Here is a 107,517-nt window from a genome sequence, read left to right on the forward strand (position 1 = left end):
CGTTGGGAGCAGGCGGTGCAGTGTGTCCCTGTGTGCCCGTAGCTGACCCACGACGCCAACGAGACACTGGCCCTGCACCTGTACGTCAAGTCCTCTGGCAAGAATGTTGACAGCCGGCTCCAAGGTGGGCGGGCGGGCGGCTGGGCAGGCGGGCGGGCAGGCAGGCGCGGGAAGCAGGATGGCCCTGCTGACGGCCGGCTTCTCCCTCCACAGTGACCTCTACAACTGCTCCTTTGGGCCGCCAGCGACTGCAGCCTGTGCCTGGCCGCTGACCCCGCCTACCGCTGCGTGTGGTGCAGCGGGCAGAGCCACTGTGTGTACGAGGCCCTGTGCAGCAACGCCACCTCCGAGTGCCCGCCGCCCGTCGTCACCAGGGTGAGCCTCCCACCCCCCACTCACCCACAGGAGAGCTCCAGCTCTGCTGCCCGGGATCCTCGGTCAGCCAGGCTCTGCCAATTTCAGATCCAGCCTGAGACCGGTCCACTGGGCGGAGGCATCGCGTCACCATCCTTGGGTCAAACCTGGGGTCAGAGCAGACGACGTGAGAGAGGGTCACCGTGGCTGGCCAGAACTGTGCCTTTGAGCCAGAACGCGTACTCCGTGTCCACGCGGGTGAGTGGGCAGTCCATGACCTGGACTCGCAGGGCTGGGCTAGGTGTCCTGTCGCTGGGGGGCATGGAGAGGGAAGACGTGGTTCAGTGTGGCGTGGGTGCCCAGGCCTTGCCACACCCACAGAGTGTGCCCACCTGCCTGCCACCCCGCAGGATTGTGTGCACCATCGAGGCTGCAGAGGCACCCTTGACAGGCGGTGTCGAGGTGGACATCAACGGAGAAGCTCGGCCATTCACCTCCCCATGCCCAGTTCACCTACCAGGTAAGTACCTGGCAGGTCAGCACAGATGTGGGCAGGGTCTGGGGGCCTCCTGACGGCGGCTGTGGCCCAGGGGAGGCCCGAGCTGGGCGGAGGGCCTGCGTCCCCACCCAGCCCTGAGCCAGGCGCCCTGCCCCCTCTTCCAGCAGCCCCAGCCCCGCAGTGTGGAGCCCAAGCAGGGGCCGCAGGCAGGCGGCACACGCTGACCATCAGTGGCACCACCTGGACACAGGCTCTGAGGAAGACGTGAGAGTGACCCTCAATGGCGTCCCTTGTAACGTGTGGGTGTCACCCACGGGTCGCCAAATACTGGTCTCCCCTGGTCCGGGGACAGGGTGAGGGCCTCCGGCCATGACCCTGTGTCCATCCTGGAGGAGGTAGCCCCAGGCAGACCCACTGGCCTGGGGCTGGGGTGGTCCCGGTGGGGCTGACGCTGACCGGCTCTCACACCCTCAGGACACAGTTTGGGGCCCAGCTTCAGTGTGTCACTGGCCCCCAGGCGGTTCCGGGAGAGCTGGCCCTGAAGATTTACTATGGGGGCTCCGAAGTGCCAGCCCTGGTATCACCTTCACCTACCGTGAGAATCCAGTACTGCGGGCCTTCGAGCACTGCGGAGCTTTGTCAGGTGTGACAGGGGCCCTTGGTAGCAGGTGCCCCCTACACCCACCCATCCAACTGTTTCTCAGGCGCTCTCTGCCTCCAGCCTCGTGAGGATTGGCAGATACTGGTCTGCGTGACAGGAGGCCTCCAACACTCCCCCCTGTCCCCCAGGTCCCTTCCCCTAGACACCCAGGTGGACAGCCTCCCTGCCCTCTCACAGTGCAGGATGGCAGTGCTCCGGGCACACCTGCTGCAAGGCAGGTCTGTGCTCACACTGGCCTGCAAGTATATCCCAGGTCGTGGTGGTGGGGTCAGGGACGGAGCCTTGCAGGGCACTCGCCTTACCCGGTGTGCCACTCTGGCGCTGTCTCCTCGCTGTCCCTCAGTGGTGGCCGCAGCATCAACGTCACAGGACAGGGTTTCAGCCTATCCAGAGGTTCGCCATGGTCGTCATAGCTGAGCCGTTGCAGTCCTGGAGGCAGCGGCGGGAGACCGCGACCCTGCATTCCGTGACGGTCAGTCCTGGTGCCCGCTGCGGGTACAAGCCAGGGCTGGAGGCCCGCTGTGCCAGGTGGCCTAAAGGTCCCGCCTCGGCCCTCAGGTCGTGGGCACGGAGTACGTGTTCCACAACGACTCCAAGGTCGTGTTCCTGTCCCCGGCCGTCCCCGAGGAGCCCGAGGCCTACAACCTCACCGCGCTCATCCGGATGGACGGGCACCAGGCCCTGCTCAGGACGGAGGCTGGTGCCTTTGAGTACGTTGCCGACCCCACCTTCGAGAACTTCACGGGGGTGTCAAGAAGCAAGTCAACAAGCTCATTCACGCGAGGGTGAGGACCAGCACAGCCCGGTGGGCAGGTCCTGAGTGGTGTGGGCAGGGAGCAGCCCAAGGCCTGGCCTGAGCTGTTCGGGCCTCCCTGATACCCTCCTGGTCACTGTGACGACCCCCACCCAGGGCACCAACCTGAACAAGGCCATGACCATTCACGAGGCTGAAGCCTTTGTGGGTGCCGAGCGCTGCATCATGAAGACGCTGACGGAGACGGACCTGTACTGCGAGCCCCGGAGGTGCAGCCCCTCCCAAGCGGAGGCAGAAGCGAGACACGGCCCACAACCTGCCGGAGTTCATTGTGCGTGTGTGGGCCGCGGGCTGGGGTGCGCACGGGGGTGTCCTTGGTGCGGCCCCCCTGGTCCTTGCTGAGTCCCTCCCCACGCAGGTGAAGTTTGGCTCACAGGGAGTGGGTGCTGGGCCGAGTAGAGTACGACACGCGCGCGAGTGACGTGCCCCTCAGCCCTATCCTGCCGCTGGTCATCGGGCCCATGGTGGCTGTCATTGCTGTATCTGTCTACTGCTACTGGTGAGCCGGCGTCCACCCCTTGGCCACACCCACCGGCCGGCACCACCCAGGCCGGTCCCAGGAGCTTCCCTGTGTCCCCAGGAGGAAGAGCCAGCAGGCAGAGCGCGAGTACGAGAAGATCAAGTCCCAGCTGGAGGGCCTGGAGGAAAGTGTGCGGGACCGCTGCAAAAAGGAGTTCACCGGTAGGCGGGTCTGGGGCGGGTCCCAGGAGCGCAGGGCTCAGGGCCGGATCCCGGGGGAGGGGGCTTGGGGGCGGGTCCCGGGAGAGGGGGGCTCGAGGGCGAATCCTGGGAGGGGGCTTGGGGGCGGGTCCCGGGGAGGAGGGCTCGGGGGGCGGGTCCCGGGGAAGGGAGCTTGGGGGGCGGATCCTGGGAGGGGCTGGGGGGCGGGTCCGCGGGAGGGGAGCTTGGGGCGCGATCCTGGGAGGGGCAGCTTGGGGGGCGGGTCCCGGGGAGGGGAGCTCGGGGGCGGGTCCCGGGGAGAGAAACAGTATGAAAAGGCAAAAAGATAGGACACTGAAGAGGAACTCCCCAGGTCAGTAGGTGCCCAATATGCTACTGGAGATCAGTGGAGAAATAACTCCAGAAAGAATGAAGGGATGAGCCAAAGCAAAAACAATACCCAGTTGTGGATGTGACTGGTGATAGAAGCAAAGTTGATGCTGTAAAGAGCAATATTGCATAGGAACCTGGAATGTCAGGTCCATGAATCAAGGCAAATTGGAAGGGTCAAACAGAGATGGCAAGGGTGAACGTCGACATTCTAGGAATCAGTGAACTGGAATGGGTGAATTTAACTCAGATGACCATTATATCTACTACTACTGGGCAGGAATCCCTCAGAAGAAATGGAGTAGCCATCATGGTCAACAAAAGAGTCCGAAATGCAGTACTTGGATGCAATCTCAAAAAACGACAGAATGATCTCTGTTCATTTCCAAGGCAAACCATTCAATATCACAGTTATCCAAGTCTATGCCCCAACCAGTAACGCTGAAGAAGCTGAAGTTGAACGGTTTCTATGAAGACCTACAAGACCTTTTAGAACTAACACCCAAAAAGATGTCCTTTTCATTATAGGGGACTGGAATGCAAAAGTAGGAAGTCAAGAAACACCTGGAGTAACAGGCAAATTTGGCCTTGGAATGCGGAATGAAGCAGGGCAAAGACTAATAGAGTTTTGCCAAGAAAATGCACTGGTCATAGCAAACACCCTCTTCCAACAACACAAGAGAAGACTCTACACATGGACATCACCAGATGGTCAACACCGAAATCAGATTGATTATATTCTTTGCAGCCAAAGATGGAGAAGCTCTATACAGTCAGCAAAAACAAGACAGGAGCTGACTGTGGCTCAGATCATGAACTCCTTATTGCCAAATTCAGACTAAATTGAAGAAAGTAGGGAAAAACACTAGACCATTCAGGTATGACCTAAATCAAATCCCTTATGATTATACAGTGGAAGTGAAATAGATTTAAGGGCCTAGATCTGATAGATAGAGTGCCTGATGAACTATGGATGAGGTTCGTGACATTGTACAGGAGACAGGATCAAGACCATCCCCATGGAAAAGAAATGCAAAAAAGCAAAATGGCTGTCTGGGAGGCCTTACAAATAGCTGTGAAAAGAAGAGAAGAAAAGCAAAGGAGAAAAGGAAAGATATAAGCATCTGAATGCAGAGTTCCAAAGAATAGCAAGAAGAGATAAGAAAGCCTTCCTCAGCGATCAATGCAAAGAAATAGAGGAAAACAACAGAATGGGAAAGACTAGAGATCTCTTCAAGAAAATTAGAGATACCAAGGGAACATTTCATGCAAAGATGGGCTCGATAAAGGACAGAAATGGTATGGACCTAACAGAAGCAGAAGATATTAAGAAGAGTGGCAAGAATACACAGAAGAACTGTACAAAAAAGATCTTCATGACCAGATAATCACGATGGTGTGATCACTCACCTAGAGCCAGACATCCTGGAATGTGAAGTCAAGTGGGCCTTAGAAAGCATCACTACGAACAAAGCTAGTGGAGGTAATGGAATTCCAGTTGAGCTATTTCAAATCCTGAAAGATGATGCTGTGAAAGTGCTGCACTCAATATGCCAGCAAATTTGGAAAACTCAGCAGTGGCCACAGGACTGGAAAAGGTCAGTTTTCATTCCAATCCCAAAGAAAGGCAATGCCAAAGAATGCTCAAACTACCGCACAATTGCACTCATCTCACATGCTAGTAAAGTAATGCTCAAAATTCTCCAAGCCAGGCTTCAGCAATACGTGAACCGTGAACTTCCAGATGTTCAAGCTGGTTTTAGAAAAGGCAGAGGAACCAGAGATCAAATTGCCAACATCTGCTGGATCATGGAAAAAGCAAGAGAGTTCCAGAAAAACATCTATTTCTGCTTTATTGACTATGCCAAAGCCTTTGACTGTGTGGATCACAATAAACTGTGGAAAATTCTGAAAGAGATGGGAATACCAGACCACCTGACCTGCCTCTTGAGAAATCTGTATGCAGGTCAGGAAGCAACAGTTAGAACTGGACATGGAACAACAGACTGGTTCCAAATAGGAAAAGGAGTACGTCAAGGCTGTATATTGTCACCCTGCTTATTTAACTTATATGCAGAGTACATCATGAGAAATGCTGGACTGGAAGAAACACAAGCTGGAATCAAGATTGCGGAGAAATATCAATAACCTCAGATATGCAGATGACACCACCCTTATGGCAGAAAGAAGAGGAACTAAAAGCCTCTTGATGAAAGTGAAAGAGGAGAGTGAAAAAGTTGGCTTAAAGCTCAACATTCAGAAAACGAAGATCATGGCATCTGGTCCCATCACTTCATGGGAATGATGGGGGATTGTCAGAACTCTCCGCATGACCTTCCATCTTGGGTGCCCTACACGCATGGCTCAGTATTGGTTGATCTCCTTGCAATCCAAGGACTCTCAAGGTTTTTTCCACACCACATTCAAAAGCATCATTCTTCAGCGCTTAGCTTCTTCACAGTCAACTCTCACATCCATACATGACCACAGGAAAAACATAGCCTTGACTAGACGGACCTTAGTCGGCAAAGTAATGTCTCTGCTTTTTAATATGCTGTCTAGGTTGATCATAACTTTCCTTCCAAGGAGTAAGCGTCTTTTAATTTCATAGCTGCAGTCACCATCTGCAGTGATTTTGGAGCCCCCCAAAATAAAGCCTGACACTGTTTCTACTGTTTCCCCCGTCTATTTCCCATGAAGTGACGGGACCGGATGCCATGATCTTCGTTTTCTGAATGTTGAGCTTCAAGCCAAATTTTTCACTCTCCTCTTTCACTTTCATCAGAAGGCTCTTTAGTTCTTCTTTGCTTTATGCCATAAGGGTGGTGTCATCTGCATATCTGAGATTATTGATATTTCTCCCAGCAATTTTGATTCCAGCTTGTGTTTCTTCCAGTCCAGCATTTCTCATGATGTACTCTGCATATAAGTTAAATAAGCAGGGTGACAATATACAACCTTGACGCACTCCTTTTCCTATTTGGAACCAGTCTGTTGTTCCATGTCCGGTTCTAACTCTTGCTTCCTGACCTGCATACAGATTTCTCAAGAGGCAGGTCAGGTGGTCTGGTATTCCCATCTCTTTCGGAATTTTCCACTTTATTGTGATCCACACAGTCAAAGGCTTTGGCATAGTCAATAAAGCAGAAATAGATGTTTTTCTGGAATTCTCTTGCTTTTTCTATGATCCAGCAGATGTTGGCAATTTGATCTCTGGTTCCTCTGCCTTTTCTAAAACCAGCTTGAACATCTGGAAGTTCACGGTTCATGTATTGCTGAAGCCTGGCTTGGAGAATTTTGAGGCATTACTTTACTAGTGTGTGAGATGAGTGCAATTGTGCGGTAGTTTGAGCATTCTTTGGCATTGCCTTTCTTTGGGATTGGAATGAAAACTGACCTTTTCCAGTCCTGTGGCCACTGCTGAGTTTCCCAAATTTGCTGGCATATTGAGTGCAGCACTTTCAGAGCATCATCTTTCAGGATTTGAAAGAGCTCGACTGAGATTCCATCACCTCCACTAGCTTTGTTCGTGGTGATGCTTCCTAAGGCCCACTTGACTTCACATTCCAGGATGTCTGGCTCTAGGTGAGTGATCACACCATTGTGATTATCTGGGTCATGAAGATCTTTTTTGTATAGTTCTTCTGTGTATTCTTGCCACCTCTTCTTAATATCTTCTGCTTCTGTTAGGTCCACACCATTTCTGTCCTTTATCGAGCCCATCTTTGCATGAAATGTCCCCTTGGTATCTCTAATTTTCTTGAAGAGATCTCTAGTCTTTCCCATTCTGTTGTTTTCCTCTATTTCTTTGCATTGATCGCTGAGGAAGGGTTTCTTATCTCTTCTTGCTATTCTTTGGAACTCTGCATTCAGATGCTTATATCTTTCCTTTTCTTCTTTGCTTTTTGCTTCTCTTCTTTTCACAGCTATTTGTAAGGCCTCCCCAGACAGCCATTTTGCTTTTTTGCATTTCTTTCCCATGGGGATGGTCTTGATCCCTGTCTCCTGTACAATGTTACGAGCCTCAGTCCATGGTTCATTAGTCACTCTGTCTATTAGATCTAATCCCATGAATCTATTTCTTACTTCCACTGTACAATCATAAGGGATTTGATTTAGGTCATACCTGAATGGTCTAGCTGTTTTCCCCTACTTTCTTCTATTTGAGTCTGAATTTGGCAATAAGGAGTTCATGACCTGAGCCACAGTCAGATCCCAGTCTTGCTTTTGCTGACTGTATAGAGCTTCTCCATCTTTGGCTGCAGAGAATATAATCAGTCTGATTTCGGTGTTGACCATCTGGTGATGTCCATGTGTAGAGTCTTCTCTTGTGTTGTTGGAAGAGGGTGTTTGCTATGACCAGTGCGTTCTGTTGGCAAAACTCTATTAGTCTTTGCCCTGCTTCATTCCGCATTCCAAGGCCAAATTTGCCTGTTACTCCAGGTGTTTCTTGACTTCCTATTTTTGCATTCCAGTCCCCTATAATGAAAAGGACATCTTTTTGGGGTGTTAGTTCTAAAAGGTCTTGTAGGTTTTCATAGAACTGTTCAACTTCAGCTTCTTCAGCGTTACTGGTTGGGGCATAGACTTGGATTACTGTGATACTGAATGGTTTGCCTTGGAGATGAACAGAGATCATTCTATCGTTTTTGAGATTGCATCCAAGTACTGCATTTCGGACTCTTTTGTTGACCATGATGGCTACTCCATTTCTTCTGAGGTATTCCTGCCCGTAGTAGTAGATGTAATGGTCATCTGAGTTAAATTCACCCATTCCAGTCCACTGATTCCTAGAATGTCGACGTTCACCGTTGCCATCTTGTTTGACCACTTCCAATTTGCCTTGATTCATGGACCTGACATTCCAGGTTCCTGTGCAGTGTTGCTCTTTATAGCATCAGACCTTGCTTTTATCACCAGTCACATCCACAACTGGGTATTGTTCTTGCTTTGGCTTCATCCCTTCATTCTTTCTGGAGTTATTTCCCCACTGATCTCCAGTAGCATATTGGGCACCTACTGACCTGGGGAGTTCCTCTTTCAGTGTCCTATCTTTTTGCCTTTTCATACTGTTCATGGGGTTCTCAAGGCAAGAATACTGAAGTGGTCTGCCATTCCCTTCTCCCGTGGACCACATTCTGTCAGCCCTCTCCACCATGCCCGCCCATTTTGGGTGGCCCCACACGGCATGGCTTAGTTTCACTGAGTTAGACAAGCTGTGGTCCTAGTGTGATGAGATTGGCTGGTTGTCTGCGATTGTGGTTTCAGTCTGCCATCTGATGCCCTCTTGCAACACCTACCATCTTACTGGGGTTTCTCTTACCTTGGACGAGGGGTTATCTCCTCATGGCCGCCCCTCCTGACCTCCTTGCACGTGGAGTAGCTCCTCTCGGCCCCTGCGCAGCCACCGCTCCTTGGACATGGGGTTGCTGCTCGTAGAGAAGCCTTTCCTCCAGGCCCCATGGACATGGTCTTTTCAGGTTTCAGCAGAAGGTCTGTGCCGTCAGCAGGGTGTCCCCGTGGATTCTGCATCTCCCCGCGCTGTGTGGCCTCCAGCGTCCAGATGTAGCTCACAGCTTTTGAGTAGCTGCTCTCTGCCAGGCCTCGCAGGATCTTGCTGCACACGTGGCGCTTGCTCTTGGCTAGACATGCTCGGGGTAGGGGGTGTCTGTGGGGAGAGGGTCGAGCTCCTGCCCCCCCCCCCCGCCTCTGCCCTGCCCACTCAGGATCCCTTGTGACCCTCTTGGGCCTCAGGCTGCAGCACGGCCCCGTAACCGCTCAGCTCCTCCTGCCTGTGTGCCAGGCAGCGCCCTGTTGCTCTTTTGAAGATAGCTTTTTTCCTGGCTGACACGTTTGGAGTCTCTCTTGAGCCGTCTCTCCACGTGCGGGGTTTCTCCACGTGCAGGCTCTGTCCAGCCCCGCACCCTTGCACCTCTTGCTCGTGGATGAGTCACACGCTCGGTGCATCTTTTCTCCGTCTCCTTTCTGCAGCCTTCATCCTCTTGTCTTCACGTGTCCCCTTCTGCAGAACCTTTTACTTCACTGGTTCCCCCCCGCAGGAGATGCAGCGACTGGAGACTGAGCTGGGCCGACCCCCCGAGCGCTGGAAGGACGCCTGGGATCGGGTGAAGGCGGCCCAGCGCCTCGAGGGCCGGCCAGACGGACGTGTGAGCGGGGTGGGTGTGGGGGGCGGGTGGGCAGGCCTGCGGCCAGGAGGCGGGGAGGCCCCCCTGACCTGGGCCCCTTCCTGCCTGCAGGGCACCCCCGGCTCCCTGCTGGTGTCCAGCGTGCCCCACCACCGCCGCTCGCTGGGTGTGTACCTGCAGGAGGGCCCTGTGGGCTCCACGCTGAGCCTCAGCCTGGACAGTGACCAGAGCAGCGGCTCTTCCGTGTCCAGCTCGCGGCAGGCAGCCCGCCGCAGCACCAGCACCCTCTACAGCCAGTTCCAGACGGCGGAGAGTGAGAACAGGTCTGCGGCCGCCCCCGAACAGGCGCGGCGGGCGCCTTCAGGGGGCGCCTTCGGGGGGCTCGCAGGGATTTTTTAGGACTTATTGGTGGGGGAGGCCCTGCCGGTGGCCTCCACGTGAGCTGACCAGGGCTAGGAAGAAGCAGGTGGGCTCAGCCTTTGGGACACGGAGCTGGTGACCTCAGCCAGAGAGAGAAGGGACGGCTGGGGTTGGCATGGGCCCCGCGGGCTGCACCCCCTTTCTGGGCCCAGGGGCCGCTGGCCACAGTCATCAGAGACCTGCCCAGTTGTTGGGACCTGCTGTGCGTGGGATGTTGTTGCCCTGAGGCCCTGGCAAGGCCCTCGCGAGCCTGTCTGGGGACCAGGGCTCTGGGCTCAGGTTGGCTTCGGGGCGAGCGCCTGGGTTTTGCTGCTGGCCCTGGCAGGGGTGCAGAGGGCACCGGGGCCGGGCCCTGAGGTGGTCTGGCCGGTCCTGCTGCCAACACAGGTCCTACGAGGGCACCCTGTACAAGAAAGGTGCCTTCATGAAGCCCTGGAAGGCCCGCTGGTTTGTGTTGGACAAGACGAAGCACCAGGTGAGTGCTGGGCGCCCCGCTGGGGTGGGGTGTCGAGGGCCCCCGCCCTGACTCCTGCCCCCCCCACCGCAGCTGCGCTACTACGACCACCGCGCTGACACGGAGTGCAAGGGTGTCATCGACCTGGCCGAGGTGGAGGCTGTGGCGCCAGGCACGCCGGCCATGGGCGCCCCCAAGACCGTGGACGAGAAGGCTTTCTTTGACGTGAGCTGCGGTGGGAGTGGGGTGGGGCAGCTGCCCCCGGGAGGGCCGAGAGTCAGCGTCCTTTGTCTGCAGGTGAAGACGACGCGTCGTGTTTACAACTTCTGTGCCCAGGACGTGCCGTCAGCCCAGCAATGGGTGGACCAGATCCAGAGCTGCCTGTCGGACGCCTGAGCGTGGCCCTGCCCCGCAGCCCTGTGTCCAGTTAACCGACCACTAGGGGTGGGCAGGGCCCCCCGGCCATGTTTACAGCCCCCACCCTTGACAGTATTGAGGCCCTCCCCCTGCGTGTACAGCCCCCCGCCCCGCCCCGCCCGGCCAGCTCCAGCTCCCTGGAGGCCTGGCTGAGTGCCCGCCGGGAGCAGCACGGTACAGCCCTCGCGGTGGGCCTGTAAATAGTACCCCCCCGCCCATCTGTGCGCTGGCCCTGGCCGGCCGGCCCCAGGCGCCCTCTTCCTAGAACGAGAGTCTATAAAGAGCTAACGACACCGCGTGCCTGCGTCTGTTCCGCCTGCTTTCCCCACCCCCCCACCCTGAGCCCGGGCCGCATCATGGGGGGCATTGTCAGGGCCTTGTTTGGGGTCTGCTCCCCACCAGGCCTCAGGCAACCCTGGGGCTGGTACAGAGCAGCGACCCCCAGGAAGCTGCCCTGCATCCAGAGGGCTGGGGGGTGGCAAGGACGGTGCAGCTCCCTGGCCCCTGGCCAGATGAGAGTACGCGGGCCAGGGGGACGCCAGGAGGGTGGGTGTTCGAGAGGGCAGGGGTGCTCGGGCAGATGCAGGGTGGCGGGGCATGGTGCCCTGACGGCATCTGTGCTGGGAACTCTATCCAAATGCCCGTCTCTTACTCCTGTGAGTCCTGCCATCTGGCCCTGACCATCCCCACTGCCCTATTCTGGGCTGTAATGGGGGTCACCTGGACTGGGTCTCACTTGCAATGGGTGCCAACCAGTGGCAGGGCGGCAGCAGGTGGGAGGTGGGGTGTGCCACTGCCGAGGCCAGGGGTCCCCGAGAGGTCCCGGGTGGAGAGCACAGCATGGTGGGGCACCCACTGTGGGGGGGGGCCTCTCGGCCCGGAGACAGCCGTCGGGCTGAGGCCCTGCCCAGCGCTCAGCTCCAGGCGGAGCTGCTCTTAGCGCTGACTCAGACGGGCCTGGGGCAGTGGAGGGCCTGCCGCTGAACACCACACGAGACACAAGGTCTGTAGGTGAGAGACAACCTTTATTGGAGGCGAGGGTCTGAGTGCTGTCAGATCGTCAGGTCATGTGAGCTGACCCTGCAGACCACCCCCTGCCCCCGGACAGCTTGGCGCCCCCCAGCACTGCTGGGGGCGCCCCGCCCCGCCCACGGCCCACACCGCCAGCGCGCACTGCGGGAGGCCCAGGACACCCTGCCAGGCTGCAGGGGCTTGGGATTTAAGGCAGTCATTTGCAGCCTGGCACGGCCCGCTCCCAGCTCTGGGCAGCTAGGGACCCCGTCTGGCCAGCCCTGCTCCAGCCCCGCATCTGGCCCCAGAGCCTTGGAGACCCTCTCCTGCGCTAGATAAAAAGTGCAAACACGTGGCTCTTCCTGCATCTGCTAAGAAAAAACTGGTAAAAAAAACAGGCAGGGAGTCTGTGGGGTCTGGCCTGGCCCTCGGGCCTCTGGGGTCGCAGCCCCGGGCTCCCACAGGCAGAGCCACGGCCAAGGCCTTATTGCTGTGTGTGGGGCTGGACCCCCGTGGCCACCCGGTCGGGGTCAGGCAGGAGAAATGCAGGCGGGGCTGTCTGGCTAGTTCCAAGTGCCAGCTTTACCAATGCAGCATTTATTTTAAAATTAAATTAAATTAAATTAAAAAGAGACTGCATCACCAGGTGCTTTTCTGGGCTGGGTGCCAAGACTGCGCAGCAGCGGCGTCACACGGGGCCACTGAGGGCGGCTCCAGAGGGTGGTGGCCCGCCAGCCTGTCTGCGGGGTGGGGGGGTCGCTCAGGGCTGGGCTCCCTGGCCCGGGGTCCCCCAGCCCCTCCCCCGGCCTGACCGGCTCACCTGTCTCTTGGCACTGTCCCTAAGGCGGCTGCCATGGACACGGCTGGGCTGGCGGGGGCTGCGGTGGTGACGGCCACCATGGGCCCGGGGGGGACAGCCACGGCCAGCACGGGGGAGACGGCCTGGGGCGCAGGGCCCGTCATGGTGGCCTCAGCGGAGGCAGTGGGCACCTCGGCAGGGTCCAGGGGCACCGAGCCGGGCGGTGAGCTGGGGGCACAGTCAGCCCTGTGCAGCAGAAGGGTTCTGGTTACCCGGGCCCCTGTTTTGCCGCCCCAAGTTCCAAACACTCCAGAGACCCCCCACCCCACCCCACCTCTGCACAGCCCGCCAGGCAGCCGCCTCCTGCCAGGAGCGCTCACCCGGAACGGCCCGCCCCTGCGCCCCCCACAGGCCCCCACCTGCTCTGGAATGACCCTCAGGTGCCCCCACAGCCCACGCCCTTCTGTGGACCATGTGGCCCAGGGCCATTCCCTAGACAGCCACAGGCCACATCTGCCCAGAATGTGCCCACCCACCCCTGGAGACAGGGAGCGCAGGAGGGAGGCCTGGGGCCCAGGAGCACCCACAGCACCCAGCGGCCGCACCCGCTCCCAACTACAGGGCATCACCCACTGCCTCGCAAGGACTCCGGGGAGGCAGCAAGGGTGGGGGGGAGCCTACAGGCAAGCCTGGCTCGTTACCCACAATGGCCCAAAGTGCACCCCCCAAACCAAAGGACTTGCTCTCAGAACATCGCCGGGTGGGTTTCGGGGGAAACGGGGGTCAGGAAGGGAAGAAGCTGAGCTGCGGGTCTCCCTGAGCGGCTCGGTGAGAACCAGCCCCTCCTGACGGGCGCCTGCTCCCTCCTGGTTGTGCCCACGGGTGAGCCCAGCACTGGTGGGATCGACGTCCCCTGGGTCCCGGGAGCTAGTGTGTGCTGAGGCAGAGCTGGGCCCCCATGGACAGGCTGAGCCCAGAACCTAGAGGGAGGATCTGAGGGGGCGGGGGAGCCGGGAGCAGCCCCGTCCTCCCTTGCCCGCCTGGCGCCCCTCACGCCGACTCAGCTCTGCTTCTCTCCCGGCCCAGAACCCTGCCGCCCGCGTCCCGTCTCAGCACACAGCTCTTGCCACCTGCCCAGCCCGGAGCATCTGTCCACAGGGGGTCCCACAGGCCGTAGGCCTGCCCTGCACACGGAGTGGTTGCAGGGCTGAGCTCGCAGGGAGAGCACCTCTGTCAGGGCCTGGGCCGAAGCAGAGCCCCAGACACTCTCGTCCTACTGGTCCAGTGAGACAGACGTGTGTGTGAGGCACCCGGCGATGGTTGTGACTCTGGACTGAGCACCCACCCCCAGGACGGCAGCAGCTCCAGAGCTTCCCCCCGTCCCCTGGGACCCCCGAAGCCTGGCCATCCCCTCCAGTAAGGCCTGGGGTGGGCTGGCCCCTCGCTACCTCAGTGACCACCCGTGGCTTCCCCTTAGAGGAAGGGGTGTCCCTCCTGTCCAGAGCTGGCCTCTGAGAAGTCACAGGGCCGTCAGGACGAGAGGGAGCACAGGTCCAGGCCTCTGCACGCTCCTGGGAGCCCCCTGCCGCCCGCCCCGCCTACTCACCTGGGGCCCAACACGGACAGCGGGGAGGCCTTCTGGCTGGGACCCACACCGACAGCCTCCGAGGCAGCAGCTGCCTTCTGCTCATCCTCGCGGCTGCTGGCGGCCACCAGGGATGCTTTCCTGGGGACACATGTGCTCCAGGCACCAACTGTAAGACGGGGCCAGCGATGCCAGGTGAGGACAGAGAGCCGGTGTGGAGCATGCGGGAACTTCAGCCCACGGCCCAGGGACACAGCTGTCCCCCACGCCCACCACTGTGCCCGTACGACATGCACACGCGTGTCTGTGAATTCACAGAAGCTGCAGAGAACTGTCCTCCCCGCAGGCAGGGCCACCACGCAGCCTGGTGGCTTCCAAGTCTGTCTGACAGGGCTCAGGGCCAGGCCCTGCTCAGGGCAGCACGGTGCACCCCGCCAACCGCCCGTGGGAGGCGGTGGGCCCGCCCGGGGGCCTTGCTTGGAGGTGGACCCTCCCCCTGCCGACAGGCCCGCTCCAGGCCCACCATCACCCAGGGGACACGGCTGTCCCACCCCACTCCTCTGGCCCAAGGCAGCCCCCACTCACGGGCTCTCTCTGGGCCCTGGTTCAGGCCAGCCTGGGCATCACCGTGGCCAGTGTCCACCGGGGAGCTGCACCTCGGCCCCGACTCAGAGCTGTGGACGAGGCCGACACTCAGCCCGAGCCAGGAGACCTGGCTTCAGGCAGCTGGGCCCCTCACTCCCCCCAGCGCCCGCCTCACCAACAGAAAGGCTGGAAGTCGGCGAACTTGGCCCAGCCTTTCTCCTCTGGAGCAGAGGTGCTGGGGGAGCCGGCTGCCCACACACTGGAACCCACGTCCAGCGCCACTGCTGGGGCCGGGCTGGCAGCCATGGGAGTCGCTGGCCCATCAGGCACGGCCCATGGGGAGCCTGCTGGCGGAGACAGGTGTCCACACCCTCGCCCAGCAGGCAGACCGGCCAGCCCTGCCCTGGGGTCCAGGCGTGACTGACCGTGGAGGCTCCGCAGCAGGGGGGCAGGCGTGCCTCCCCCAGAGTCCCCGGGACACCCACCCCAGCCAGGACAGCGTGGCCGGAGGGTGGCTCTGGGCTCCACCCAGAGACTGTCAGGGGCTGAAGGCGTCTGCTGCAGGGTGGGGTCACCAGACCCTTTGTCTCTGCGTCTCCACCAAGCCCCCCACAGCCCCGTCACCTACCTTCTGAGCCGCCCTCGCACGGCGAGCCTGCCTGAGCTGCATCCACACCCTCGCCTGCACCCTGGCCTCGGCGCTCTGGGCTCTCCTTCAGGCAGCGCTCTGAGGCGTGGGGGGCCCCGAACCTGGGGGGAGAGGAGTCAGCTGCCCTCCCCGAGCGCTGGGGCGGGGCTGAAGCGGGGCTGAGGTGGGGCGGGGCCGGCGCGTCCCGGCCCACCTGGCTCTGGTCACGCGGGCAGCACGGTGCGTCTCCTCGGCCTCCCAGAGATCGTCGTCCTCGTCGAAGGGCTGGATGTGGTCGCTGCAGCAGGCCTCAAACAGCGCGGCGCCAGGCTGCGAGAGAGTGCACGTGGGCCCCGTGGCCTTGCGCCCACAAAGCCTGGCCGCCTCCGAGAGACCCCGCGGACTCACGCTGTCGTCATCAGCATCGACGCTGAAGCTGATCTCTGCGATCCTGTCGAATGGGGCGCTGCAGGGACAGCAGGGACACCGTGACCTCCACCAGAAGGGGCAGGAGGCGGCCCCGTCTGGACCTGAGGGGTGGGGGCGGGGGCGCCACACTGCAGGCTCACAGCCAGGGGAGACCCGCCCGCCGCCCTCCCCAGAGGGCACCTTGAGACCCTGGGGTTGCATGTGGGTCCAGCTGAGGAGGTGGTGTGACAGCCTGAGCTGTGCTGACCGTAGGCCAGGGACCTGGTCAGGCCAAGCGGCACCCAGCTCCCGCCCACAGGCACCGAGGACGCGGCGGGCACGAGGGAGGCGGGCAGAGGCTGCTGGCTCACTTGACACTGTCGTCCTGCTCAGCAAACTCCTCGTCGCTGAAGCCAAACTGGTCCACGAAGGTGGCTGTCATCTGCTGGACCTGGTACTCGGAGAACGCCTGGACGACAGGGCCGGCTGCTCTCAGGAGACGCCCTCAGCGACTTCTCCCAGCTCCTGCCCGCTTGGGTGGGTGCCCAAGGCGGCCACGTCCACAGAGCCAACCACGTCCCCAAGGGTCCCATGGATGCAGAGTGCCCGGGGCCCCCTTGGCGGCTCTGGCAGCGCACAGGGTGCGGCGCTGTGGGGACACGGAGGCCTGGCCGGACACACCTGCTGCAGCGACAGCTCGCTGGGGAGGACGCCCTCCATGTCCTCATCCTCACTCGAGGGGTGAAGGTGGTGTGTGCTCACCTGCAACGGCCAGGGCGGGCAGGCGTGAGCGGGCACCCTGCCGCCCCAGCCCTCTGCACAGGCAGCCCCGTGAGCCCAGGCCGGGCGGAACCGCAGGGCCCGCAGAGCTCTGCCCGGAGGCCAGGCCTGCTCACCAGGTCCACCGCGTTCCTGCGGTTGGCCTCCGACAGCGTCTCCTCCACGAAGCTCTCCCAGCGCCCGCGGCAGTCCGCCGGGAGCCCTGTGGGAAAGCCGCGCACTGAGCCCCTGGTTTCTGGAACCCCGCGGCAGCGCGCACCCGTCCTGGCCTCACAGGCCCAAGCCCGTGGGCGAGTGTTCCCAGGCACACCAGGCCCCGACGCCCTCCCCGTCCCCTGCACAGGGCCGTCGGGGGCGCACGCCTCCATGAGAGACACTGACCCAGCCCACCAGGGACTGAGCGCCACGCTGGTATCGGAGGCCCCTCCAGCTGCTGAGCTCACAGCTGTCCCTGGGCTGTGGGGGCCACGGCGGCCACTGTGGAGGTGCCTGGCGGGGCACGGCAGGGAACACGCCAAGGCCGTATGCACGCGAATGACCAGCTGCACATCGGCAAGGCAGCCTCCCGCGCCCCGGCGGGCTCAGGGGCCCCAGGCGGCACACACAGCCAGCCAGGGCTCCCAGATGGTGCGCGCCTGCTCAGCGTTCCCCAGCGCCCCCTCGCCCCGGGCCGGGCCTGTCCTCAGCCTCCGCCCACAGCCCCTCACTGCCCTCAGAATCCCAACCTCGGGCCTGGCTTGTGTGCACTCGCCCCTGGCGCCCCGAGTGCTCACCCCTGCTGGCACCCACTGCTTCAGAGGTGCTGTCCTCCTCCCCGAGAGGCCAGGCTGCCCACCTTCTCCCATCTGAGCCCCTCAGGCACCCCCAGCTCAGCCCAGGATGCACTGCTGGGAGCTGAAGAGTGGCGTCTGGGATACACAAGGGGCACACGGCAGCCCCAGGTGGAGAGGCCGCAGACCGTGATGAGAGGGGGCCCCAAAGGGCTCCGGGCTGCTCTTACTAACAGCACAGGGCTCGACAGGGAACCGACTCAGGCCCAAGGCCCACTGCGCAGGTCACCCCGTGGGAGGCGAGCTGACCGTCCAGCAGCAGGGCCAGTCCCACCCGATGAAGGCCGCAGTGCAAGGGGCACCGCGGGCAGCGACGCCCGGGCCTGGAGGCGCTCACCTCGGAAGGCCTCGCTGACCTGGCTCTGCAGGGGGCCCCCCTCCAGGCTCTGCACCACCGCGTTGGCAATCCGGGTGAGGTGGCCCATGTTCCCGCGCCTCATGCCGCCCGCCGCCCTAGGAGAGGGAGCATCAGGTCAGCGGGGCACTGCGTGGCGCAGCGTCGGCCGCCGCCTCCCACAGGCCTCCTCCCCGCGGAGCTTGCTGAGCCATGTGCTCGGCGCCAGCGCCCCCGACTCAACTTTGCACAGCCGGAGGCCCGGCACACCAGGGTCGCGTCGGGGCCGCGAGAGCTGCCCGAGGGCGTCCCAAGACCCAGGGAGACTGAGGGCTAACCGGGGACCCAGCAGTGGGCAGCAGCAGGGGTGGCTGTCCCCGCCCTGGCTGGTGGCCACCAGCACGCCCACACGGCCCTTCCTCAACCTCTCATCTGCCCCCTGAGCGGCCGACAGCAGAGGACGGGAAGATGCAGGCGCGGGTCCCAGGGGGCGGCACCTGCTCTGCACCGTGTTCTCTGCTCAGCCCAATCACAGCCAGAGAGGACACCGAGGGTGCTGACTCGGTGGCCCCCCAGCAGGGGAAAGGGGTCACGAGACTGGGAGGAACCGGCCAGAGGCGAAGCCGGACGAGGGTGGAGGCCTGTGAGCAAGCTGCTCAGGACACAGGAGAGCTCGGCTGAGGCGTCACCTGTCCGCTGCTTCCTGGGGCTCAGAGACTCCTCAGTTAACAGCACTGAGCCATTTCTCGACACAGGCACACACACGTGTGCACCAACAAGCGAAACACAGGAGGAGACCCAGCACAGGCCTCCTGAGTCACCACACCCAGGCCCAGCGGAACCCAGGGTGACCCCACTGTGCCTGGGGCTCCATGAGGACGGACGCAGATCTGTGGGTTCAGCACAGCAGGACGGGAAGGATGAACCAGCTGAGGTCGCAGAGAGCCCCGCCCAGAGCAGCTCTCAGGAGGGCAGAGTGGGAGCAGAGGGGGCCCTGCAGCCACACCAGGTACCCAGGCAGTCGAGACCTCTGAGCGGCGGGCGACACCACCTGCTCGTTTGAGAGAGGCCCCAGCCGATCAAAGGGACCAGAGGCCAGGAGGGGCAGGGAGGAGGCAGGGACTGGCCTGGGTGCTCTGCCCAGGGTTTGAGGCTTCTGTGAGCGCCACAGCTGGAGGCCAGCACGGGGACCTGAGACGGTGTGGAACACAGGACTGGGGTCTCCGCTGCTGAGCAGGCGAGGGGCCCCAAAGCTGGGCAAGCAGGCCTCAAGGAGCAAGACCCTGAGTGCGGCCCAGCTGCGCCGCCCGCCTGCCCTGCGCCTCAGCCCCGCCAGCAGCACAGCTGCTCCCCCAGCAGTGGGCCTGTCTTCAGAAACAAACCCTCCGTGGCACCCCCACCGAGCCCTACGCAGGCCCCAGGGCTCTTACTGAGTGTGGTCGTTGGCTTCCCATGCCTCCAGGATCCTCTGGACCAGGCAACACTTCTGGAACAGCTGGGGACAGGCGGCAGCGGTCAGGTCAGCGGGCAGCACGCCCCGTCCGCCCACCCCCGGGGCTGAGTGGGCTCAGCAGGCAGCACGCGGACACGTCAGCCCCGAGCTCCCTGTGGGCACACCTAGCATCAGAGCCCAGCCCTACGGTCCCCACCACAGCCCCAGGCAGGCGCCATCCAGGGCCATCCACGAGGGGACCCGAGTTCCACCCCGCCGCCTGCCGCTGGCCACGCCCCTGCTCTCGCTGCTCGGGGCAGAGGCCGCTGGCCCTTCGAAGCTCCCCCGCCTGCAGAGGCTGTGCCGGTCTCAGCCGCACCTGCACCCACATGCAGCCTCACCATGTGGGAGGGCCCAAGCACCGCCCCCCTGCCCCGCGGCCCTCTCCCCAAGGGAGCTGCCTTTGCTGTCGCCCAGGTCAGGCCTGCAGGCATGGCCCCTCAGGACTCTCTCCCAGGCCTCTGGCCACAGACCCAGGGGACCCTTGCCCTGCCACCCCCTGCCCCGGCCTCGCGTCACCTGCAGGAGGGCGGCATGGCTGACTCCTGGGGCCCAGTGTGCACCGCTGGGCTCTTGGCTTGGGGACCACGTGTGCCATGTTCTGCTTTTCCCTCCCCTCCTTAGGGAGCGCCAAGGAGCGCTTAGACCAACTCCCTGCAGGCCTGGCACTGGCCACGCAGGGCTTGCAGCCCCCAGAAGGCCGGCCCTGGGGGTCTCGGGCTATCAGGAAAGCGGGAGAGCCGTGCAGAGCTGCCACTCCCCCCAGAGGCTCACAGCCCCAGGAAGCCCCCTCATGAGAATCAAGGCGCGTTTGCTCTTCCCCAGGCACTCCTGCTGTGGCAGACACGTCATCTGGGGGCCGCTCGCCCCCACAGCCCAGATGAGCCAACACAGGCAGCATCAGGGCTCCTCGGCACCCCTCCTAGACCCTCCACCCACAAGCGCTGGGGTCTCCTGTCTCCTGGTTTCAAACGCAGAGCAGCCCACCCACGTCATGTGAGGGTTAAGGAGACCACACAAGGCCCACAGCCCCGCCTGTGCACACGGCCTGGGTGGACCTCAGGGCACACAGGATGCAGAGACAGGCGGGACACGGCAACTCACATGACCCCGGCTGGACTTACGTGGGTCACCATGGTGCTCTCGGGGAGGCTGCTGGCAGGCTGGGGGGTTGCTGGGTCCCCACTGGAGGGTGGAGGCTCCAGCACCCCCTCGGGTCCACTGGCTGCGGCCCTGTCCTCCTGGGCAGCGTGGGACAGGATGGCGGCTATGCAGAGCTCCACTTGGAGGTGCAGGAAATTATTCCAAGTGTACTTAAAAAACAGGTCCTGCAGAGACAGGGGATGAGGGACACACCCAGGCTGTCTCCTGTGGGCGGAGCCTGAGGGGACCCTGTTGTCCGTCTGCCTCCCACACTGGCCCCCTCCCACACTGCCCCCCAGCCTGCTCTGTCCCCCTCCCACTCCACCCTGACATCTGGCTGCAGGGCTTCTAGCAACTTCCGCAAAGCACCACCCGCAACCTCTCCCCACCCAGCCCAGGCCGTGCTTCTATCTCTGATCTCTGCTCCGGAGTGCCTCCTGTGGGTCTGTTTTCCCCCGTCCTAAGTGAGAGGCTTGGCCCATGGTGGCTCAGCCTTGCTCCCTCTCGGGTGCGTCTCCATGAAGCTGCGAGTTTCCTGTAAAATCACCTCCGCCACATGACACACGTTTTGCTATGGCATGTTTTTATCATCCACAAATCACTGGGAGCGTGAGCGATTCTTCACCCCCTGGGGGGCCATGACTAGGTGCCCGTGTGGACACTCCCCAAGGGGCCTGGGGTGGAAGCCCCTGGGGGCTGAATGGGCAGTGGCTTCCCGCGCGGGGCCTCCAGACCTGCCTGAGGTCAGCAGGCCGCGACGGCGGGGCGGGGGGCGGGCTCCCTTACCCACGCCCCATGGCCACCTCACACCCAGCAGGGCTCACAGCAGCCCACGCCCAGACCCCCTGCTGCCCCCACGGGAGGAAGCCAGGTGCGCAGGGTGGGGAGACGGGGCACACGCTTAGCTGCTCAGCCATGACCAACTCTCCGCGACCCCATGGGCTGTATAGTCCACTGGGCTCCTCTGCCCCCGGGTTTCCAGATAAGAATACTGGAGCGGGCTGCCACTTCCCGCTCCAGGGATCTCTGCAACTCAGGGCCTGAGCTTGTGTCTCTGGTGACTCCTGGACTGGCAGGTGGGTTCTTCACCACTGCGCCACCGGGAAACACAAATCGAAACACAGTGAGGGCGACCCTGGTGGCCCAGTGGTGAGGAACCTGTCTTCCAACGCAGGGGCCATGGGCTCCATCCCTGCCCAGGGAGCCAGTAATGACATCCCGTATGCCACGGGGCAGCTGAGTCTGCACCTCAACTACTGAAGCCTGAGCTCTGTGACGAGACGCCACTGCGATGAAAAGCTCGTTCACCACAGCTGGAGGGCGGCCCCCACAGCAGCGGAGACCCAGTGTAGCCGAACATAGAAATAGACTTATTTAAAAACCAAAATAGTGAGATGCCACCTGAAACGCGTCAGGATGGCTATTATCAAAAAAACAGAAAGCATGTGTAAGTGAGGCTGTGAAGACGCTGCTGGTGAGAATCCCACTGCCTCCAACAGCTGGACGCAGAATCACTACGTGCTCCATCGACTCCACCTCTGGGGATGCAGTGGGAGCAGGTGAAAGCACGGGCTCAGGCTTCTCACACACCCACGGTTACAGGAGCATTTTCATGGCTTCTCAAGGCAAGCATACTGAAGTGGCTTGCCATTCCCTTCTCCAGTGGACCACGTTTTGTCAGAACTCTCCACCATGGCCCGTCCATCTTGGGCGGCCCTCATGGCAGGGCTCATAGTTTCACTGAGTTAGACACGGCTGTGGTCCATGAGAGCAGACTGGTCAGTTTCCTGTGATTCTGGTTTTCAGTCTGTCTGCCCTCCGATGGATGAGTAAGAGGCGTAGGGAAGCATCCTGATGGGAGAGACTGAGGGGGAAACTGGCTCTTGTTCTGATGGGCAGGGCCATGCTCAGTAAATCTTTAATCCAATATTCTATTGATGGCTGTGTTCCTTCCCTGTTATTTAACCCTGGGCCAAGCTATGGTGGAGGTGACGACAATGGCGCCTCCTTCCAAAGGCCCCGTGCAGGCACTGCCACACTCAGCGCCCCCGGCCCTGCAGCAGGCCGGCGCCGACCCACGCCTCCCCAGAGACGCCGGGACCCTCCCGGGCACGTCTGGGTCAGTCTGCTGGGGGTCGCTGCCCCTTTCTCCTGGGTCCTGGTGCACCAGGTTCTGCGTGTGCCCTCCAAGAGTCTGTGTCCCAGTCCTGTGTGAGCTCTGGCGGCTCTACGATGGGGTTAAGGGAGACCTCCTCCAAGAGGGCTTCTGGAAGACCCAGGGCTGCTGCACCCAGGGCCCCTGCCACTGTGGCAGGCCACTGCTGACCGTACCTTGCTGTGGATCACAACAAACGGGAAAAATCTGAGAGAGATGGGAACACCAGACCACCTGACCTGCCTCTTGAGAAATCTGTATGCAGGTCAGGAAGCAACAGTTAGAACTGGACATGGAACAACAGACTGGTTCCAAATAGGAAAAGAGTACATCAAGGCTGTATATGTATCAACACGGCTGGGGTAAGGAGCAGTGGCTGTGCTTTGCTGAGGCAGCCGTGAAGAGATACTCTAAGCCCAAGGTAAGATAAACCCAAGTAAGATGGTAGGTGCTGTAAGAGGGCATCAGAGGGCAGACACACTGAAACCGTACTCACAGAAAACTAGTCAATCTAATCACACTAGGACCACAGCCTTGTCTAACTCAATGAAACCAAGCCATGCCTACGGGGCAACCCAAAACGGGCGGGTCATGGTGGAGAGGTCTGACAGAATGTGGTCCACTGGAGAAGGGAATGGCAAACCACTTCAGTATTCTTGCCTTGAGAACCCCATGAACAGTATGAAAAGGCAAAATGATAGGCTACCAAAAGAGCAATTTCCCAGGTCATTAGGTGCCCAATATGCTGCTGGAGATCAGTGGAGAAATAACTCCAGAAAGAATGAAGGGATGGAGCCAAAGTAAAAAACAATACCCAGTTGTGGATGTGACTGGTGATAGAAGCAAGGTCCGATGCTATAAGCAGCAATATTGCATAGGAACCTGGAATGTCAGGTCCATGAAGCAAGGCAAATTGGAAGTGGTCAAACAAGAGATGGCAAGGGTGAACGTCGACATTCTAGGAATCAGCGAACTAAAATGGACTGGAATGGGTGAATTTAACTCAGATGACCATCATATCTACTACTGCGGGCAGGAATCCCTTAGAAGAAATGGAGTAGCCATCACAGTCAACAGAAGAGTCTGAAATGCAGTACTTGGATGCAATCTCAAAAACGACAGAATGATCTCTGTTCATTTCGAAAGCAAACCATTCAATATCACAGTTATCCAAGTCTATGCCCCAACCAGTAATGCTGAAGAAGCTGAAGTTGAATGGTTTTATGAAGACCTACAAGACATTTTAGAACTAACACCCCAAAAAGATGTCCTTTTCATTATAGGGGACTGGAATGCAAAAGTAGGAAGTCAAGAAACACCCGGAGTAACAGGCAAATTTGGCCTTGGAATGCGGAATGAAGCAGGGCAAAGACTAATAGAGTTTTGCCAACAGAACGCACTGGTCATAGCAAACACCCTCTTCCAACAACACAAGAGAAGACTCTACACATGGACATCACCAGATGGTCAACACCGAAATCAGACTGATTATATTCTTTGCAGCCAAAGATGGAGAAGCTCTATACAGTCAACAAAAACAAGACCAGAAGCTGACTGTGGCTCAGATCATGAACTCCTTATTGCCAAATTCAGACTGAAATTGAAGAAAGTAGGGAAAACTACTAGACCATTCAGGTATGACCTAAATCAAATCCCTTACGATTATACAGTGGAAGTGAGAAATAGATTTTAGGGCCTAGATTTGATAGATAGAGTGCCTGATGAACTATGGAATGAGGTTTGTGACACTGTACAGGAGACAGGGATCAAGACCATCCCCATGGGAAAGAAATGCAAAAAAGCAAAATGGCTGTCTGGGGAGGCCTTACAAATAGCTGTGAAAAAAAGAGAGGCGAAAAGCAAAGGAGAAAAGGAAAGATATAAGCATCTGAATGCAGAGTTCCAAAGAATAGCAAGAAGAGATAAGAAAACCTCTTCAGCAATCAATGCAAAGAAATAGAGGAAAACAACAGAATGGGAAAGACTAGAGATCTCTTCAAGAAAATTAAAGATACCAAGGGAACATTTCATGCAAAGATGGACTTGACAAAGGACAGAAATGGTAGGGACCTAACAGAAGCAGAAGATATTAAGAAGAGGTGGGAAGAATACACGGAAGAACTGTACAAAAAAGATCTTCACGACCCAGATAATGATGATGTGATCGCTAATCTAGAGCCAGACATCTTGGAATGTGAAGTCAAGTGGGCCTTAGAAAGCATCACTACAAACAAAGCTAGTGGAGGTGATGGAATTCCAGTTGAGCTGTTTCAAATCCTGAAAGATGATGCTGTGAAAGTGCTGCACTCAATATGCCAGCAAATTTAGAGAACTCAGCAGTGGCCACAGGACTGGAAAAGGTCGGTTTTCATTTCAATCCCAAAGAAAAGCAATGTCAAAGAATGCTCAAACTACCGCACAATTGCACTCATCTCTCATGCTAGTAAAGTAATACTCAAAATTCTCCAAGCCAGGCTTCAGCAATACGTGAACCATGAACTCCCTGATGTTCAAGCTAGTTTTAGAAAAGGCAGAGGAAGGCTTCCCTGGCGGCTCAGTGATAAAGAATCCACCTGCCAATGCAGGAGACATGGGTTCGAGCCCTGATCTGGGAGGATCCCACATGCTGCTGAGCAACTAAGTCCCTGCACCACAACTGCTGAGCCTGTGGTCTAGAGCCCAGGAGCTGTAACTACTGAGTCCACGTGCTGCACCTACTGAAGCCCCCACATCCTGGAGCCTGTGCCCCACAACAAGAGAAGCCGCCGCAACGAAAAGCTCGAGCACTGCAACTAGGGTAGTCCCCATCACAACTCGCAACAACGAATATCTGCAAAAAGACAGCTTCTTGAGGAAAGGATTTATAAACCTCGGAAGAGAGCTAAAAAAAAAAAAAGAAAAGGCAGAGGAACCAGAGATCAAATTGCCAACATCCGCTGGATCATCAAAAAAGCAAGAGAGTTCCAGAAAAACATCTATTTCTGTTTTATTGACTACGCCAAAGCCTTTGACTGTGTGGATCACAATAAACTGTGGAAAATTCTGAAAAAGATGGGAATACCAGACCACGTGACCTGCCTCTTGAGAAATCTGTATGCAGGTCAGGAAGCAACACTTAGAACTGGACATGGAACAACAGACTGGTTCCAAATAGGAAAAGGAGTACATCAAGGCTGTATATTGTCACCCTGCTTATTTAACTTATATGCAGAGAACATCATGAGAAACACTGGGCTGGAAGAAACACAAGCTGGAATCAAGATTGCTGGGAGAAATATCAATAACCTGAGATATGCAGATGACACCACCCTTATGGCAGAAAGTGAAGAGGAACTAAAGAGCCTCTTGATGAAAGTGAAAGAGGAGAGTGAAAAAGTTGGCTTAAAGCTCAACATTCAGAAAACGAAGATCATGGCCTCTGGTCCCATCACTTCATGGGAAATAGATGGGGAAACAGTGGAAACAGTGTCAGACTTTATTTTGGGGGGCTCCAAAATCACTGCAGATGGTGATTGCAGCCAGGAAATTAAAAGACGCTTACTCTCCTTGGAAGAAAAGTTATGAGCAACCTAGATAGTATATTCAAAAGCAGAGACATTACTTTGCTGACTAAGGTCCATCTGGTCAAGGCTATGGTTTTTCCTGTAGTCATGTATGGATGTGAGAGTTGGACTGTGAAGAAGGCTGAGCCCCGAAGAATGGATGCTTTTGAACTGTGGTGTTGGAGAAGACTCTTGAGGGTCCCTTGGACTGCAAGGAGATCCAACCAGTCCATTCTGAAGGAGATCAGTCCTGGGATTTCTTTGGAAGGAATGATGCGAAAGCTGAAACTCCAGTACTTTGGCCACCTCATGAGAAGAGCTGACTCATTTGAAAAGACCCTGATGCTGGCAGGGATTGGGCGCAGGACGAGAAGGGGACGACAGAGGATGAGATGGCTGGATGGCATCACGGACTCGATGGACGTGAGTCTGAGTGAACTCCGGAAGTTGGAGATGGACAGGGAGGCCTGGCATGCTGTGATTCATGGGGTCGCAAAGAGTCGGACACAACTGAGCGACTGAACTGAACTGAACTGAACTGAAGGCTATATATTGTCACCCTGCTTGTTTAACTTTTATGCAGAGTATATCTTGAGAAACGCTGGGCTGGATGAAGCACAAGTTGGAATCAAGATTGCCAGGAGAAATATCAATAACCTCAGATATGCAGATGACACCACCCTTATGGCAGAAAGTGAAGAACTAAAGAGCCTCTTGATGAAAGTGAAAGAGGAGAGTGAAAAAGCTGGCTTAAAGCTCAACATTCAGAAAACTAAGATCATGGCCTCTGGTCCCATCACTTCATGGCAAATAGGTGGGGAAGCAGTAGAAACAGTGACGGACTATTTTTTTGGCTCCAAAATCCCTGCAGATGGTGGCTGCAGCCGGGAAATTAAAAGGCGCTTGGCTCCTTGGAAGGAAATTTATGACCAACCTAGACAGCACATTAAAAATCAGAGACTTTACTTTGCCAACAAAAGTCCATCTAGTCAAGGCTATGGCTTTTCCTGTGGTCATGTATGGATGTGAGAGCTGGACTATAAACAAAGCTGAGGGATGAAGAATCGATGCTTTTGAACTGTGGTGTTGGAGACAACTCTTAAGAGTCCCTTGAACTGCAGGGAGATCCAACCAGTCCATTCTGAAGGAGATCAGTCCTGAATATTCATTGGAAGGATTGATGCTGAGGCTGAAGCTCCAATACTTTGGCCACCTGATGCGAAGAGCTGACTCACTGGAAAAGACCCTGATGCTGGGAAAGATTGAAGGCAGGAGGAGAAGGGGAGAGGATGAGATGGCTGGTTGGCTGGCATCACCCACTGAATGGACACGAGTTTGAGCAGACTCCGGGAGTTGGTGATGGACAGGGAGGCCTGGCGTGCTGCAGGCCATGGGGTCACCGAGAGTCGGACACGACTGAGCAACTGAGCTGGAGCACTGTGTACAGCGGCCACACCGAGGCCCTCTGTGGCAGCCTGGGTATCAGGGCTCCGCACTTCCAGTGCAGGGGGCACAGGTCTGAGCCCTGGTCAGGGAGCTGAGATCCCACATGTCACGCCTCATGGCCAAGTGAAAAATAAGCATACAAATTTTTTTTAGAAAATGGCCAAAATGTGGAAGCAACCCATTGCCCATCAATGTATGAACGGATACAGAGAACGCGGTACGTCCACACAATGAAATGCCTTGCGGCCTGAGAGAGGGAAGGAGCCGTGGCACGCGCTGCAGCCCGGGCGGACATCCCTGCGTGAGAGCAGCCAGACACGCAAGGAGCACACAGGCCGCAGAGCCACGCACACGGGCCTGGGCCAGTCAGACCCGCAGACGGGCGGCAGAAGCGCGGGGCTGGGCAGCGTGGGAGGAGGACGGCCGAGCGTGTGACGGTCAGCCTGAGGAGAGGAGCACGGCCTGGCAATGGGGGTGACAGCTGTGCCACAGTATGAGCGCTGGGCCACACAGGTGGCAGCTGTCACAGCGCTGCGCCTCACGCCATGTACGTGTGTTCTGCCAGAGTCGAATGGAAAGTGGGGGAGAGAGAATCTGCTTTGGGGGAGGGGAGCGGAAATGAGGCCTTTCCCAGCCGCCCTCTGACCCACGTCTGAGCTCCACGGTCACAGCAAAGCCCAGGGACTTCGCCTGAGGCAGGCGGTCCTTCAGGCCCAGTTCCAAGGCGGCTCCTTGTGGGAGGACGAGCAGCAGCTCGTCAGGCTGTTTTAGGCTGAAGAGCTACAACATTCTGAGGCAGAATCGAGAAAGGGAAGGCCTGTTTCCCCACCACCTCTGCGGCAGGGCCCAGGGGCAGGACGTGTCTCTGCGCAGCCTCCCTTAGGCGGGCCTGGTCTGGGGCTGCGGCCTGGCCCCCGGTCCTGACAGGCGCCCGCGGGCGCACTCACCAGCAGCAGCCCCATGGTGTCGAGCCGGCAGAGCTCCTGGTTGATGCTGGGTGTGCCTGTGTGCAGCAGGGCGGCCACGAGGCGGGCGCTGTGCAGGCGCGCGTTGCCCAAGGGCTCCTCCAGCACGCCGACGGAGGTCAGGATGGCTGCTTTCTGCAAACACAGAAGCACCGCCAGTTCAAGCCTGCGCCCAACTGTGGGCTTCCCTTAGCTCAGGAGCCCCTGCTGTGTGACGTGGCCTAGCCGGGGAGGAGCCCTCAAGGTGGTCTGCGGGAGGAGACAGGGAGTTGGTCAGGTGAAGAGCCTCAGCGCTTCCCTCAGGGCTCAGAGTGGCCCCGGGCGGGCTGCTGCTGCCGGGAGCCCGGGGCACCCTGGTCTCCGCCGGCCAGCCACAGGGGTGTGACCTGAGCTCATAAGGCAGAGAAGCCTGATGACAAAGCTGGCCTCGTGACAGGGTCATCCTGCACGCAGTCCACCTTTTCATTAGCTGAATGTTCCAGAATCCCTGCTTTCACAGGCCCTCCTTTCCAGTGGGAAGCAGACCACAAGCAGGTTGGCAAACAGAAGCAGCAGCACAGACTGTGCTGAGCAGGAGACCCAGGGAGAGGCTGGGCGGCCCGCGCGCCCAGCCCACTTGCCCAGCCTCTCCCCGGCTACGCTGAAGGACTGAGGGGGTGAAGAAGTGGGCCTTCCTCAGTGGCACCAGCTCTGCCCAGAGCTGCTCAGCGCAGCTAAGGGTCTCCCTGGGGACCCCCTGACCCTTGGCTGGGTGTCCCCCACACAGAGGCCAGGCCTACAGTGTATCTGGGCCTTGGGCAACCCCTTATCAGAAGGCAGGAGTCATCTGGGGGTCAGTGAACCGCTCTACTCCCAGGCCTCCCGTAAGAGAAGATGGACACTCAGCAGACGGGGCTTGAGTGTGTCCGCCATTGCGGGCAACGCATGTGGTCCTCGCCTTGCCAGCAACCCCACCCACAAGGTCGCCTCTGCTCAGGACACCTACCTTGGGTGGGCTGAGCAGAAGCTGGTGGAAGTCCTTCAGCCGCGGCTCGATGCCATGCAGGACACCGGGGCTGATGGTGCACGACCTGTCCAGTCCCTGAGAGCAGGAGTCCAGCAAGCCCTCTGACCTGTGGACCAGAAGCGGCTGGACACAGGGACGCCCCCGTCACCCCGCAGCCCTCCCGGCTATGTCCGCTCGTCTCCGGGGGCGCTGCTGACTGCACAGGAGGGGGGCCGGCGGGCCGCGGTGTCACAGCCCGATGAGCTCGGCTCCCCCTCACCCGCCTTGAAGCCCTTCCTGCTGACCCCTCCTCACCCGAGACAGAGACAGGACTGGCTACACCACCCCTTTGGCTTTTTATATAAACACTGTTTCCAGTGTTTAAATACACCAAAGGATAAAAATACCAAAGAAAGCTAGCGGCCGTCTCTGCCCAATGGCCCTACTGTCCCTGTGCTGCAGGCAAGGCCTCCACCAGAGGCCTACTTCCTGTGCGAAGGGCCCAGCCTCCCTGGGCTCATGCAAATAAAACATCAATATTCTGCTTGCTGAACCAGAGAAAACGATGACAACATCATAATTCTAGTTTTAGGTAATAAATATGTATTGATTATCAGAGTGAGAAAGAGAAACTGCCAACAACCTCACCATTGAAATTAAGTCAATTTCTTGTCATTTTCTGGTTTTCTCTTTCTTTAAAAAAAAAAAAAAGGGGCACAGGCTGCAGTGAAGCCTCTCCAGAGCAAGGACACGCGGGGACCGCAGTCTCCCTGGGGGTCAGATGTCAGCAGTGCATATGCCACACGCACACCTGTGCCCACACGCTGCAGGGACGCACGCGTGGACAAGCTCTGCACACTGGAGACGGGGTTCCTTTGGGCTGAGGTGGGAACGTGACTGATGGCAAAGGTCAGAGGAGACTTGGCCACTGCCATAGGGTCTATCTTTCAACGAGAAAAGGATCCCCAGGATTACCTGCGTACCGCACACCCCAGGCACTGCCCTGGGCCTCAGGCCACTGAAGGGGCAGCTCTTCCCTCTCAGGGGACACTCACCCCGCCCGCCTGGGCTCCAGCAAGGTAAGTAACACCTGCGTCCCGCTGACGAGGCAGAGCTCAGTCTGCACTCCATCAAACATGTTCCTCAGCAGCTGCTCCACGCACTCCTGCCTGTAGGACACGACGAGGTCACGGCCCGGTGGGCAGACACACAGACCCCACCCCCACCAAAGGAGCAGCACCCAAACCCCAGAGGGGCCCTACTTGGGGCTCAGGCCGAGCACCCCGGTCCTCAGGACACAGCTGCCCCAGGGCCCACACCTCCTGGACCTGCCAGGAGACCCCCAGAGACCCCTCCCCTGCGGAAGAGGCCCATCAAGGTAACCCTGGGTAGGGGCGAGCTCCTGAGAAGTGATCCGAGGCAGCAGCGTCCCCAGCCCCTGCCCCCAGGCCCGCAGCGCTGCAGCCCACACTCACGACTCCAGCACCGTGAGGAGGGGGTCTGGCTGCGGAGCCTCCAGCAGCTGGCTGCCCTGCTCCCTGCCCAGCCGGACGATGTCACAGAGCGTCTGGGAAGCGTTGGACTGCCTCTGCAAGATGGGCATGTAGAGCCGCCCTCAGGGCCCACGGAGTGCAGCCCTGGCTGCCCCTCAAGAGTGTGCACTGGGCCTTGGTGGGCAAGTGCGCCCCGCAGACCCTGCTCCAGGTCTCTGCTTTAGATTAGTAAGTGGCTATTAATACACAGGGTGAGTCCTGTGAGCTAATGAAAACAGGAAAGTCGCTACAGAGAACACAAAGGACTCAGCTTTTCTATGGAAATATGAAGCCTCTGAAAACGCAGATTCTTTGACTCGGGGCGCTTGCCAACCGTGTGGGATGAGGCTACGGAGCAGGTGAGCAGGATCAGAGGAAGACTCAGCTGGAGGCCCCGGGCAGGCAGCACCGCATGCCCAGCCCTGGCGTGCACAGCACAGGGAACAGGCTGCACGATGTGCTCTGGGGCTCCTTCAGGGCAAACGAGAGCAGCCTGGGGGCCCCAGGCCTGCGGAGGGGCCGGTCGGTGCCCAGCGCTCACCCCAATCTGGAGCCCAGCAACCCTTGCCCACTGCCTGGCCAGACGCGTGGGCAACACGGCCCCACGCAGCACAGCCAGGCAGCAGCCAAAGGCGAGACACGAGCCAGCAGCGCCTTCTCCAAAGCACCGAGAATGTGCGCAGCCGTCCCGAGCGGAAGACGCCTCTCGGGCTACACCCGGCACCCTCAGGGACACCACAGGAGAAGGGGGGCCACCCCACAGGCTTCCTCCAGGGCTCACGCCCTTGGACGCCCCCTTGGGCGCAAGACGCAGCCAGTGAGGGCCGTCCCCGAGAGGGGTGCCTGGGCCGGAGGAGCAGCTCTGAGCTGCCTGCGGGGCGGGGGGGCGGAGCTGAGGGCAGCCTCAGGCAGCAGCCCTCAAGACACTCAGTCCCACCGAGCCCCCAGGGGCGGGTCCTGAGATGGTCACAGCCTTGTGAGAGACCCTGGGCAGAGGACCTGTGACCCTGGCCCGTAAAAGCGGAGATGAGACAATACTGTTACAGGGAATCAGCGTTTGGGGTGACCTGTCACTGAGCCACAGATAACTAGCACAACCCTATGCAAACCGGTTTTTTATAATATGCATGCTTCATGTTTTAGAAAAAAGCCGACTAGAAGTCAGTGCCTGATTAAAGGAAGAGGAGGACTCGTCAGTCTGCATCTGAGGACGAGTGGCCTGCCCTCAGACAGTGAGGGCGAAAGCCCGCGGCCGCCCTGAGCTGGGCTCCCACCCCAAGGTGGCTCCGTGAGCCCCTACTCACGTCTTCATCCTGACTTGGATGGATCAGCTCCACGAGTCTCTGAATGGTCTTCTCTTCATTAAGCCACTGAAAGGGAAACGGAGGCGTGTCAGTGACTGCTCACATCTGACTGAATGGAAGGGAAGTCCAGGCTCTAGCACAGACACCTCACCACATCGGCGCGTACCCAGGCCCAGCAGGCACAGGCAGTGGCCGAGTTCTGGGGTGACCCGAAGATGCCAAGAGGAGGGAGGCCCCGTCCACATGCGCCCGTGGTTCACTCGAGCACACGCAACTCTGCTCACAGGACACCCCCGCAGCAGAGCCAGGAGCCCCCTGCCGGGGCCTGGGGGTGCGCTCCCGCACACAGCCCAGCTGCTCCCGGCGGCACTTGGGCCTTCCAGGGCAGCCTGGCTCCTCCACGCACTTCCTTGTCCACAGCAGGCTCCGCGCGTCCCGGGCAGGGCTGCGCCAGCTTCTAACAGCGCTGGCGTCCGCGCCGTGCTAGCCAAGCCACGAGGGCCAGTACAGCTCGTTCTCGGCGGGCGGCTGCTCCGAAAGGAAGTGAGCCATGAGCCTAAGAGTGGCGACTGTCGATGCCAGGAGCTGGAGCCTGGCCAGGAGGCTCGACGCTTTACTCACCTTACTTTAAATTACAAACACAACCTGCCGATCAACAGCTAACAGTGACTAGCACAGATCTCCTGGGCTCCCCGGCTGAGGACCCTCTCTTTTCTGGGAAGCCCAGGGAGCTGTGGGGGGCACCTCACTGCAACAGCGTCAGGACAGACACAGGCACGGGCGGCAGGACCGACAGCAGGCCAACTCCAGTCTGCACGACCGCTCTCCGTGGAGCCCGGAAGGCTAGTGCTTCCTCTCGGGCGGGCGCCTGGGCGCAGGACGGGCGCCCAACAGAGCCCTAGCAGCCCCCTGGAGGGGAGGCGCAAGCAAGGCAGCCCCCTTCTGCTCTGCTCATGAATGGACCGAGGCAAGACAAGAGAAAAGGTGCAGAGGACAGACTCCGCCTCAAACACAAGCCGCCATGAGAACCTCTGAGGGTCCAGCCAGGAGGGAAGGTCCTGCTGGGTGGAAAGCTGGGCGCTGGGCACCTCAGGGCTGCCCCGCCAACCCCCGCCACCCTGTGCCAGGCGCTTAGTCCACACGCAGAGAAGCCGCAGACGGCACACACGGGGAGGAGGGCCCACACACTCACATGCAGGACTTCCTGCCGGAGCCCCGCAGGCTCCACGCAGCTGACCAGGCGCAGCAGCAGGTCCATGAGGGCCGACGTGCCGATGTGCTTCAACACCAGGCTGATGAACTTGTCCTTCTTCCTCAGGAACGCAATCACCTGCAACCAGATGGACCCTGAGAGGCGAGCAGGGCAGGCCCTGACCCTAGGAAACACTGTCTTCCCCCGAGAACTGCCACAGAAAGATGTATTTCCAGCAACACTGAACAGAAACAATGGAAAGACGTGGGAAGAGTTGCAAGAAAGATGCCCTCAGTGACAGGCAGAGACCTGAACACAGACAAGTCCAGGAGGCAGTGGGGAGCCTGAGAGGGCCCTGGGCTGGCAGAATTTCCCCCACACTGAGCCTGGGCACCAAGGGGGCCCAAACACCTGAGTGAGAGGGCAGAGCGACCACTCCACGCGCACTGCCCCAGGTCTCCCCAGAAGAAGTGACCAGTGCAGGCAGGGCTGACGGTCCCTGAGACGAGCCGCAAACCCGGAAAGCTGACAGGCCCCATAGACGGCAGAAGGCACAGGACCGAGGTTTTGGAAAAGGCGGGTGGAGGGGCGGCTGGCGGCTGGCCGAGCACAGATGGCCAGGAGGGGCCCACGCAGAGGCCTCCTTGGCCCCTGTAATAAGGGGCCTGCGAGTTCAGGCCCCTGCACTGAGGCAGACCCAGGGCTCTACCAGGGCCATGGGGACACGTGGAAGGCAGGGGGTCCCAACCGTCCTCATTCTGGAAGTGAAGCGGGGAGCAGAGGAAGGAGGAGGAAGAGAGGGAAGAGAGGCGATGGGGAGCGGGGGGACTGGTATTTGAAAAGAGAGAAACAGGAGGCAGCAGAGACGGCTCCAGGAACACCCCTGAGCACCTACAGACACTGTCACAAGAGCACGCCAGGAACAAGTTTATGCCAAATTCTGTAAATCTGAAAAGATAAATTTCTTTGAGAAAGACACTTAAGTAAATTGACCAAAAAAAAAAAAAAAAAAAAAAAAAGGGAGTTCTAGAGGGTCAAAAGAAACAAAATCTATAACTAAAAGCCTCCCCATACAGAAAACTCCAGACTGCAAGGGCTTTACTAGAGAACTCGAGCAAACATTTGAAGAAACGTATCTCAGTCTTATGCAGGACCCCCCCTGCATAAACAGGGGGACACAAAGTGAGAGAGCAGGCCCCATATCACTGCATGAAGACATAGACTCTTGACTCCAAAGCTCGCTGTGGGCACTTTAAGAGCAGGCAGTGCTGAAGGGCCCACTATGGCGCACTCTGCTCAGCGCTCTCTAAGGCCCATGCGGGAGAGCGCCTGAGTGGACGTCTGCACGCGCACGCTGCTCTGCTGTGTGCCTGAAACCAGCACAACACTCCAAACCAACCATTCCCGATAAAAGCTCTTTTTAAAGGAAATTATACGCCAATCTCACTGATGACAACAGATAAAAAAATTCTTTAAAAAAAAAGCAATATGAAAAAAAGTATAACGTATCATCGTCAAGTTGAATGTGTTCCAGAAAATCGACAATTATCTCAGTAAAGTTTCTCAATAAAAGAGATACTGTTTAGAACAACATGAAAATATAAAGCACCTAAGAATAAACATAACGAAAAACCTGTAAGACTGATACCCTGAGAGCGAGGTGACTGGGAGAAATTTAAACAGCCCCAACTTCTCAGCTTTTCACTACAGCACAAAAGCAGCCACAGGCAACAGGTAAATAAGCGAGAGCAGCTGCGCTTCAGAAATTTTTTTTTACAGAAACAGGTGGCAGGTTGGCTTTGACCTGTGGGCAGTAATTAGCCAACCCCAATCTATAGGCGACACAAGAGAGTATGTAACACAAGAGGAGACCCTGCGCATGGACGACACCAGGCGGCCAACACCGAAATCAGACTCATCACATGCTCTGCAGCCAAAGATGGAGAAGCTCCATACGGTCAGCAAAAACAAGGCCGGGAGCTGACTGTGGCTCAGACCATGAACTCCTTACTGCCAAATTCAGACTCAAATTGAAGAAAGTAGGGAAAACCACTAGACCATTCAGGTATGACCTAAATCAAATCCCTTATGACTGACTATACAGTGGAAGTGAGAAATAGATTTAAGGGACTAGATCTGATAGACAGAGTGCCTGATGAACTATGGACAGAGATTCGTGACACTGTACAGGAGACAGGGATCCAGACCATCCCCATGGGAAAGAAATGCAAAAAAGCAAAATGGCTGTCTGGGGAGGGCTTACAAATAGCTGTGAAAAGAAGAGAAGCGGAAAGCAAAGGAGAAAAGGAAAGATATACCCATCTGAATGCAGAGTTCCAAAAGAATAGCAAGAAGAGATAAGAAAGCCTTCCTCAGCGATCAACGCAAAGAAATAGAGGAAAACAATAGAATGGGAAAGACTAGAGATCTCTTCAAGAAAATCAGAGCTATCAAGGGAACATTTCATGCAAAGATGGGCAAAAATAAAGGACAGAAATGGTAGGGACCTAACAGAAGCAGAAGATATTAAGAAGACGTGGGAACAATACACGGAAGAACTGCACAAAAAAGATTTTCATGACCCAGATAATCACGATGGTGTGATCACTCACCTAGAGCCAGACATCCTGGAATGTGAAGTCAGGTGGGCCTTAGAAAGCATCACTATGAACAAAGCTAGTGGAGGTGATGGAATTTCAGTTGAGCTATTTCAAATCCTGAAAGATGATGCTCTGAAAGTGCTGCACTCAATATGCCAGCAAATCTGGAAAACTCAGCAGTGGCCACAGGACTGGAAAAGGTCAGTTTTCATTCTAATCCCAAAGAAAGGCAATGCCAAAGAATGCTCAGACTACTGCACAATTGCATTCATCTCACACGCGAGTAAAGTAATACTCAAAATTCTCCAAGCCAGGCTTCAGCAATACGTGAACCGCGAACTTCCAGATGTTCAAGCTGGTTTCAGAAAAGGCAGAGGAACCAGAGATCAAATTGCCAACATCTGCTGGATGACTGAAAAAGCAAGAGAGTTCCAGAAGAACATCTATTTCTGCTTTATTGACTATGCCAAAGCCTTTGACTGTATGGATCACAATAAACTGTGGAAAATTCCAAAAGAGATGGGCATATCAGACCACCTGACCTGCCTCTTGAGAAATCTGTACGCAGGTCAGGAAGCAACAGTTAGAACTGGACATGGAACAACAGACTGGTTCCAAATAAGAAAAGGAGTACGTCAAGGCTGTATATTGTCACCCTGCTTATTTAACTTATATGTAGAGTACATCATGAGAAACGCTGGGCTGGAGGATAGCACAAGCTGGAATCAAGATTGCCGGGAGAACTATCAATAACTTCAGCTATGCAGATGATACCACCCTTATGGCAGAAAGTGAAGAAGAACTAAAGAGCCTCTTGATGAAAGTGAAAGAGGAGAGTGAAAAAGTTGGCTTAAAGCTCAACATTCAGAAAACGAAGATCATGGCATCTGGTCCCATCATTTCATGGCAAATAGGTGGGGAAACAGTAAAAACAGTGGCTGACTTTATTTTTCTGGGCTCCAAAATCACTGCAGATGGTGACTGCAGCCATGAAATGAAAAGACGCTTACTCCTTGAAAGGAAAGTTATAACCAACCTAAGACAGGATATTCAAAAGCAGAGACATTACTTTGCCAGCTAAGGTCCATCTAGTCAAGGTATGGTTTTCCCTGTGGTCATGTATGGATGTGAGAGTTGGACAACAAAGAAAGCTGAGCGCCGAAGAATTGATGCTTTTGAACTGTGGTGTTGACAGTCCCTTGGACTACAAGGAGATCTAAGCAGTCCATCCTAAAGGAGATCAGTCCTGAATATTCATTGGAAGGACTGATGCTGAAGCTGAATCTCCAATAACTTTGGCCACCTGATGCAAAGAGCTGACTCATTTGAAAAGACCCTGATGCTGGGAAAGATTGAGGGCAGGAGAAGGGGACGACAGAGGATGAGATGGTTGGATGGCATCACCAACTCGCTGGTCATGGGTTTGGGTGGACTCTGGGAGTTGGTGATGGACAGGGAGGCCTGGCGTGCTGTGGTCCATGGGGTCACAAAGAGTCGGACATGACTGAGCGACTGAACTGAATTGAAAACAACAAAGCTTCTAAAAAATAATACAGAGTATCTTTATGATTTTGAAGTAGATAAAAGATTAACGGACAAAACAAACAAAAAAACCAACCATAATTAGAGTTAAGACTTGCACTACATGAAAATCAGATCTTCTGTTCATTAAAAAAATACAATTAAGGGAGTAAAAACCAAAAAAGAAAAACCCAAAAAGACCAGCAAACAGAGTAGGAAATGATGTTTGCAACACAAAATCAACAAAGGGAGAAGTCCCTGGCAGCCCAGCAGTTCGAGCTCGAGATTCCACTGCCAAGGGCGTAGGTTCAGTCTCCGGTCGGGGAATAAAATCTGGTAAGCTATGTGGCACAGCCGAAAAAAATTCAGAGGACTTGTATCCACAAAATAGACAATTCCTACAAACGAAAAGAAAACAGCGAGGCTGAAAGAAAATGGGCAAGAGATCTCACACAAAATATCCAAATGGCCGGTTAATGTATAAAAAGGTGCTCATCCGCAGTAGTCAGCGAAGTGGCGCGACTTAAAGCCACAACGCTGCTGTCTGCAGCTGCTGCAGAGGCTGCAGTGAGCCGGGTGACCACAGCGAGGCTGGAGAGCAAGGGCAGCAGCAGGGGCCGTGCGCTGCTGCTGGGACTGCAAGCCCTCAAGCACCTTCGCTTCAGCCACCCACGCTGCCCACCTGACGTGCCACCAGGAGAAAGAAGTCCTCGTGCTTCAGAGACCCACACTGCGGTGCTTACAGAACCGACATGCTGTCTGGGGTTCGTTCTGAAACTCGCACTGGGGACGGTGAGCCGGGCCAGGAAAGAGCGACACGCCGGCTCCTGGAGCGGGCGCTGGGTACGGGCGCCTGCACACCGTGCGGCTGTTCTGGGACAGGTGCAGTGCATGGCGCCAAAGCGTGCCAGGGTGGTGTGGGGCAGGCGCCCGCGTCGCTCCCAGAAGAACCGCGCTCCAGCTGCATGAGGTGAGCTCACCCCACACTCTGCAGGAACCTACAACTGGGCATTCCTTTTATTTTTTGGCTGCACCACGCGGTTTACAGGATCTTAGTTCGCCAACCATGCCACCTACAGTGGAAACACAGAGTCCTATCCATTGGACAGAGGAGAACTTCCTTTTATTTGTTCTGAAATAATAAGTGCCCTAGACACAAAGAAGTGATCCCCAAGTGGTAAAAAGTCCGCCCATCAATTCAGGAGACGCAGATTCCACCCCTGAGTCAGGAAGATTCCGCAGAGAAGGAGATGGCTACCACTCCAGCATTCCCGCCTGGAAAATCCACAGACAGAGGAGGCTGGCTGTAGTCCATGGGGCTGTAGAGAGCTGGGCACGGCTGAGCACACGGGCACGGTATAAACAGACACCCGACACCCACACAGATGCAACAGCAGGAGCCCGACGGTCCCAGCACGACCCAGGCCCGACCTGGCCCTCACCGTGGGAGCGGTCAGTGGGAGGATAGGCCGGCCTCGCCTGGGGCCCTGTGCACTCGAGGGAAGGGCGCAAGCGCTGCTCGTCCAGAGCAGGCCAGTGGCCCTCTCTCGGGAAGACAGCTCCTTCACCCACCCCAGCTCCCACAGCAGCAGCCATGCGGCTCCTGGTGAGTCCCTCGGAGCAGTCCGAACCCACCTCCACGCGCATGCTCGGCATCAGCCAAGCCTCCCTCCCAAATCGCGCAGGCTGGGCAGATGATTACCTGTTCAGTTTTTCTTGCAATGAGATTACCAATGGTCTTGCTGAAGAAACTGGCGAGCAGAGGGTTGAGGGGCGGCTCACGGTCCAGGAAGTTGTAAAGAACGTTCAGCAAAGTCTCATCGCCTCCCAGCCTGTCGTTGATTTGTGGCACGTCGCACGTCAGCAGCTCGCAGGCTGTGTTCGGGTATCTGCAGGGGCACAGAGCAACAGCTGGGTGTGAACTGGGCTTCTCCGCTGCTCAGGAAGCTGCCCAACAGCCTTCTCTTGGTCGTCCTTCCCTCTCCACACCCTGCTCACCCCCACACGCTGACCAGCACAGACCCGGCCTGCTCCCAGACTGAAGAGGCCCCGCGTCGCAGCCTAGGATGCAGCGCCAGGGCGCGTGGTATGCTGGTTAGTATTCAGAAATGCTGTCTCACTGCAGCTCACTGCGGACTAGGCTGGCTATCTTGCTGTCCACACTGTTCGCTGAACCCAGGGTAGGCAAAGCGTGAACGGGGAAGCTGGAGGAAAGCTCAAGGAGCCGCAGGAATGGCAGACACATTTACTCCTTCCTGACGGGCATGGCCGCAGCAGCAGACACACGGCGGTCTCTCCTCTTGCTGGTGACCCAGCAGACAGTCGTAATGCAGCCTTGACGTAGCCGTAACCCGGAGGCCAGGGCTTTTCAGGTGGAGCTCATGTATGTTTACAGAATACAAGCGGCCCATGGCTGAGTGGGTACATCGTGCCGTGCGTGTGCAGTCAGTGACCTCAGCTGCTACACAACCATGAGTTTACAAAACCTGGGGACAGGGCTGGGGTGAGAGAGCCTGACCACCGCCATTTTGGCTAATTGGCTACTTCCCTACAAATATCAATGTCTGTTAAAATGTATTATTCCTTTGATAAAAATGATCGGACACAACACAGTCCTGATCCCAGCATGTATCACCTCATACCACTGTGCTCCCTGCCTGACCCTCTCATAGACACGGGCCCTGGACAGGCCTACCCAACGCCCTGCAGCACCCAGAGCCCGCCGCCACGCAGTACAGTGATAAGGCCTGACGCCACACGAGGCGCGGGACCTGCTGTGTAGCCTCAGGCATGTGACTGAGTCTCTCTGAGCCTGAGCTGCCGCAGCCAAACATGGGGGCTGAGAGCCCACTCCCCAAGGCTGTGCATAAAGCAGAGCAGAGCCTGGCACACGGTCAGCCCAGGATCAAGGTCAGCCGCAGTGACCTTCAGCTCCTGGAAGCCACCCAGAGGGCCCCAAACTAAGGTGCTCACTGTGGGTCAGCTAGAGGGGTCTGGGGTTAAGAGGCTCCAGAGGAAACAGCTGATGGCACGCACGGCCATCCAGGTGCAGAAGGGGCGGAAGCAGGGCCATCAGCGTGGCTGTGCGGCAGGTGCTCCTGTTAGCCCAGGGGGCAGAGGCCCCACGGGGGCCCCAGATGATGCCTTCGAACTACGGTGCTGGAGAAGACTCTAGAGAGTTCCTGGAGACCAAGGACATCAAACCAGTGAATCATAAAGGATATCAATCCTGAATATTCATTTGAGGGACTGACGATGAAGCTCCAATACTTTGGTCACCTGATGCGAAGAGCTGACTCACTGGAAAAGACCTTGATGCTCGGAAAGATTGAGGCAGGAGGAGAAGGGGACGACAGAGGATGAGATGGTTGGATGGCATCACTGACTTGACATGAGTTTGAGCAAACTCCTGGAGATAGTGAAGGACAAGGAAGCCTAGCGTGCTGCAGTCCACAGGGTCACAAAGAGTCAGACACCACTGAGGGAGGGAACACACACACACCTCCCCCAAGTTAGGAAGGGCAGGTTCAAACAGTAGCTGACAAAGAAGCGAGGGGCCGTCAAGAAACAATGGTACAGCCCCGGGGCAGGGTCCTCAACGTTGTTCCCTCGTCCAGTCGCGTCCTCCTCCTCGCAACCCCAAGGCCTGCAGCACGCCACGCTTCCCTGTCCTTCATCACCTTCCAGAGCTTGCTCAAACGCACGTCCGTGGAGTCGGTGATGCCATCCAGCCATCTCATCCTCGGTCTCCCCTTCTCCTCCTGCCTTCAATCTTTCCCAGCATCAGGGCCTTTTCCAGTTAGTTGGCTCTTCCCATCAGGTGGCCAAAGTACTGGAGCTTCGGCTTCAGCGCCAGTCCTTCCAGTGAACATCCAGTCTTCATATCCTCCAGGACTGACTGGCTGGATCTCCCTGCTGTCCAAGGGACTCTCAAGAGTCTTCTCCAACACCATAGTTCAAAGACATCAATTCTGCAGCGCTCAAACACAACTGAGCAACTTCACTCTCACTTTCCACTTTCAAGCACTGGAGAAGAAAAACGGCAACCCACTCCAGTGTTCTTGCCTGGAGAATCCCAGGGACAGCGGAGCCTGCTGGGCTGCCGTCTATGGGGTCGCACAGAGTCGGACACGACTGAAATGACTTAGCAGCAGCAGCAGCCTTTTTATTGTCCAGCTCACACAACTTACACATGACTACCGGGAAAACCATAGCTTTGACTAGACGGACCTTTACAGGCAAAGTAATGTCTCTGCTTTTTAATATGCTTTGCAGGTTGGTCACTGCTTTTCTTCCAAGGAGCAAGCATCTTCTGCTAAAGGGATACACACAACAGTACCTTTGAGTTCTTCAGCAGAACTAAGCTCCCCCTACCCACCCCCAGACGGATGACAGCAACTTCAGCCTGAGCCCAAGATTCCTGGAGCTCTGCCCTGTTACCTCGCCACCAACCAAAGAGAAGAAAGCACCACATCCTGCAGCCCTCACCTCAAATTTGCCTATAAGCTTCTCCCCTAAAACTACTGGGGAGTTTGGGGTTTTGGGGCACTGATGCCAAGCAGGGCCCTCTACGTCTCCCAGGCAAGGAGGCCTTTTTGTCCCCCATTTCCTTTACTTATTTTTTTTCCCCATTTCCTTTAGACAAAGCATCAATTCTTGGCTCAGTAGTAAAGAATCTGCCTGCTGACACAAAAGATGCAGGTTCAATTCCTAGGTTGGAAAGATCCTCTGGAGAAAGAAATGGCAACCCACTCCAGTCTTCTTGCATGGAAAATTCCATGGACAGAGGAGCCTGGTGGGCTTTAGTCCATGGGGTCCCAAAGAGTCAGACATGACTCAGTGTGAGCACACAGCCTTCTTATAGACAAGACTGCGGCTCCCATGCCCTTCTTTGAGTTCCAAAAGGCAGAACAGTTACTAATCAGAGGAGCAGCAGCCAGGAAACCACATGAAGCAAGACTAAAGGGCCCAGAGAGGCCCATGAAAGATTAGGAGACGACCACCCGAGGCTCTGCACACAGACTCTGACCCTGTCAGCAACCCCACTCCTTAGAAACTGCGGAATAAAGAATGCAAGACTGTTGCGGCTCTGGTCCTTATTATAGACCCCTGCCTGACTACATCATCTCTCCCAACTCACCAGGAAGTGGGGGCACAGTCCCTGAGGCATTAGCCTACTTAGTGTTCCCCATTTGCCTGGCAAAGTAATAAAGCCATTTCCCTGGTGGCTCAGACGGTAAAGAATCTGCTATAATGCAGGAGACCAGGTTTGATCCCTGGGTTGGGCAGATCCCCTGGAGAAGGGAATGGCTACCCGCTGCAGTATTCTTGCCTGGAGAATCCCATGGACAGAGGAGCCTGGTGGGCTATAGTGCATGGGTTCGCAAAGAGTCGGACACAACTGAGCGAGTAACACTTTCACTTTCTTTTCCTTCTCCTCCACAACTGTGTCTTCATATTTCTGTTTGGCAATGGGGCACAGAGAGCCAACATTCTGGCAACAGCACAAACCACCATTCTTGCTTAGCCCCACAGTGAAACATGTTTCTCTGCTCCAGCCTCTGGCGTTCCAGTTTGGCCTCACAGCGCTTCGAGCATAGGAGCCTGTGTTCTCTAACGCTCAGAGAGGCCTGGATGCAAACAGTGGTCCCCAGGCAGGTCCCCATTGCAGCTTGCTGCAATGAAACTCCCTGGTTTTGTTCACTTTGTTTTGTATTTATTTATTACTAATTTTCCCCAAACACTTTGACTATAAAGTTCTCCTGGATTATTGGCGCCACTTCTGAGATCCCCGTCCTGACCCAGGGGATAAAGTCCTGGGAAACTGCAGAGCAACAGAGTTAGAAAAGGCCCTAGGATGCCTCTGAGGAAAACTGGGGGCCTGTGGCTTCAGATCTCTCAGCAGCAGGGCTGGAGTCAGGAAGAGAAGCTGTGAGTGAGCCATGTGGACGTCTCCGTGAACACAGTCCGCCCCGGGCCTGGGAGCCCCGCGGGGCTCCTCCCTCCGTCAGAGCCGCCACCCTCAACGGCGAGCCACGAGGGGACTCAGGACGGGAGTGCACAGGACGCTGCCAAGACAGCTGCAGGGCAGGGCAGAAGAGCAAGCGGTGAGCCCAGACCCCGCACCTTTCCAGGCACAGAGAGGCGCTCAATCCGCAGCGTGAGTCGTCTGGTCTTCTTTAATGAACAGCAATCTTCTGAAGTTCTGACTACCTGATCTTTGTTGGAAAAACTACACATTTTCGCTCCTCACTTGCCTCTTCAGAGGCGTCCCTGAGTGATCTGGGAGTCCTCTCCCCAGGGTTTAAAGTCTTCAGAGAGTCCGCCAAGTAAAACGTAATTCTCAGCTTTTAAGTTGTGCCCTTTTTTTCAGTTGGCAAAGACAACCCTGGAGTCTTCAAAACGACAGGAGAACCATGTCCAGCCTGGATGTGACCCGGCAGAGCCAGCCCGGGAGAAAAGGGTGCACTCAGGAGGCTGTCAGAGAACAGAATTAGCCAGGGGCAGCAAGCGAAAGAGAGAAAAGCGAACCCCAGAAACACAGGAGGGGCCACAGCAAGAAAAGCGAACCTCAGGAACACAGCAGGGGCCGCAGCAATCTCCGGGTGAGCAAGCAGAGTCCGGGGCCATCACGGCAGAGGCTCCTGGGCCCTCTGCACGCCTCTCTGTGGCTGCCCGGCTGCTCCCCAGGCACTCCCCAGGGCTCGGCGTCCTCCTCTGCGCTGCCCTGCAGGACGGGGTTGGGGTGCGGGGAGCCCTTCCTGGGCTGCGGGGCCCAGCCCTGCTCCCCACAGGCATGCAGGTCTGTGACTCGAGAAGAGGAAGCCCTCCTCCACCCATCGCCACACCACCGCGCCAGAAACAACAGTGTGAGCTTGGCATCCACCTGCGGACTCTTTATCATCTCATTTCTCAAATGGTCCAAAGCTCGGCAGGCAAACTGCGCGGGAACCTTAAGAAAGAGCCAGAAGCATCCTCAGGAATCTCAGGCCAGCTCCCAGCCCCGGGCTGCTGCACAGGGCCTCACCTGCACGGAGCTCCTCTGGCATTAGCAGAGCAGCCGACCACTCAGGGTGGCCCCCTGGGCCCCGCGGCTCAGAGGCACCCCTACATCCCGGACAGGTCTCTGCATAATCCAGCCTGCAGCCAGCACGCTGACGCGGCCGTCAGGACAGCCACGGGAGCAACCGTCCGGAGGCTGGGACGAGGGCGCTCCTGCCCGCCGCACTCATGGGGCGCTGCTGCACGCCCCAAGGGCCCCATGGAGTGGTTCAGAGCCTGAAACAGGTCCAACATGTACCCTCGGCACCTCTGAAAACTAATCCTGACCCCACACCCTCCTCCAGCTACTACCTCATCCATCTACCCAGCCTATTTCTCTTTTCAAAAAGGACATTTAATTTTAACTAAAAGCAAACTAATCTTTAATAAGCAAGTTAATTTTAAAATTAACTTTTAAATTAAAAAGGTTCTACTTTTTTTAACAGGTGACATGCACACATGCTATAACTACTCAGCATGACCAGGCTCCTGAGGAAGAGCCCCCATCCCCACTCGCAGGCCACACTGCTGAGACGGTCACCACAGCCTCCTGGCACCTTCTCTACTATTCACCTCCATGTTTCCAAATAAAACACAAACAGACATCTTCAGCAATTGCAGACATCACGAACCGACCTCCTGTGTGACGCTGGAGCTCTCACATCACCCGGCCCGGCCGCCCCACTGCCCTCTCCCCGCCTCTATAAAATCAGACCACAACTCTTCGCTAAACCCCTGTCTGGGGCTGCCCTTTTGTATACACGTGCAAACACTGTCCCACCTGCTTACTGTGCGTGCCCCTGCCCAGAGCGGCAGGTTTCCTTGTTGCCTTGTTTGTGCTTGCCAACTGCCAATCTCCTCCGGCTCTGACTGCAAAGCTCTTCCGGTCTCTACTGCTGTGCTGGGACCCTCCACCCAGAAGCACAACCAGCCAGCCAGTCCTCCTGCCCTCCCACTGCTGCCAGTGCCTCAGGCCGGAGAGCCTCGCTCGGGCAGCACCAGGACCCACTCGAGAGCAAACGAATCAGAGGAATGGGGTCGCTAACGGCGACGCGGAGATAAGACCAGGCACATCTCAGGAGATGGTCTGACGGGCTCTGACGCGCCACAGTGGCGGCGCCGTGCCCCGGCTCCTCCACGAGCAAGCCCCCGCCTCTCTCTGAAGCACTCCAGTCAGAAAGGAGTGCAGACCACAGTCCTGACGCCCCCGCCCTCGTCGGTTCATCTTGCTTTATTTGCCTCCTGAGTCAGCAAAAACATTCTACAGAGGGTCAGAGAGTAACTATTTTAGAAGGCCTATGTTGTCACAGCCAACAGGTCATGGGTGTATCCAACAAGACTTTACTGATGGACAATGAAATGTGAATTTTGCCATTTTCAGGTAAATAAATACAATTTTTTCACTTTTTTCCCAACCATTTTAAAATGTAAAACCATCCTCAGCTGACAGGTCCTACAAAAACAGGATCTGACCTCAGGCCGTAACTCCCTAGTCCGTTCTAAGACGTGACCACACACGCCGACCCCAGTGGGACACGTGAGAAGCTGCGGGCACCCTGTCTGCCCTGACTCCCTGTGCCACCAACCCCTGCTCCCGCACGTCCCCGAGTCTGAGTGGGACCCGAGCTGCACCCTCAAGAGTCAGAGGCCAGTGCTGGGTCCTTCCCGCCCCCCAAGGCCCCGCAGTTCACACTCCTCTGTCCGCACCTGCACCCAGCCCCAGTCCCAAGTCCTCACTCGGCCCCCTCTGTCATCTCCTAACGTCACGGCTCTGAGACCAGTTGGGACAACGAGGGGCACAGCGTGTTTCCTCCAGGCAGAAGGCCCCATGGTCCAGCGGCCATGCACCACCCATCACTGGGGACTGCCCGCCTCACCAGGCCGAGTGCATGCATCGGCCTCTGTCAGGGCTCAGCTGTTTTCCAGCACTTCCCCAAAACGCTTCCACGTGTTGCACTGCTGCTCGCTACATCCCAGGGTGAGGAATCACACGCGGGGATCCCAGACCTTAAACATCACAGACACAACGCCCACTGGCGGCCCTTCTCACACGTCGGGTGGGGTCAACGTTGAGGGTCAGCCGCTCCCTTCGACAGCTCAGGCCCGGCTGTCCTCAAGCCCCATCCACTAACCCCTGAGCGCGGCCGGCCCGGTACGCACTTGAAGCGGGCCCTCTCCTCCAGGTCCAGGGCTGGGTCCTGAGTCACGAGGCCCACCAGCTCCTCCATGCTCTGCCGCCGGCACAGGAAGTCCAGCAGCTTCCGGTTCTGGGCCTTGCACTCCTGCAGGATGTCTTCTCCATCCATCAGCTCCCGCAGCGTCACGCCCTCCTTATCCAGCAGCTTGTCAACGTGCGACGTGGCGCTCAGGTCAAACTTCCAGAACATGGTGCTGGCCACAGAGCTGCAAGCAGAGAAGAAGGTCATGTCCCCCAGCCTGCATACACCGGCCTCAGCCACCCTGCAGCGAGTCCCAGGCCCACGCTGGCCTCAGCCACCCTGAGGCAAATCCCAAGCCCACGCTGGCCCGCCCGGGCAGCAGGGAGTGCCCCCAGGGGCCACCCCCGCCGCCTCCCCTCACCGGAGCTCCTGCTCACAGCCCCGGGCCCGAGGCCACAGAGGCCTGTCCCCGTGTCAGACAGCGAATACCCCTCCACCCAGAGAGCTCACGACTCACAAACCTCCTCCCAGTGTCCCCCTCCCTCCTTAATCAACACTGCCCACCTCTCCCCAGATGTCTCCGAATCATGTACATTTTTAATTTTCTGTACACTATCTTTGAAAAAGCTTTCTGGTTGAGGAGAGACGGCCCCTCCTGTGCAGCCAGCTCTTAGAGCAGCAGAGCATTTCCGGGAGCGCATCTCCAGCCTGCAGGCTGACCCCCCAGGGCTCCCCGCTGCTGTGGGCCCACAGGCCAGGAGACCCCTTCCTCTGCTTTCATCATCCCAGCGCCAGGGACCAGGGGTCAGGCGAGCAGAAGCCGCCCACATAGCTTAAAGCCCGCCAAAATTATCCAAGCAAGCTGGCCCTAAGCTGCTCCCCCTGCCCAGCCTCGCCTTTCACGCGGAAACCCCACAAGGGCCACAGCCTCAGTCCCCCACTCCTGCCTCTTCTGCCTCCTGACCCCGGGCTTCCCTACTCGGCCCACTGAGGTCGGGGCCGCCCGTCTCCAGGACCCAGGAGGGCAACAAGCTTTGCTCTCCTGTCTCTCCGCCGCCGCCCCCACCTCCCTGCCCCCGGCCCGTCCCTTGCTGGGTGGCCAGGGCTGCCCCTGACGCCCCGCCTCCGCCCGCACACCGAGGCTCTACACTCCCCACCTCGGGCCCCTCACCCAGCAGCCCTCAGGCCGCAGCCCCACCCTGTCTCCAGGCCTGGCTCTCTGTGCCTGGACTATACAAGGTCTGGCCACTTACCAAGTCCCTGTGGCAGTCTGTGAGCCTAGGCTGGTTTGCAGCAAAGTTTTCTGTGTTAGATACAAAATGGACAACCTAAGCCTGCACTTTTTAAAAATTCAACATTTAGCTCTGCGTTGCTGCACTGGGTCTCGGCTGCCTTTCTCTAGTTGCCGGGAGCAGCACTAGGCTCCCTTCCGGCCTCCTGCCTCTCCCCTCTGCGGTGTGCCAGCCGCCGCGCGCCGCCGAGAGAGCAGGCTCAGCGGCTGTGTCAGGCTCAGCTGCTCTCCCACAGGTGGGGCGTTCCCGGACTAGGGACCAACCCTGCGGACCCCGCACTGGCAGGCAGACTCTCGCCCGCTGTGCCACTGGGCAAGCCCTCAAAGTCCGTATCTTTAACCAAGGTAAGCCTCTATTTGAGATTGCGAAGCTTTTCAGTGTTAAATCACTACCCACAAAATCGTGATGATAACAGACGGGGGATTTATCTGATCTAATATTTTTATTTGGGAGAGTAAAGGACTCCCCACACGCCAGGAAGCCCTAGTTTGTGTGTGTGAAGCCCACCTCTCAGAACCCCATGACACCGGTCCCTCAGCTGTCCAGCCATGCCCTCCACAGCCTCTTGTCTTTGCTGCATTAAACTCCCTTTCCCGAAACACAGACGTCTTCATGGTCCTCTCACGTCGGCGTTAAAGCCTGTCTGGCCCCAAATGCCCACCACTCACCAGGGCACTGTCCCCAGTGTGCCTCCACGTCCTCTGGGGACTCCCTGTACCCCCCAACTCCACCCTTGCCACAAGTATGCCATCTCTCTGCCAACACAAAGCGCGCTCTGCCTTCACCCTCTGCACACGCTCCTGTGCTCAGGCCCCTCACTGACGAAGATCCCAGGTGCCCGCCAGACTCAGGTGCAGGCCACTGGGACATTCAGTGCAAGGACTCCACGAGCTGAGTGAGTGAGTGAGTGACGTCGCCCAGTCGTGTCCGACTCTCTGCAACCCCATGGACTGCAGCCTACCAGGCTCCTCTGTCCACGGGATTTTCCAGGCAATAGTACTGGAGTGGATTGCCATTTCCTTCTCCAGGGGATCTTCCCAACCCAGGGATCGAACCCGGGTCTCCTGCATTGTAGACAGACGCTTTACCGTCTGAGCCACTAGGGAAATCTCTGTATTCAACTTCCATCTAGGTCCTAACATCTTCCTTATTTCTCTTGTGAGGAGTGCAGATGGGTATCTGCGGCGTTAGTGACAGATTCTAGGGGACGAGAAAAAACGATTACTAGACGGGCCTTCAGGACAAGATTGCTGCCCCCCCACACAGCAGGTGCCCTCTCTTCTGAAGCCCTACAGAATGACCTGTGCACCTGGATAACACACAATCCAGGGAAGGAGACCCCCACCTAACCAGGGCTTTTTTTCCAAACAAGAACTTGCCAAGCAGGGCAGCTAGAGGTGGTCTCTCTGTGTCCTGTGTCCTGAAGTCAGCCTGTCCCACATGAACACAGCACACCATTCTCCTAGTTCATACTGGCTACACCCTGCAACTTCCTTTTACATATCTGTAAAACATACCTGTATCTTCATATTTAAAGTGTTTCTTTTCTAAACAGCACATAGTTGATATGGTCTTGCTTTGTTATTCTGTTATTCTTTGCCTTTTAATTAAAGTACTTAGATTATTTAAAGTAACATGGTTGGGTTTAAGTAATTTGAAAAAAAAAATAACACACTTCTATGACCAAAAAAAGACTCTCAATAAATTAGGAATAGAAGGGAGCTTCCTGAACCTGATAAAGGGCATCTACTAAAACCCTACAGCTATCAGCACACTTAATGCGCTGAAGAGACTGAATGTTTTCCTCCTGAGACTGGAGTAAGAAACTAAGCTCTTCTATTCGAGATTCTAGTGAAGACCTGCTTCATCCACGGCAGTGCCAGACGACAGGGGAAACACATGCAGGTCAAAAAAGAGTAAGCAAGACTGCCCGCACTCACAGATGACACGACTGTGTAAGCAGAGACGCCTAGAAATCTGTATGGAAAAGAGCCACGAGAATTAATATTAGTGAGCCTCGCTAGCTTACCAGTTACAAGGTCAATATCCAAAAAGGAACCGTGTCTCAGCATACAAGCAATACACAACTGTCAACGTCTGCTGTGCCGTGCTTAGTCGCTCAGCCGTGTCCGTCTCTTGGCAGCCCCGTGGACTGCGCCCCGCCAGGCTCCTCTGTCCATGGGTTCTCCAGGCAAGAATACTGGAGTGGGCTGCCAGGCCCTCCTCCAGGGGATCTTCCCAACCCAGGGATGGAACCCAGGTCTCCTGCACTGCAGACAGATTCTTCACCAGCTGAGCCACCAGGGAAGACCCTGTTAAGACACGGGTCTTTTTTCTTAAACTGGTTTACTGATTCAATGCAATCCCAAATAAATTCTAGCAGATTTTTAAAAATAGAAATGGACAAGTTGCTACTAAAATGTATATGGGAAAAAACCCAGGAGAACCAAAGCAATTTTGAAAGGAGAGAACAAAGTTGGAGTGCTAACACCACCTGATTTTAAGGCTTCCTATAAAGTGAGGTTACTCAGGAGAGTGTGGGTCTAGTGGTTCAGCAGAACAAAACAGAGAGACCATATGAAGACCAACACACACACGACCAACTGACTTCAACTAAGTGTACCACAGCAATTTAATGGGGAAAGGATAATCCTTTTTAACAAACAGCTCTGGAAAGTTGAGTATCTATATATAAGTCAGAACTCAACCCTTACCTCACATCATCCACGGATCACAGACTTAACCATAAACACCAACACCAAAATCTTTAGAAGAAAATTTAAGGAAAAAATATTTGTAAACTTGCGATTGATAAGACACAAGGAAAAGCAAACTGTTATTATTATTATTTATTTATTTATTTTTGCTCAAAAAACAGGAGAAGACACGCTTACAGAAGGAAACGAAATGGTTGGCTGCAACTGCCCTGGCATCTTCGGAAAACAGCAGCAGTACTCCAGAGCAGCGTGAGCAGACAAGCGAGAGGCCTGAGAAGAAGCAAAAGCCCCAGGAGGCTCCTCAGGCGCACGGGATGGAAGACCCAGACGTCTCCTCTCCAAACCCAAGAAAAAGAAATCTTTTTCCAAGAAGGAGCTGGTTGGTAGTGATCTTGAAGAGACAGCTAGCAGTGTAAGTCTTCCCAAAAGGAAGAACTCTTTCCCCAAAGGGGAACCAGACAGTGACCCTGAAGAGTCAGGAAACAAGGGTGATCCCAAAAAAAAGAGGACATTCTCTCCCAAAGAGAAGCCACTCAACAGTGGGCCTGAAGAGGCTGCTACAGCGAGAGCTGTGGCTGCAAGAAAAAGAAACAGCTCTGAGAGCCATCCCAGGAGAATCAGAGCAGACGTTTCCCTAGCGGCCATAAGGCAGAGATGGTTTCCAACCCACCCCCACAGCCCAATAAAAAGAAAACACCCGATAAACAGGACTTTATCACAATTGGAAACTTCTGCTCTTCAAATGATACCATCAAGAAAATACGCAGGGACCACAGGAAGGGGGAGAGCGTTCGCTCTCTATGTCTGATAAAGCACTCTTTTCTAAAGGTAATTTTATTGCTTTTCATTTTTGGCCGTGCTGGGTCTTCACTGCTGTGCAGCGTTTCTCTACTTGTGGAAAGCAGAGGTGTGCAGGCTTCCCACCATGGGGGACCCACTCGCTGCAGAGCAGGGGCTCTGGGGCGCTGGGCTCAGCGCTGCAGCTCCAGAGCTCTGCAGTCTGGTGCAACAGCTGCGGTGCACGGGCTGAGTTACTCCGCAGCAGAGGGCTCTGCCGGGAGCAGGGATAGAACCCATGTCTCCTGCAGTAGCAAGCAAATTCTTTATCACCGAGCCACAAGTCTCTGACAAAGCCTTCTTAACGAGATAACGTGAAGAACTTTTAGAAAGCAGTAATATGAAAAATACTCAGCTAAAAACCGGACAGGGCCTTCCCTGGTGGTCCAGTGGGTAAGACTCTGTGCTCACAGCGCAGGGGCCTGGGTCTGGTCCCCGAACAGGGAGCTAGATCCCACACACTGCAACTAAGGGTTCACCCGCTGCAACGAAGACTAGTAAAAATGTGTTTTTTTAAATGGACAGAAGATCTGGACACTTTGCAAAAAAAGATTTTAAAATAGCCAATAAGCACATGGAAAACTATCACCACTGTTGTCAGGAAACGTACGCTAAGGGGCGCCACTTGAACAGCTGAGATTAAAATGCTAACACCACGTGTGCACGGATGCAGGGCAGGAACCCCCACACTGTGAGCGGGACTGTAAAATGGCACGACCGCCCTGGAGAATTCTTTGCCAGTTTCTTATAAAGTTAAGCATCCACTTACCATGTGACCCAGCAATTCCAATCCCAGGTATTAACTTTAGAGAAATGCAACCATAAATCCAAACAAAGACTCCTTGTAAACAAGGTTCCCAAATGCCTCATTCACAGTAGCCAAACACGGGACGCAGCCCAAATACCGCCGACAGGTGAGAGGCAAACGATGCTGCTCCCACAACGGAAGACCGCTCAGCGAGAGGGGCAAGCACCTCTGTAAGGACAGATGGAGCGAAGCGCCCTGGGAGGGAAGGAGCCGGACACGAAAAAGCAAAGCTGAATGATTCCATTCATATGCGACCTTAAGCACAGCAACCGAGCCCACGGTGCCCAGCAGACAAGCGGCTGCTCAGGGTCACAGGCTACAGGCGACAGCGACAAGACGGAGCTGTGGGGGCGATGTCAAGATACTCTGCTTCTTGACCGTGGCGGCATACTTATTAAAACCCACAGAACTACAAACATAACATGGGTCCATTTACTGTACGTAAATTATACCTCATATAATATTACTATCATTCTTTTTTTTTTTTTTTGGCTGCACAGCACAGCACGCAGAATCTTAAGTTTCCTGACCGGGGATCGAACCAGCGTCCCCTACAGCAGAAGCACGGAGTCCCAAGCAACAGAGCACCAAGCACACCATGAGCACCCTCAGTGTCATGGCTTGTGATAGTATTACATAGTGCTTCTGTGATATTGTTATATAATGTTTCTGTGATAGTATTACATAGTGCTTCTGTGATATTGTTATATAATGCTTCTGTGATATTGCTACATAATGTTTCTGTGATATTGTTACATTTCTGTGATATTGTTACATAATGTTTCTGTGATACTGTTTTTTTTTTTGTAGTATTCTTAACGGTGGTTAAGAACCTCTTACACTGTTGGTGGGAATGCAAACCAGTACAGCCACTATGGAGAACAGTGTGGAGATTCCTTAAAAAACTGGAAATAGAACTGCCTTATGACCCAGCAATCCCACTGCTGGGCATACACACCGAGGAAACCAGAATTGAAAGAGACAGGGGCGCCCCAATGTTCATCGCAGCACTGTTTATAATAGCCAGGACATGGAAACAACCTAGATGTCCATCAGCAGATGAATGGATAAGAAAGCTGTGGTACATATACACAATGGAGTATTCCTCAGCCATTAAAAGGAATACATCTGAATCAGTTCTAATGAGGTGGATGAAACTCGAGCTGATTATACAGAGTGAAGTAAGCCAGAAAGAAAAACACCAATACAGTATTCTAACACACATACATGGAAGTTAGAAAGATGGTAACGATAACCCTGTATGCGAGACAGCAAAAGAGACACAGATGTATACAACAGTTTTTTGGACTCTGGGAGCGGGCAAGGGTGGGATGATTTTGGAGAATGGCATTGAAACATGTATGTTATCATATGTGAAACGAATCACCAGTCCAGGTTCCATGCATGAGACAGGGTGCTCGGGGCTGGTGCACTGGGACGACCCAGAGGGCTGGGATGGGGAGGGAGGTGGGAGGGGGGTTCAGAATGGGGAACACGTGTACACCCGTGGTGGATTCATGTCAGTGTATGGCAAAACCAATATAATGTTGTAAAGTAACGAGCCTCCAATTAAGATTAATACATTTATATTACCAAAAAAAGGTGGGGGGAGAAAGGACAAAAAAAAAAAAGAACCTGCCTGACAATACAGAAGATACAGGTTCAATCCCTGATCCGGGAAGACCCCACGTGCTGCGGGGCACAGCTACTGAGCCCATGTGCTGCCGTGAACGAAGCCCTGCACCCAGAGCCCAGGCACGCAGCGCGAGGAGCCGCCGTGAGCCGCCGAGCACGCAGAGCGCTGCCCCGCCGGCGCCGCCGCGAGGCGAGAAAGGCCAGGCGCAGCCATGCGCAGCCAGCACTGCGCGCAACAGCAGAGAGGCCCAGAAACCGTTAAAACGAAGACTGAAGGCAAACAGCCACTGACGAAACAGCCATAAAGCTGAGCGCAAGATTTAGAAAGGATTCATAAATTGGAGAGGCTTACTATGAAATAATCTGCAATTTACAAAAACATCTACAGGATTTCAGTAACAACAACAAAGCAGAAGACAGTCTCCCCCAGGGCCCCTTCCGCCTCTCCGCCTACAGCCTGACCTCAGCCTCAGGCGTATCCCACCGGTCTTCTTCATGGAGGCAGAAACCACCTACCACTCCCACCCAGAATCACTACAAAACTGCTACTAAAACAAGCTTTGCATTATCCAGTAACATGATAAGGAACCCTAACATATCCTTTTTCCAAAACACTGTGTATTCACTTTGGGCTGTGCTGGGTCTCGCCTGCTGCACAGGCCCCTCTCTACGTGCAGTGCGCAGGGGCTGCTCCTCAGCGCGGCGTGCGGGCTCCTCACTGTGGTGGCCTCTCTCCTGCGGTGCACAGGCTCCTGAGCACGAGGGCTTCACAGGCGCAGCTCCCGCTCTGACCAGAGGCCCAGGGGAGCGGCACACAATCTTAGCTGTTCCAAGGCACATGGGATCTTCCCAGATCAGGGATCAAAACTGTGTCTCCTGCATTTGCAGGCAGACTCTGCACCACTGAGTCACCAGGGAAGCCCAAGAATCCTAACATATCCTTCAATCACTACTCACATTTTTAAATAAAATACAGCAGAGGTCAGAATTTTGGGGCATGTCAATCAGGAGAGGAGCGTGTTAGGACAGTCGTCTTACTGAAGGAAAGCAAAGATCCTGTGACGCTTGAAAAGTCAAACACCCATGGCAAAAGGTCTTAAGTTCAAGAAGGCCTCACACACACACAAAATAGAAGTGTGACTTTTAATCAGGAGTGAAACAAAAATGACCTATCCGACGGAAAATAGAAAAGGAGATATAGAAACAGGGAGGTACCAGTAAAGGGGAATGTGAAACAAAATGGTAGAAAGTAACACTTGACAGGCAGCACTGTGAACCAGCCGTGCGCCAATAAAATGAATTTTAAAAAAGAAATTAGTGCTAATAAATTTAATAGTAGTGTAGTATATGGACTAATCAATGCAAAAGGATTTTCTCAGATTTAATCTTTAGAAACAACCTCCAACAACAGACACACTTCAGGGGCCTTCCCTGCTGGTCCAGTGGTCACAAGACCTGCCTGCAAACAGGCGACACAGGTTCGATCCCTGGTCCAAGACCCCACAGGCCGCAAGGCAACTAAGCCTGCGCACCAGAACTTCGGAGCCTGTGCTCCACAATGAGAAGAGCCGCTGCGATGAGAAGACTGCCCACTCCGACTGGAGAGGAGTCCCTCCTAGTCACAAACAGAGAAAGCCCATGGGCGGCAACGAAGACCCAATGCAGCCAAAAATGAATAAATCTAAAAACCGATTTTTTAAAGAAAAGCTCACCTTTGCTCATCTCACCTGTGACATATAAACCAGCACTGTGACTAGAAATGAAACTGAATTACTCTCTAAGTCACTCACTTAGACTGACCATCACCTCACTGGCCCACATCGGGACAGTTCTAGGTCATTCAACCAAAAATCTCTGTATAATAACATTCCTGAGCTTTGGTGGCTAGCCAAGTACTTTAAGAAACGGGTCATCTCATCAGCAGCATCCGTGAAGAGTTCACAGTGACAGCACCAGTTTAGGTGACCTCATCTCACCGCCCAAGGAACTGGTATAAACTGGTTCCAGAACTGTCACTCAGGTAACAGCTGCACACTTCTTATCCACACACTTCTTGTATCCCGACAACTCTGTGCTACCCTCCAAAGAGATGCTGGCATCCTCTTACTGGGCCCTTGCCTACCAGAAGGCTAACTTTCCTTCCCAAGATGACCCAGAGGCCCGCCACTGACAGCTCATCCTTAGAACAAGGCACTGGCTCATGATTGCGGCTCAGATCATGAGCTCCTTATGGCAAAATTCAGACTTAAAACTGAAGAAAGTAGAGAAAACCACTAGGCCATTCAGCTATGAACTAAATCAAATTCCTTAGGATTATACAGTGGAAGTAGCAAATGGATTCAAGGGATGAGATCTGATCGACAGAGTGCCTGAAGAACTATGGACGGAGGTTCGTAACATGGTACAGGAGGTGGTGACCAAAACCATCCCCAAGAAAAAGAAATGCAACAAGGCAACATGGCTGTCTGAGGAGGCCTTACCAACAGCTGAGGAAAGAAGAGAAGCGAAAGGCAAGGGAGAAAAAGAAAGATATACCCATCTGAACCCAGAGTTCCAACAGCAAAGAGAGAGAAGAAAGCCTTCTCTTCCCTGATGGCTCGAACAGTAAAATATCTGCCTGCAATGCAGGAAACCTGGGTTTGATCCCTGGGTCAAGAAGATCCCCTGGAGAAGGTGGCTACCCACTCCAGGGGAGAATCCCATGGACAGAGGAACCTAGCGGGCTACAGTTCACGGGGTCGCAAAGAGTCGGACACGACTGAGAGACTAACACTTTCACTTTTACTTTCAGTGAACAGTGCAGAGAGACAGAGAAAAACAACAGGGTGCGAAAGACTAGAGAGCTTTTCAAGGGAATCAGAGAGACCATGGGAACATTCCAGGCAAAAATGGGCACAATAAAGGACAGAAACGCTATGGATCTAACAGAAGCAGAAGATACTAAGCAGAGGTAGGAAGAACACACAAAAGAACTCTATGCGAAAGATCTTAATGACCTGGACAACCAGGATGGTGTGGTCACTCACCTAGAGCCAGACACCCTGGAGTGTGAAGTCAAGCGGGCCTTAGCAAGCACTACTACCAACCAGACTAGCGGAGGTGACAAGATCCCAGCTGAGCTCTTTCAGACCCTAAAAGATGATGCTGTGAAAGTGCTGCACTCAATATGCCAGCAAGTTTGGGAAAGTCTGTAGTGGCCACAGGACTGGAAAAGGTCAGCTTTCATTCCAATCCCAAAGAAGGGCAATGCCAAAGAATGCTCCAACTACCACACAACTGCATTCATTTCACATGCTAGCAAACTAATGCCCAATATCCTTCAAGCGAGCCTTCAACAGTACACGAACTGAGAACTTTCAGAAGTACAAGCTGAATTCAGAAAAGGCAAGAGGAACCAGAGATCAAACTGACAACATCTGCTGGATCACAGAAAAAGCGAAAGAATTCCAGAAAAACATCTACTTCTGCTTCACTGACTACACTAAAGCCTTTGACTATGTTGGTCACCACCAACTATGGAAAATTCCTAAAAGGATGGGAATACCAGACCACCTTACCTGCCTCCTGAGAAACCCATAGAAGCAAAGAAACCAAGAAGCAAAACTTAGAACCGGACATGAAACATTGGACTGGTTCAAAATTTGAAAGGAGTAAAGGCTGTATACTGTCACCCTGCTTATTTAATTTATATGCAGAATACATCATGCAAAATGCCCGGCTGGATGAAGCACAAGCTGGAATCAAGACTGCCAGGAGAAATATCAATAACCTCAGGTATGCAGATGACAACACCCTTATGGCAGAAAGTGAAGAGGAACTGAAGAGCCTCTTGATGAAAGTGAAAGAGGAGAGTGAAAAAGCTGGCTTAAAACTCAACATTCAAAAAACTAAGATCATGACATCCAGTCCCATCACCTCATGGCAAATAGATAGGGAAAAAAATGGAAACAGTGACAGACTTTGTTTTCTTGAGCTCCAAAATCACTGCAGATGGTGACTGCAGCCATGTAATTAAAAGCTATGCTTGCACCTGGAAGAAAAGCTATGCCAAACCTAGACAGTGTATTAAAAAGCAGAAACATCACTTTGCCAACAAAGGTCTGTATAGTCAAAGCTATGGTTTTTCTAGCAGCCATGTATGGATGTGAGAGCTGGACTATAAAGAAAGTGGGGCACCAAAGAATTGATGCTTTCAAACTGGTGCTGGAGAAGATTCCAGACAGACCCTTGGACAGCAAGATCAAACCAGTCAATCCTAAAGGAAATCAATCCTGAATATTAATTGGAAGGACTAACACTGAAGCTCCAATACTTTGGCCACCTGATGGAAAGAGCTGACTCACTGGAAAAAACTCTGATGCCGGGAAAGATTGAGGACAGGAGAATAAAGGGATGGCAGCGGATGAGATGGCTGGATGGCATCACCAACTCGATGGACACGAGTTTGAGCAAACTGGGAGATAGTGAAGGACAAGGAAGCCTGGCGTGTTGCCGTTCACGGAGTCACAAGGAGTCAGACATGACTGAGCGACTGAACAACACCTGGCTCGTGACCTGGAGGTGGTGACTCAAGGTATCTCTGGTTATACCTGCGCTCCAATACTCTACAAGCATTCTTGTCACATCCTGACAACGCCCTCCAGTCTCTCGGGAATGCCAAGCAAAGGATTGCCATTACCTTCCAGACTCTCATCCAAGAGCCAAAAGAGGAACTTCAAGTGCTGCTGCTGCTCTTTTTCTGGTCAGTACGACCATCAGACAGAAGGCAGCTTCCAAAGAGAAACGCTGCCCGTGCGACCACGCAGTTCCATGAGCAGAGCCCTTGAGAAGCGGACATTCTGTGGCAGAGACTGTTGCTAAGGGAAAAGGAGGCTCCGGCCACAGGGCAGTCTCAAGCGCTGGCTCTGCTGGGTGACCCGGCCTCTTGTGTGTCAGGTCCTCACCTGAAAACTGGGACAAGGAGTCCCTCCAAAGAGGGCCACTGTGAGGGCGACTCGAGCTGCCCTCTGGGTGAGGAGCCCGGAACAGGACTGGCACAGCCTCTCCTCAGAGGTACCGATGGCAGAGAGGAGACAGAGACACAGGCACCGTGCCGCCGAGGCTGGGCTCAGCGGTGGCCGGGGTGGGCACAGCTTGCTCAAGGCAGCGGAGCAGCGCCTCTCCCGGAGCCGGCTTCAGTGGCGTCACACTGGTAGCTGGAGGTGGGCATGAGGGGAGCTCTGCACTGCGGAATCAACAGACGCTGTGAGCGAGGATTCTGACTCTCCCAGAGAGTCAGTAGGTAAACATTTCTCAACACACCGCGGAAACCTCACTGGTCTGGAAAAAAATGACAACGCAAGTCCATGGAGAGCAGCGGATACCTGCGCAACCCATCAGTCCACAAGCAAGAGCACGTCCATACTGGACACAGTCCGCTAGGGGCGGCAGGAGGGAGACCCGGAGAAAGCGGGTGGCTGGCAGGAACCGATGAATGAAAGTCTAAACTCAGAAGTGAAAGAGGAAATAGCCACAAGCATGAAGGTAAGTTTAAATGATTACCAAGAATAGTTTACCTAAGACTACGCTGAACCATCTGGACTCTGGAAATCCAGTCAAAGCCCTGTCAGATGCAGAACTGGCCAGAACTGGCCTCCAGAAGAGGGTGAACACGAGTCTGAGCAGACTCCGGGAGACAGTGAAGGACAGGGAAGCCCAGTGTGCTGCAGTCGCGGTTCGCAAGAGTCGGACATGACTTAGAGACCAAAGAACAAGTCTCTTCCGACTTCTGAAGAGAGAGCTTAATTTAGTTTTAAAGTTTTATTTATTTACTTAGCTGGCTGCGATGGTCTTAGCTGTGGCACTCGGAATCTTGGCTGCATCGTGAGGGATCTTCCATCACAGCGCGCGGATTCTCAGCGCAGTGAGCAGACGCTCGCCACAGTGCACGGGCTTACTTGCTCCGCAGCATGCGGGATCTTTGTCCCAGACCAGGGACTGAACATCTGTCCCCTGTATTGCATGGTGGATTCTTGCCCACTGGACAAGCAGGGAAGTCCTCTTAGCCTAATTTCTAAAGCACTGAAGCACTCACAAGAAGTTATAACTATCGTAATTCATCCAGCATCTAACTGGACTGCAATGGGAGAGCCTTTCAGGCGCTTCTGCTCCTGTGGAGGCACGAGCCCTTCCCTCCCTTTCTGGCGCCTGCACGGACTGTGCTCTGACGGTGGCCACACTCACACCTAAGCCCGAGCCACCTGCTCCGCACGAGTGACTCACCACACGGCACACACACGACTGGCTGTTTTATTTGGATTACTTTGGCTTAGAGAGACCAAGTCACTTTTCCACAACACAGCACCTCAAAACCAGACACACAAGGGTCAAAGAAACCCAAAAAGTCAGGAGACCATACACACATCTTCAAAACTAAAATTTTTATTGTCATCCATCCTTGAACATCTCCTCATACCGTCTATTTGTATATACCACACAATTAACGAGAATCAAAAACAGTTCCTACCTTCTGTGGAAACTCCTCGTTTAAATTTTATATTTAGGCAAAATATAAAAACATTTGGGGCTTTTTCTTGGAGTACATGCAACTTTAAGAAAAAATTCTTCATTCAGTAGATGTAGAATCTCTTCACCTGAAAAATAAGAGAGGAAAAAAAACTTAAGTTCTACGTCTTTAAAGTCAACTCTCCAAAATGATAGAGGAAAAAAAACAGAAGTCATTACCTTAACCGAGAATTCAGATTATCAGAACAATTTGTGACCAAGGGTCTAACACTCCCCTGTCCTTGCTTGCTCTGCGACACTGGTGCCAGCGCCACACGCCCACCCCCAGCTGGGCAGCCAGCCGATGGCCAGGGCGCAGGGCTGAGCAGGCCTCTGCGGAGCTGCCCAGGGCCACGCCCGCACTACCAACCCCAACACACACACATCCTGATCACAAGACGCCTAGACGACGCCCCTCACGATTCCAGAAAAAAGGGGCTCCAAAGGGTTCCAGGTGGGACTGCTAGACACCATTTCCAAACGTCAGCAGCACTCCTCGGAGAAAATCCTGACTTCAAGGTGTGCAGCAAAAACGTGGACCAAGAGCGCCCTGGACTGTTCACTCTGTATTTGCATGAAAGTCATGATTTCACCATCTGAAAAGCATGCTTATGCAACAAGGAGGGATGGCCGCTCTAGAATAAAACAGCCTTAAGAGACTGGTTCATCAAATACAATACTTAAGTCTTGTTCAGGTCCAATTAAGATGAACCCAGTTGAAGAGTGCGCTTTTGACGCTATTGGGGAAATCTAAATACAGACGGGTACCAGCACTAAGGAATTAACACAAATCTCTTAGTTGTAAAAATAACATGGTTACCTTGTTTTTAAAAACAAAAACCTCCCTTATCTGGCAGAAAAAATGAAGTATTCATGAGTGAAATGACATTATTTTTTGGATTACTTTTAAAACACTTTACCAAAACACAAGAGCCAAACAAATTTTAAAGGTGTGAGAGAGAAGACCACCTCCAACAAAAAAAAAACTGGCAAAGTGCTGATCACCGATAAAGCTGGGAAGTGAGCGCAAGGGTATCCAGTGTTTTCTGGTGTATTTTTAAATTCCATATAAAAAGAAAAAAAGTACTTGGAGTTGTGCTAGTAAACCAGCAGCAAGTCAATGTCACACCCTAAAACAGGAGACTGGTTTAAAACTGTGAAACAGAACAAAGGGCCCTCGCTTTGAACTTGAGTCAGGAGGCCCAAAGCGGAGCCTCCCCCAGCGCCGCCGGTTCCGATCACAGAGCCCCGTGCAGGAAGGCTTCCCATTTGCCCAGCAACTCAGTCAGCAACAAACCGTCAGCACCCTGAACTCTCACTTCCTCCAAGGGACTTTTGCTCAAGAGTACCGCGCACCTCCTCCTCTTCCTCTACGTAGTGACCTCCGTCTTCTCAGAGAGACCTGCCTGTGGCTTTTGTTACTGCTTGGCTCTCCTGCACTGCTATTCTCAAACTCCCACCCAATTCAAAACTGGCTTTTCAGCACTTCATACAGTTTCAAAATAAAGAAGTGTCTCTATAAGGGCCCTCAGACCTGTTTATTCTGACTCTGAACAGGGTGCTTTTATAACACTCCATCTTCTTGACAGATTCTCCTCAGTATGAGCTGGCGGAAGCCCAACAGCCAGGACATGGTAGGGGGTGCAGCTGGGACATTGGGGGTGCAGCCAGGACATGGGGGTGCCACCAGGACATGGTGGGGGTGCCACCGGGACATGTGGGGGTGCAGCCGGGACATGAGGGTTGCAGCCAGGACATGTGGGGTGCAGCCAGGGAACAGGGGGTGCAGCTGGGGAGTGGGGGTGCAGCTAAGACATGAGGGGTGCAGCCGGGGAATGGGGGTTGCAGCTGGGACATGGTGGGGGCACAGCCAGGGAATGGGGGTGCAGCTAGGACATGAGGGGTGCAGCCGGGGAATGGGGGTACAGCCGGGACATGGGGGTGCAGCCGAGGAATGGGGGTGCAGCCGGGACATGAGGGGTGCAGCCGGGGAATGGGGGCACAGCCAGGACATGGGGGGTACAGCCAGGACATGGGGGGTGCAGCCGGAAACAGGGCGCAGCCATGGAATGGGGGGTGCAGCCAGGACATCGGGGTGCCGCCGGGACGTGGTGGGGGGTGCAGCTGGGACATGAGGGTTGCAGCCAGGACATGTGGGGTGCAGCCACAGAATGGGGGTGCAGCCGGGATGTGGGGGTGCCACCGGGACATGGTGGGGGTGCAGCCAGGACATGAGGAGTGCAGCCGGGACATGGGGGGTGCAGCCAGGACATGAGGGGTGCAGCCAGGACGTGGTGGGGGGTGCAGTCGGGACATGAGGGTTGCAGCCGGGAAACAGGGGTGCAGCCATGGAATGGGGGTGCCGCAGGGACATGGTGGGGGGTGCAGCTGGGACATGAGGGTTGCAGTCAGGACATGGGAATGCAGCCGGGGAATGGGGGGTACAGCCGGGACATGGGGGGTGCAGCCGAGGAATGGGGGTGCAGCCGGGACATGAGGGGTACAGCCAGGGAACGGGGGGTGCAGCTGGGACATGGGGGGTGCAGCTGGGACATGAGGGGTGCAGCCGGGGAATGGGGGGTACAGCCGGGACATGGGGGTGCAGCCGAGGAATGGGGGTGTAGCCGGGACATGAGGGGTACAGCCAGGGAACGGGGGGTGCAGCTGGGACATGGGGGGTGCAGCTGGGACATGAGGGGTGCAGCCGGGGAATGGGGGATACAGCTGGGACATGGTTGGGGATGCAGCCAGGGAACTGGGGCGGGGTGTGCAGCCGGGGAACGGGAGACGAGGCTCCTCAGCGGGCAGGGACCCTGAGCACACACCCCATGCTCGCACTGCCTGGCAGCGCCACCCTCTCCCGTGCCCTCCCTGCCAAGGCAGGCACACTGTCCTGCTCAGAATCACAGCAGGCTCTCAGATCTTGTCGGCAGCCTGGCTTTCCTGTGACCTCTTTCTCCCAAGCCCTACCCCACCTCCATCCCTAAACATACGTATTCCCTGAGGTCCACACAGGCACCCCGATCTGGACAGGGGGCAGCACTCTCACAGGCCCAGCACGCCCTTCTGGGCCTCCCAATGCCTTCATTCAAGGATCTGTTTTTGACACTTTCGCTTCCAGCGCAGATGGACCAGATTTACAAATGAAATGGTTCTCAGGACACTGGCTACCTGGCAGGGAAAACAGTGACCCCTCAAGCAGGGAACAGAGGAGCCCGTTAACTGCCCAGCTTCCTGCCTGACAAAAAGTTCTGGGTCACAGCAGAGGAACCAGGTGGGTCCAGCAGTCCCCGAGGGGAAGAAAGAGCGCTGGGAGTCCAGGGGGCAAGGCACGAGCATTGCCAAGCAGAGCACAGGGTGAGACAGAGGGGCGGACAGCGCCGAGGATGCGCCCGCTCCAGCCAGGTACTGCTCAGCCCGTGTGTGTGAGAACAGCAGCCAAGCCAAGGGTTAGCGGAACCATCCTCCAAGTTCACATGGGGTCAAGAAGAGTTGCTCCTCCTCCCGGTCACAGAGGCTATTTTCCCAACTTCAGGGCATTGCACAAAGTATTCAGAAGACTTCTGCTTCAGTGGTGGGGCAAAATGAGACCTGGACTCAACATTCCTGTGGTCCCACCTGACAAAGCCTAAAAGCCAGACCCACAGAATCTAGCTTAGTTGGTAAAGAATCCGCCTGCAATGCAAGAGACCCTGGTTCGATTCCTGGGTTGGGAAGATCCGCTGGCGAAGGGAACAGCTACCCACTCCAGTATTCTGGCCTGGAGAATTCCATGGATAGAGGAGCCTGGCAGGTTATCGTCCATGGGGTTGCAAAGAATCGGACACAACTGAGTGACTTTCACTTCACTTCACTTCACAGAATTAAACTCCTTCCAAGTAATTTAACAACATTCCAGACAAAGGTCAAGAATATTTATAGAAAACAAAAATATCAGCATCCAACAAGATAAAAGTCACAGTATCCTGGCATCCAATCAAAAATGACCAGATATGCAAGGAAGCGGGAAAAACAAACCGTGATCCACCAAGAGACACAGACAGTAAAACTGACAGGCAAGGACATTAGACAGTGGTCGTCGCTGTATCCCATGTTCAAACACCTGGAGGGAAGACGCGATGTGTGAGAGAGAGACATGGAAGATGCACAAAGCCCCAGAGAGAATCAGAAACAGACTCTCAATCCAACAAAAGGCAGAGAGAGAGGACAAGGGCCCCGAGAGCCCACCGCGAGCCGCGACCGCGGGGCACACCGGGGTGCCGGGCGCCGCCGCACTCTCAGCGCACCCCTACTCCCCTGCCCGCCCTGCACTATTTCCTGACTCACTGCCAGCCTCTGCAGCAGACACCTCGGCAAGTGGGCCTCTGCCTGAAACACCCTCCCTCCACCTTCCTTACCTGGCAAATTCCTATCTGCCCCTCAAGTTCAAAATTCAAAGACAATCACTTTTATCAGGCTTTCTTGAGTCCTTCCTCAGCACTGTTACAAGAGAATCAACACACTATAATCTAGTTTTAAGTATTTTTTATCTTCAATCATGAAAAAAAATTAAAATATTAAAAAGTCCAGAGAAAAATACAAAAAATCCATGTATTGAGATCTAATAAATGTTAACTATTTGCTTACGTATGGAGACAGCATTAGTCTCTCAGTCGTATCCAACCCTGGGTGACCCCATGGACTGCAGCCCACCAGGCTCCTCTGTCCGTGGGATTCTCCAGGCAACAACACTGGAGTGGGATGCCATCCCCTTCTCCAGGGGACAGCACCAACCCAGGGACCAAACCTGGGTCTCCCGCACTGTGGGTAGGTCCTTTACTGTCTGAGACACCATGGAGGACCACTGACATATGCCACCTACTCAAAAAAATGTTTCTAGGAGCTTCCTGGTGGCATGGAGGGTACGAATCTGCACCACAGAGAGCCGCCACAGCAAGGCCCTGGGGGGCACCCGCCCCAGCACACAGATGAGAGCGGCAAGCAGTGCCTGCCTGGACCTGCTCTCAGCACTGCGCTCCTGGGAGAACCAAAACCAACGGCGGCAGGCAGGCTCGAGCCGAGGCTGAGCCTGTCACTCTGGCCACACCGGGTCCCCGTCGCTGTGCACGGGCCCTCTCGACCAGGGGCGAGTGGGCGCGGCCCTCCAAGTGCAGCGCGCAGGCTTCTTGGTGCGGTGGGGCCTCTCGTCCAGGAGCGTGGGCTCTAGCGTGCAGGAGCTTCAGGACTTGCGGCACATGGGCTCAGGTGCCCCGAGGCACGTGGGACCGTAGCTCCCGGACCAAGAATCGAGCCCGTGCCCTCTGCATAGGCAGGTGGACTCTTAACCACCGGACCACCAGGAAAGCCTCTAGGCTGAGACTCTGGAAGGAAAACTAATGTTAAACAGGCAGCTAAGAAGCAGTGCCAAATAGGCAGAAAAGCTCCCCAACAGCATGAGGGTGGAAACCAGGGCAGCGAACAGAGCTGAGTCCAAACAAGGGCACAAAAGCACTAATTTAAGGAACACTGATGCGGGGTGATGCCTGCCCTGAGAAAAGGAGCGACAGGAGCCGCTGCCACGGGGACCTTCTCACTAAGGGCCGGCAGCCCGCGAGCCAAGGACGACTCAGTGCAGGAGGCAATCCGCCGCCAACCCCCGGGCACAAGTGGAACCGCAGAGGCCGCAATCGTGGCAGGACCAGCCCAAGGCCACGAGGTCACCGTCAGCTCTCGAACTGGAACCCAGGCTGTCTGAAAGCAGTCCATGTTCTCAATCTCTACACGATCCCAGATTCTGACCCAGATTCTAGTTGATACAGGGGAAAGGAAGGCATCACAGGAGATGCAGTAGGCCTGAGGAAGACGGAATGGAAGCAAAGGCCCAACCCAGGGCTGGATGGTCCAGGGTGTCACCCAGCGAGCCCTCCGAGCAGAGCGCCCAGGGCCTTCACCGTGACGAGCTGGGGTTAGGCGGTGGCCACCAAGCACAACCTTCTGAGTGTGCTCAACACCAACGAACTGCACCCTTTGAAAGAGTGGATCTCACAGGACAGGAATTACATCTTAATGAAAAAACACGCACATTCAGTGGGCTGACAGGTAACAGTCAAGTTCCCAGAGGAGAGCAGACCAGAGGTGCTAAGGCCCCAGGAGCCACAGCTCGGCCCCCACAGAGAAGGCAGCTCTGCGGTGCCTCCCGAGGAGAGGCTGGGGGGCTGGGAGAGAGCCCACAGGACTGAACTCAGGAGTCAGGATGGCGCTGTGCTCAGCGACGGCTGCCACAAGGAAACCTGCAGGAGCCCTATCTACTCCTTTTAAGTTACTGACCACAAACCTCATGTGCACAGAGAACACAGCCCGGCGAGCCTGCTTCCTCTTGGAGCGAGCTTGCCTCTTCTGAGACGACCGGGACAGGCGCTGGACAGACGTGAACTCTGCACAACCCCTCGCATCACAAAGCAAGTCTCCCTGCCCAGAACCCCCAGTCACCACAGGTGGGGAGGGATGGGGTGGGTCCAAGTCTCAGCTCCGAGAGGCCCCACGGCCTCTGCTCTTGCCCCCGAGGAGCCCTGTGGCCAGTGCAAAGAAGCCCTTCCAGCCTCCCCAAGGATGACTGAACCCTGGAGAGCCCCGTCTCGCGAGGAGGCCTGGCTCCACACACAGAGCAGACAGGAGCCAGCGCCACCCGAACTGGGCTCAACCCACCAACTCAGGAAAAACAGTCATTTGATTCCTCGCAACCCATCAACATCCTTACCCCCCTAACTCACAGAAAAAGCACACGGTCTCAAGTGGGAACCCTCCAGCCTTCAGCTCACCAAATCTGCAACCCGAATCACAGTCCCTGCCTCCCGTCATTACAGCACAAAAAGGGCCTTGCTCCCGCCAAGACAAACCATCGCACCCGCGCGCTCAACCCTGCCCTTCACACCTCCTGGCCTGTCTCCCCCTCGCTCACTGTGCACGCACAGCCGTGCACGCACAGCCATGCACACCGCCGCCCCACAGACGCCTCTCTGATCCTGCTCACAGCAATGCTCCCCCGAGGGAAGCTGGCTCGCGCCGTCCCCTCCCATCCAGCTCCTGCGCCCACCACGCCACCAGACTGTTCCCATGAAGGAAGTCAGTGACCCCCCAGGACCACCCCCTGGCATCTCCCGGCCTGACACGGTTGAAGTAACACCATGTCGTAACCTCCCTGACACCACACCCTGCAGGGCCCTGCGGCCCCAGAGCTACTCTCTGTCAGCTCCCACTTCTGCTCAGTCCACCAGTGGGCACCTCCCAGCGTCAGTCCTGTCTCCCTCCTTGCCCTCTGCTGCACAGGTTTAAAAGTGCAGCTCTCTGAGTTCTGGTTCTAGAAAAACTGGAGCGGCTATATCACACTAATCTCCCTGCTGATAATAAGTATAAACTCTAAACTAAACATAAAAACACCTATTTGAACATACAGAAACATGCAGTAAGTGGAGGGAACACAGTCACTGAAAGAAGAGCGAGCCCCACGAGCTCTACACTGGAGAGCTCCTGAGATCGTGTCGACCACAGGAGGAGAGAGGCCCGATTTCAGGGCTACCAGGACGGCTGAAACTGAACAGGAAAATCTAAAAGAGAAGTGCGTGCGTGTGCTCAGGCATGTCCAATTCTATGAGAGCAAAAGTGAAAGTCAGTCAGTCGGGTCCGACTGTGTGTGACTCCATGGACTATGGAGTCCATGGAATTCTCCAGGCCAGAATACTGGAGTGGGTAGCCGCTCCCTTCTCCAGGGGACCTTCCCAACCCAGGGATCAAACCCAGGTCTCCCGCATTACAGGCAGATTCTTTACCAACTAAGTCCAACTCTATGCGACCCCACAGACCTCAGCCCACTAGGTTTCTCTCGTCTGTGGGATTTCCCAGGCAAGGGTACTAGAGTGGGTTGCCGTTCTGTTCCCCAGGGTATCTTCCCAACCCAGGGAGCGAACCCGCGTGTCCCGCATTTGCCAATTCTTTGCCACTGAGCCCCCAGGGAAGCCCAAGATGACTCAGGCCTGAGGCCTGGGTGCGAGACATGGTGACTGCTGTCAGCAACAAGGCACTGAGGTCTGCTAAGGCAAGCCTCACGTGCTCTTCCCGTGTACACGCGCGTGTGCATGCATGGAAGACAGTGGTGGCTGTGGCAGTTAACTGGATGGGGAGGACTCCTTCACAGCGCCTACGTTTATCAAGTCATCACAACCTACTTTTAATATATTACATTTTTATTTGTCAATTACACCTTGATGAAGCTGGGGGGAAAAAAACTAAGCAGAAAACAGCTGTTGTAAGACAAAAGACCTAAGCCAAGATTTGGCAGCTATCCAGCACTGTGGAGACAGAATTCAGAGGTTAAATTTTGCTAAACTAGATGGGTTTTCTATTAAAATCTCAGAAGGGCCATGCCTTAGGAGTAAAACCCATGTTCCAGAGCTAAAAGTTATGCCCTAAAATTTAGAACAAAACCAAAACAGATCTACTCTAGAAAAGCTTCGACAGGATTAAGATCATCTTCCAGTCATTTAACAGCCTGCCCTAACAAACCTCAACACTCTTTAAGGAAAGACAACCTAAAACAAAGTCTCTAGCATACACTACCCACAATGTCGGTTTTGCAATTTAAAAAAAATTATTACACAGGCAGAGAAGAAACATGTTACCCATGAGCAGGAGGAAAAACAAGCTACAGGAAGCAAAAATGACCATATACTGAGACTGGGAGATGAAAACTCCAGAAGAGCAACTACAAATGTGTTAGAGGGTTTTAGGAAAAGGGAACAGAAGGGATGACAGGTGGAGAATATTAGCAGAGAAATGCAAACCTGAAAGGAGAACCAGAAGGAGACTCTGGAACTGGAAAACTCAGTGGGAGTGAAAGTCGCTCAGCCGTGTCCGATTCTTTGCAACCCCACAGACTGTAGCTTTCCAGGTTCCTCTGTCCGTGGGATTCGCCAGATCAGAATACCGGAGTGGGAAGCCGTTCCCTTCTCCACAGGACCTTCCCAACCCAGGGATCAAACCCAGGTCTCCCACACTGCAGGCAGATGCTTTACTGTCTGAGCCACTAAGGACGCCTGAAACACACAGCATCTGAAATTAACATGCCGCTGGATGGAATTAATAACAGAATGGGCACAAAGAAGAAACGCAGTGAGCTTGACGACAGACGGAATGAAACTATACAATGTAAACAAAGAGAGAAACGAATGCGAAAATACCAACACATTCAAAGCCTGTGGGACGGTATCAAACAGTCTAAAACAGATACCACCAGAGTTCCAAGAGAAGAAGGATTAGGAAGTAAAAGAAATATTTAAGAGGCAATGGCCAAAAAGTTTCCAAAGGTGATTAAATACATCAACCCACAGATCCAAGCAGGATAAATATAGAAACACCACACCTAGAAAATAATACTCAAATGGAAAAAAAAGCTTTTAAGAATTTATTTAATAAAAATAAATGCATATCTTAAACACAGAAGGAAAAAGGTTATCAGGTAAACAGAAGTAAGAATGACAGCTGACTCCTCATCAGAAACAACAGAGGCTAGAAGACAGTGGAGTACGGACTTCCCCGGCGGCCCAGTGGTCAAGACTTCACATTCCAATGCGAGGGTCAGGTTTGATCCCTGGTCGGGGGCGCTAAGATCCCGCATGCTTTGTGGACAAAAAACAGAACAGAAACCCATAAAACAGAAACAATATTGTAACAAATTCAATAAAGACTTAAAAAATGGTCCACATTAAAAAAAAAAATCTTAGAAAAAAACTACAATGGAATAATTTTTTCAAAGGACGTAAAGAAAAAAGCTGTCAACCTGGAATTCTATATTCAGCAAAAATACCTCTCAAAGCTGAAGGGTAAGTAAAGACTTCTTCAGACCAACAAAAATGGAGTGATTCTGTCCCCAGCACACCCACAAGAAACACTAAAGAAAGCATTTTAAGCCAAAGGAAAATGATCCTTTATAGAAATCCAATCCACAAAAAGGAATGAAAAACTTCCCAACTCATTCTTTGAGACCAGTATTACACAGATATCAAAACAAAAAATATCATACGGGGAAAAAAGTCATACACAAATATGTCTCATGAATATATGTATGATATGTGCAAAAAAACCTTAACAAAACACCATGAACAAAAATCCAGCCACTGTGTTTTGTTTTTGTTTTTGTTTTTTTGGCGGGGGGCCCATGCCTGGCGGCGTGCAGGATCTTAGTTTCTTAGTTCCTCAACCAGGGAATTCCCCCCATACCCCCACACTAAGGGCATTTATCCAAAAATGCAAAGTTACTTTAACATCTGAAAATTAATTAATACAACACATTACACTGATGGGGCTTCCCTGGTGGCTCAGATGGTAAAAGACTCTGCCTGCAATGTGGGAGACCCAGGTTTGATCCCTGGCTCGGAAAGATGCCCTGGAGAAGGGAATGGCGACCCACTCCAGTATTCTTGCCTGGAGAATTCCATGGACAGAGGAGCCTGGCAGGGTACAGTCCATAGGACTGCAAAGAGTGGGACTTGACTGAGCGACTAACACTTTCATTTTCATTACACTGATAAGATAAAGGACAGACACTAAATCATCCCAACAACTGTAGAAAAGGCACTGGACAAAACCCAACACCCTTTCATGGTAAAAAGATCCCCTAAAGCAAACTAGAGGGCAACCTCCTCAACCACTGAAGACCCGAGGGACCCACTATCACCACTGCCATTCCACGTTATAGTAGCGGTCCTAGATGGTGCTACAAAGATAAAGAAACAAAAAGCATAGTAATTGGAAAGGAAAAGAAAACTGCCTCTTCTCTCACGCAGACAGACTGCAAGCCTGCCATGCGCACTGCACTGACGAATGAGTAGACCGGGAGGGGCTGCAGGGAGCGTGGCCAGCACGCACGGACCAGCTGTGCTCCTGCACGTGAGTAAGTGACTGAGAAATAACATAAAGACAGTTTAAATAATGTCAAAACTACCAAATACTTACACACACACTGAATGAAAAAAGTGATCTTTCACACCAAAAATTACAAAATGTTGCTGAGGAAAATTTAAATAAATGGAGAGATGCACCATGTGCACAGAAGACTCAGTTAATAACTCGATTCTAAACTTGATCTGGACTTTCCCAGTGGCTCAGTGGTGGAGAATTCTCCTGAAATGCAGGAGACTTGGGTTCGATCCCTCGGTTGGGAAGATCCCCTGGAGAAGGGAATGGCATCCCACCCCAGTATTCTTGCCTGGAGAAGCCCATGGACAGAGAAGCCTGGCAGGCTATAGTCCATGGGGCTGCAAAAGAGCTGGACATGACTTAGACTAAACACCACCACCATCCATCTAGAGATTCCATGTGATCCCAACCAAACGCCCAGAAAAAATTCATGTCCAAATTGAAGAGTTTATTCTAAAACTGGCAAGACAATTTCGTAGAGGAATAAAGGTGAAAGTCTTATACGACCTGAGTTCCAAACTGACCGTAAAATCACAGCCCTTAAGACAGCATGGTGTTGGCACAGGATAAAAAATAGACCCATGGAACATAATAGAAAGCCCAGAAATAAACCTGCATACACATATTCAATTAATTCATAACAAAGGTTCCAATGCAATTTAATGAAGACAGTCTTTTCAACAAAGGATACTAGAATGATTATCTAATTTTCATATGGGGGGAAAATGTACCCTTTTCCACTTCACACAAAAAAGACACAAGATGGATCATTCATAAAGGAGATCAGTATTTGCCTGGAGATAGAGGGGCAAAAAAGGTTGGCAGGAGGGATCCGAAAGGGACGTGAGGAAATTTGGGAAATGATGGACACATTCACTATCTTGACTGTGGCGATTTCACAGCTATGTGCATATGTCAAGAGCTATCAACTTTCACACTTTAAATGCATGCAGTTTAGGGGATTCCCCGGTGGCCCAGCGGTTGAGAATCTGCCTGGCAATGCAGGGGGCACAGGCTCCATCCCTGTGGAGGAGCCAGGACCCCACAGGCCACAGGGTGACTAAGCCCACTCACAGCACCACCACTGAGCCCGCACGCGCTGCAGCCCACAGGGCGACCAGCAGAGCCCATGTGCCGCAACTGAGGCCTGTCGCAGCCAAACAGATAAATTTTTTCCAGAAAAAAAGAGAATCAGGCAAACTACAAAATAAGAAGAAACCTTAAGCCCTCATTTCCTCTCCTCCTCCCACTCCCTCACTGTGTCTGTATCCACATAATAAAAGACTGACGACCAGAATTTTTTTAATTGCAAAAACTAAATAATAAAGACAATCCAACAAAAAGCGGACAGAAGACTGGACACTTAACAAGACTTAACAAGAGAGACACAAACGGTCGGAAAGCATGTGAAAAGTCCCTCACCACTGTTTTGCTTTATTTATTTATTTAGTTTTGGCTGTGCTGGGTCTTCCTTACGATGTGGGCTTTTCTCTAGTTGCAGTAAGCAGGGGCTACCCTAGCACCTCACTGCGGTGGCTCCTCTTGCTCCAGAGCGCAGGCTCCACAGAGCACACGGGCTCAGAGGCGCAGCTCCGGGCCCCACAGCTGTAGTGTACGGGCTTAGGTTGCTCCACAGCATGTGGGATCTTCCCTGATCAGGGATCGAACCTGCGTCTCCTGCACTGGCAGGGAGATTCTTTACCACTGACCCACCAGGGAAGCCCCACCGTCGTTACTAAAACCATAATGAAACACCACTACCACCTGAGTTAAAATAAAATTTAAAAACTGATAATATCAACTGTTGGTATGGATGTGGAGAAACTAGAACTCTCATACATTACTGACGGGAGTATAAGATGGTACCAGTTTGGAAAACTCGCAGTTTCTCAAAAGATTAAACATAAATCTATTCTATGACCTAGCAATTCCATTCCCACACATTTATCCCAAAGAAATAATACATATATCCACAAAAGAATGTAAATAAACTTAGTGACTAGTTACAACAGCCAAAAGGTGAAACCAACCCAAATATCAATAAGAAAACTATTTTCACACAAAGGAATATTATTCAAATGAAAAGCACAACTACAGATAAAAGAATCAAAATCATTATATTTCAAAAATATACTGAGCAAAAGAAGACAGACACAGAGATTTCTCTGGTGGTCCAATGGCTAAGACTCCGCACCCCCAATGCGGGCAGCCTGGGCTCCATCCCTGGTCAGGGAACTGGAGCACACGGGCCACAGCTGAGTTTGCACGCTGCCAACAAAAGATCTCGCACACCTCAACCAAGACCCGGCACAGCCAAATAGACCCACAGAGACGTGAAAGACTGTGTAGTATGCTTTCTGGCTCCATTTATATGATGCTGAAGGACCTGAAAAATTACTCTAAAAAATAGAAATCAGAATCGGGAATTGTTACCTTTTAATTTTGAAGGATGGCTTTAACAACTAAAAAGGCACACAAAGGAACTGCACTCCTCCCAACATCTTGTCTCTCCCTCTGGTATTCACATGTCGAGGCACTCCCCAACTCAACCTGCAGCCTGCGTCCCCTCACAACCCAGAGTCAACAGACTACAAGGAAGAGGCGACTGGAAGGCCAACGGTCTAACCAAGGCTCTGAGTGCCTCTCCCCTTTACCCTGGCCACACAGCGGCCTTATCCAGGTTCCTGGAGGAGGCCCAGGATCTTTGCATGTGCTGCCCCCTCAGTCCAGAAGGCTCTTCTTGCCTTCCAGGGTTTGGCTGACATTCAGTTCAGTCGCTCAGTCGTGTCCGACTCTTTGCGACCCCATGAACTGCAGCACGCCAGGCCTCCCTGTCCATCACCAACTCCCGGAGTTCACCCAAACTCTTGTCCATCGAGTCAGGGATGCCATCCAGCCATCTCATCCTCGGTCGTCCCCTTCTCCTCCTGCCCCCAATCCCTCCCAGCATCAGAGTCTTTTCCCATGAGTCAACTCTTCACATGAGGTGGCCAAAGTACTGGAGCTTCAGCTTCAGCATCATTCCTTCCAAAGACATTAGAGAAGCCAAAACGGAAGGGACACGAAGAAGAGGTGAACAGCTGAGAGTACTAGTGAGAACTCAGGCCCTGAGAAGCCAAGGGCAGGGCAGGAAGAGGCCACGGCGGGAGGTGAGCGCGTGACAGCCACTCAGCCATGTCCAACTCCGCACGTTCCACGGGATTCTCCAGGCCACAATACTGGAGGGGGCAGCGTTCCCCTTCTCCAGGGGCTTGTCCCCAGGGATCGAGCCCAGGTCTCCTGCATTGCAGGTGGATTCTTTACCAGCTGAGACACAAGGGAAGGGGGGAGATGACAGGCGGATAAGCGAGTAACAGGCTGGAGAAGGCCCTATGGACAAGGCAGGTGGACACAGGGAGAGAACGGGGCGGGGCAGAGCGGAAGGCAGGAGCTACGTGGAAGCCACAGACTGGGCGAGCTGGTGGCGACAGGCCAGGGGGTCAGCAGCGAGGTGGGAGCAGTCAGGGACAAGTCTGCGGACGATGCAGGGCGTTAGGCTGTGAAGACACAAAGTGGAAGGGGGGTTGTATGGACCTCACAGTGATGGCGTGAGGACATTCACGGGGCCGGGAAAGTGCATAAGGGCCGCCCCAGGTGTGAAGCACAGGTGGTGGGGAAGAAACGGGGGAGTGACAGAGAAGTCGCTCCGTCGTGTCCGACTCTTTGCGACCCGTGGACTGTAGCCCACCAGGCTCCTCCGTCCACGGGATTCTCCAGGCAAGAGCACCAGAGTGGGCTGCCATGAAGGAGTCAGCAGATGACAGGCGGAGAGACAGGCGACTGGAGAAACGGGAAGGGCACAGTGAGGGGGGAGCAGGCAGTGACTGGGGAAGGGCACAGGCGACAGGGGGCTCCGGCGAGGGGAGCGCCCCGCGGCCGGGCGGGGCAGGCGGGGCGGGCCCTGAGCGGGACTCAGCCCCGGGGCACTGACCAGGCGCCCGGCCGGCAAGCGGGGTGCGGACTGCGGGGGCCCCGGCGGCACGGGGGAAGGAAGGGCAGAAACGCGCGACTGCCTGACGAGGGGGAGAGTCTCCGGGGGGTCGCTGACGGCGGGCGGCGGAGGGGCGGGCGCCGGCGGGCGAGGGCTGCTGCCGGGGGGGGGGGGGGGCGGGCGCCGGCGGGCGAGGGCTGCTGCCCTGGGGCTCAGGGCGGCGGAGGGGCGGGCGCCGGCTGCTGCCCTGGGGCTCAGGGCGCTGGGGGGCGGGCGCCGGCGGCCGAGGGCTGCTGCCCTGGGGCTCAGGGCGCTGGGGGGCGGGCGCCGGCTGCTGCCCTGGGGCTCAGGGCGCTGGGGGGGCGGGCGGCCGGGCTGCTGCCCTGGGGCTCAGGGCGCTGGGGGCGGGCGGGCGCCGGGCTGCTGCCCTGGGGCTCAGGGCGCTGGGGGGCGGGCGCCGGCGGCCGAGGGCTGCTGCCCTGGGGCTCAGGGCGCTGGGGGGCGGGCGCCGGCGGCCGAGGGCTGCTGCCCTGGGGCTCAGGGCGCTGGGGGGCGGGCGCCGGCTGCTGCCCTGGGGCTCAGGGCGCTGGGGGGCGGGCGCCGGCGGGCGGGCGCTGACGGCGCGGCAGGCGGCGGCGGACACGTGGAGAGGACGCGGACGGGGCGGGCGCCAACGGCGGGCGCGGGCCCGGCGGACCCCGGCCGCGGGGCGCGGACAAGCCGGGTCTCACGGCGGCGCCTGCCATGGGGACACCGGCGCGCGGGCCCCGCCGGCCCTCAGCCGCGGCCGCACTCACCTGCCCCGCGGGCCGGGCGTCGCGGCGGCTCCTCGGAGGCCCGGGTGGAGGCCAGGGACCGGGCGGAGGCGAAGCCCGGGCGGCCCGCGGTAGGCCGCGCGCACATGGGCCCGGCCGGGCTAGGCGCCCACAGACACTGCGCCCACAGATCCGGCGCGGCCCGCCGGCGCCTCAGGACCGGCTCAGGCCGCGGGCCGCGCGCTGGTCGCTCCAAAATGGCGGTGGCGGCGGGCGGCCGCGCGCACGCCGGGGGCGGGGCCTCGTCTCGGGTGGGGCGGGGCCTCCGTGTGGGTGGGGCGGTTGTGGGCGGGGCCGCGCTTGGTGGGCGGGGCCGCGGGGTCGGAAGGGCCTCGAGCAGGGGGGCGTGGCTTCCCCTTCCTCCGCTCCCTCTAGGTAAACATCTCTTCCTCTGTTGTCCCCTTTCTCCTCCTGCCTTCAATCTTTCCCAGCATCAGGGTCTTTTCCAATAAGTCGGCTCTTCGCATCAGGTGACCAAAGTATTGGAGTTTCAGCCTCAACATCAGTCCTTCCAATGAACACCCAGGACTGATCTCCTTTAGGATGGACTGGTTGGATCTCCTGGCAGTCCAAGGGACTCTCAAGAGTCTTCTCCAACACCACAGTTCAAAAGCATCAATTCTTGGCCCTCAGCCTTCTTTATAGTCCAACTCTCACATCCATACATTACTACTGGAAAAACCATAGCTTTGACTAGACAGACCTTTGTCAGTAAAGTGATTTCTCTGTTTTTTAGTATGTTGTCTAGGTTTGTCATAGCTTTCCTTCGAAGGAGCGTTTCTTTTCACTTCAAAATGAATCTGATCCCTGAGCTATGCCGAGCCTTGTCAGCAGAGGGTGCTGGAGAGGTTGCCAGAGAAGGTTTGCTACAGGGCCGCTCCGCTGGCGTCAAGCGCCGCTTCCCCCGGGGTCCCACATTTGCCTAGACAGCTCCTCCAGAACATCTTTCCCAGGTAGACCGCAGGGTGGATCTCTGGCAAGCTCTGTAGGGTGATCGTTCAGGAAATGGGGGTTGAAAGCGTCAATCTTACAACCGAGAATAGATTATAAGCCCTGCAAGCGAAGACCGCCCCCGCCCCCACCTCGGAGGCTGGAGGTGCACTAGGCAGTTTCAGAACAGGGGCCGGCGCTTGCGATGCTCAGGCTGGTTGTCCTCCTGTGAGAGCCGGCAACCCTCAGCCTGATCATGATGCTCTTCTGCGGTCAGCTAGGACCCCTCCCCTCTCCCACCCACCCTGAGTTCCAGTCCCTCCACTTCTAACTGGAGCCCCTCTCCCCGAAGTCCTAGTCTTAGAACAGTCTCTGCCACCAAATTCACAGCAGCAACCTCCCAGCGGGCTCCCAGCTGCTACCCTGCCATACTTGGGGGAGGCCAGCTTGTCATAGTCAGCATAGCACCTAGTGGAAGCAAGTTCAACTGCATCCCTCTCCCAGGGGCTCCCGTCTCACACAGCATGAAAGCCAGTCCTTGCTGCCACCCACAGGTCCTACACAGTCGGGTCTCATTTGTGCTGTGCCCCTTGTTCATTTAGCGCCAAACCATGACACCCTCCTGCCACAGGCCATTGTCTGCGCAACCTGTCACGCCCTCCAACTGTCCTCATGCTAACTGACCTCCTACATCTTATTGCATCGTCTCCTTCTCTCTGAGGACTTCCCTGGCCTCCCTACGTAAAATCTCAAACCTCCATACACACAGGCACGTGTACACACATGCACGCACCCGGGCGCACTCACACCCCCTTTCCCGGCTTGGTTTTCCCTCCTTGCATCAGTAGCTGGGGTTCAATAAGGAGACAGAGACCACACAGTGACTTCAGAGAAAGTTCGATATAAACACTACTGACAGTGAGATTAATTATAAAGAATGCTATATTCAAGAAAGGACAGAACGTGCCCTGCTCAGTGCTCCCAGGACCCAGCTCCATTATTACAGAGCAGCAGAGAAAACTGGGTCTGGATTTGAGGCAGTAAGTGGAAAGCGAACAGGTCTAACCTTCTGGAAAGTCAGCTTCTGTATGCAGTCTCAAACACACCTGAACCTCCTATCAGCAAGAAACAAGGCTCTATTTTCACCTGGCGAGGTGCATCCACTCTTACTGTAAGTGAAGAAGCCTCACTTTCCCCTGAGGGAGAGCGTCTGTGCAGTCCCAGCAGTCACCGCACCACCACCGAGTGTCCACTCATCCCTCCTCAGATGGTCACTGCCCCACCGAGTACTCTCTTATGCTCTCCGAACTAAATAGCAATCTTAACTTTTGACAACTTGTGTATTTTTAATCTAAATTTATTATTCAGTGTATGTATTCAGTTTAGTTCACTCTCTCAGCCGTGTCCAACTCTTTGTGACCCCATGTACAGCAGCGCGCCAGGCCTCCGTGTCCATCACCAACTCCAAGAGCTTGCTCAAACTCATGTCCATTGAGTCGGTGATGCCATCCAGCCATCTCATCCTCTGTCATCCCCTTCTCCTCCTGCCCCCAATCCCTCCCAGCATCAGGGTCTTTTCTAATGAGTCTGTTCTTCACATCAGGTGGCCAGAGTATTGGAGCTTCACCTTCAGCATCAGTCCTTCCAATGAATATTCAGAACTAATTTCCTTTAGAATTCACTGGTTTGATCTTGCAATGCAAGGGACTCTCAAGAGTCTTCTCCAACACCATAATTCAAAATCATCAATTCTTCAGCACTCAGCCTTCTTTATGGTCCACCTCTCACATCCATACACGACTACTGGGAAAACCATGGCTTTGACTAGACGGACCTTTCTTGGCAAAGTAACGTCTCTGCTTTTTAATATACTGTCTAGGTTGGTCATAGCTTTTCTTCCAAGCAGCATCTTTTAATTTCATGGCTGCAGTCACCATCTGCAGTGATTTTGGAGCCCCAAGAAATAAAGTCAGTCACTGTTTCAGTTGTTTCCCCATCTATTTCCCATGAAGTGATGGGACCATGATCTTCGTTTTCTGAATGTTGAGCTTTAAGCCAAGTTTTTCACTCTCCTCTTTCACTTTCATCAAGAGGCTCTTTAGTTCTTCACTTTCTGCCATAAGGGTGGTGTCATCTACATATCTGAGGTTATTGATATTTCTCACAGGAATCTTCATTCCAGCTTGTGCTTCATCCAGCCCAACATTTCACATGATGTGCTGTGCATAATACTTTGGCCACCTCATGCAAAGAGTTGACTCATTGGAAAAGACCCTAATGCTGGGAGGGATTGAGGGCAGGAGGAGAAGGGGACGACCGAGGATGAGATGGCTGGATGGCATCACCGACTCCACGGACCTGAGCCTGAGTGAACTCCGGGAGTTGGTGATGGACAGGGAGGCCTGGCATTCTGCCATTCATCGGGTCACAAAGAGTCGGACACGACTGAGCGACTGAACTGAACTGAACTGTTGTTCCATGTCTGGTTCTAACTGTTGCTTCTTGCCCTGAATACAGATTTCTCAGGAGGCAGGCAAGGTGGTCTGGTATACCCATCTCTTGAAGAATTTTCCACAGATTGTTGTGATACACATAGTAAAGGCTTTAGCATAGTCAATGAATCAGATGTTTTTCTGGAATTCTCTTGCTTTTTCTACAATCAAATGGATGTTGGCAATTTGATCTCTGGTTCCTCTGCCTTTTCTAAACCCAGCTTGATCATCTGGAAGTTCTTGGTTCACATACCATTGAAGCCTAACTTGAATAATTTTGAGTATTACTTTGCTAGTGTGTGAGAGGAGTGCAATTGTACCGTAGCTTGAACATTCTTTGGCATTGCCTTTCTTTGGGATTGGAATGAAAACTGACCTTCTCCAGTCCTGCAGCCACTGCTGAGTTTTCCAAATCTGCTGGCATATTGAGTGAAGCACTTTAACAGCATCATTTTTCAGGATTTGAAATAGCTCAGCTGGAATTCCATCACCTCCGCTAGCTTTGTTCACAGTGATGCTTCCTAAGGCCCACCTGACTTTGCACTCCAGGATGTCTGGCTCTAGGTGAGTGATCACAGCATCATGGTTATCTAGGTCATTAACATTTTTTGTGTGTAGTTCTTCTGTGTAGTTTTACCACCTCTTTTTAATAACTTCTGCTTCTGTTAGGTCCATACCATCTCTGTCCCTTATTGTGCCCATCTTTGCATGAAATGTTCCCTTAGTATCTCTAATTTTCTTGAAGAGGTCTCTAGTCTTTTCCATGCTATTGTTTTCCTTATTTCTTTGCATTGATCACCTAGGAAGGCTTTCGTGTCTCTCCTTGCTATTCTTTGGAACTCTGCATTCAGATGGCTGTATCTTTCCTTTTCTCCTTTGCCTTTCGCTTTTCTTCTGTTCTCAGCTATTTGTAAGGCCTCCCCAGACAGCCATTTTGCCTTTTGCAAAATACGTATGTACTATTCCAACTCATGTAACATTTCTCGTTGAGGTAGAGTTGATTTACAGTGTTGTGTTAGTTTCTGCTGTGCAGCACAGGGAATCCGCGACACGTGCACATCCAGCCACTCTTTTAGATTTCCTCCCCGTCTCCGGCACCGCAGAGCAGTGAGCGAAGTCCCCTGTGCTGCACAGCAGGTTCTCGCTCGTCATCTGCTTTATATGCGGCATCACTACTGTGTGTATGTCCATTCCAACACTGTGTATTTCTTAAAAATGGAAAACAGAGAAAAGGCAACAGTTAGTGTATATATTATATATGCAAAGAGAAAACACGCTGAGCTACTACAGTCCTTGTTTCTGAAACTGGTCACAAGATGTAGTTGATAGTTACGGCTTTTCCATAGAACTCTCTTCCCATAGCGTACACAGAACAGCTAGTACAAAGCCAGGCTGAAGCCAGAATTTCTGGACAGAAGGACCAAATAAAATTAACGCATCACTATAAATACCAAAAGCAAAATTATTCACCAATCAATTAGAAAAAGTGAAACCCTGATATGAAATAAACGTGCCCCTGGAGCACGGTCAGAGCAGGAAGAACCACGGCCTGTCCTGCTCTCCGCAAGAGCCCAGCAGAGTGGCAGCTCACAGACTGGAGTAACGGGAAACTGATGCCCACGTGCTCAGTTGCTCAGTCCTGTCTGACTCTCTGCGACCCTGTGGACTGCAGCCCGCCAGGCTCCTCTGTCCATGGGGTTATCCCAGCAAGAATACTGCAGTGGGTTGCCCTTTTCCTCCTCCAGGGGAATATTCCCGACCCAGGGATCAAACCTGAGTCTCCTGCATTGACAGGCAGATTCTTTACCACTGAGACACCTGGGACTCCCCAGATGAGAAAACTAAAACCAAAGAGGACCAACACAGAGACACCCACACCTGTATCCACCATAGCCGAATGCCTGGATGTCAAAGACAGAGAAACCCATGAAAACCGCAAGAGGAAAATGACCCCCATCACACCCACGGGAAGGATGACACGGTTAAATAGCTGACTTCTCACAAGAGACGATGGAGGCCACAGGCAGTGAAATGACGCGTGCAAAGTGTCGAAAGAAAAACGAAACAAACAAGAAAAGTGTCAAAGGAAAGACAAAACCTGCCAATGAATAAACTTTATACTCAGCAATACCATCCTTCAGAAATGAAGGCTGGAGAGAAAAATGAAAATAAGATAAAGATAGTCCCAGTAAACAAAACAGGACATTTATTGGGAAGAGATTTGCCTTATTAGAAACACTAAAGAAAGTTCATCAAACTGAAAGAAAATGAAAAGAAAAAGAAAGTTCTTCAAGCTGTTCCCTCAAATCAATAGGAGTGAAGAAAAAAAAAAAAAATTAAGACAGGGAAAAAACACCAAACAAACCAGGAGTGAAGAACCAAATTCAACAACTTATAAAAAGACTTATCTACCAAGATCAGTGGGGTTTATCCCAAGAATGCAAAGTTGGTTTAGCATCTAAAATTCAATTAATGTAACACACTACATTAATAGAAAAGAGAATAAAACCCACAAGATTGTCACAATAGCTGCAGAAGAGGCATTTTACTAAATTTAACACACATTCGTGATAAAGACTCTCAACAGACAAGGACCAGACAGGAAATTCATCAACTTCATTAAAGGGAAAAACCTATAGCTAGCCTCAAACTTAATGGTGAAAGGTGTTATGCTTTTTAAAGACTGGAAATGAGCCAAGGATGTCTGCACTCGCCACCTCAGTTCTGCACTGTAGGATTCTGCATGCAAGCAGCTGGGAAGTCACCAATCTCTGCTGAGAAGTAAGGGGCTAAACAAACTCAAAAATTAGCAAGTCTTCTTGGGTCTGTAAGAGAAGGGAGGACACAGCAATCCGCTCTTCCCAAGGTAGGAGAGACGGGCAGGTGAGTACAAGTCATCACAGTCTGCAAACATTCATGAGAGAAGCTGACTTGAAACTCTGTGCGGGGAGGTGGGACTGAACTGCAATTAATGAATTTCTGGAGGCTCACCATAGCAGGTCTGAGAGTTAAAAACACCACGGGGACTCAGTCCTAAGGGAGTCCATACAGTACTGTGAGATTTACCCCTGGAGCATGACCAGGTCCCCAAGTAAACATCGCAGCAAAGTCCCCTCAAGCTTTCTGCCCGGGGAGGGAAGGAACCATTCCAAACGTCCTGAGCACTCTGTGTTTCCTAACAAGGCTGCCTTCAAGGAAATCTTGTTAGCCAGAGCCTGACCCGCTGGGGTTATCAGAGCCTAACTGACCTCAGAAAGGGAAATGTGCCGCTCCAGCCCCCTCTGGGCATCCTGGCCCAACCAAGGGCAGACATAAAATGGAGAAACACTTGTGAAGTTCCCTTGCAGAGGCTCAGGCTCAGGGAGAGCCTGGGGGCTCATCGCAAGATGGATGGAGGCCTGGGCTCTGGCCCCAGGGAAGAGGGCTTCCCCTCCCCTCCCCGCCCCGGACACTGCTAACGCTTGTTGTGAGCGGGCCCTTTCATCCAGGACACCGTGTCTGGCTGCCACAAAATAATGACAAGGCAAATCACACAATCAGACGGCGAAAGACACAAGCTGAAGGGATGAAGCACGGTCCAGAGCAAGACGTGGCGGAGAGATTGGAGTCATCAGACTAGTCATGATGTTCACAGGAAAAGGGTACAAGGTAAAATCAACAGAGGCAAAGGGCTCATGGGGCCAAGCCTGGGCAAGACCATGTGCCAACTTCCAGGGTCCTCCTGGACTTAGACCGGAGAAGCTTAATTGTCCCAGGGATTCATGACAAAGGGTGTGACGCGTTGCCAACCAGGGAAGGTCATTAGAAACTCAGCACCCACGGTTTTAGCAGGAGCTTATGTTTGTTTGCTAAGGCTGCTGTAACAGATACAAACCTGGGGAGCTGAACAACAGAAATCCGTTCTCTCACAGTGTAGGAGGCCAGGAGTCTGAAATCAAGGTGTCAGCAGGCTTGGCTCCTTCCGGAGGCTTTGAGGGACAAACCACTTCACACCTCTGCTAACTTCTGGTTGCTGCCAGCAATGCATATAGGTTTATCACTGCAGCCCCCATCTCTGTCTATCTACGTACCTACTCATGACTGTCCAGTCATTGCTGCACGTGGGCTTTCTTCGGTTCCGGAGAGCAGGGGCTACTCTTCCAGGTGGTCCAGGGGTTGAGAATCTTGCTGCGCTCCGCAGCAGCAGAGCTGCCCCCACTTGCCGCAACGAGAGAGAAAGTCTGTGCACAGCAACGAACACCCAGGACAGCCAAAAAACAATGGAAAAGAATTTAAATTAAAAAAATAATAAAAAGGCTGACAACATCAAATGCTGGCAAGGATGTGGAAAAACTGGAGCCTTCATACATTGCTAGGGGTAACATCAAATGGTAAAGCCTCTTTGGAAAATAGTTTTGCCGGGAGCCAGTGTGAGGAATCCCGCCCGTGACAAGGTCATGAGGAAGGAAGCTGACATACGCAAGGCGTGCTCAGACTTCAGGGGCCCCTCTGGAAATTCCTAAGCATGTACCCCAACAAAAATCTGCCGGCTTTTGTGCTCTGCTTTTCCACTCTTCTGACATTTTCTGGAAAAAGTCAATTCAGGGCTTTAGTCTTCTGCATTTGAAAGAGTGTTTCAATCCCAAAACCCCTCCGATGGCTTTCTAGCCTGCCTGCAGGACTCTGCGAGTGTGATTGTTTGAGGCCTCCTGACCGCGGGAGGCACAGGAAGCTTAAAACATCCTAGGAATGTAGGGGCTTCCGAGGAGTCAAAATCTTTAGAATAGGACTGATTAAAGGTTTCATTTGTTGAGTCAATGCTTGCTGCCAAATTTTCATATCCTTTATTTTTAGATACAGTTGGTATATAGAAAAACAAGTAGTAGACCTGGTATTAGCAACATTAGATCTTTGAGTTAAGTACCTTCTTTGTTATATCCCACTGCACCTTTGTTCTATAGAGATGTAACTTTAATGCTTTAAGGAGATGCAGATTAAAGAAAAACACTTCAGGGGAAACAAAATTAACATTCATTAAGGAAGAGAGCCAAAAAGTGTTGACAAGCCTCTTGGCCAGAAGATAATATAAATCACCTGAGACCTTCTGTATACAAAATGATGTATAGAAAGAGTCTGGGCTGCGAACGCTACATAATTTTGTGTTACCCATTGATCTCCATGTTTTATCAAAAGTATAAAAGGCCTTCTGAACAATAAAGGGGGGGGGCCAGTTTCTCGGGCCAGTTTCTCGGACCAGTTTCTCGAACTAGTCTCTCGGCCTGGTTTCTTGGGACTCTGGCTCCCCCCGTGTCTTTCTCTCTCTTTCTTCTTCTCTCCCTTTCCTTCTCTCTGCTCTTTACTTTAACTTCAGGCTGAATCTCCACCTGGGGCGCGGAGGCTCGCCAGGTCTACTTACTTGCCCCGGCTGTTAAGACCCGCACGAAAGGGAGCTTAAGGCGAGGCACCCTTAGATATTCAAGCGGGCGCCGGTGGCCCAACGTAGATGGTGCAAATTCCTTGTCTGGAATTTTATTGGCCTTCCGCGTAAACCAAGCTATTCAGCCCTCTTCCTCCACTTAATCTTCCTACTACGTTACAGTTTCTTAATCTAATCATACATTAATAAATAAACAAGTCTTTCCACGCCAATGCCGTCCACCCTTCGAATTCCCTGGATCCACCGGGGCTGGACCCCGGCAGTTTGACAGTTTCTTATAAACTGAACATACAGCCCAGAAAAGGGGGAGAAGGAGGAGCTGTGATAATGTGATAACTGGAGTCCACTGGAGGAGCTTGGAGGCTTCCCAAAGGTTGGGCTGTGACAGTCTTTGATTGGCTTGGATGTCCTTGGGGGGAGGGAAGTTTTCTGCTTCCGGTTAGAGAAAAAGTAGAGACACCTGTCTTCCTGTTTCTTGTAACTGATGGTGAACCATGAGAATGGGAACGCTCCCAACCAGAGCATTCTGGCTATCCTGGCTCCAACTTCAACTGAAATCTCTTTATATAACTCCACTGAGAGTGGATTATGAAAATGTCCTGTATCCAGACAATGAACTACTAGTCATATAAGGGAACAAATTACTGATATTCACAACAACATGAATGAACTTCAGAAATACTATGCTAAGTTATGACCAACCTAGACAGCATATTAAAAAGCAGAGACATTGCCAACAAAGGTCCATCTATTCAAGGCTATGGTTTTTCCAGTGGTCAGGTATGGATGTGAGAGTTGGACTATAAAGAAAGCTGAGGGTTGAAGAATTGATGCTTTTGAACTGTGGTGTTGGAGAAGACTCTTGAGAGTCCCTTGGACTGCCAGGAGATCCAACCAGTCCATCCTAAGGGAGATCAGCCTGGGTGCTCATTCAGTTCAGTTCAGTTCAGTTCAGTCATTCAGTCGTGTCCGACTCTCTGTGACCCCATGAATCGCAGCACGCCAGGCCTCCCTGTCTATCAACAACTCCCGGAGTTCACTCAGACTCATGTCCATCGAGTCAGTGATGCCATCCAGCCATCTCATCCTCGGTCGTCCCCTTCTCCTCCTGCCCCCAATCCCTCCCAGCATCAGAGCCTTTTCCAATGAGTCAACTCTTCGCATGAGGTGTCCAAAGTACTGGAGCTTCAGCTTTAGCATCATTCCTTCCAAAGAAATCCCAGGGTTGATCTCCTTCAGAATGGACTGGTTGGATCTCCTTGCAGTCCAAGGGACCCTCAAGAGTCTTCTCCAACACCACAGTTCAAACGCATCAATTCTTCGGTGCTCAGCCTTCTTCACAGTCCAACTCTCACATCCATACATGACCACAGGAAAAACCATAGCCTTGACTAGACGGACCTGAGTCGGCAAAGTAATGTCTCTGCTTTTGAATATACTACCTAGGTTGCTCATAACTTTTCTTCCAAGGAGTAAGCGTCTTTTAATTTCATGGCTGCAGTCACCATCTGCAGTGATTTTGGACCCCCCAAAAATAAAGCCTGACACTGTTTCTACTGTTTCCCCATCTATTTCCCATGAAGTGATGGGACCGGATGCCATGATCTTCGTTTTCTGAATGTTGAGCTTTAAGCCAACTTTTTCACTCTCCTCTTTCACTTTCATCAAGAGGCTTTTTAGTTCCTCTTCACTTTCTGCCATAAGGGTGGTGTCATCTGCATATCTGAGGTTATTGATATTTCTCCCGGCAATCTTGATTCCAGCTTGTGTTTCTTCCAGCCCAGCGTTTCTCATGATGTACTCTGCATAGAAGTTAAATAAGCAGGGTGACAATATACAGCCTTGACGTACTCCTTTTCCTATTTGGAACCAGTCTGTTGTTCCGTGTCCAGTTCTAACTGTTCATTGGAAGGACTGATATTGACGCTGAAACTCCAATACTTTGGTCACCTGATGTGAAGAGCTGACTCATTTGAAAAGACCCTGGTCCTGGGAAAGATTGAGGGCAGGAGGAGAAGGGGACAACAGAGGATGAGATGGTTGGATGGCATCACCTACTCAATGGACATGAGTTTGGGTAAACCCCAGGAGTTTGTAATGGATAGGGAGGCCTGGTGTGCTGCGGTCCATGGGGTAGCAGAGTTGGACACGATTGAGTGACTGAACTGACTGAACTGAACTGAAGTGCAAGAAACCAAACAGAAAGGCTGCATATTACATGTAGTAGTTTCCTGCGTGCCTGGTAAGTCGCTTCAGTCCTGTCTGACGCTTTGTGACTCTATGGATTGTCGCCCGCCACGTTCCTCTGTCCATAGGATTCTCCAGGCAAGAATACAGGGGTGGGTTGCCATGCCCTTCTCCAGGGGATCTTCCCGATCCAGGGATCAACCCAAGTCTCTTATGTCTCCTGCGTGGGCAATCGGGTTTTTTTGTTTACCACTAGCACCAGCTAGGAAGCTGTAGGGCTGTTGCAACAAATTAAGACAAATTTCGTGGCTTAAACAATGCACACATACAGTTCTGGAAGCCAGAAGTCTGAGCTGCATCTTATGGGGCTTAAATCAAGCTGTCAGCAGAGCTGCATTCCTTCTGGAGGCTTGAGGGGAGAATCATTCCCTCGCCTGGTTCTAGCTTCTGGGGGCTGCCTGCATTCCTTGGTCCATGGTCCCTTCCTCCATCTTCAAAGCCAGAAGTGTGGCAACTACCAGTTTCTGATTCCCTAATCACATTTCCTTTTCGGACTCATTTTGGCCCATGGACTCTAGGCAGAGGTGTTATATCACTTGTTGTTGTTGTCTAGTCTCTAAGCTGTGTCCAAGTCTTTTGCAACCCCATGGACTCGAGCCTGCCATGGATCCTCTATCCACAGAATTTCCCAGGCAAGAATGCTGGAGTGAGTTATCCTTTCCTTCTCCAGGGGATCTTCCTGATCACTTGTAGGCCAAGGCAATTAATAGCTAGCAGGTCTCCACTAATCTCTTTTCCACTGCCAGTGCCGTAAGAGATCATGTGTTCCAGAGGTAAGTCAAGAAGAGCCACCTGACTCTCCCATCGGTCTATGAACAGTGAAAAATCTACTGAAGACTTGGGAGTTGTTACTCTGACCTAGTCTATCCTAGGCTAAGTGCGGAGCTTTCCTTAAAAAAAAAATAAAATAAAATATATAGCGTGTCAGTTAAATTATTGTCTCAGCTCCAACCTCGCCCTTCCATGATCCTGCGTGTGATGGGGGTGGGGGGATGAGACTCTGGGCCCACATTTTGAAGGGCAAGGGACGGTGATGCCCTAGAGGAAGAGGGGGCTTGCCATCTGCCCCCAGCCACACTTCCCCACAGCAGGCCGAAAATAAAACGGCACTGCTGGCTGGAGTTATGCGTTATACACAGAGTTCGGTTTGGACAGACGGGTCTTGTCCAACAGGGGCCCAGAAATATCTGGAAGAGCGGTGGGCCCAAGAGGCGAGGAGGGCACTTGCGGGGGTCTCCCAGCACCGGCTATCCGGGCTAAAGAAAGCAAAAGTGCCCCAGATGTCACACACGGACCCTCTGCAAATCCGCACACCAGAAGGCGACCATGGGGACAAAACTCAAGGGAGATCAGGACAGCCGGTAGAGTGGGAGGTCGGTAACGACGAAACCCGGCCGGGAAGGGCGCTCGCCAGGCTCAACCAGGCGGGGACACTCCGCCGCGCCCCCTCCTAGGCTCAGCTTCCCCGATCGCTCCTCCCACCGGAAGTCCCTCCTCCAGCCTCGGGCCGCTCTGGCCCACGCGGGCGCGTCTCGCTGGTCGTCTTGGAGCCTCTCCGCCGCACGGCGCTCCTCCAGCCGCCAGGGGCGTGCGAGATCGCGTCTGGGCCGTTCTGGCCCGCGATGGCCGCTCGACTGCTCGGCCGCGCGGTGCGGACGCGCCCGGGCAGCTGCCGCTGGTCGGTTCCCTGGGCAACGCCTCGGGCCGTTTCCCGGGCAACGCTGGGCGGTGCCGGTAGCCGAGGCTATGGACCTGGGGGCCGGGGCCGGGGCCGGCGCCGGGCCGCAGCGGGCTCGCGGCCGCCTCGGCGCGCCGTCGTCCGGGATGCGGGCCCCGGGGACGCCCTGGGCACGCTTCTCGGCCTGGCTGGAGTGCGTGTGCGTGGTCACCTTCGACCTGGAGCTGGGCCAGGCGCTGGAGGTGAGGGGGCCGCGGGCCGGGGCCGGGGCGGCCGCGGAGGGCGGGTCCTGCGCTGTCGCTGGAGGCGGATGCGGCTCAGGCGTTGCCGAGGGGCCTGGGAATCCCACTCCCCGTGAGATACCCTCCGGTTCTTCCCCCTCTGGAACCCTGCACTGGTCCCCTCCTGAAACACTCCCCCCAAGCAGAGGGGAAAATGTGAAGTTGCCAAGACCTCCCATCGGGATGGAGGAGAGGGGAGCCCTGCACTTCTGATCCCCAAAGTGGCACACTTGATTCCTCCCCAGGAAAAGCCTGTCTCCCCCCGCAATCCCCCGCCTTTCCCACGCTATGACACCTTCTCCCCTCAGTTACTCCAGCCAGAATCCCAGAGGTCACCCTTGACTCCTCCCCTCCCTCCACGCCACATCCCTGGAGGATGCGAGGCCGACAGCTCCACCTGCGGCGCCTCTCCAGATCCGTCAATCTCAAGTCCAGTATCTGTGGTCTCTTGCTTAAGCCTTTGGGCTCCTCCTTGTTCACTTAGAACCTGATCTGGACCCCTGGTGGGTCACATCCAGCCCCGGGAGTCATCTTTCTGTGCACTGACTGCACCCAGCCCACCCAGCCTAGGGGATTCGCCCTGCCTTCGAGACTCTTTCCCACCCCCACCCACATGGATGTCGACGACAACGTGTCAGATGCGGGGAGGAAGGCCTTCTGTAGTGGAGCAGGCCTGGCGGGATGGTCTTCTCTGTGCCCTGAAGGCCAGACGCAGACCGTGGAGCTGACCAGGGCAGGGGAGGCTTAGGAGGGAGGCTCCCGCAGGCTGTCTGAGGCAGCTTTCTGAGAACCCAGGAGGTGGTGCATCCCGTGATTGCAGCTGGCTGAGGTGAGCCTGGTCAGCCGTCATGGGAAAGCCAGCATCAGGGAGAAGGGCTGTTTTCCAAGGCCTTGCTGAACTCCACGAGGCTGTGGGAAGCTCAAGGCCTAGTGGGCAGAGGGCTGACACTACCCGGCTCGCTGTGGAGACCCATTCACCACACCTGTCCCCTGATGGTGCACCAGGCTAACTTGATGCAGGAACCTGAGACCAGAGAGGTCAGGTGATCTGCCCAGTATCACAGAGTCCATTTTCCTGCTGGTGCCCAAATTGTTCCCGATGAAAACACGAAGGAAGGGAGTCTACTGTTTCCTTAAGGCATTCTCATGTATGATTTTCTAGAACTTAACCATTCAAGCAAGAACAGTTAAAGGCTCCATGTGCTGGGCTTCCGAGCTTTGCTGGGGCTGTATAACTCTTGGGGTGTTGGGGGGCCGGCGCGTCTGTGCAGGGATCGGGTAGGGCAGCCCCCCGGTGCTCACCGGTTTGTGTCTTGTCTTTCTTCTCTGCCCTGGAGATTGTGGGGAGGATCAGGGGTCATTTCAGCTGAATCCACAGTCACTCACGGAGCACCTGCTCTGCAGTTTCTGTTTATTCTGGGCTTGGCCTGGCTGAGCACCACAGAGGCTCTGGCACTGTGCTCGGCGCTGGGGCAGGATGGAAGACCCGGGAACGGCCCTCCGGGCGCTCGTGGGTCACGGAGACTTCCGTGGGCAGACGCAGCTCAGAGGAAGGAGTGGCGCTTGGCCAGATCTTGGAGGATGAGAAGGAGGCATCCAGACCTGGGAGGGGGGCTGTTTCAAGTAACCCCTCCCGCCAGAAGCCAGCAAAAGCAAAGGCAAGGAGCCAGCCATTCAGTCACTCAATAAATCCAGTATCGGTCGACTGCCACCAGCCAGGCACCGCGATCCTGGTGCTGGACATGAGGACCCAGAGCTGGGTGCGATCCTGGGGCCTGCCCACCGGGAGTTCACGTCCTGTGCTAGAGACACAGCGTCAGTGGCTCAGGCCCCACCCCGAGCAGGCAGCATGTGTGTCGTGTCCCACGCTCGTGGGTGCTCTGGAGCCTGCAGGCAGGCAGGGGTCAGACATGCGGGGAGGGCGGGCAGGGGGCCCAGCTCTGCTGCCTCGGGCCTTGGCAGCGCTCCTCTCTGCAGCCCTGCCAGCCATGAAGCCCGTGCAGTGATCCACGGGCAACGGCTCAGGGGGTCCTGGCTCCGCCGGGTGTCCGCGTCCCCTGGCTGGCCACAGCTCCCACACCGCACAGTCTCACGACTCTTTCAGTCTCCGAAACTGCCGAGGGCTCGAGGGGCTTTTTATGTGGGTCGCATCAATCAACATTCTCTACACTAAAAGTTAAAACTGAAAAATTAAAAATGCATATTAATCCATTTTAGAACAAGAGATACCATTTATATTAATATAGCTATTAATATTCCCACCGAAACAACCATATTTGCAGAAACAAGTTTAGTGAGGAGAATGGCATGATTTGATACTTTTACATCCCTTTTAATGTCTGGCCAAATGGAAGGCAGCTAGAGAGACCCCCGTGTCTTGAAAACCCCCACGTCAGCTTCAGTCAGTGCCCCTGACGCCCTGCGTCACAGCCTCGGTGGGAAGGAGAAATTGGGAAAGGCAGCCTCGGCTCGGGGAGCCTGGGGCACCCACGCCGCTCGTGCAGAAGCGTTTTCCGAGAGGTACCCCTCCAGCAAGGCGAAGCTCCCATGTTTGTCTTCCTCGGGAGGCCTGGGTTACGGCAGCACCGCCCCTGAGCCCTGAGGCTCGGGTGGAAGGGCTGAGGCCCCGTGGCTCCAGGGGACGCTTCTCACCATGCGGCAGGCTCCATACCCTCTGCCCATCGCTGTGGGCCTGCCCTGTTTGTCCCCTCGCTCAAGCGTGGCCTCCCCTCTGGCCTCTGCTCCCAGCTCCTAAACTCTGAACGCGGAGCCCTGGGCAGGGCTGCAAGCCTGCTCAGACGCTGCGAGACTCCTGTGCCTGCAGACCAGACTCAGATCCCTGACCCCAGCCCTGAGAGCCTGGTGTACCCTGCCCCAGCCGGCAGGCACCTGCCTTTCCTCTGCCCTTCTCAAAAGGCATGCAGGGGCCTGGCCTGCGTGGCCCTTCGGCCCCTGCCTCTCTGGGTGCTGTCCCCAGGCACCTCTGTGGACCTGCCCCACAAACAGTGTTTGGCCAACTCCCCTCCCACCTCTTCCCAAGAGGTTCAGTGGTAAAGAATCTGCCTGCCAAGCAGGAGACCCGGGTTCAATCCCTGGGTTGGAAAGAGCCCCTGAAGAAGGAAATGGCAACCCACTCCAGGGTCCCTGCCCGGGAAATCCCATGGACAGAGGAGCCTGGTGGGCCGCAGTCCGTGGGGTCACAGAGTCGGTCGCGACTCACTAAAGCAACAGCCACAGCAGCAGCCTCCCTCCTCTCTGCCCCTCCTCCTTGCTGCCGCCTTAGCTGACATCTCGTGATTTCTACGTGACCCATCTGTTCCACTGTCCTTTAGAGACATGTTTTCACATTCTCCATAAATATTGGCCCCTGAGTTGTTGGGGGTTCAGTTCCAGGCCATTGTAAGTAAAGCCAGTCACACAGATTTCCTGGCTTCCCAGCACATATAAAAGTTATGGCTACACTAGCTTCCCTGGTGACACGACTGAGCGACTTCATTTTCACTTTTCACTTTCATGCATTGGAGAAGGAAATGGCAACCCACTCCAGTGTTCTTGCCTGGAGAATCCCAGGGACGGGAGAGCCTGTTGGGCTGCCGTCTATGGGGTCGCACAGAATCGGACACGACTGAGGCAACTTAGCAGCAGCAGCAGCAGCAGCAGCAGCTTCCCTGGTGGCTCAGACAGTAAAGAATCCGCCTGCAATGCAGGAGACCCGGGTTCAATCCCTGGGTTGGGAACATCCCCTGGAGAAGGGAATGGCAATCCATTCCAGTATCCCTGCCTGGAGAATCCCATGGACAGAGGAGCCTGGCGGGCTGTAGTCCATGGGGTCGCAGAGTCAGACACGACTGAGCGACTAACACTACCTCTCCTACACTGGACTCGTATAATGTGAGTGCAAGAAATGGCACTGTATCTAAAAAACAACGTATGTTCCTTTATTTAAAAATGCTTTCCTGCTAAAAAATGCTACCATCTGAGCCTTCAGTAAGTCATCTTTCTGCAACAGTAATATCAAACACATAGATCACAGTCACTGAAACAAATACAGTGCTGAAAAAGTTTTGAGATATTGTGGAAGTTATGCGGATGACACAGAAGTGTGATGTGAGAAAATGGCACCCGTAGAATTGCTAAACCCTGAATTTGTAAAATAGTCATGACATGCAGAAGCACAGTAAAGCAAAGTGTAATAAAATGAGACATGCCTGTACGGTATCTGGTCAGGGTCTACCCCCCTGCCGGGGCTCCGATGCAAAAGTGCCTGGGACACAGTCCCGGGCCTCTGGACACTCGGTGGCTGCAGAGGAGACAATAGGCCCAGAGCAAACAGAGGCAGAAGCTATATGATTGTGTCAGTGGGAGTCCCAGGGCCCAGCAGTCACCATCTGGGCTTCAGGGCACAGCCCAGAAGAAGCCTAGTTTCAGCCAAAACCCAAGTCCTCCTCTGCCTGGGAGTTTGGCACAGAGTGAGTGAGAAGGGGGCCACGCACAGCGGCCCCCTCGGCTCCTGGCCCACTGCAGGCAGCCACTGGAGCCAGCCTGCTGCTCTGAGCACAGGCTAGGGCAGTGGCGACGCCCAAGGTCCAGCAGCAGTCTGGGGGCTGCCTGCCGTTTCTCGCGTCCCGCAAGGAGATCCATTCAGACCCGCTGCCTGAGCACAGGGCTGCCGGCCGGACAGGCAAGCCTCAACCTGCTTGGCTCCCCTCCAGCGTGGCCTGTCTCCCAGATATAGCCTGGCCAGCTGGTCGTGCTCCCTGGACACTTCTGGGGCTTGGGTACCCCATAGGTTATGCTCCAAACCGGGAGCAGGCTGGGAGTTCCTGGACCCCTCACTAGTGGGGGTTGGAGTGAAGATGCTCAGAGGCAAGGGTGTCAGCGTCAGGCACCACCTAGTGAAGCCGGGATGAGGAGGCTGGCTACCTGCGCCAGCAGGCGGGGAGGGAAGGGTGCAGCCAAGCCCCTCTGGGTGGGCGGGGCAGGCGCAGAGGCCAGCAGGGCCTGCCCCCCTCCAAGTGAGGGGGCGTCTCGGGGATGGGCGGTTGGTCCATGGAGATGGAGAGGCCAGTCTGAGCAAGTGGCTGTGAGGGTGAGGATGTGGGCAGGGAGTTGAGCTCGGTCAGGGTGTGCTGGCCAAGAAACGGGAGTGGTCCCGTGCTGCAGGGGCTGGGGCGCTGGGGGGGCAGGGGTGGAGCCCCAGAGGGCCGGGTCAGCTGGGAGTCAGAAGGGGTGGAGGGGGTGCAGCCCAGCGCCGAGCCGGCCCAGCCCGTGCCACCAAGCGGTCTGTGTCCCCCGCAGCTGGTGTACCCCAGCGACTTCCAGCTCACGGACAAGGAGGTGGGTCCCAGCCCTCTCGGGAGCAGACCTCGCCTGGAGAGCAGACCCTCACCGGGTTTCTGTGTTTCAGAAAAGCAGCATCTGCTACCTGTCCTTTCCCGACTCCCACTCAGGTAGGCCACCCCGCCACCTCTCCCTGCCCTGCCCTGGGCGTCGCTCTGCGACCGGCCTGGCCCGCACCGCCTGGAGCCCCGGCCCCGCTTCCTCTGGGGAGATATTCTGAGTCCTGCGTGGCCGCCAGGCTCCCTGGCTCCTGTGGAAAGAGGAGTCTGGGCAGAGGGACCCGTGGGTTCTGGTCTTCGCCCCAGCAGAGGGGCCACCGGGCCCTGGCCTCAGCCCCTCCCAGGGGCTCGTGTGTGCGGCCAGCCTGTTTTCCGTCCCAGGCAGGCTCAGCCAGGCCACACGGAGGTCCTGCCACCCCCCAGTGGGGTTCCTCGGTGCCCACGCTGTGGGGCTGTCTGTGCGCGTGTCTGTGTGCTGAGGTTGAACCCCGATGTACAGGAGTCGGCACAGGGGCCTCTGTGGGGAGGTGCAGGGGCCCTGGCCGCCCCACTCTGATCCCCCAGGGGCTGGCAGGAGAGACTCCAGCTGGACCCAGTGTGACGGGTCTTCTCTTCCCCAGGCTGCCTTGGGGACACGCAGTTCAGCTTTCGTATCCGTCAGTGTGGAGGGCAGAGGCGCCCCGGGCAGGCGGGTGAGAAGTACGGCGACAGTGGGGCCCCCGCGTCACTTCAGGTGAGCGGCTAACCCCTCCCTTCCACCACGGGCCAGGATCAGGCCGGGAGCTGCCCCTTCAGGCCGCCTGGCCCACCCCCCAGCCGGCAGGGTCTCCAACTGCCGCAGACTGAGCCTGGCCCCCCGGCCTCAAGCGGGGGCCGGCCAGCCCTTCTGAGGCTCTGCAGGTGTCCCTGGAGCTGGTCCTGAGCGCTTGTGTGCACCAGGGCAGGGCTTACGGTGCAGGCCTGCAGGCCTCCCGAGCCCCAAACCGCTGCCCGGGTCTGCGGAGATGTCCCTGGAGAGGTTCCCAGGTTCCCAGAGCCGAGGTTCACAGGCCAGCTGGGGGCTGGGGAGAGCGTGCCGCGGCCTGGGCGGGGGTCCACGGGGGCCGCAGGGAGCGCGGGCGGGGGCGCGGCCTGGCTGACACCCCTCCTTCCAGAGGGAGCCTGCACACTACCTTGGCTACGTGTACTTCAGGCAGGTGAAGGACAGCTCCGTGAAGCGGGGCTACTTCCAGAAGGTGAGCCCCGGGGTGGCTCCTCTGGGAGCTGGGGGCAGCTGCCGTCAGAAGGGACTGACGGCCTTGGGGTCCGGAGCCTCCAGGAGCACCCCCTCCTCTGCAGCCCCAGGCACTTGGTGCTGGGCTGAGCCCACCACCACCCAGGCCGGGGTGTGGGCTCTGTGGAGGCCCTGCCTCGCCCTGCCCGGCCCGCAGCCTTGTCCGGCCCAGGCTCCCTGCCCCTCCCCGAACTGGGATGTGGGTGGGGCGCCTCATCACCGTCTCGATGACTTCAGTCTTGAGCTCAGGAACCAGAGCAGAAGGCGCTTGAATCCCGGGGAGACCCTCCCAGAATCTTGGCCGCGTGCCTTTCCCAAAGGCCTGGGCTCCAGCTCGCTCTGCTGTGGTGGTGGTCTTCTAGTAACCTGAAGTCCCTCGTCAGGCTGTTCCTGAGACAGCCATCCTAGAAAGCCGGTGGGACGCCCTGCCCCGGCAGCCCTGGAGAGCCGGGCCCCCCGGCTGGGGCGGCGTCTCACCGGCCCCGGGGTCCCTGCAGTCGCTGGTGCTGCTGTCCCGCCTGCCCTTCGTCCGGCTGTTCCAGGCACTGCTGGGCCTGGTGGCCCCCGAGTTCTTTGACAAGCTGGCGCCCTGCCTGGAAGCAGGTGAGCGGCCAGCAGGTGCGGCGGGGCCTCTGAGTCCACCTGGCTGTGGCTCCCGGTGGCTCTGCTGGGCAGCTTCCTCCAGGCCTGGCCTCTGACGCCAGCCGCCTGTGTCCACAGTCTGCAACGAGATCGACCAGTGGCCGGCCCCCGCACCGGGGCGGACCCTGAGCCTGCCCGTCATGGGAGTCGTCCTCCAGGTGGGGGCTGGCAGCTGGCGTGGGGGCCCCTGTGCCTGTGGCCCTCCCGCCGCAGCTGCCCCTCGGTCCACAGGTGCACATCCCATCGAGAGTGGACACGCCTGAGCCCGGGCCTCCGGAGCCCAGCGGCCACGAGGTGGGCCCCCCCACGCCCCCCTGCTGCAATGCTGCCCTGGGCCGGGCCTCCCAGCTCCCCTGCTGGGGTCCTGGGGCCGGCCACAGCACAGACAAAGCCCATGACCCAGTCAGGGGCGGGGTGGCCTTGCCCACTCCTGGGCGCCGGGCAAGGGGAGACCTGTGGGTAGGGATGCAGCCCGAGAACCCCTCTGAGGGGGGCGCGGGCCGCTTGGTGCTCTGGGGCAGCAGCCTCAGCCTCAGCCTGGCTCCTCACCCCTCGCAGACCCTGCTGCCAGCCCCGGTGGTCCTCCCCAGTGTCCACGAGCTGGACCTGTTCAGGTGAGCCCTGTACACCCCCCCCACCCCCGCAGACTGTGAGTGAGCCCCGGAGGTTCAGGCCCATCTGGGCGGAGCTGCCAGGGGCACTGCCGGTCAGGAGCTGGCCCCCCGGCCAGTTCTGAGAGGGAGACTCGAGCAGACAAGGAGCTAGGTGCCCAGGGTCTGCACCCGGAGGATCCGAGCCCCGTGGGCAGGCTGCGCAGGGCCGGCAGCGATGGTGCTGGGAGGTGCCGCGGGGGGAGGCCGTGCTCCCAGGGGCGTTGGTGGGGGACCCCACCTTTGGAGACCCGCCGCATCCAGCGGGAGCCAGGGATGCCGGCCTCCAGCCTGGGGGCCTCAGGGGCGGCCTGGATGCGCCCTCAGCAGGTTCCCATGACTCCACCGTTTCCCTCTGGTGTGAGTCCGGCGTCCACTCGGAGCAGGGCCCGCCCGGACCTGTGGCGGCAGGTGGTCGGGGCTGGGGAGCCCCTCTCCTGGCCAACACCCCCACCGGCCCCCCACCCCCCCAGGTGCTTCCGGCCTGTGCTGGCCCACGTGCAGCTGCTGTGGGAGCTGATGCTCCTCGGGGAGCCCCTGCTGGTCCTGGCGCCCTCACCCGCCGTGTCCTCAGAAATGGTCCTGGCGCTGACCAGGTGGGCTGGGCGGCCGCGCAGGGGGTGGGGGCCCAGAGCTGGCCCCACGTGCTCACTGCCCCGAGGGCCCCCACCTCCGCAGCTGCCTGCAGCCCCTCAAGTTCTGCTGCGATTACCGCCCCTACTTCACCATCCATGACAGCGAGTTCAAGGAGTTCACCACGCGCACGCAGGCCCCGTAAGCGCTGTCCTCGGCCCCTCCCCCGGCCCGCCCCCCGCCCCCCCAACCTTGCCTCCTTCCCTCCCTCTTTCTCTCTCTCTCTCTCTCTCTAGACCAAACGTGGTCCTGGGAGTCACAAACCCTTTCTTTATCAAAACACTTCAGCACTGGCCCCACATTCTCCGAGTTGGCGAGCCCAAGACGTCAGGTGAAGCTGTCCCAGCCTCCACCCAGGGCCCCTGGGGACGTGCGTGGGGCCTGGTGGGCTCTGAGCCTGCAGAGACAGAGTTGAGGCCCTGAGGCCCGGCCGTGGGGTGTGTCTCGTAGGGGACCTTCCCAAGCAGGTCAAACTGAAAAAGCCCTCGAGGCTGAAGACCCTGGACACGAAGCCAGGTCCGTGTTCCTCTTCTCCTCCCGGGACCCAGAGACAGGCCTTGGGGGCGGGCAGGGGCGGGCAGTGGGGCTGGCACAGCCAGAGGGGGTGCCCCCACCCCCAGAGCAGAGCACGTGGCCCTCTGCCCTCCCCAGGCCTCTATACCGCATACACGGCCCACCTCCACCGAGACAAGGCCCTGTTCAGACGGCTGCTGAAGGTACCGCTGGGGGTGGGGTGCTCCCCGTGGGAGGGGGACCCAGGCCTGGCGCTTCGGCTCAGCCCTGGCGACCCCCAGGGCCTGCAGAAGAAGCGGCCGTCAGATGTGCAGACGGCGGTGCTGAGGCGGCACCTCTTGGAGCTCACTCAGAGCTTCATCATCCCTCTGGTGAGGCCAGCACGGGGCGGGGGATGGGGGATGGGGGACAGGGGCGGGCTGTGGCCCAGACTCACTGCCCTCCTGCCCCCAGGAGCACTACATGGCCAGCCTCATGCCGCTGCAGAAGGGCATCGTGCCCTGGAAGGTGTGGTCCCAGGGGGGCTGAGGGTTCTCAGTCAGGGCCAGGGGTGTGCCTGGGAAGTGCCCTGGGGAGACTCCTAAGCGGCCCAGGTGTGCCCCTGTGAGGCTGGTCCTCCAGCACTGGCTCACTCGCTGCTGTTGCAGACTCCTCCCCAGATCCGCCCCTTCCGCCAGGATGACTTCCTGCACAGCCTGGAGCGATCGGGGCCCCAGCTCACCTGTGTCCTCAAGGGCGACTGGCTGGGCCTTTACAGGTGGGCGGCCTGTCGGCGGGGTCCAGGGCTCCCGCGGCCGGCTGGCGCGCGCACCCACCTGTCAGCCCACGGGAGCCCACAGCCGCCGCCCCCCTGCCCTGACAGGCGGTTTTTCAAGTCCCCCCATTTTGACGGGTGGTATCGGCAGCGGCGCAGGGAGATGGCCCAGAAGCTTGAGGCTCTTCACCTCGAGGCCATCTGTGAGGCGGTGAGTGGGTGCTGGGGGAGGGGGCTTGGCGGGGAGGCCGCTGCCAGAGTTGGGGGCCTTGGAGACAGACAGCCCATCGTCCACGCAGAACATCGAGCTCTGGATGAAGGACAAGTCCGAGGTGGAGGTCGTGGATCTGATCCTGAAACTTCGGGAGAGGCTGGTGAGACGCTGCGCGGCCCTGCCCGCCCTCAGCCAGCCGGCCGTGCAGGCGGCCTGCCCCTGAGCCCTGCTGTCCCTGTAGGTTCGGGCACAGGGTCACCAGCTGCCCGTGAAGGAGGCGACCCTGAAGCGGGCACGGCTGTACATCGACATGGCCATCGGCTCCCTGCCCAAGGACCTGCAGGCCATCCTGTGCCCTCCCTAGGATGGTGCCCATGGGCTGCGGGCCAGAGTCTGGCCGAGCTGCTTTCCTCCCCCGCCTCCCCACAAGTTCCCTGATGCCCCCCACTTGGCACTACCGCCGTCCAGCAGTAAAGGTGGCATTCGGAGCCGTAGCCTGGACCCTGACTGTTGGCGGCTCGTGTGCTAGCTGAGCTCACCTCCCCCTGGGCCCCACCTGCCTACTCCAGGGTCTTAGGCGGGTGGGGGTGGCACGCTGTGAGCCCTCACCGATCTGATCTGGGCCAAAGCCACCCACCCCCTCCAGACGCCCATCTGCCTGTACCCTGCAGGCCCAGGCATTGCCTTTGGTGCGTCCTTTAGACTCACCAGGATGCCCCGCTCAGGACAGAAGACAGAAAGAGGTGGCTGCCAGGCAGACACCTCCCTCACACAGGCGCCCCCGCCCCCCTTCTTGCCTGGAGGGGAGTCTTGGCTCCAGTCCTCGCCTTGGAGGGGAGAAGCTGCTTCGCGCAGAGGAGTGCTGGCCTGTGGCTCGTGGGGCTTCTGCCAGGCCCCAGGTGCTGCCAGGCGGGTCCAGGGCCCTGTCTCGGTTCCATTCGAGGGACACCCCGCTGGACACCCCTCCCGCCACTCTGCCCTGCCCTGCCCCAGCTCACAGGCACTCCAGTGGCCCCCCGTGTGTCCATCTGCTCCTGCAGGCAGAAGAGGGTCTTAGACTCTAGCCGAATCCGGCCCCTGCAGCTAGAGCCCTCCAGAGTTTCAGGGCCCCAGGCTCCTTGGCAAGGACTGAAAGGCCCCCGAAGTGGCCCACGTGCCCGTGGGACACCTTGGAGAACTGGACCCAGGCCCGGCCAGAACTGTCAGCTGCACCCCAGGGGAGCTTGCTCAGCCGGAGGTGGGTGGGGCGGAGCGAGGCTTGGACCCAGAGCAGCAGGCCTTCGGGAGGTCCCAGCGAAACGGCCCCAGAGGCTGCACCTGAGAGGCCCCCAGGGCCTTGGCGGGCCGCACAGGTGCAAGCGGGGGGCCTCCTGTCTCCTCTGGAGCCCCCCAGGCCGGGCCGCACCACCACTGCTCCCCAGCTGGGGGGTCGCCCCCAGATGGCGGCAGCACTGGCCTCGGAACCACCAGTGTCTGCTCGTCCACCCTGAGCGCCGCCTCCGGTGGCCTGGCGTGTGGCTGCAGGCGGAGGAGAGTGAGGCCTTCGAGAGAGGGGGACCTCGTGGACCCCCCGCAGCCTGCCCGCTCTGGGACAGAGCTGCCAGGTGCAGGGTGCCCCGCCGCCACTGCAGGATGTTGCCCATTCTCCTCCCTCTGTTTTCGGAGGGTCACGGGCCTGTGCTGGAGGGCAGCCTCGCTCATGATCCTTCCAGGGCTGGGCTGCAAGGGGGTGCCAGGGTGTCCTCAACCACCCAGACTTCTGCCTCCAGCAGTGCTGGCGGCGGGCACCGCCGGAAGCCCCTGGATGCCGGCGCCCTCCTCCAGCACCGCTTGAGTCCGCGCTACGGGCACTCACAGCAGCTTGTTCCCCTGGTGGGGGGTGCGGGGGAGGGCTGCCTGGCAGGGTAGGCATCACTGCCCAGGGTGGACTCCAACACTGGCAGCCTCTGGGCACAGCACAGCCTGGCATGGAGTCCTGCCAGCCCCATCCTACCCCCTATCAAAGCTCCCTGGTTCTCTTGAAGGATCAGGTCAGCCCTGGCTGGGACAGACGGTGAGGAGGGAGGAAAGGTCAGGAGAGTCAAAGGAGGCCAGCGCCCCACCAACCAGAGCTCTGTGCACAGCAGGGCCTGGATGGGCAGGAAGCAGTGGTCCCCGGGGGCTCCGCGGTCAGCCAGTGTGGGAGGCCGCTTTCTTCGGGAGGTTGTGTGTGGGTCTGGAGTGGTGGCCGGGGATGGGCGTGGGACAGTGGGCTGATCCAGGGGGCAGGAAGGACAGTCGTCACCCCCAAGCTTCCTGCACACTATTTAAAGCCTCACTTTTAGTCTGGGATGGGGGCCTTCCCACATCTTTGGTATTAAAGTGTCTTTCTGTGACACATGCTTGTCTTTCAACTTCCTCTTTGGATGAAAAGTTGGCATTCCTATGAGATTCTGGTAACTTGAGGGCTCTCTTGGTGGGGGCGTGGATGGGCCTTGGTGTGGATGGTTCAGGGCTGGAAGGGTGAAGGTGTGGCCTTGCTGGTTGGGAGCATGTCACAGAAAGAAGTCATGTGGGACCCTCTCCAACAGCTTCATCCTAGTGGGGGGTTTTGAGCACTGGAAGCAGGTCCCACCCAGGGTGGAGGAAACCGGCTGTCTGCAGGCAAGGGGAAGTTGGATGGCAGCTCCCCCAGAAAGGGAGGGGGCCCAAGTGTGGGAGTTAGGGTTAGGGCTGGGAAATGGCCTCACACTCCCCTGGGTCCCCAGCAGCCGCTCACCACACCAGGGCTTGTGATCAGAGAGTGTCCATGAGGGAGCGGGAGGACACAGGAGAGGCTGACCTCCTGGGGCAGGGGTCTCCCCACCTCTGCTCAAGTTGGGTGGGAAGCGGCCAGGGGCATCAGGATCGGGGGATGGGGGCTGGAGTGGCCAAACGTAGGGCAAGCTCTTGACTGGAACTGGCCTCCCCAGGGAGGAGCCGTGTCTGGCCACCCACCTCCGAGCACTGAAGGCCAGTCGATGGATCCTGGGTTCGAGCTAGCGGGAGGGCGGCTGGAAGCCAAGGACCCTCTTCCCCCAAGGAGGTGTGGGGACAAAGCCCTGCAGGCCCCAGCCCTGCAAAGGACCGCTGTGACCGGCCTGTTCCCAGTCTGTTCCCCCAGTCTGAGGGTTGGGGGCAGGGGTTTCGGGCACTCCTCCAGAGCCCAGATTTGGGTTCCGGGGCTGAGCCTGAATCAGGCCAAACCTCCCAGGCGCCACGCGGAGTCCACCCACCGGAAGTCGCTGGGCGTCGCGGGGCGCACGGGGCCGTGTAGGAAGCGCGGGGGCGCGCCGGGTGCGCCCGCCCCGGCGGCCCTCCCCCTCCCCTCCCTCTCCCAGCGAGCCCTCCCCTCCCCCTCCCCCCTCCCCCTCCCCCGCCGGGGGCGGGGCCGCTGCTCCCGCGCGCTCCCGGCCCCTCCTCGGCCACACAAAGGCCCGTCTCCATGGCAGCCGCGCGGGCCACAGCGCTGCGCCGATCGCGGCCCGGGCCGCATCGAGGCTCCGCCAGCAAACGAGCAGGTACGGGGACCGGGCCCCACTCCCGCGGACGGCCGGGCCGGGGCGGGCTTCCTCGTCAGCGCCGCTTGGCCCTGGCCTGCGGCCGCTCGGGGACGCGGGGACCCGGGAGGCAGCCGCCCCGCGGAGGGCGACCCGGGCCTCGGCCGCTGTCGGTCCGTCGCGGCAGCCGGCGCAGGGCCCCTCCCGCCTCGCGCTCTTCCAGGCGGTGGGCGAGGCTCGCGGCGCCAGTGGTGGCCTGGCCGAGGGTCGCAAGCCGGGGCGCCGCGCCCTCTCCCGCCGCCCGCGCCCCTCCGGAGACGCTGTGGTTCCCGACCCTCCGTACTCTTGCCCCCCCAGCCCTCTGGCCACCGAGATCCGTGCACAGGGCGAGGTCGGCCCTAGCCCTGCAAGAGTCCCAGGCCTGCGCCCACCCAGCCTCGTTCCGGGGTGGCCGAGCCGGAGCTCTCCCAAGGGGCTGGGCCCGCGTCAGACCTTAGCGGCTCCCACACCCCGCCAGGGCCTGGTGAGGAGGGCATGAGCCAGGGCCACCCTGGGCGCCCCTGTCTGCACCTGCCTGGTTGGAAGGCGGGTGCAGGTTCCGGGCTGGAGGAGGACGGCCTGGCACCGGCGAGTCCTGGCAGCGGCCGCCGCTTCGCTGCGCGGCTGGCTCCCGCGGTTCCGGTGCTTGTTGTCTGAGGTTTGGGTGCACACTCTGGGACCAGAAAGTCTCTGTACTCACTGCCCGGACCCTGCCCCTCTGTGTGCCTCCGCCTGCGGGAAGCCCTCCTAGATGGCGCTCAGGTTGTTTGTAAGATTTGAGGAGGGTCCTTGAGCTCAAGGGCTTCAGAGCTTCCTGCCACGTCACTGGGCTCCTCTTCCCAGCCAGCTTGGAGAAAGGAAGGTCTCAATGGGCCCTGGGGCTGTGGCGGGGGTCAGGACTGGGGGTGAAGCTCGATGGGAGAGCAAGGCCCCCAGAGGCGGGGGCTCAGCCGGACCCCATACCTGGACGTCACCCTGGCATAGAGCGGGGAGCCCAGAGTTGGGCAGCTGGGGCAGGGGCTGTCGGTCCTCTGCCCTGAGGCGAGGGTCCCTAGGAGGCACGGTCAGCATCGCCTGGCCGAGCCGCTGAGTATGTTTTGTGGCGTGTCAGCTTTTAGGAATTCTCGGAGAAGATTGAAAGCAAGCAGGTGCTCTCACAGATCTGAGCTGGTCACCTCTTCCCAGCACACCTATCGGTGGCCCACTTTCATCCGAGTGTGGGGGGAGGCTTGAGTGTCTGGCCTGGGGCCCTCGCCCCAAGAGAGGAGGGAAGTTGCAGAGAAAAACAAGGGTTTTGGAATTCAAGTCCCCCCTCCCCGCCGGCCGCCTGCCAAGAAGGAATTATTTTGGATTATCCAGCGTGTCCAGTCACCCAAGGGAGGCTGCAGCCGTGGGAGAGAGATCCACTTCCGGGGCCATGGGTTGAGAGCCCCAGGAGGGAGGGACAGGCAAGTCTGGGCAGCTCCAGCACCTTCCGCGGCTGCTCAGCCGGTCAGGGGCGGGGTGGGAGGGCTGTGTCACCCGGGCCTTGAGAACGCCCAGCAGGCCCGTCGAGCCAGCCTGGGTGCGCCCGGGTTCTCTGGGGACGCCTTGGGCCAGGAGGGATTCTGGACCTCTGTCTCAGGGCCCCAATGCAGCCACCCCGCCCAGAGACCCCCCTTCACCTCTGGAGGCTCAGCCACCATGGCCCCAGGCCCTGTGAGGCTGCCTCCTGTGCTGGGTCCAGGGACACACCTTGGGCTTGTTACTCACACCTGGCGGTCGTGCGGTGTGTCCCAGGGTGGCGGGCAGGCAGGGGCGTGACCTGGGCTGCCTGGAGTGGGTGGGGCACTGGGGTTCCCAGGGCTGAATCTGAGACCATTCTCCCGCCTCCTGACTGGCCCACTGACTGCCACTGACGAGGCACCCTTGCTGAAGCCCCCTCCGACCGCCCTCCCGGCCCCACCTCCACGTCCCCACCTGTCAGTCGCGTCCCACCGGCGAGGGGTTCCCAGGGAAGGGGCCCCGCGAGGAGCTGTCTGGGCTGCTACCGTCACGTGACCCGTGGGTCCCTGCGGCTTGCCTGCAGCTGCCCCCAGCGGCCCTGGAGAGTCCGCACTGGGAGGGAAGGCGAGGATGGGCTGGAGGCTGCAGCCAGGGGCCTGGCTGCAGCCCAGGCGAGTGGAGCAGAAGAGATTGGATTGGAAGGCTGGTGGGGGGCAGTGCGGCAGCCTGGGGCGGTTCGTATGGCATATGCCCCTCTGCCCCAGGACAGCTTGGTTACAGGCTGTGAGCCATCCCGGGACCTGGGCCGTTCCAGAGCATCGTGCTCTCTTCCCTGCCTTGGTCTCACATCGCAGGGGCCGAGCTGGTGGTGCCTGGAACGCTGGGTGTGGGACCGGCTGTCGCTTCGGCACCTCCCCACGTGGCCCCTGGTCTGGTCTGGGCAGATCCGTGCTGCGATGCCAGGCCCTCTGTCCCGGGCTGTCCTGTGAGCAGGAAGTTGTCATTCACGTCAGTCTCAGGCCTTTTTGCTGCAGCAACAGGCACAGCCCCCTGCCTTGGCTTCCTGATGGGGGTAGGGTTTTCCTCTTTGCTGAGACCCTCTTGTGTCCAGAGCCTGCTCTGGTGTGGGAAGCAGTCCTGGGCGGAGAGGAGCGATCAGACCTGTCGAAAGCCGAACCTGGCTGGTCTTCCAGCCTCGACCGCGGCTCACTGAGGTGGGCCGCAGTTTCCAGCAGGGACCAGTCTCTGGTTCTTGTGGGGGCTGACAAGTCCCTCCCCTGAGGCTAATGGCTATTTGTGTTTGGGGCTTTAAACGTCTTTGGTTTCAAATTACAGGAAGACTGGGCTGCTGGTGGCCCATAATTGGTGGGGGGCGGCCGGCTGTGGAGGGCTGGGGGGGCACTCCGTTTCTCTTCTTCTGCCCCTGCCGCATGTGGCCCTTCGTGGTTTTTCCCTTCCCTGGTTTCATTCCTCTTGTGGGTCTCTGCTTCCCTCTGTCCCGCGGAGGCTTTGAGGGCCTTGGTCCCCCAGCCTGACCAGGCAGGAGCCCTGCCTCTCTGGCCCCCCCCCCCGCCCCCGCCAGACCAGGGCACAGCTGCTCGTCTGAAGGGCAGGGCAGGGCCGCTGGCCTGCCTGCAGCGGCCGAGCCCGGGGCGCAGGACTCGGCTGGCCTCCGTGATATTCACACGCCCATACCGTGGGCGGACCCAGGCCCTCGGGGCAGCCCGGCGAGGGCACCGTGTGCATGCCGCCGAGCTCTGCCCCTCTGGTCCCGGGAGGAGCGCAGGGCTGCCCCTCCCCTGGCGCTGGGCCCTGTTCCTGCCTCGGGCCTCTCTGGAGCCCCTCTGCAGCTCCGTGCAGCCTCTTCGGAGACCGGCTCCCCCATCACTGGCAACTCTCCACCCTGTGGGCTGGCTGTGCTGGCAGAGGATGTGTGGTCCTGGGGTGGGGCGGGGCACCTGGGAGAGGGCTCGGCCTGGGGCCCACGTCCTTAGCCCCTGAGATCACGAGACCTCTAAATGGGCACATCCTGGTGCTAGATGAGTCTGGGCCTGGCACGCAGGGAGCGAGTGAGGCCTTTGGGTGTCACCCAGGTGCTGACCCTGGTGCTGGCATTAGCCCTGCCGACTTGACTCTTCTGGGTGTGAGACAAGGCCGCTCGGCGCAGGTGGCCAGCAGTTCCCCTGGGGGTGCGGGAGGAGGGGCACTGCGATGAGCTCAGATCTCTGTGCCTGATGCAGGCCAGCTGAAGCCCCTGCTCAGGAAGAGGAGAAAGAGGGAAGACGTTTTGATGTCAGCTCTGCAGACGGCCACCTGTGTCAACACAGCGTCTGGGCAGGGGCCTCTGCCCCAAGGCCGTGACAGTTCCGGCCACCGGCCTTCTGCCGGGTCTGGGCGCGCTGGGCCAGCCTGCTGCGTTGGCAGAGCAGGGCCCTGTGGGGTCCTGCCTCTATCCCCTCCCCCGGCTTTTTCAGAGCTGGGCTTGCTTTGGAGAAGGGCCAGGCCCAGGACACTGCTGTGGGAGGCGCAGTGCCCGCCCGGGAAGGTGGCCACTGCCCAGCGCACACCCCGCGATGGGAGAAGCAGTCTCCAAGCCTCCCTGGGCAGGGCAGATGGTCGCCAGTGAGGGGCCTCGCATGGCCCCCAGCTCCCCCCTTAGCCTTTGAGTCTCTCCCCAGGCTGGCCAGCGGACGTGGAGGGCTAGACCTCCCTGTCCTGGCATCAGGCCAGATCTGGGGCCACCGTGTCATCTCAGGACCCAGGAAGGGAGTCAGGATGAGGGACAGGAGGCCCAGGATTAGCCGGAGGGGGAGACTGGCAATCGCTTCCTGCAGGTTGGTGGCAGCTTCTGGCTGAACCGAGCCGGCCCTGAGCTTGGGGTGGTGTGCGGAGCCTGGCCCCAGGGCCTCGGGCCACTTCCAGGGTGTGCCATCACAGGGAGCCAGGTGTCCCCTCAGTCCTGGCCACCCCGCTGCCCCCTGGGCCCTGCGGAGT

The 107,517-nt window shown here is 56.2% G+C and overlaps 4 protein-coding genes and 1 long non-coding RNA gene across 20 annotated transcripts; 4 read left to right on the plus strand and 1 right to left on the minus strand.

Moving 5' to 3' along the window:
* On the plus strand, positions 1,895–2,536 carry LOC108636083 (plexin-B2-like). Its single transcript, XM_018048969.1, has 3 exons — positions 1,895–1,986; positions 2,073–2,299; positions 2,425–2,536. Exons 1-3 carry the CDS (start codon positions 1,915–1,917, stop codon positions 2,435–2,437), a joined length of 312 nt encoding a protein of 103 aa, XP_017904458.1. The 5' UTR covers positions 1,895–1,914; the 3' UTR covers positions 2,438–2,536.
* Positions 2,537–3,033, plus strand: LOC108636084. Its single transcript, XR_001918141.1, has 3 exons — positions 2,537–2,599; positions 2,687–2,827; positions 2,909–3,033. It is a non-coding gene; the product is annotated as an uncharacterized LOC108636084 (long non-coding RNA).
* On the plus strand, positions 9,438–11,113 carry LOC108636082 (myotubularin-related protein 5-like; the record flags this gene model as incomplete). The annotated part of the gene is given in 5 exon segments (XM_018048967.1): positions 9,438–9,554; positions 9,636–9,847; positions 10,332–10,419; positions 10,492–10,623; positions 10,696–11,113. Coding segments are annotated over 5 exon segments (645 nt in total). The 3' UTR covers positions 10,795–11,113.
* Positions 11,822–76,616, minus strand: PPP6R2 (protein phosphatase 6 regulatory subunit 2). 6 transcript variants are annotated; one of them, XM_018048965.1, is made up of 24 exons: positions 76,402–76,616; positions 60,647–60,773; positions 46,854–47,096; positions 39,355–39,541; positions 33,532–33,669; positions 32,340–32,405; positions 30,979–31,091; positions 30,559–30,672; positions 29,504–29,630; positions 28,501–28,653; positions 20,392–20,595; positions 19,206–19,270; positions 17,779–17,894; positions 16,728–16,813; positions 16,513–16,593; positions 16,203–16,300; positions 15,832–15,889; positions 15,638–15,753; positions 15,424–15,545; positions 14,971–15,142; positions 14,796–14,884; positions 14,232–14,379; positions 12,647–12,871; positions 11,822–12,562 (listed from the first exon to the last, which is right to left on the minus strand). In XM_018048965.1, exons 3-24 carry the CDS (start codon positions 47,078–47,080, stop codon positions 12,466–12,468), a joined length of 2,802 nt encoding a protein of 933 aa, XP_017904454.1. In that variant the 5' UTR covers positions 47,081–47,096; positions 60,647–60,773; positions 76,402–76,616; the 3' UTR covers positions 11,822–12,465. The 6 variants fall into 6 exon arrangements, with proteins under 6 accessions (XP_017904454.1, XP_017904452.1, XP_017904450.1 ...); XM_018048963.1 differs by having other exon boundaries at positions 14,971–15,139; positions 15,638–15,889; XM_018048961.1 differs by having other exon boundaries at positions 15,638–15,889.
* DENND6B (DENN domain containing 6B) lies at positions 89,146–101,858 on the plus strand. Of its 11 annotated transcripts, none has more exons than XM_018048981.1 (20): positions 89,146–89,424; positions 94,762–94,800; positions 94,871–94,913; positions 95,423–95,535; positions 95,957–96,037; positions 96,573–96,678; positions 96,796–96,875; positions 96,949–97,011; positions 97,276–97,331; positions 97,841–97,963; positions 98,046–98,141; positions 98,237–98,331; positions 98,451–98,516; positions 98,652–98,716; positions 98,795–98,884; positions 98,967–99,020; positions 99,161–99,270; positions 99,376–99,478; positions 99,567–99,641; positions 99,723–99,982. In XM_018048981.1, the coding sequence occupies exons 1-20, from the start codon at positions 89,251–89,253 to the stop codon at positions 99,843–99,845; spliced, it is 1,755 nt and encodes a 584-aa protein (XP_017904470.1). In that variant the 5' UTR covers positions 89,146–89,250; the 3' UTR covers positions 99,846–99,982. The 11 variants fall into 11 exon arrangements, with proteins under 11 accessions (XP_017904470.1, XP_017904461.1, XP_017904460.1 ...); XM_018048979.1 differs by having other exon boundaries at positions 89,172–89,424; positions 96,459–96,678; XM_018048976.1 differs by having other exon boundaries at positions 89,170–89,424; positions 96,459–96,678; positions 99,376–99,641.

This window comes from Capra hircus, chromosome 5 (genome assembly GCF_001704415.2).
Source record: "Capra hircus breed San Clemente chromosome 5, ASM170441v1, whole genome shotgun sequence".
Classification (NCBI taxonomy): Eukaryota; Metazoa; Chordata; class Mammalia; order Artiodactyla; family Bovidae; genus Capra; species Capra hircus.

Coding starts and splice junctions, on each gene's coding strand:
- DENND6B (XM_018048970.1), top strand. CDS start 89,251: ATGGACCTGGGGGCCGGGGCCGGGGCCGGCGCCGGGCCGCAGCGGGCT. Junction 94,801..94,870: donor TCCAGCTCACGGACAAGGAG/GTGGGTCCCAGC, acceptor TCTGTGTTTCAG/AAAAGCAGCATCTGCTACCT. Junction 98,885..98,966: donor AGAGCTTCATCATCCCTCTG/GTGAGGCCAGCA, acceptor TCCTGCCCCCAG/GAGCACTACATGGCCAGCCT.
- LOC108636083 (XM_018048969.1), top strand. CDS start 1,915: ATGGTCGTCATAGCTGAGCCGTTGCAGTCCTGGAGGCAGCGGCGGGAG. Junction 1,987..2,072: donor CGACCCTGCATTCCGTGACG/GTCAGTCCTGGT, acceptor CTCGGCCCTCAG/GTCGTGGGCACGGAGTACGT.
- PPP6R2 (XM_018048961.1), bottom strand. CDS start 47,080: ATGTTCTGGAAGTTTGACCTGAGCGCCACGTCGCACGTTGACAAGCTG. Junction 32,406..33,531: donor TCCGGCAGGAAGTCCTGCAT/GTGAGTGTGTGG, acceptor TTTCCCTTTCAG/TGGCTTAATGAAGAGAAGAC. Junction 16,814..17,778: donor GGTCAGCGAGGCCTTCCGAG/GTGAGCGCCTCC, acceptor GCTTTCCCACAG/GGCTCCCGGCGGACTGCCGC.